A 138778-nucleotide genomic window follows, 5' to 3' on the forward strand; every position below is an offset into this window, starting at 1 on the left:
AGCCCCAGAGATTGGATTTATAGGCCTCGCTCGCACAGCAAGTGTGGGGCTCTGCAGACGCCCATACAAGAGGCCTGCAAACAGGTCCTCACTTCCCGAGCCAGGAAAGGCCTACTTTCGCGAGCTCTCTCCTGCTGAGCAAACGAGACGGAATGGCTGTGTGGAGGGAGCCTTGAAGTTCCCGGGCAGTGTGGGAGGCTTAGCTGTAAACGTGCAGCCAGCGGCACTGGCCCCTGAAAACTGACTTCGCAAGTAGCACTTCCCAACCAAAGGTGACTGTCAGCTGGAAGGCGGCCAAGCAGGCGGTCTTCCTTGGACGGAGAAAAGGCAGCCTCAGAGATTGGGTTTTTAGGCCTCCCTCCCACAGCAAGTGTGGGGCTCTGCGGACGCCAGTTCAAGAGGCCTGCAAACAGGTCCTCACTTCCCGAGACAGGAAAGGCCTAGTCTCGCGAGCTCTCTCTTGCAGAGCAAAAGTGACAGAAGAGGTGTGTGGAGGGAGCCTTGATGTTCCCAGGCAGTGTGGGAGCACTAGGCATACACGTGCACCCTGCGGCCATTGCCCCTGAAAACAGTCTTCCCAAATAGCACTTCCAAGCCCGATGTGACTTTCAGCCAGAAGGCAGCCGGGTATGCTCTCTTCCTTGGAGGGAGGAAAGGCAGCCCCAGAGAGAGCGTTTTCATGCCTCCCAAGCGCAGGCAACGTGGGGCTCTTGAGAGGCCCCACCCATAGTGCTGCGAGCAGGTCCTTGCTTCCCGAGTCAAGAAAGGCCTAGTCTCGCGAGCTCTCTATTGCAGAGCAAACGTGACGGAAGAGCTGTGTGGAGGGAGCCTTGATGTTCCCTGGCAGTGTGGCAGGCCTAGCTGTAAACGTGCAGCCAGCGGCCATAGCCCCTGAAAACTGACTTCCCAGGTAGCACTTCCCAGCACAATGTGACTGTCAGCTTGAAGGCGGCCGAGCAGGCTGTCTTCCTTGGAGGGAGGAAAGGCAGCCCTAGAGACTGTGTTTTTATGCCTCCCTCGCACAGCAAGCGTGGGGCTCTGCAGACGCCAGTACAAGTGGCCTGCAAACAGGTCCTCACTTCCCGAGCCTGGAAAGGCCTAGTCTCGCGAGCTCTCTCCTGCAGAGCTAACGTGACGGAAGAGCTGTGTGGAGGGAGCCTTGATGTTCCTGGGCAGTGTGGGAAGCCTAGGTGTAAACGTGCAGCCAGCGGCACTGGCCCCTGAAAACTGACTTCCCAGGTAGCACTTCCCAGCACAATGTGACTGTCAGCTTGAAGGCGGCCGAGCAGGCTGTCTTCCTTGGAGGGAGGAAAGGCACCCCCAAAGACTGGGTTTTTAGGCCTCTCTCGCACAGCAAGTGTGGGGCTCTGCAGACGCCAGTACAAGAGTCCTGCAAACAGGTCCTCACTTCCCGAGCCAGGAAAGGCCTAGTCTTGCGAGCTCTCTCCTGCAGAGCTAACGTGACGGAAGAGCTGTGTGCAGGGAGCCTTGATATTTCCGGGTAGTGTTGGAAGCCTAGCTGTAAACGTGCACCCTGCGGCCATCGCCCCTGCAAACTGACTTCCCAGGTAGCACTTCCCAGCACAATGTGACTGTCAGCTTGAAGGCGGCCGAGCAGGCGGTCTTCCTTGGATGGAGAAAAGGCAGCTCCAGAGATTGGGTTTTTAGGCCTCCCTCGCACAGCAAGTGTGCGGCTCTGCAGACTCCAGTTCAAGAGGCCTGCAAACAGGTCCTCACTTCCCGAGCCAGGAAAGGCCTAGTCTCGCGAGCTTTCTCCTGCAGAGCTAACCTGACGGAAGAGCAGAGTGGAGGGAACCTTGATGTTCTCGGCAGTGTGGGAGCACTAGGCATGCACGTGCACCCAGCGGCCATTGCCCCTGAAAACAGTCTTCCCAAATAGCACTTCCAAGCCTGATGTGACTTTTAGCCAGAAGGCGGCCGGGTAGGCTCTCTTCCTTGGAGGGAGGAAAGGCAGCCCCAGAGAGAGCGTTTTCATGCCTCCCGCACGAAGGAAACGAGGGGCTCTTGAGAGGCCCGACCCATAGTGCTGCGAGCAGGTCCTCGCTTCCCGAGTCAAGAAAGGCGTAGTCTCGCGAGCTCTCTCCTGCAAGGCTAACGTGATGGAAGAGCTGTGTGGAGGGAACCTTGATGTTCTGGGCAGTGTGGGAGCCCTAGGCATACACGTGCACCCAGCGTTCATCGCCCCTGCAAACTGACTTCCCTGGTAGCACTTCCCAGCACAACGTGACTTTCAGCTTGAAGGCGGTAAAGCTGGCGGTTTTCCTTGGAGGGAGGAAAGGCAGACCCACAGACGGCGTTTTTATGCCTCCCTCGCACAGCAAGTGTTGGGCTCTGCAGATGCCAGTACAAGAGGACGGCCAACAGGTCCTCACTTTCCGAGCCAAGAAAGGCCTAGTTTCGTGAGTTCTTTACTGCAGAGCTAACGTGAGGGAAGAGCTGTGTGGAGCGAACCTTGATGTTCTGGGTAGTGTGGCAGCCCTAGGCATACACGTGCATCCAGCGGCCATGGCCCCTGAAAACTGACTTCCCAGGTAGCACTTCCCAGCACAATGTGACTGTCAGCTGGAAGGCGGCCGAGCAGGCTGTCTTCTTTGGAGGAAGGTAAGGCAGCCCCAGAGACTGTGTTTTTATGCATCCCTCGCTCAGCAAGTGTGGGGCTCTGTAGACGCCAGTAGAAGAGGCCCGCAAACAGGTCCTCATTTCCTGAGCCAGGAAAGGCCTAGTCTCGCGAGCTCTCTCCTGCAGAGCTAACGTGAGGGAAGAGCTGTGTGGAGGGAACCTTGATGTTCTGGGCAGTGTGGGATCCCTAGGCATACACGTGCACCCAGCGGCCATTGCCCCTGACAACAGTCTTCCCAAATAGCACTTCCAAGCCCGATGTGACATTCAGCCAGAAGGTGGCCGGGTAGGCTCTCTTCCTTGGAGGGAGGAAAAGCAGCCCCAGAGAGAGCATTTTCCTGCCTCCCGCGCGCAGGCAACGTGGGGCTCTTGAGACGCCTGACCCATAGTGCTGCAAGCAGCTCCTCGCTTCCCGAGACAAGAAAGGCCTAGTCTCGCGATCTCTCCCTTGCAGAGCAAACGTGACGGAAGAGCTGTGTGGAGGGAGCCTTGATGTTCCCAGGCAGTGTGGGAGGCCTAGCTGTAAACGTAGAGCCAGCGGCCATGGCCCCTGAAAACTGACTTCGCAACTAGCACTTCCCAGCCCAAGGTGACTGTCAGCTTGAAGGCGGCCAATCAGGCGGTCTTCCTTGGAGGGAGGAAAGGCAGCCCCAGAGATTGGATTTATAGGCCTCGCTCGCACAGCAAGTGTGGGGCTCTGCAGACGCCCATACAAGAGGCCTGCAAACAGGTCCTCACTTCCCGAGCCAGGAAAGGCCTACTTTCGCGAGCTCTCTCCTGCTGAGCAAACGAGACGGAATGGCTGTGTGGAGGGAGCCTTGAAGTTCCCGGGCAGTGTGGGAGGCTTAGCTGTAAACGTGCAGCCAGCGGCACTGGCCCCTGAAAACTGACTTCGCAACTAGCACTTCCCAACCCAAGGTGACTGTCAGCTGGAAGGCGGCCAAGCAGGCGGTCTTCCTTGGACGGAGAAAAGGCAGCCTCAGAGATTGGGTTTTTAGGCCTCCCTCCCACAGCAAGTGTGGGGCTCTGCGGACGCCAGTTCAAGAGGCCTGCAAACAGGTCCTAATTTCCCGAGGCAAGAAAAGCCTAGTTTCACGATCTCTCCCCTGCAAGGCTAACGTGACGGCAGAGCTGTGTGGAGGGAACCTTGATGTTCTGGGCAGTGTGGGAGCCCTAGGCATACACGTGCACCCAGAGGTCATCGCCCCTGCAAACTGACTTCCCAGGTAGCACTTCCCAGCACAATGTGACTGTCAGCTTGAAGGCGGTAAAGCATGTGGTTTTCCTTGGAGGGAGGAAAGGCAGACCCACAGACAGTGTTTTTAGGCCTCCCTCGCACAGCAAGTGTTGGGCTCTGCAGATGCCAGTACAAGAGGACTGCCAACAGGTCCTCACTTCCCGAGCCAAGAAAGGCCTAGTTTCGTGAGTTCTTTCCTGCAGAGTTAACGTGAGGGAAGAGCTGTGTGGAGAGAACCTTGATGTTCCTGGGCAGTGTGGGAAGCCTAGGTGTAAACGTGCAGCCAGCGGCACTGGCCCCTGAAAACTGACTTCCCAGGTAGCACTTCCCAGCACAATGTGACTGTCAGCTTGAAGGCGGCCGAGCAGGCTGTCTTCCTTGGAGGGAGGAAAGGCACCCCCAAAGACTGGGTTTTTAGGCCTCTCTCACACAGCATGTGTGGGGCTCTGCAGACGCCACTTCAAGAGGCCTGCAAACAGGTTCTCACTTCCCGAGCCAAGAAAGGCCTAGTTTCGCGATCTCTCTCCTGCAAGGCTAACTTGACGGAAGAGCTGTGTGGAGGGAACCTTGATGTTCTGGGCAGTGTGGGAGCCCTAGGCATACACGTACACCCAGCGGCCATTGGCCCTGAAAACTGACTTCCCAGGTAGCACTTCCCAGCACTATGTGACTGTCAGCTGGAAGGCGGCCGAGCAGGCTGTCTTCCTTGGAGGGAGGAAAGGCAGCCCCAAAGACTGGGTTTTTAGGCCTCTCACGCACAGCAAGTGTGGGGCTCTGCAGACGCCCTTACCAGAGGCCTGCAAACAGGTCCTCACTTCCCGAGCCAGGAAAGGCCTACTTTCGCGAGCTCTCTCCTGCTGAGCAAACGTCCCGGAAGGGCTGTGTGGTGGGAGCCTTGAAGTTCCCGGGCAATGTGGGAGGCCTAGCTGTAAACGTGCAGCCAGCGGCACTGGCCCCTGAAAACTGACTTCCCAGGTAGCACGTCCCAGCACAATGTGACTTTCAGCTGGAAGGCGGCCGAGCAGGCGGTCTTCCTTGGAAGGAGAAAAGGCAGCCCCAGAGATTGGGTTTTTAGGCCTCCCTCGCAAAGAAAGTGTGGGTCTCTGCAGACGCCAGTTCAAGAGGCCTGCAAACAGGTCCTCACTTCCCGAGACAGGAAAGGCCTAGTCTCGCGAGCTCTCTCTTGCAGAGCAAAAGTGACAGAGGAGGTGTGTGGAGGGAGCCTTGATGTTCCCAGGCAGTGTGGGAGCACTAGGCATACACGTGCACCCTGCGGCCAATGCCCCTGAAAACAGTCTTCCCAAATAGCACTTCCAAGCCCGATGTGACTTTCAGCCAGAAGGCGGCCGGGTATGCTCTCTTCCTTGGAGGGAGGAAAGGCAGCCCCAGAGAGAGCGTTTTCATGCCTCCCAAGCGCAGGCAACGTGGGGCTCTTGAGAGGCCCCACCCATAGTGCTGCGAGCAGGTCCTTGCTTCCCGAGTCAAGAAAGGCCTAGTCTCGCGAGCTCTCTATTGCAGAGCAAACGTGACGGAAGAGCTGTGTGGAGGGAGCCTTGATGTTCCCTGGCAGTGTGGCAGGCCTAGCTGTAAACGTGCAGCCAGCGGCCATAGCCCCTGAAAACTGACTTCCCAGGTAGCACTTCCCAGCACAATGTGACTGTCGGCTTGAAGGCGGCCGAGCAGGCTGTCTTCCTTGGAGGGAGGAAAGGCAGCCCTAGAGACTGTGTTTTTATGCCTCCCTCGCACAGCAAGCGTGGGGCTCTGCAGACGCCAGTACAAGTGGCCTGCAAACAGGTCCTCACTTCCCGAGCCTGGAAAGGCCTAGTCTCGCGAGCTCTCTCCTGCAGAGCTAACGTGCTGGAAGAGCTGTGTGGAGGGAGCCTTGATGTTCCTGGGCAGTGTGGGAAGCCTAGGTGAAAACGTGCAGCCAGCGTCACTGGCCCCTGAAAACTGACTTCCCAGGTAGCACTTCCCAGCACAATGTGACTGTCAGCTTGAAGGCGGCCGAGCAGGCTGTCTTCCTTGGAGGGAGGAAAGGCACCCCCAAAGACTGGGTTTTTAGGCCTCTCTCGCACAGCAAGTGTGGGGCTCTGCAGACGCCAGTACAAGAGGCCTGCAAACAGGTCCTCACTTCCCGAGCCAGGAAAGGCCTCGTCTCGTGAGCTCTCTCCTGCAGAGCTAACCTGACGGAAGAGCTGTGTGCAGGGAGCCTTGATGTTTCCGGGCAGTGTGGGAAGCCTAGCTGTAAACGTGCAGCCAGCGGCAATGGCCCCTGCAAACTGACTTCCCAGGTAGCACTTCCCAGCACAATGTTACTTTCATCTTCAAGGGGGCAAAGCAGGCGGTCTTCCTTGGACGGAGAAAAGGCAGCCCCAGAGTATGGGTTTTTAGGGCTCGCTCGCACAGCAAGGGTGGGGCTCTGCAGACGCCACTTCAAGAGGCCTGCAAACAGGTCCTCACTTCCCGAGCCAAGAAAGGCCTAGTTTCGCGATCTCTCTCCTGCAAGGCTAACTTGACGGAAGAGCTGTGTGGAGGGAACCTTGATGTTCTGGGCAGTGTGGGAGCCCTAGGCATACACGTACACCCAGCGGCCATCGGCCCTGAAAACTGACTTCCCAGGTAGCACTTCCCAGCACTATGTGACTGTCAGCTGGAAGGCGGCCGAGCAGGCTGTCTTCCTTGGAGGGAGGAAAGGCAGCCCCAAAGACTGGGTTTTTAGGCCTCTCTCGCACAGCAAGTGTGGGGCTCTGCAGACGCCCTTACAAGAGGCCTGCAAACAGGTCCTCACTTCCCGAGCCAGGAAAGGCCTACTTTCGCGAGCTCTCTCCTGCTGAGCAAACGTCCCGGAAGGGCTGTGTGGAGGGAGCCTTGAAGTTCCCGGGCAGTGTGGGAGGCCTAGCTGTAAACGTGCAGCCAGCGGCACTGGCCCCTGAAAACTGACTTCGCAACTAGCACTTCCCAGCCCAAGGTGACTGTCAGCTTGAAGGCGGCCAAGCAGGAGGTCTTCCTTGGAGGGAGGAAAGGCAGACCCAGAGACTTTGTTTTTAGCCCTCCCTCGCACAGCCATTGTTGGGCTCTGCAGACGCCAGTACAAGAGGCCTGCAAACAGGTCCTCACTTCCCGAGCCTGGAAAGGCCTAGTCTCGCGAGCTCTCTCCTGCAGAGCTAACGTGACGGAAGAGCTGTGTGCAGGGAGCCTTGTTGTTTCCGGGCAGTGATGGAAGCCTAGCTGTAAACGTGCAGCCAGCGGCAATGGCCCCTGCAAACTGACTTCCCAGGTAGCACTTCCCAGCACAATGTGACTTTCAGCTTGAAGGGGGCCGAGCAGGCTGTCTTCCTTGGAGGGAGGAAAGGCAGCCCCAGAGACTGTGTTTTTAGGCCTCCCTCGCACAGCAAGTGTGGCGCTCTGCAGACGCCAGTTCAAGAGGCCTGCAAACAGGTCCTCACTTCCCGAGCCAGGAAAGGCCTAGTTTCGTGAGTTCTTTCCTGCACAGCTAATGTGAGAGAAGAGCTGTGTGGAGGGAACCTTGATGTTCTGGGCAGTGTGGGATCCCTAGGCATACACGTGCACTCAGCGGCCATGGCCCCTGAAAACTGACTTCCCAGGTAGCACTTCCCAGCACAATGTGACTGTCGGCTTGAAGGCGGCCGAGCAGGCTGTCTTCCTTGGAGGGAGGAAAGGCAGCCCCAGAGACTGTGTTTTTATGCATCCCTCGCTCAGCAAGTGTGGGGCTCTGCAGACGCCAGTACAAGAGGCCTGCAAACAGGTCCTCACTTCCCGAGCCAGGAAAGGCCTAGTCTCGTGAGCTCTCTCCTGCAGAGCTAACCTGACGGAAGAGCTGTGTGCAGGGAGCCTTGATGTTTCCGGGCAGTGTGGGAAGCCTAGCTGTAAACGTGCAGCCAGCGGCAATGGCCCCTGCAAACTGACTTCCCAGGTAGCACTTCCCAGCACAATGTTACTTTCATCTTCAAGGGGGCAAAGCAGGCGGTCTTCCTTGGACGGAGAAAAGGCAGCCCCAGAGTATGGGTTTTTAGGGCTCGCTCGCACAGCAAGGGTGGGGCTCTGCAGACGCCACTTCAAGAGGCCTGCAAACAGGTCCTCACTTCCCGAGCCAAGAAAGGCCTAGTTTCGCCATCTCTCTCCTGCAAGGCTAACTTGACGGAAGAGCTGTGTGGAGGGAACCTTGATGTTTCCGGGCAGTGTGGGAAGCCTAGCTGTAAACGTGCAGCCAGCAGCAATGGCCCCTGCAAACTGACTTCCCAGGTAGCACTTCCCAGCACAACGTGACTTTCAGCTTGAAGGCGGTAAAGCAGGCGGTTTTCCTTGGAGGGAGGAAAGGCAGACCCACAGACGGTGTTTTTATGCCTCCCTCGCCCAGCAAGTGTTGGGCTCTGCAGATGCCAGTACAAGAGGCCTGCAAACAGGTCCTCGCTTCCCGAGCCAGGAAAGGCCTAGTTTCGTGAGTTCTTTCCTGCACAGCTAACGTGAGAGAAGAGCTGTGTGGAGGGAACCTTGATGTTCTGGGCAGTGTGGGATCCCTAGGCACACAGGTGCACCCAGCGGCCATCGCCCCTGCAAACTGACTTCCCAGGTAGCACTTCCCAGCACAATGTGACTTTCAGCTGGAAGGCGGCCGAACAGGCGGTCTTCCTTGGACGGAGAAAAGGCAGCCCCAGATATTGGGTTTTTAGGCCTCTCTCGCACAGAAAGTGTGGGTCTCTGCAGACGCCAGTTCAAGAGGCCTGCAAACAGGTCCTCACTTCCCGAGACAGGAAAGGCCTAGACTCGCGAGCTCTCTCTTGCAGAGCAAAAGTGACAGAAGAGGTGTGTGGAGGGAGCCTTGATGTTCCCAGGCAGTGTGGGAGCACTAGGCATACACGTGCACCCTGCGGCCATTGCCCCTGAAAACAGTCTTCCCAAATAGCACTTCCAAGCCCGATGTGACTTTCAGCCAGAAGGCGGCCGGGTATGCTCTCTTCCTTGGAGGGAGGAAAGGCAGCCCCAGAGAGAGGGTTTTCATGCCTCCCAAGCGCAGGCAACGTGGGGCTCTTGAGAGGCCCCACCCATAGTGCTGCGAGCAGGTCCTTGCTTCCCGAGTCAAGAAAGGCCTAGTCTCGCGAGCTCTCTATTGCAGAGCAAACGTGACGGAAGAGCTGTGTGGAGGGAGCCTTGATGTTCCCTGGCAGTGTGGCAGGCCTAGATGTAAACGTGCAGCCAGCGGCCATAGCCCCTGAAAACTGACTTCCCAGGTAGCACTTCCCAGCACAATGTGACTGTCAGCTTGAAGGCGGCCGAGCAGGCTGTCTTCCTTGGAGGGAGGAAAGGCAGCCCTAGAGACTGTGTTTTTATGCCTCCCTCCCACAGCAAGCGTGGGGCTCTGCAGACGCCAGTACAAGTGCCTGCAAACAGGTCCTCACTTCCTGAGCCTGGAAAGGCCTAGTCTCGCGGGCTCTCTCCTGCAGAGCTAACGTGACGGAAGAGCTGTGTGGAGGGAGCCTTGATGTTCCTGGGCAGTGTGGGAAGCCTAGGTGTAAACGTGCAGCCAGCGGCACTGGCCCCTGAAAACTGACTTCCCAGGTAGCACTTCCCAGCACAATGTGACTGTCAGCTTGAAGGCGGCCGAGCAGGCTGTCTTCCTTGGAGGGAGGAAAGGCACCCCCAAAGACTGGGTTTTTAGGCCTCTCTCGCACAGCAAGTGTGGGGCTCTGCAGACGTCAGTACAAGAGGCCTGCAAACAGGTCCTCACTTCCCGAGCCAGGAAAGGCCTAGTTTCGTGAGTTCTTTCCTGCACAGCTAACGTGAGAGGAGAGCTGTGTGGAGGGAACCTTGATGTTCTGGGCAGTGTGGGATCCCTAGGCATACACGTGCACTCAGCGCCCATGGCCCCTGAAAACTGACTTCCCAGGTAGCACTTCCCAGCACAATGTGACTGTCGGCTTGAAGGCGGCCGAGCAGGCTGTCTTCCTTGGAGGGAGGAAAGGCAGCCCCAGAGACTGTGTTTTTATGCATCCCTCGCTCAGCAAGTGTGGGGCTCTGCAGACGCCAGTACAAGAGGCCTGCAAACAGGTCCTCACTTCCCTAGCCAGGAAAGGCCTAGTCTCGTGAGCTCTCTCCTGCAGAGCTAACCTGACGGAAGAGCTGTGTGCAGGGAGCCTTGATGTTTCCGGGCAGTGTGGGAAGCCTAGCTGTAAACGTGCAGCCAGCGGCAATGGCCCCTGCAAACTGACTTCCCAGGTAGCACTTCCCAGCACAATGTTACTTTCATCTTCAAGGGGGCAAAGCAGGCGGTCTTCCTTGGACGGAGAAAAGGCAGCCCCAGAGTATGGGTTTTTAGGGCTCGCTCGCACAGCAAGGGTGGGGCTCTGCAGACGCCACTTCAAGAGGCCTGCAAACAGGTCCTCACTTCCCGAGCCAAGAAAGGCCTAGTTGCGCGATCTCTCTCCTGCAAGGCTAACTTGACGGAAGAGCTGTGTGGAGGGAACCTTGATGTTCTGGGCCGTGTGGGAGCCCTAGGCGTACACGTACACCCAGCGGCCATTGGCCCTGAAAACTGACTTCCCAGGTAGCACTTCCCAGCACTATGTGACTGTCAGCTGGAAGGCGGCCGAGCAGGCTGTCTTCCTTGGAGGGAGGAAAGGCAGCCCCAAAAACTGGGTTTTTAGGCCTCTCTCGCACAGCAAGTGTGGGGCTCTGCAGACGCCCTTACAAGAGGCCTGCAAACAGGTCCTCACTTCCCGAGCCAGGAAAGGCCTACTTTCGCGAGCTCTCTCCTGCTGAGCAAACGTCCCGGAAGGGCTGTGTGGAGGGAGCCTTGAAGTTCCCGGGCAGTGTGGGAGGACTAGCTGTAAACGTGCAGCCAGCGGCACTGGCCCCTGAAAACTGACTTCGCAACTAGCACTTCCCAGCCCAAGGTGACTGTCAGCTTGAAGGCGGCCAAGCAGGAGGTCTTCCTTGGAGGGAGGAAAGGCAGACCCAGAGACTTTGTTTTTAGCCCTCCCTCGCAAAGCCATTGTTGGGCTCTGCAGACGCCAGTACAAGAGGCCTGCAAACAGGTCCTCACTTCCCGAGCCTGGAACGGCCTAGTCTCGCGAGCTCTCTCCTGCAGAGCTAACCTGATGGAAGAGCTGTGTGGAGGGAGCCTTGATGTTCCTGGGCAGTGTGGGAAGCCTAGGTGTAAACGTGCAGCCAGCGGCACTGGCCCCTGAAAACTGACTTCCCAGGTAGCACTTCCCAGCACAATGTGACTGTCAGCTTGAAGGCGGCCGAGCAGGCTGTCTTCCTTGGAGGGAGGAAAGGCACCCCCAAAGACTGGGTTTTTAGGCCTCTCTCGCACAGCAAGTGTGGGGCTCTGCAGACGCCAGTACAAGAGGCCTGCAAACAGGTCCTCACTTCCCGAGCCAGGAAAGGCCTAGTTTCGTGAGTTCTTTCCTGCACAGCTAACGTGAGAGGAGAGCTGTGTGGAGGGAACCTTGATGTTCTGGGCAGTGTGGGATCCCTAGGCATACACGTACACTCAGCGGCCATGGCCCCTGAAAACTGACTTCCCAGGTAGCACTTCCCAGCACAATGTGACTGTCAGCTTGAAGGCGGCCGAGCAGGCTGTCTTCCTTGGAGGGAGGAAAGGCACCCCCAAAGACTGGGTTTTTAGGCCTCTCTCGCACAGCAAGTGTGGGGCTCTGCAGACGCCAGTACAAGAGGCCTGCAAACAGGTCCTCACTTCCCGAGCCAGGAAAGGCCTAGTTTCGTGAGTTCTTTCCTGCACAGCTAACGTGAGAGGAGAGCTGTGTGGAGGGAACCTTGATGTTCTGGGCAGTGTGGGATCCCTAGGCATACACGTGCACTCAGCGCCCATGGCCCCTGAAAACTGACTTCCCAGGTAGCACTTCCCAGCACAATGTGACTGTCGGCTTGAAGGCGGCCGAGCAGGCTGTCTTCCTTGGAGGGAGGAAAGGCAGCCCCAGAGACTGTGTTTTTATGCATCCCTCGCTCAGCAAGTGTGGGGCTCTGCAGACGCCAGTACAAGAGGCCTGCAAACAGGTCCTCACTTCCCGAGCCAGGAAAGGCCTAGTCTCGTGAGCTCTCTCCTGCAGAGCTAACCTGACGGAAGAGCTGTGTGCAGGGAGCCTTGATGTTTCCGGGCAGTGTGGGAAGCCTAGCTGTAAACGTGCAGCCAGCGGCAATGGCCCCTGCAAACTGACTTCCCAGGTAGCACTTCCCAGCACAATGTTACTTTCATCTTCAAGGGGGCAAAGCAGGCGGTCTTCCTTGGACGGAGAAAAGGCAGCCCCAGAGTATGGGTTTTTAGGGCTCGCTCGCACAGCAAGGGTGGGGCTCTGCAGACGCCACTTCAAGAGGCCTGCAAACAGGTCCTCACTTCCCGAGGCAAGAAAGGCCTAGTTGCGCGATCTCTCTCCTGCAAGGCTAACTTGACGGAAGAGCTGTGTGGAGGGAACCTTGATGTTCTGGGCAGTGTGGGAGCCCTAGGCGTACACGTACACCCAGCGGCCATTGGCCCTGAAAACTGACTTCCCAGGTAGCACTTCCCAGCACTATGTGACTGTCAGCTGGAAGGCGGCCGAGCAGGCTGTCTTCCTTGGAGGGAGGAAAGGCAGCCCCAAAGACTGGGTTTTTAGGCCTCTCTCGCACAGCAAGTGTGGGGCTCTGCAGACGCCCTTACAAGAGGCCTGCAAACAGGTCCTCACTTCCCGAGCCAGGAAAGGCCTACTTTCGCGAGCTCTCTCCTGCTGAGCAAACGTCCCGGAAGGGCTGTGTGGAGGGAGCCTTGAAGTTCCCGGGCAGTGTGGGAGGCCTAGCTGTAAACGTGCAGCCAGCGGCACTGGCCCCTGAAAACTGACTTCGCAACTAGCACTTCCCAGCCCAAGGTGACTGTCAGCTTGAAGGCGGCCAAGCAGGAGGTCTTCCTTGGAGGGAGGAAAGGCAGACCCAGAGACTTTGTTTTTAGCCCTCCCTCGCACAGCCATTGTTGGGCTCTGCAGACGCCAGTACAAGAGGCCTGCAAACAGGTCCTCACTTCCCGAGCCTGGAAAGGCCTAGTCTCGCGAGCTCTCTCCTGCAGAGCTAACGTGACGGAAGAGCTGTGTGCAGGGAGCCTTGTTGTTTCCGGGCAGTGTTGGAAGCCTAGCTGTAAACGTGCAGCCAGCGGCAATGGCCCCTGCAAACTGACTTCCCAGGTAGCACTTCCCAGCACAATGTGACTTTCAGCGTGAAGGGGGCCGAGCAGGCTGTCTTCCTTGGAGGGAGGAAAGGCAGCCCCAGAGACTGTGTTTTTAGGCCTCCCTCGCACAGCAAGTGTGGCGCTCTGCAGACGCCAGTTCAAGAGGCCTGCAAACAGGTCCTCACTTCCCGAGCCAGGAAAGGCCTAGTTTCGTGAGTTCTTTCCTGCACAGCTAACGTGAGAGAAGAGCTGTGTGGAGGGAACCTTGATGTTCTGGGCAGTGTGGGAGCCCTAGGCATACACGTGCACCCAGCGTTCATCGCCCCTGCAAACTGACTTCCCAGGTAGCACTTCCCAGCACAACGTGACTTTCAGCTTGAAGGCGGTAAAGCAGGCGGTTTTCCTTGGAGGGAGGAAAGGCAGACCCACAGACGGTGTTTTTATGCCTCCCTCGCCCAGCAAGTGTTGGGCTCTGCAGATGCCAGTACAAGAGGCCTGCAAACAGGTCCTCACTTCCCGAGCCAAGAAAGGCCTAGTTTCGTGAGTTCTTTCCTGCACAGCTAACGTGAGAGAAGAGCTGTGTGGAGGGAACCTTGATGTTCTGGGCAGTGTGGGAGCCCTAGGCACACAGGTGCACCCAGCGGCCATCGCCCCTGCAAACTGACTTCCCAGGTAGCACTTCCCAGCACAATGTGACTTTCAGCTGGAAGGCGGCCGAGCAGGCGGTCTTCCTTGGACGGAGAAAAGGCAGCCCCAGAGATTGGGTTTTTAGGCCTCCCTCGCACAGAAAGTGTGGGTCTCTGCAGACGCCAGTTCAAGAGGCCTGCAAACAGGTCCTCACTTCCCGAGACAGGAAAGGCCTAGTCTCGCGAGCTCTCTCTTGCAGAGCAAAAGTGACAGAAGAGGTGTGTGGAGGGAGCCTTGATGTTCCCAGGCAGTGTGGGAGCACTAGGCATACACGTGCACCCTGCGGCCATTGCCCCTGAAAACAGTCTTCCCAAATAGCACTTCCAAGCCCGATGTGACTTTCAGCCAGAAGGCGGCCGGGTATGCTCTCTTCCTTGGAGGGAGGAAAGGCAGCCCCAGAGAGAGGGTTTTCATGCCTCCCAAGCGCAGGCAACGTGGGGCTCTTGAGAGGCCCCACCCATAGTGCTGCGAGCAGGTCCTTGCTTCCCGAGTCAAGAAAGGCCTAGTCTCGCGAGCTCTCTATTGCAGAGCAAACGTGACGGAAGAGCTGTGTGGAGGGAGCCTTGATGTTCCCTGGCAGTGTGGCAGGCCTAGCTGTAAACGTGCAGCCAGCGGCCATAGCCCCTGAAAACTGACTTCCCAGGTAGCACTTCCCAGCACAATGTGACTGTCAGCTTGAAGGCGGCCGAGCAGGCTGTCTTCCTTGGAGGGAGGAAAGGCAGCCCTAGAGACTGTGTTTTTATGCCTCCCTCGCACAGCAAGCGTGGGGCTCTGCAGACGCCAGTACAAGTGGCCTGCAAACAGGTCCTCACTTCCCGAGCCTGGAAAGGCCTAGTCTCGCGAGCTCTCTCCTGCAGAGCTAACGTGACGGAAGAGCTGTGTGGAGGGAGCCTTGATGTTCCTGGGCAGTGTGGGAAGCCTAGGTGTAAACGTGCAGCCAGCGGCACTGGCCCCTGAAAACTGACTTCCCAGGTAGCACTTCCCAGCACAATGTGACTGTCAGCTTGAAGGCGGCCGAGCAGGCTGTCTTCCTTGGAGGGAGGAAAGGCACCCCCAAAGACTGGGTTTTTAGGCCTCTCTCGCACAGCAAGTGTGGGGCTCTGCAGACGCCAGTACAAGAGGCCTGCAAACAGGTCCTCACTTCCCGAGCCAGGAAAGGCCTAGTCTTGCGAGCTCTCTCCTGCAGAGCTAACGTGACGGAAGAGCTGTGTGCAGGGAGTCTTGATATTTCCGGGCAGTGTTGGAAGCCTAGCTATAAACGTGCACCCTGCGGCCATCGCCCCTGCAAACTGACTTCCCAGGTAGCACTTCCCAGCACAATGTGACTGTCAGCTTGAAGGCGGCCGAGCAGGCGGTCTTCCTTGGACGGAGAAAAGGCAGCTCCAGAGATTGGGTTTTTAGGCCTCCCTCGCACAGCAAGTGTGCGGCTCTGCAGACTCCAGTTCAAGAGGCCTGCAAACAGGTCCTCACTTCCCGAGCCAGGAAAGGACTAGTCTCGCGAGCTTTCTCCTGCAGAGCTAACCTGACGGAAGAGCAGAGTGGAGGGAACCTTGATGTTCTCGGCAGTGTGGGAGCACTAGGCATACACGTGCACCCAGCGGCCATTGCCCCTGAAAACAGTCTTCCCAAATAGCACTTCCAAGCCTGATGTGACTTTTAGCCAGAAGGCGGCCGGGTAGGCTCTCTTCCTTGGAGGGAGGAAAGGCAGCCCCAGAGAGAGCGTTTTCATGCCTCCCGCACGAAGGAAACGAGGGGCTCTTGAGAGGCCCGACCCATAGTGCTGAGAGCAGGTCCTCGCTTCCCGAGTCAAGAAAGGCGTAGTCTCGCGAGCTCTCTCCTGCAAGGCTAACGTGATGGAAGAGCTGTGTGGAGGGAACCTTGATGTTCTGGGCAGTGTGGGAGCCCTAGGCATACACGTGCACCCAGCGTTCATCGCCCCTGCAAACTGACTTCCCTGGTAGCACTTCCCAGCACAACGTGACTTTCAGCTTGAAGGCGGTAAAGCTGGCGGTTTTCCTTGGAGGGAGGAAAGGCAGACCCACAGACGGTGTTTTTATGCCTCCCTCGCACAGCAAGTGTTGGGCTCTGCAGATGCCAGTACAAGAGGACTGCCAACAGGTCCTCACTTTCCGAGCCAAGAAAGGCCTAGTTTCGTGAGTTCTTTACTGCAGAGCTAACGTGAGGGAAGAGCTGTGTGGAGGGAACCTTGATGTTCTGGGTAGTGTGGCAGCCCTAGGCATACACGTGCATCCAGCGGCCATGGCCCCTGAAAACTGACTTCCCAGGTAGCACTTCCCAGCACAATGTGACTGTCAGCTTGAAGGCGGCCGAGCAGGCTGTCTTCTTTGGAGGAAGGTAAGGCAGCCCCAGAGACTGTGTTTTTATGCACCCCTCGCTCAGCAAGTGTGGGGCTCTGCAGACGCCAGTAGAAGAGGCCCGCAAACAGGTCCTCACTTCCTGAGCCAGGAAAGGCCTAGTCTCGCGAGCTCTCTCCTGCAGAGCTAACGTGAGGGAAGAGCTGTGTGGAGGGAACCTTGATGTTCTGGGCAGTGTGGGATCCCTAGGCATACACGTGCACCCAGCGGCCATTGCCCCTGACAACAGTCTTCCCAAATAGTACTTCCAAGCCCGATGTGACTTTCAGCCAGAAGGTGGCCGGGTAGGCTCTCTTCCTTGGAGGGAGGAAAAGCAGCCCCAGAGAGAGCATTTTCCTGCCTCCCGCGCGCAGGCAACGTGGGGCTCTTGAGAGGCCTGACCCATAGTGCTGCGAGCAGCTCCTCGCTTCCCGAGACAAGAAAGGCCTAGTCTCGCGAGCTCTCTCTTGCAGAGCAAACGTGACGGAGGAGCTGTGTGGAGGGAGCCTTGATGTTCCCAGGCAGTGTGGGAGGCCTAGCTGTAAACGTAGAGCCAGCGGCCATGGTCCCTGAAAACTGACTTCGCAACTAGCACTTCCCAGCCCAAGGTGACTGTCAGCTTGAAGGCGGCCAAGCAGGCGGTCTTCCTTGGAGGGAGGAAAGGCAGCCCCAGAGATTGGATTTATAGGCCTCGCTCGCACAGCAAGTGTGGGGCTCTGCAGACGCCCATACAAGAGGCCTGCAAACAGGTCCTCACTTCCCGAGCCAGGAAAGGCCTACTTTCGCGAGCTCTCTCCTGCTGAGCAAACGAGACGGAATGGCTGTGTGGAGGGAGCCTTGAAGTTCCCGGGCAGTGTGGGAGGCCTAGCTGTAAACGTGCAGCCAGCGGCACTGGCCCCTGAAAACTGACTTCGCAACTAGCACTTCCCAACCCAAGGTGACTGTCAGCTGGAAGGCGGCCAAGCAGGCGGTCTTCCTTGGACGGAGAAAAGGCAGCCTCAGAGATTGGGTTTTTAGGCCTCCCTCCCACAGCAAGTGTGGGACTCTGCGGACGCCAGTTAAAGAGGCCTGCAAACAGGTCCTAATTTCCCGAGGCAAGAAAAGCCTAGTTTCGCGATCTCTCTCCTGCAAGGCTAACGTGACGGCAGAGCTGTGTGGAGGGAACCTTGATGTTCTGGGCAGTGTGGGAGCCCTAGGCATACACGTGCACCCAGAGGTCATCGCCCCTGCAAACTGACTTCCCAGGTAGCACTTCCCAGCACAATGTGACTGTCAGCTTGAAGGCGGTAAAGCATGTGGTTTTCCTTGGAGGGAGGAAAGGCAGACCCACAGACAGTGTTTTTAGGCCTCCCTCGCACAGCAAGTGTTGGGCTCTGCAGATGCCAGTACAAGAGGACTGCCAACAGGTCCTCACTTCCCGAGCCAAGAAAGGCCTAGTTTCGTGAGTTCTTTCCTGCAGAGCTAACGTGAGGGAAGAGCTGTGTGGAGAGAACCTTGATGTTCCTGGGCAGTGTGGGAAGCCTAGGTGTAAACGTGCAGCCAGCGGCACTGGCCCCTGAAAACTGACTTCCCAGGTAGCACTTCCCAGCACAATGTGACTGTCAGCTTGAAGGCGGCCGAGCAGGCTGTCTTCCTTGGAGGGAGGAAAGGCACCCCCAAAGACTGGGTTTTTAGGCCTCTCTCACACAGCATGTGTGGGGCTCTGCAGACGCCAGTACAAGAGGCCTGCAAACAGGTCCTCACTTCCCGAGACAAGAAAGGCCTAGTTTCGTGAGTTCTTTCCTGCACAGCTAACATGAGAGAAGAGATGTGTGGAGGGAACCTTGATGTTCTGGGCAGTGTGGGAGCCCTAGGCATACACGTGCACCCTGCGGCCATCGCCCCTGCAAACTGACTTCCCAGGTAGCACTTCCCAGCACAATGTGACTTTCAGCTTGAAGGGGGCCGAGCAGGCTGTCTTCCTTGGAGGGAGGAAAGGCAGCCCCAGAGACTGTGTTTTTAGGCCTCCCTCGCACAGCAAGTGTTGCGCTCTGCAGACGCCAGTTCAAGAGGCCTGCAAACAGGTCCTCACTTCCCGAGCCAGGAAAGGCCTAGTTTCGTGAGTTCTTTCCTGCACAGCTAACATGAGAGAAGAGATGTGTGGAGGGAACCTTGATGTTCTGGGCAGTGTGGGAGCCCTAGGCATACACGTGCACCCTGCGGCCATCGCCCCTGCAAACTGACTTCCCAGGTAGCACTTCCCAGCACAATGTGACTGTCAGCTTGAAGGCGGCCGAGCAGGCGGTCTTCCTTGGACGGAGAAAAGGCAGCTCCAGAGATTGGGTTTTTAGGCCTCCCTCGCACAGCAAGTGTGCGGCTCTGCAGACTCCAGTTCAAGAGGCCTGCAAACAGGTCCTCACTTCCCGAGCCAGGAAAGGCCTAGTCTCGCGAGCTTTCTCCTGCAGAGCTAAGCTGACGGAAGAGCAGAGTGGAGGGAACCTTGATGTTCTCGGCAGTGTGGGAGCACTAGGCATACACGTGCACCCAGCGGCCATTGCCCCTGAAAACAGTCTTCCCAAATAGCACTTCCAAGCCTGATGTGACTTTTAGCCAGAAGGCGGCCGGGTAGGCTCTCTTCCTTGGAGGGAGGAAAGGCAGCCCCAGAGAGAGCGTTTTCATGCCTCCCGCGCGAAGGAAACGAGGGGCTCTTGAGAGGCCCGACCCATAGTGCTGCGAGCAGGTCCTCGCTTCCCGAGTCAAGAAAGGCGTAGTCTCGCGAGCTCTCTCCTGCAAGGCTAACGTGATGGAAGAGCTGTGTGGAGGGAACCTTGATGTTCTGGGCAGTGTGGGAGCCCTAGGCATACACGTGCACCCAGCGTTCATCGCCCCTGCAAACTGACTTCCCAGGTAGCACTTCCCAGCACAACGTGACTTTCAGCTTGAAGGCGGTAAAGCTGGCGGTTTTCCTTGGAGGGAGGAAAGGCAGACCCACAGACGGTGTTTTTATGCCTCCCTCGCACAGGAAGTGTTGGGCTCTGCAGATGCCAGTACAAGAGGACGGCCAACAGGTCCTCACTTTCCGAGCCAAGAAAGGCCTAGTTTCGTGAGTTCTTTACTGCAGAGCTAACGTGAGGGAAGAGCTGTGTGGAGGGAACCTTGATGTTCTGGGTAGTGTGGCAGCCCTAGGCATACACGTGCATCCAGCGGCCATGGCCCCTGAAAACTGACTTCCCAGGTAGCACTTCCCAGCACAATGTGACTGTCAGCTTGAAGGCGGCCGAGCAGGCTGTCTTCCTTGGAGGGAGGAAAGGCAGCCCCAAAGACTGGGTTTTTAGGCCTCTCTCGCACAGCAAGTGTGGGGCTCTGCAGACGCCCTTACAAGAGGCCTGCAAACAGGTCCTCACTTCCCGAGCCAGGAAAGGCCTACTTTCGCAAGCTCTCTCCTGCTGAGCAAACGTCCCGGAAGGGCTGTGTGGAGGGAGCCTTGAAGTTCCCGGGCAGTGTGGGAGGCCTAGCTGTAAACGTGCAGCCAGCGGCACTGGCCCCTGAAAACTGACTTCGCAACTAGCACTTCCCAGCCCAAGGTGACTGTCAGCTTGAAGGCGGCCAAGCAGGAGGTCTTCCTTGGAGGGAGGAAAGGCAGACCCAGAGACTTTGTTTTTAGCCCTCCCTCGCACAGCCATTGTTGGGCTAAGCAGACGCCAGTACAAGAGGCCTGCAAACAGGTCCTCACTTCCCGAGCCTGGAAAGGCCTAGTCTCGCGAGCTCTCTCCTGCAGAGCTAACGTGACGGAAGAGCTGTGTGCAGGGAGCCTTGTTGTTTCCGGGCAGTGTTGGAAGCCTAGCTGTAAACGTGCAGCCAGCGGCAATGGCCCCTGCAAACTGACTTCCCAGGTAGCACTTCCCAGCACAATGTGACTTTCAGCTTGAAGGGGGCCGAGCAGGCTGTCTTCCTTGGAGGGAGGAAAGGCAGCCCCAGAGACTGTGTTTTTAGGCCTCCCTCGCACAGCAAGTGTGGCGCTCTGCAGACGCCAGTTCAAGAGGCCTGCAAACAGGTCCTCACTTCCCGAGCAAGGAAAGGCCTAGTTTCGTGAGTTCTTTCCTGCACAGCTAACGTGAGAGAAGAGCTGTGTGGAGGGAACCTTGATGTTCTGGGCAGTGTGGGAGCCCTAGGCATACACGTGCACCCAGCGTTCATCGCCCCTGCAAACTGACTTCCCAGGTAGCACATCCCAGCACAACGTGACTTTCAGCTTGAAGGCGGTAAAGCAGGCGGTTTTCCTTGGAGGGAGGAAAGGCAGACCCACAGACGGTGTTTTTATGCCTCCCTCGCCCAGCAAGTGTTGGGCTCTGCAGATGCCAGTACAAGAGGCCTGCAAACAGGTCCTCACTTCCCGAGCCAGGAAAGGCCTAGTTTCGTGAGTTCTTTCCTGCACAGCTAACGTGAGAGAAGAGCTGTGCGGAGGGAACCTTGATGTTCTGGGCAGTGTGGGAGCCCTAGGCACACAGGTGCACCCAGCGGCCATCGCCCCTGCAAACTGACTTCCCAGGTAGCACTTCCCAGCACAATGTGACTTTCAGCTGGAAGGCGGCCGAGCAGGCGGTCTTCCTTGGACGGAGAAAAGGCAGCCCCAGAGATTGGGTTTTTAGGCCTCCCTCGCACAGAAAGTGTGGGTCTCTGCAGACGCCAGTTCAAGAGGCCTGCAAACAGGTCCTCACTTCCCGAGACAGGAAAGGCCTAGTCTCGCGAGCTCTCTCTTGCAGAGCAAAAGTGACAGAAGAGGTGTGTGGAGGGAGCCTTGATGTTCCCAGGCAGTGTGGGAGCACTAGGCATACACGTGCACCCTGCGGCCATTGCCCCTGAAAACAGTCTTCCCAAATAGCACTTCCAAGCCCGATGTGACTTTCAGCCAGAAGGCGGCTGGGTATGCTCTCTTCCTTGGAGGGAGGAAAGGCAGCCCCAGAGAGAGGGTTTTCATGCCTCCCAAGCGCAGGCAACGTGGGTCTCTTGAGAGGCCCCACCCATAGTGCTGCGAGCAGGTCCTTGCTTCCCGAGTCAAGAAAGGCCTAGTCTCGCGAGCTCTCTATTGCAGAGCAAACGTGACGGAAGAGCTGTGTGGAGGGAGCCTTGATGTTCCCTGGCAGTGTGGCAGGCCTAGCTGTAAACGTGCAGCCAGCGGCCATAGCTCCTGAAAACTGACTTCCCAGGTAGCACTTCCCAGCACAATGTGACTGTCAGCTTGAAGGCGGCCGAGCAGGCTGTCTTCCTTGGAGGGAGGAAAGGCAGCCCTAGAGACTGTGTTTTTATGCCTCCCTCGCACAGCAAGCGTGGGGCACTGCAGACGCCAGTACAAGTGGCCTGCAAACAGGTCCTCACTTCCCGAGCCTGGAAAGGCCTAGTCTCGCGAGCTCTCTCCTGCAGAGCTAACGGGACGGAAGAGCTGTGTGGAGGGAGCCTTGATGTTCCTGGGCAGTGTGGGAAGCCTAGGTGTAAACGTGCAGCCAGCGGCACTGGCCCCTGAAAACTGACTTCCCAGGTAGCACTTCCCAGCACAATGTGACTGTCAGCTTGAAGGCGGCCGAGCAGGCTGTCTTCCTTGCAGGGAGGAAAGGCACCCCCAAAGACTGGGTTTTTAGGCCTCTCTCGCACAGCAAGTGTGGGGCTCTGCAGACGCCAGTACAAGAGGCCTGCAAACAGGTCCTCACTTCCCGAGCCAGGAAAGGCCTAGTTTCGTGAGTTCTTTCCTGCACAGCTAACGTGAGAGAAGAGCTGTGTGGAGGGAACCTTGATGTTCTGGGCAGTGTGGGATCCCTAGGCATACACGTACACTCAGCGGCCATGGCCCCTGAAAACTGACTTCCCAGGTAGCACTTCCCAGCACAATGTGACTGTCAGCATGAAGGCGGCCGAGCAGGCTGTCTTCCTTGGAGAGAGGAAAGGCACCCCCAAAGACTGGGTTTTTAGGCCTCTCTCGCACAGCAAGTGTGGGCCTCTGCAGACGCCAGTACAAGAGGCCTGCAAACAGGTCCTCACTTCCCGAGCCAGGAAAGGCCTAGTTTCGTGAGTTCTTTCCTGCACAGCTAACGTGAGAGGAGAGCTGTGTGGAGGGAACCTTGATGTTCTGGGCAGTGTGGGATCCCTAGGCATACACGTGCACTCAGCGCCCATGGCCCCTGAAAACTGACTTCCCAGGTAGCACTTCCCAGCACAATGTGACTGTCGGCTTGAAGGCGGCCGAGCAGGCTGTCTTCCTTGGAGGGAGGAAAGGCAGCCCCAGAGACTGTGTTTTTATGCATCCCTCGCTCAGCAAGTGTGGGGCTCTGCAGACGCCAGTACAAGAGGCCTGCAAACAGGTCCTCACTTCCCGAGCCAGGAAAGGCCTAGTCTCGTGAGCTCTCTCCTGCAGAGCTAACCTGACGGAAGAGCTGTGTGCAGGGAGCCTTGATGTTTCCGGGCAGTGTGGGAAGCCTAGCTGTAAACGTGCAGCCAGCGGCAATGGCCCCTGCAAACTGACTTCCCAGGTAGCACTTCCCAGCACAATGTTACTTTCATCTTCAAGGGGGCAAAGCAGGCGGTCTTCCTTGGACGGAGAAAAGGCAGCCCCAGAGTATGGGTTTTTAGGGCTCGCTCGCACAGCAAGGGTGGGGCTCTGCAGACGCCACTTCAAGAGGCCTGCAAACAGGTCCTCACTTCCCGAGCCAAGAAAGGCCTAGTTTCGCGATCTCTCTCCTGCAAGGCTAACTTGACGGAAGAGCTGTGTGGAGGGAACCTTGATGTTCTGGGCAGTGTGGGAGCCCTAGGCATACACGTACACCCAGCGGCCATTGGCCCTGAAAACTGACTTCCCAGGTAGCACTTCCCAGCACTATGTGACTGTCAGCTGGAAGGCGGCCGAGCAGGCGGTCTTCCTTGGACGGAGAAAAGGCAGCTCCAGAGATTGGGTTTTTAGGCCTCCCTCGCACAGCAAGTGTGCGGCTCTGCAGACTCCAGTTCAAGAGGCCTGCAAACAGGTCCTCACTTCCCGAGCCAGGAAAGGCCTAGTCTCGCGAGCTTTCTCCTGCAGAGCTAACCTGACGGAAGAGCAGAGTGGAGGGAACCTTGATGTTCTCGGCAGTGTGGGAGCACTAGGCATACACGTGCACCCAGCGGCCATTGCCCCTGAAAACAGTCTTCCCAAATAGCACTTCCAAGCCTGATGTGACTTTTAGCCAGAAGGCGGCCGGGTAGGCTCTCTTACTTGGAGGGAGGAAAGGCAGCCCCAGAGAGAGCGTTTTCATGCCTCCCGCACGAAGGAAACGAGGGGCTCTTGAGAGGCCCGACCCATAGTGCTGAGAGCAGGTCCTCGCTTCCCGAGTCAAGAAAGGCGTAGTCTCGCGAGCTCTCTCCTGCAAGGCTAACGTGATGGAAGAGCTGTGTGGAGGGAACCTTGATGTTCTGGGCAGTGTGGGAGCCCTAGGCATACACGTGCACCCAGCGTTCATCGCCCCTGCAAACTGACTTCCCAGGTAGCACTTCCCAGCACAATGTGACTGTCAGCTTGAAGGCGGCCGAGCAGGCTGTCTTCTTTGGAGGAAGGAAAGGCAGCCCCAGAGACTGAGTTTTTATGCATCCCTCGCTCAGCAAGTGTGGGGCTCTGCAGACGCCAGTAGAAGAGGCCCTCAAACAGGTCCTCACTCCCTGAGCCAGGAAAGGCCTAGTCTCGCGAGCTCTCTCCTGCAGAGCTAACGTGAGGGAAGAGCTGTGTGGAGGGAACCTTGATGTTCTGGGCAGTGTGGGATCCCTAGGCATACACGTGCATCCAGCGGCCATTGCCCCTGACAACAGTCTTCCCAAATAGTACTTCCAAGCCCGATGTGACTTTCAGCCAGAAGGTGGCCGGGTAGGCTCTCTTCCTTGGAGGGAGGAAAAGCAGCCCCAGAGAGAGCATTTTCCTGCCTCCCGCGCGCAGGCAACGTGGGGCTCTTGAGAGGCCTGACCCATAGTGCTGCGAGCAGCTCCTCGCTTCCCGAGACAAGAAAGGCCGAGTCTCGCGAGCGCTCGCTTGCAGAGCAAACGTGACGGAGGAGCTGTGTGGAGGGAGCCTTGATGTTCCCAGGCAGTGTGGGAGGCCTAGCTGTAAACGTAGAGCCAGCGGCCATGGCCCCTGAAAACTGACTTCGCAACTAGCACTTCCCAGCCCAAGGTGACTGTCAGCTTGAAGGCGGCCAAGCAGGCGGTCTTCCTTGGAGGGAGGAAAGGCAGCCCCAGAGATTGGATTTATAGGCCTCGCTCGCACAGCAAGTGTGGGGCTCTGCAGACGCCCATACAAGAGGCCTGCAAACAGGTCCTCACTTCCCGAGCCAGGAAAGGCCTAGTCTCGTGAGCTCTCTCCTGCAGAGCTAACCTGACGGAAGAGCTGTGTGCAGGGAGCCTTGATGTTTCCGGGCAGTGTGGGAAGCCTAGCTGTAAACGTGCAGCCAGCGGCAATGGCCCCTGCAAACTGACTTCCCAGGTAGCACTTCCCAGCACAATGTTACTTTCATCTTCAAGGGGGCAAAGCAGGCGGTCTTCCTTGGACGGAGAAAAGGCAGCCCCAGAGTATGGGTTTTTAGGGCTCGCTCGCACAGCAAGGGTGGGGCTCTGCAGACGCCACTTCAAGAGGCCTGCAAACAGGTCCTCACTTCCCGAGCCAAGAAAGGCCTAGTTGCGCGATCTCTCTCCTGCAAGGCTAACTTGACGGAAGAGCTGTGTGGAGGGAACCTTGATGTTCTGGGCAGTGTGGGAGCCCTAGGCATACACGTACACCCAGCGGCCATTGGCCCTGAAAACTGACTTCCCAGGTAGCACTTCCCAGCACTATGTGACTGTCAGCTGGAAGGGGGAAGAGCAGGCTGTCTTCCTTGGAGGGAGGAAAGGCAGCCCCAAAGACTGGGTTTTTAGGCCTCTCTCGCACAGCAAGTGTGGGGCTCTGCAGACGCCCTTACAAGAGGCCTGCAAACAGGTCCTCACTTCCCGAGCCAGGAAAGGCCTAGTCTCGTGAGCTCTCTCCTGCAGAGCTAACCTGACGGAAGAGCTGTGTGCAGGGAGCCTTGATGTTTCCGGGCAGTGTGGGAAGCCTAGCTGTAAACGTGCAGCCAGCGGCAATGGCCCCTGCAAACTGACTTCCCAGGTAGCACTTCCCAGCACAATGTTACTTTCATCTTCAAGGGGGCAAAGCAGGCGGTCTTCCTTGGACGGAGAAAAGGCAGCCCCAGAGTATGGGTTTTTAGGGCTCGCTCGCACAGCAAGGGTGGGGCTCTGCAGACGCCACTTCAAGAGGCCTGCAAACAGGTCCTCACTTCCCGAGCCAAGAAAGGCCTAGTTGCGCGATCTCTCTCCTGCAAGGCTAACTTGACAGAAGAGCTGTGTGGAGGGAACCTTGATGTTCTGGGCAGTGTGGGAGCCCTAGGCATACACGTACACCCAGCGGCCATTGGCCCTGAAAACTGACTTCCCAGGTAGCACTTCCCAGCACTATGTGACTGTCAGCTGGAAGGCGGCCGAGCAGGCTGTCTTCCTTGGAGGGAGGAAAGGCAGCCCCAAAGACTGGGTTTTTAGGCCTCTCTCGCACAGCAAGTGTGGGGCTCTGCAGACGCCCTTACAAGAGGCCTGCAAACAGGTCCTCACTTCCCGAGCCAGGAAAGGCCTACTTTCGCGAGCTCTCTCCTGCTGAGCAAACGTCCCGGAAGGGCTGTGTGGAGGGAGCCTTGAAGTTCCCGGGCAGTGTGGGAGGCCTAGCTGTAAACGTGCAGCCAGCGGCACTGGCCCCTGAAAACTGACTTCGCAACTAGCACTTCCCAGCCCAAGGTGACTGTCAGCTTGAAGGCGGCCAAGCAGGAGGTCTTCCTTGGAGGGAGGAAAGGCAGACCCAGAGACTTTGTTTTTAGCCCTCCCTCGCACAGCCATTGTTGGGGTCTGCAGACGCCAGTACAAGAGGCCTGCAAACAGGTCCTCACTTCCCGAATCTGGAAAGGCCTAGTCTCGCGAGCTCTCTCCTGCAGAGCTAACGTGACGGAAGAGCTGTGTGCAGGGAGCCTTGTTGTTTCCGGGCAGTGTTGGAAGCCTAGCTGTAAACGTGCAGCCAGCGGCAATGGCCCCTGCAAACTGACTTCCCAGGTAGCACTTCCCAGCACTATGTGACTGTCAGCTGGAAGGCGGCCGAGCAGGCTGTCTTCCTTGGAGGGAGGAAAGGCAGCCCCAGAGACTGTGTTTTTATGCATCCCTCGCTCAGCAAGTGTGGGGCTCTGCAGACGCCAGTACAAGAGGCCTGCAAACAGGTCCTCACTTCCCGAGCCAGGAAAGGCCTAGTCTCGTGAGCTCTCTCCTGCAGAGCTAACCTGACGGAAGAGCTGTGTGCAGGGAGCCTTGATGTTTCCGGGCAGTGTGGGAAGCCTAGCTGTAAACGTGCAGCCAGCGGCAATGGCCCCTGCAAACTGACTTCCCAGGTAGCACTTCCCAGCAAAATGTTACTTTCATCTTCAAGGGGGCAAAGCAGGCGGTCTTCCTTGGACGGAGAAAAGGCAGCCCCAGAGTATGGGTTTTTAGGGCTCGCTCGCACAGCAAGGGTGGGGCTCTGCAGACGCCACTTCAAGAGGCCTGCAAACAGGTCCTCACTTCCCGAGCCAAGAAAGGCCTAGTTTCGCGATCTCTCTCCTGCAAGGCTAACTTGACGGAAGAGCTGTGTGGAGGGAACCTTGATGTTCTGGGCAGTGTGGGAGCCCTAGGCATACACGTACACCCAGCGGCCATTGGCCCTGAAAACTGACTTCCCAGGTAGCACTTCCCAGCACTATGTGACTGTCAGCTGGAAGGCGGCCGAGCAGGCGGTCTTCCTTGGACGGAGAAAAGGCAGCTCCAGAGATTGGGTTTTTAGGCCTCCCTCGCACAGCAAGTGTGCGGCTCTGCAGACTCCAGTTCAAGAGGCCTGCAAACAGGTCCTCACTTCCCGAGCCAGGAAAGGCCTAGTCTCGCGAGCTTTCTCCTGCAGAGCTAACCTGACGGAAGAGCAGAGTGGAGGGAACCTTGATGTTCTCGGCAGTGTGGGAGCACTAGGCATACACGTGCACCCAGCGGCCATTGCCCCTGAAAACAGTCTTCCCAAATAGCACTTCCAAGCCTGATGTGACTTTTAGCCAGAAGGCGGCCGGGTAGGCTCTCTTACTTGGAGGGAGGAAAGGCAGCCCCAGAGAGAGCGTTTTCATGCCTCCCGCACGAAGGAAACGAGGGGCTCTTGAGAGGCCCGACCCATAGTGCTGAGAGCAGGTCCTCGCTTCCCGAGTCAAGAAAGGCATAGTCTCGCGAGCTCTCTCCTGCAAGGCTAACGTGATGGAAGAGCTGTGTGGAGGGAACCTTGATGTTCTGGGCAGTGTGGGAGCCCTAGGCATACACGTGCACCCAGCGTTCATCGCCCCTGCAAACTGACTTCCCTGGTAGCACTTCCCAGCACAACGTGACTTTCAGCTTGAAGGCGGTAAAGCTGGCGGTTTTCCTTGGAGGGAGGAAAGGCAGACCCACAGACGGTGTTTTTATGCCTCCCTCGCACAGCAAGTGTTGGGCTCTGCAGATGCCAGTACAAGAGGACGGCCAACAGGTCCTCACTTTCCGAGCCAAGAAAGGCCTAGTTTCGTGAGTTCTTTACTGCAGAGCTAACGTGAGGGAAGAGCTGTGTGGAGGGAACCTTGATGTTCTGGGTAGTGTGGCAGCCCTAGGCATACACGTGCATCCAGCGGCCATGGCCCCTGAAAACTGACTTCCCAGGTAGCACTTCCCAGCACAATGTGACTGTCAGCTTGAAGGCGGCCGAGCAGGCTGTCTTCTTTGGAGGAAGGTAAGGCAGCCCCAGAGACTGTGTTTTTATGCACCCCTCGCTCAGCAAGTGTGGGGCTCTGCAGACGCCAGTAGAAGAGGCCCGCAAACAGGTCCTCACTTCCTGAGCCAGGAAAGGCCTAGTCTCGCGAGCTCTCTCCTGCAGAGCTAACGTGAGGGAAGAGCTGTGTGGAGGGAACCTTGATGTTCTGGGCAGTGTGGGATCCCTAGGCATACACGTGCACCCAGCGGCCATTGCCCCTGACAACAGTCTTCCCAAATAGTACTTCCAAGCCCGATGTGACTTTCAGCCAGAAGGTGGCCGGGTAGGCTCTCTTCCTTGGAGGGAGGAAAAGCAGCCCCAGAGAGAGCATTTTCCTGCCTCCCGCGCGCAGGCAACGTGGGGCTCTTGAGAGGCCTGACCCATAGTGCTGCGAGCAGCTCCTCGCTTCCCGAGACAAGAAAGGCCTAGTCTCGCGAGCTCTCTCTTGCAGAGCAAACGTGACGGAGGAGCTGTGTGGAGGGAGCCTTGATGTTCCCAGGCAGTGTGGGAGGCCTAGCTGTAAACGTAGAGCCAGCGGCCATGGTCCCTGAAAACTGAGTTCGCAACTAGCACTTCCCAGCCCAAGGTCACTGTCAGCTTGAAGGCGGCCAAGCAGGCGGTCTTCCTTGGAGGGAGGAAAGGCAGCCCCAGAGATTGGATTTATAGGCCTCGCTCTCACAGCAAGTGTGGGGCTCTGCAGACGCCCATACAAGAGGCCTGCAAACAGGTCCTCACTTCCCGAGCCAGGAAAGGCCTACTTTCGCGAGCTCTCTCCTGCTGAGCAAACGAGACGGAATGGCTGTGTGGAGGGAGCCTTGAAGTTCCCGGGCAGTGTGGGAGGCCTAGCTGTAAACGTGCAGCCAGCGGCACTGGCCCCTGAAAACTGACTTCGCAACTAGCACTTCCCAACCCAAGGTGACTGTCAGCTGGAAGGCGGCCAAGCAGGCGGTCTTCCTTGGACGGAGAAAAGGCAGCCTCAGAGATTGGGTTTTTAGGCCTCCCTCCCACAGCAAGTGTGGGGCTCTGCGGACGCCAGTTCAAGAGGCCTGCAAACAGGTCCTAATTTCCCGAGGCAAGAAAAGCCTAGTTTCGCGATCTCTCTCCTGCAAGGCTAACGTGACGGCAGAGCTGTGTGGAGGGAACCTTGATGTTCTGGGCAGTGTGGGAGCCCTAGGCATACACGTGCACCCAGAGGTCATCGCCCCTGCAAACTGACTTCCCAGGTAGCACTTCCCAGCACAATGTGACTGTCAGCTTGAAGGCGGTAAAGCATGTGGTTTTCCTTGGAGGGAGGAAAGGCAGACCCACAGACAGTGTTTTTAGGCCTCCCTCGCACAGCAAGTGTTGGGCTCTGCAGATGCCAGTACAAGAGGACTGCCAACAGGTCCTCACTTCCCGAGCCAAGAAAGGCCTAGTTTCGTGAGTTCTTTCCTGCAGAGCTAACGTGAGGGAAGAGCTGTGTGGAGAGAACCTTGATGTTCCTGGGCAGTGTGGGAAGCCTAGGTGTAAACGTGCAGCCAGCGGCACTGGCCCCTGAAAACTGACTTCCCAGGTAGCACTTCCCAGCACAATGTGACTGTCAGCTTGAAGGCGGCCGAGCAGGCTGTCTTCCTTGGAGGGAGGAAAGGCACCCCCAAAGACTGGGTTTTTAGGCCTCTCTCACACAGCATGTGTGGGGCTCTGCAGACGCCAGTACAAGAGGCCTGCAAACAGGTCCTCACTTCCCGAGACAAGAAAGGCCTAGTTTCGTGAGTTCTTTCCTGCACAGCTAACATGAGAGAAGAGATGTGTGGAGGGAACCTTGATGTTCTGGGCAGTGTGGGAGCCCTAGGCATACACGTGCACCCTGCGGCCATCGCCCCTGCAAACTGACTTCCCAGGTAGCACTTCCCAGCACAATGTGACTTTCAGCTTGAAGGGGGCCGAGCAGGCTGTCTTCCTTGGAGGGAGGAAAGGCAGCCCCAGAGACTGTGTTTTTAGGCCTCCCTCGCACAGCAAGTGTTGTGCTCTGCAGACGCCAGTTCAAGAGGCCTGCAAACAGGTCCTCACTTCCCGAGCCAGGAAAGGCCTAGTTTCGTGAGTTCTTTCCTGCACAGCTAACATGAGAGAAGAGATGTGTGGAGGGAACCTTGATGTTCTGGGCAGTGTGGGAGCCCTAGGCATACACGTGCACCCTGCGGCCATCGCCCCTGCAAACTGACTTCCCAGGTAGCACTTCCCAGCACAATGTGACTGTCAGCTTGAAGGCGGCCGAGCAGGCGGTCTTCCTTGGACGGAGAAAAGGCAGCTCCAGAGATTGGGTTTTTAGGCCTCCCTCGCACAGCAAGTGTGCGGCTCTGCAGACTCCAGTTCAAGAGGCCTGCAAACAGGTCCTCACTTCCCGAGCCAGGAAAGGCCTAGTCTCGCGATCTTTCTCCTGCAGAGCTAAGCTGACGGAAGAGCAGAGTGGAGGGAACCTTGATGTTCTCGGCAGTGTGGGAGCACTAGGCATACACGTGCACCCAGCGGCCATTGCCCCTGAAAACAGTCTTCCCAAATAGCACTTCCAAGCCTGATGTGACTTTTAGCCAGAAGGCGGCCGGGTAGGCTCTCTTCCTTGGAGGGAGGAAAGGCAGCCCCAGAGAGAGCGTTTTCATGCCTCCCGCGCGAAGGAAACGAGGGGCTCTTGAGAGGCCCGACCCATAGTGCTGCGAGCAGGTCCTCGCTTCCCGAGTCAAGAAAGGCGTAGTCTCGCGAGCTCTCTCCTGCAAGGCTAACGTGATGGAAGAGCTGTGTGGAGGGAACCTTGATGTTCTGGGCAGTGTGGGAGCCCTAGGCATACACGTGCACCCAGCGTTCATCGCCCCTGCAAACTGACTTCCCAGGTAGCACTTCCCAGCACAACGTGACTTTCAGCTTGAAGGCGGTAAAGCTGGCGGTTTTCCTTGGAGGGAGGAAAGGCAGACCCACAGACGGTGTTTTTATGCCTCCCTCGCACAGCAAGTGTTGGGCTCTGCAGATGCCAGTACAAGAGGACGGCCAACAGGTCCTCACTTTCCGAGCCAAGAAAGGCCTAGTTTCGTGAGTTCTTTACTGCAGAGCTAACGTGAGGGAAGAGCTGTGTGGAGGGAACCTTGATGTTCTGGGTAGTGTGGCAGCCCTAGGCATACACGTGCATCCAGCGGCCATGGCCCCTGAAAACTGACTTCCCAGGTAGCACTTCCCAGCACAATGTGACTGTCAGCTTGAAGGCGGCCGAGCAGGCTGTCTTCTTTGGAGGAAGGAAAGGCAGCCCCAGAGACTGAGTTTTTATGCATCCCTCGCTCAGCAAGTGTGGGGCTCTGCAGACGCCAGTAGAAGAGGCCCGCAAACAGGTCCTCACTCCCTGAGCCAGGAAAGGCCTAGTCTCGCGAGCTCTCTCCTGCAGAGCTAACGTGAGGGAAGAGCTGTGTGGAGGGAACCTTGATGTTCTGGGCAGTGTGGGATCCCTAGGCATACACGTGCACCCAGCGGCCATTGCCCCTGACAACAGTCTTCCCAAATAGTACTTCCAAGCCCGATGTGACTTTCAGCCAGAAGGTGGCCGGGTAGGCTCTCTTCCTTGGAGGGAGGAAAAGCAGCCCCAGAGAGAGCATTTTCCTGCCTCCCGCGCGCAGGCAACGTGGGGCTCTTGAGAGGCCTGACCCATAGTGCTGCGAGCAGCTCCTCGCTTCCCGAGACAAGAAAGGCCGAGTCTCGCGAGCGCTCGCTTGCAGAGCAAACGTGACGGAGGAGCTGTGTGGAGGGAGCCTTGATGTTCCCAGGCAGTGTGGGAGGCCTAGCTGTAAACGTAGAGCCAGCGGCCATGGCCCCTGAAAACTGACTTCGCAACTAGCACTTCCCAGCCCAAGGTGACTGTCAGCTTGAAGGCGGCCAAGCAGGCGGTCTTCCTTGGAGGGAGGAAAGGCAGCCCCAGAGATTGGATTTATAGGCCTCGCTCGCACAGCAAGTGTGGGGCTCTGCAGACGCCCATACAAGAGGCCTGCAAACAGGTCCTCACTTCCCGAGCCAGGAAAGGCCTAGTCTCGTGAGCTCTCTCCTGCAGAGCTAACCTGACGGAAGAGCTGTGTGCAGGGAGCCTTGATGTTTCCGGGCAGTGTGGGAAGCCTAGCTGTAAACGTGCAGCCAGCGGCAATGGCCCCTGCAAACTGACTTCCCAGGTAGCACTTCCCAGCACAATGTTACTTTCATCTTCAAGGGGGCAAAGCAGGCGGTCTTCCTTGGACGGAGAAAAGGCAGCCCCAGAGTATGGGTTTTTAGGGCTCGCTCGCACAGCAAGGGTGGGGCTCTGCAGACGCCACTTCAAGAGGCCTGCAAACAGGTCCTCACTTCCCGAGCCAAGAAAGGCCTAGTTGCGCGATCTCTCTCCTGCAAGGCTAACTTGACGGAAGAGCTGTGTGGAGGGAACCTTGATGTTCTGGGCAGTGTGGGAGCCCTAGGCATACACGTACACCCAGCGGCCATTGGCCCTGAAAACTGACTTCCCAGGTAGCACTTCCCAGCACTATGTGACTGTCAGCTGGAAGGGGGAAGAGCAGGCTGTCTTCCTTGGAGGGAGGAAAGGCAGCCCCAAAGACTGGGTTTTTAGGCCTCTCTCGCACAGCAAGTGTGGGGCTCTGCAGACGCCCTTACAAGAGGCCTGCAAACAGGTCCTCACTTCCCGAGCCAGGAAAGGCCTACTTTCGCGAGCTCTCTCCTGCTGAGCAAACGTCCCGGAAGGGCTGTGTGGAGGGAGCCTTGAAGTTCCCGGGCAGTGTGGGAGGCCTAGCTGTAAACGTGCAGCCAGCGGCACTGGCCCCTGAAAACTGACTTCGCAACTAGCACTTCCCAGCCCAAGGTGACTGTCAGCTTGAAGGCGGCCAAGCAGGAGGTCTTCCTTGGAGGGAGGAAAGGCAGACCCAGAGACTTTGTTTTTAGCCCTCCCTCGCACAGCCATTGTTGGGGTCTGCAGACGCCAGTACAAGAGGCCTGCAAACAGGTCCTCACTTCCCGAGTCTGGAAAGGCCTAGTCTCGCGAGCTCTCTCCTGCAGAGCTAACGTGACGGAAGAGCTGTGTGCAGGGAGCCTTGTTGTTTCCGGGCAGTGTTGGAAGCCTAGCTGTAAACGTGCAGCCAGCGGCAATGGCCCCTGCAAACTGACTTCCCAGGTAGCACTTCCCAGCACTATGTGACTGTCAGCTGGAAGGCGGCCGAGCAGGCTGTCTTCCTTGGAGGGAGGAAAGGCAGCCCCAGAGACTGTGTTTTTATGCATCCCTCGCTCAGCAAGTGTGGGGCTCTGCAGACGCCAGTACAAGAGGCCTGCAAACAGGTCCTCACTTCCCGAGCCAGGAAAGGCCTAGTCTCGTGAGCTCTCTCCTGCAGAGCTAACCTGACGGAAGAGCTGTGTGCAGGGAGCCTTGATGTTTCCGGGCAGTGTGGGAAGCCTAGCTGTAAACGTGCAGCCAGCGGCAATGGCCCCTGCAAACTGACTTCCCAGGTAGCACTTCCCAGCACAATGTTACTTTCATCTTCAAGGGGGCAAAGCAGGCGGTCTTCCTTGGACGGAGAAAAGGCAGCCCCAGAGTATGGGTTTTTAGGGCTCGCTCGCACAGCAAGGGTGGGGCTCTGCAGACGCCACTTCAAGAGGCCTGCAAACAGGTCCTCACTTCCCGAGCCAAGAAAGGCCTAGTTTCGCGATCTCTCTCCTGCAAGGCTAACTTGACAGAAGAGCTGTGTGGAGGGAACCTTGATGTTCTGGGCAGTGTGGGAGCCCTAGGCATACACGTACACCCAGCGGCCATTGGCCCTGAAAACTGACTTCCCAGGTAGCACTTCCCAGCACTATGTGACTGTCAGCTGGAAGGCGGCCGAGCAGGCTGTCTTCCTTGGAGGGAGGAAAGGCAGCCCCAAAGACTGGGTTTTTAGGCCTCTCTCGCACAGCAAGTGTGGGGCTCTGCAGACGCCCTTACAAGAGGCCTGCAAACAGGTCCTCACTTCCCGAGCCAGGAAAGGCCTACTTTCGCGAGCTCTCTCCTGCTGAGCAAACGTCCCGGAAGGGCTGTGTGGAGGGAGCCTTGAAGTTCCCGGGCAGTGTGGGAGGCCTAGCTGTAAACGTGCAGCCAGCGGCACTGGCCCCTGAAAACTGACTTCGCAACTAGCACTTCCCAGCCCAAGGTGACTGTCAGCTTGAAGGCGGCCAAGCAGGAGGTCTTCCTTGGAGGGAGGAAAGGCAGACCCAGAGACTTTGTTTTTAGCCCTCCCTCGCACAGCCATTGTTGGGGTCTGCAGACGCCAGTACAAGAGGCCTGCAAACAGGTCCTCACTTCCCGAGTCTGGAAAGGCCTAGTCTCGCGAGCTCTCTCCTGCAGAGCTAACGTGACGGAAGAGCTGTGTGCAGGGAGCCTTGTTGTTTCCGGGCAGTGTTGGAAGCCTAGCTGTAAACGTGCAGCCAGCGGCAATGGCCCCTGCAAACTGACTTCCCAGGTAGCACTTCCCAGCACTATGTGACTGTCAGCTGGAAGGCGGCCGAGCAGGCTGTCTTCCTTGGAGGGAGGAAAGGCAGCCCCAGAGACTGTGTTTTTATGCATCCCTCGCTCAGCAAGTGTGGGGCTCTGCAGACGCCAGTACAAGAGGCCTGCAAACAGGTCCTCACTTCCCGAGCCAGGAAAGGCCTAGTCTCGTGAGCTCTCTCCTGCAGAGCTAACCTGACGGAAGAGCTGTGTGCAGGGAGCCTTGATGTTTCCGGGCAGTGTGGGAAGCCTAGCTGTAAACGTGCAGCCAGCGGCAATGGCCCCTGCAAACTGACTTCCCAGGTAGCACTTCCCAGCACAACGTGACTTTCAGCTTGAAGGGGGCCGAGCAGGCTGTCTTCCTTGGAGGGAGGAAAGGCAGCCCCAGAGACTGTGTTTTTAGGCCTCCCTCGCACAGCAAGTGTGGCGCTCTGCAGACGCCAGTTCAAGAGGCCTGCAAACAGGTCCTCACTTCCCGAGCCAGGAAAGGCCTAGTTTCGTGAGTTCTTTCCTGCACAGCTAACGTGAGAGAAGAGCTGTGTGGAGGGAACCTTGATGTTCTGGGCAGTGTGGGAGCCCTAGGCATACACGTGCACCCAGCGTTCATCGCCCCTGCAAACTGACTTCCCAGGTAGCACTTCCCAGCACAATGTGACTGTCAGCTTGAAGGCGGTAAAGCATGTGGTTTTCCTTGGAGGGAGGAAAGGCAGACCCACAGACAGTGTTTTTAGGCCTCCCTCGCACAGCAAGTGTTGGGATCTGCAGATGCCAGTACAAGAGGACTGCCAACAGGTCCTCACTTCCCGAGCCAAGAAAGGCCTAGTTTCGTGAGTTCTTTCCTGCAGAGCTGACGTGAGGGAAGAGCTGTGTGGAGAGAACCTTGATGTTCCTGGGCAGTGTGGGAAGCCTAGGTGTAAACGTGCAGCCAGCGGCACTGGCCCCTGAAAACTGACTTCGCAACTAGCACTTCCCAGCCCAAGGTGACTGTCAGCTTGAAGGCGGCCAAGCAGGAGGTCTTCCTTGGAGGGAGGAAAGGCAGACCCAGAGACTTTGTTTTTAGCCCTCCCTCGCACAGCCATTGTTGGGCTCTGCAGACGCCAGTACAAGAGGCCTGCAAACAGGTCCTCACTTCCCGAGCCTGGAAAGGCCTAGTCTCGCGAGCTCTCTCCTGCAGAGCTAACGTGACGGAAGAGCTGTGTGGAGGGAGCCTTGATGTTCCTGGGCAGTGTGGGAAGCCTAGGTGTAAACGTGCAGCCAGCGGCACTGGCCCCTGAAAACTGACTTCCCAGGTAGCACTTCCCAGCCCAATGTGACTGTCAGCTTGAAGGCGGCCGAGCAGGCTGTCTTCCTTGGAGGGAGGAAAGGCACCCCCAAAGACTGGGTTTTTAGGCCTCTCTCGCACAGCAAGTGTGGGGCTCTGCAGACGCCAGTACAAGAGGCCTGCAAACAAGTCCTCACTTCCCGAGCCAGGAAAGGCCTAGTTTCGTGAGTTCTTTCCTGCACAGCTAACGTGAGAGAAGAGCTGTGTGGAGGGAACCTTGATGTTCTGGGCAGTGTGGGATCCCTAGGCATACACGTGCACTCAGCGGCCATGGCCCCTAAAAACTGACTTCCTAGGTAGCACTTCCCAGCACAATGTGACTGTCGGCTTGAAGGCGGCCGAGCAGGCTGTCTTCCTTGGAGGGAGGAAAGGCAGCCCCAGAGACTGTGTTTTTATGCATCCCTCGCTCAGCAAGTGTGGGGCTCTGCAGACGCCAGTACAAGAGGCCTGCAAACAGGTCCTCACTTCCCGAGCCAGGAAAGGCCTAGTCTCGTGAGCTCTCTCCTGCAGAGCTAACCTGACGGAAGAGCTGTGTGCAGGGAGCCTTGATGTTTCCGGGCAGTGTGGGAAGCCTAGCTGTAAACGTGCAGCCAGCGGCAATGGCCCCTGCAAACTGACTTCCCAGGTAGCACTTCCCAGCACAATGTTACTTTCATCTTCAAGGGGGCAAAGCAGGCGGTCTTCCTTGGACGGAGAAAAGGCAGCCCCAGAGTATGGGTTTTTAGGGCTCGCTCGCACAGCAAGGGTGGGGCTCTGCAGACGCCACTTCAAGAGGCCTGCAAACAGGTCCTCACTTCCCGAGCCAAGAAAGGCCTAGTTTCGCGATCTCTCTCCTGCAAGGCTAACTTGACGGAAGAGCTGTGTGGAGGGAACCTTGATGTTCTGGGCAGTGTGGGAGCCGTAGGCATACACGTACACCCAGCGGCCATTGGCCCTGAAAACTGACTTCCCAGGTAGCACTTCCCAGCACTATGTGACTGTCAGCTGGAAGGCGGCCGAGCAGGCTGTCTTCCTTGGAGGGAGGAAAGGCAGCCCCAAAGACTGGGTTTTTAGGCCTCTCTCGCACAGCAAGTGTGGGGCTCTGCAGACGCCCTTACAAGAGGCCTGCAAACAGGTCCTCACTTCCCGAGCCAGGAAAGGCCTACTTTCGCGAGCTCTCTCCTGCTGAGCAAACGTCCCGGAAGGGCTGTGTGGAGGGAGCCTTGAAGTTCCCGGGCAGTGTGGGAGGCCTAGCTGTAAACGTGCAGCCAGCGGCACTGGCCCCTGAAAACTGACTTCGCAACTAGCACTTCCCAGCCCAAGGTGACTGTCAGCTTGAAGGCGGCCAAGCAGGAGGTCTTCCTTGGAGGGAGGAAAGGCAGACCCAGAGACTTTGTTTTTAGCCCTCCCTCGCACAGCCATTGTTGGGCTCTGCAGACGCCAGTACAAGAGGCCTGCAAACAGGTCCTCACTTCCCGAGCCTGGAAAGGCCTAGTCTCGCGAGCTCTCTCCTGCAGAGCTAACGTGACGGAAGAGCTGTGTGCAGGGAGCCTTGTTGTTTCCGGGCAGTGTTGGAAGCCTAGCTGTAAACGTGCAGCCAGCGGCAATGGCCCCTGCAAACTGACTTCCCAGGTAGCACTTCCCAGCACAATGTGACTTTCAGCTTGAAGGGGGCCGAGCAGGCTGTCTTCCTTGGAGGGAGGAAAGGCAGCCCCAGAGGCTGTGTTTTTAGGCCTCCCTCGCACAGCAAGTGTGGCGCTCTGCAGACGCCAGTTCAAGAGGCCTGCAAACAGGTCCTCACTTCCCGAGCCAGGAAAGGCCTAGTTTCGTGAGTTCTTTCCTGCACAGCTAACGTGAGAGAAGAGCTGTGTGGAGGGAACCTTGATGTTCTGGGCAGTGTGGGAGCCCTAGGCATACACGTGCACCCAGCGTTCATCGCCCCTGCAAACTGACTTCCCAGGTAGCACCTCCCAGCACAACGTGACTTTCAGCTTGAAGGCGGTAAAGCAGGCGGTTTTCCTTGGAGGGAGGAAAGGCAGACCCACAGACGGTGTTTTTATGCCTCCCTCGCCCAGCAAGTGTTGGGCTCTGCAGATGCCAGTACAAGAGGCCTGCAAACAGGTCCTCACTTCCCGAGCCAGGAAAGGCCTAGTTTCGTGAGTTCTTTCCTGCTCAGCTAACGTGAGAGAAGAGCTGTGTGGAGGGAACCTTGATGTTCCGGGCAGTGTGGGAGCCCTAGGCACACAGGTGCACCCAGCGGCCATCGCCCCTGCAAACTGACTTCCCAGGTAGCACTTCCCAGCACAATGTGACTTTCAGCTGGAAGGCGGCCGAGCAGGCGGTCTTCCTTGGACGGAGAAAAGGCAGCCCCAGAGATTGGGTTTTTAGGCCTCCCTCGCACGAAAGTGTGGGTCTCTGCAGACGCCAGTTCAAGAGGCCTGCAAACAGGTCCTCACTTCCCGAGACAGGAAAGGCCTAGTCTCGCGAGCTCTCTCTTGCAGAGCAAAAGTGACAGAAGAGGTGTGTGGAGGGAGCCTTGATGTTCCCAGGCAGTGTGGGAGCACTAGGCATACACGTGCACCCTGCGGCCATTGCCCCTGAAAACAGTCTTCCCAAATAGCACTTCCAAGCCCGATGTGACTTTCAGCCAGAAGGCGGCCGGGTATGCTCTCTTCCTTGGAGGGAGGAAAGGCAGCCCCAGAGAGAGGGTTTTCATGCCTCCCAAGCGCAGGCAACGTGGGGCTCTTGAGAGGCCCCACCCATAGTGCTGCGAGCAGGTCCTTGCTTCCCGAGTCAAGAAAGGCCTAGTCTCGCGAGCTCTCTATTGCAGAGCAAACGTGACGGAAGAGCTGTGTGGAGGGAGCCTTGATGTTCCCTGGCAGTGTGGCAGGCCTAGCTGTAAACGTGCAGCCAGCGGCCATAGCCCCTGAAAACTGACTTCCCAGGTAGCACTTCCCAGCACAATGTGACTGTCAGCTTGAAGGCGGCCGAGCAGGCTGTCTTCCTTGGAGGGAGGAAAGGCACCCCCAAAGACTGGGTTTTTAGGCCTCTCTCGCACAGCAAGTGTGGGGCTCTGCAGACGCCAGTACAAGAGGCCTGCAAACAGGTCCTCACTTCCCGAGCCAGGAAAGGCCTAGTCTTGCGAGCTCTCTCCTGCAGAGCTAACGTGACGGAAGAGCTGTGTGCAGGGAGCCTTGATATTTCCGGGCAGTGTTGGAAGCCTAGCTGTAAACGTGCACCCTGCGGCCATCGCCCCTGCAAACTGACTTCCCAGGTAGCACTTCCCAGCACAATGTGACTGTCAGCTTGAAGGCGGCCGAGCAGGCGGTCTTCCTTGGACGGAGAAAAGGCAGCTCCAGAGATTGGGTTTTTAGGCCTCCCTCGCACAGCAAGTGTGCGGCTCTGCAGACTCCAGTTCAAGAGGCCTGCAAACAGGTCCTCACTTCCCGAGCCAGGAAAGGCCTAGTCTCGCGAGCTTTCTCCTGCAGAGCTAACCTGACGGAAGAGCAGAGTGGAGGGAACCTTGATGTTCTCGGCAGTGTGGGAGCACTAGGCATACACGTGCACCCAGCGGCCATTGCCCCTGAAAACAGTCTTCCCAAATAGCACTTCCAAGCCTGATGTGACTTTTAGCCAGAAGGCGGCCGGGTAGGCTCTCTTCCTTGGAGGGAGGAAAGGCAGCCCCAGAGAGAGCGTTTTCATGCCTCCCGCACGAAGGAAACGAGGGGCTCTTGAGAGGCCCGACCCATAGTGCTGCGAGCAGGTCCTCGCTTCCCGAGTCAAGAAAGGCGTAGTCTCGCGAGCTCTCTCCTGCAAGGCTAACGTGATGGAAGAGCTGTGTGGAGGGAACCTTGATGTTCTGGGCAGTGTGGGAGCCCTAGGCATACACGTGCACCCAGCGTTCATCGCCCCTGCAAACTGACTTCCCTGGTAGCACTTCCCAGCACAACGTGACTTTCAGCTTGAAGGCGGTAAAGCTGGCGGTTTTCCTTGGAGGGAGGAAAGGCAGACCCACAGACGGTGTTTTTATGCCTCCCTCGCACAGCAAGTGTTGGGCTCTGCAGATGCCAGTACAAGAGGACGGCCAACAGGTCCTCACTTTCCGAGCCAAGAAAGGCCTAGTTTCGTGAGTTCTTTACTGCAGAGCTAACGTGAGGGAAGAGCTGTGTGGAGGGAACCTTGATGTTCTGGGTAGTGTGGCAGCCCTAGGCATACACGTGCATCCAGCGGCCATGGCCCCTGAAAACTGACTTCCCAGGTAGCACTTCCCAGCACAATGTGACTGTCAGCTTGAAGGCGGCCGAGCAGGCTGTCTTCTTTGGAGGAAGGTAAGGCAGCCCCAGAGACTGTGTTTTTATGCACCCCTCGCTCAGCAAGTGTGGGGCTCTGCAGACGCCAGTAGAAGAGGCCCGCAAACAGGTCCTCACTTCCTGAGCCAGGAAAGGCCTAGTCTCGCGAGCTCTCTCCTGCAGAGCTAACGTGAGGGAAGAGCTGTGTGGAGGGAACCTTGATGTTCTGGGCAGTGTGGGATCCCTAGGCATACACGTGCACCCAGCGGCCATTGCCCCTGACAACAGTCTTCCCAAATAGTACTTCCAAGCCCGATGTGACTTTCAGCCAGAAGGTGGCCGGGTAGGCTCTCTTCCTTGGAGGGAGGAAAAGCAGCCCCAGAGAGAGCATTTTCCTGCCTCCCGCGCGCAGGCAACGTGGGGCTCTTGAGAGGCCTGACCCATAGTGCTGCGAGCAGCTCCTCGCTTCCCGAGACAAGAAAGGCCTAGTCTCGCGAGCTCTCCCTTGCAGAGCAAACGTGACGGAAGAGCTGTGTGGAGGGAGCCTTGATGTTCCCAGGCAGTGTGGGAGGCCTAGCTGTAAACGTAGAGCCAGCGGCCATGGCCCCTGAAAACTGACTTCGCAACTAGCACTTCCCAGCCCAAGGTGACTGTCAGCTTGAAGGCGGCCAATCAGGCGGTCTTCCTTGGAGGGAGGAAAGGCAGCCCCAGAGATTGGATTTATAGGCCTCGCTCGCACAGCAAGTGTGGGGCTCTGCAGACGCCCATACAAGAGGCCTGCAAACAGGTCCTCACTTCCCGAGCCAGGAAAGGCCTACTTTCGCGAGCTCTCTCCTGCTGAGCAAACGAGACGGAATGGCTGTGTGGAGGGAGCCTTGAAGTTCCCGGGCAGTGTGGGAGGCTTAGCTGTAAACGTGCAGCCAGCGGCACTGGCCCCTGAAAACTGACTTCGCAACTAGCACTTCCCAACCCAAGGTGACTGTCAGCTGGAAGGCGGCCAAGCAGGCGGTCTTCCTTGGACGGAGAAAAGGCAGCCTCAGAGATTGGGTTTTTAGGCCTCCCTCCCACAGCAAGTGTGGGGCTCTGCGGACGCCAGTTCAAGAGGCCTGCAAACAGGTCCTAATTTCCCGAGGCAAGAAAAGCCTAGTTTCGCGATCTCTCTCCTGCAAGGCTAACGTGACGGCAGAGCTGTGTGGAGGGAACCTTGATGTTCTGGGCAGTGTGGGAGCCCTAGGCATACACGTGCACCCAGAGGTCATCGCCCCTGCAAACTGACTTCCCAGGTAGCACTTCCCAGCACAATGTGACTGTCAGCTTGAAGGCGGTAAAGCATGTGGTTTTCCTTGGAGGGAGGAAAGGCAGACCCACAGACAGTGTTTTTAGGCCTCCCTCGCACAGCAAGTGTTGGGCTCTGCAGATGCCAGTACAAGAGGACTGCCAACAGGTCCTCACTTCCCGAGCCAAGAAAGGCCTAGTTTCGTGAGTTCTTTCCTGCAGAGCTAACGTGAGGGAAGAGCTGTGTGGAGAGAACCTTGATGTTCCTGGGCAGTGTGGGAAGCCTAGGTGTAAACGTGCAGCCAGCGGCACTGGCCCCTGAAAACTGACTTCCCAGGTAGCACTTCCCAGCACAATGTGACTGTCAGCTTGAAGGCAGCCGAGCAGGCTGTCTTCCTTGGAGGGAGGAAAGGCACCCCAAAAGACTGGGTTTTTAGGCCTCTCTCACACAGCATGTGTGGGGCTCTGCAGACGCCACTTCAAGAGGCCTGCAAACAGGTCCTCACTTCCCGAGCCAAGAAAGGCCTAGTTTCGCGATCTCTCTCCTGCAAGGCTAACTTGACGGAAGAGCTGTGTGGAGGGAACCTTGATGTTCTGGGCAGTGTGGGAGCCCTAGGCATACACGTACACCCAGCGGCCATTGGCCCTGAAAACTGACTTCCCAGGTAGCACTTCCCAGCACTATGTGACTGTCAGCTAGAAGGCGGCCGAGCAGGCTGTCTTCCTTGGAGGGAGGAAAGGCAGCCCCAAAGACTGGGTTTTTAGGCCTCTCTCGCACAGCAAGTGTGGGGCTCTGCAGACGCCCTTACAAGAGGCCTGCAAACAGGTCCTCACTTCCCGAGCCAGGAAAGGCCTACTTTCGCGAGCTCTCTCCTGCTGAGCAAACGTCCCGGAAGGGCTGTGTGGAGGGAGCCTTGAAGTTCCCGGGCAGTGTGGGAGGCCTAGCTGTAAAGGTGCAGCCAGCGGCACTGGCCCCTGAAAACTGACTTCGCAACTAGCACTTCCCAGCCCAAGGTGACTGTCAGCTTGAAGGCGGCCAAGCAGGAGGTCTTCCTTGGAGGGAGGAAAGGCAGACCCAGAGACTTTGTTTTTAGCCCTCCCTCGCACAGCCATTGTTGGGCTCTGCAGACGCCAGTACAAGAGGCCTGCAAACAGGTCCTCACTTCCCGAGCCTGGAAAGGCCTAGTCTCGCGAGCTCTCTCCTGCAGAGCTAACGTGACGGAAGAGCTGTGTGCAGGGAGCCTTGTTGTTTCCGGGCAGTGTTGGAAGCCTAGCTGTAAACGTGCAGCCAGCGGCAATGGCCCCTGCAAACTGACTTCCCAGGTAGCACTTCCCAGCACAATGTGACTTTCAGCTTGAAGGGGGCCGAGCAGGCTGTCTTCCTTGGAGGGAGGAAAGGCAGCCCCAGAGACTGGGTTTTTAGGCCTCCCTCGCACAGCAAGTGTGGCGCTCTGCAGACGCCAGTTCAAGAGGCTTGCAAACAGGTCCTCACTTCCCGAGCCAGGAAAGGCCTAGTTTCGTGAGTTCTTTCCTGCACAGCTAACGTGAGAGAAGAGCTGTGTGGAGGGAACCTTGATGTTCTGGGCAGTGTGGGAGCCCTAGGCATACACGTGCACCCAGCGTTCATCGCCCCTACAAACTGACTTCCCAGGTAGCACTTCCCAGCACAACGTGACTTTCAGCTTGAAGGCGGTAAAGCAGGCGGTTTTCCTTGGAGGGAGGAAAGGCAGACCCACAGACGGTGTTTTTATGCCTCCCTCGCCCAGCAAGTGTTGGGCTCTGCAGATGCCAGTACAAGAGGCCTGCAAACAGGTCCTCACTTCCCGAGCCAGGAAAGGCCTAGTTTCGTGAGTTCTTTCCTGCACAGCTAACGTGAGAGAAGAGCTGTGTGGAGGGAACCTTGATGTTCTGGGCAGTGTGGGAGCCCTAGGCACACAGGTGCACCCAGCGGCCATCGCCCCTGCAAACTGACTTCCCAGGTAGCACTTCCCAGCACAATGTGACTTTCAGCTGGAAGGCGGCCGAGCAGGCGGTCTTCCTTGGACGGAGAAAAGGCAGCCCCAGAGATTGGGTTTTTAGGCCTCCCTCGCACAGAAAGTGTGGGTCTCTGCAGACGCCAGTTCAAGAGGCCTGCAAACAGGTCCTCACTTCCCGAGACAGGAAAGTCCTAGTCTCGCGAGCTCTCTCTTGCAGAGCAAAAGTGACAGAAGAGGTGTGTGGAGGGAGCCTTGATGTTCCCAGGCAGTGTGGGAGCACTGGGCATACACGTGCACCCTGCGGCCATTGCCCCTGAAAACAGTCTTCCCAAATAGCACTTCCAAGCCCGATGTGACTTTCAGCCAGAAGGCGGCCGGGTATGCTCTCTTCCTTGGAGGGAGGAAAGGCAGCCCCAGAGAGAGGGTTTTCATGCCTCCCAAGCGCAGGCAACGTGGGGCTCTTGAGAGGCCCCACCCATAGTGCTGCGAGCAGGTCCTTGCTTCCCGAGTCAAGAAAGGCCTAGTCTCGCGAGCTCTCTATTGCAGAGCAAACGTGACGGAAGAGCTGTGTGGAGGGAGCCTTGATGTTCCCTGGCAGTGTGGCAGGCCTAGCTGTAAACGTGCAGCCAGCGGCCATAGCCCCTGAAAACTGACTTCCCAGGTAGCACTTCCCAGCACAATGTGACTGTCAGCTTGAAGGCGGCCGAGCAGGCTGTCTTCCTTGGAGGGAGGAAAGGCAGCCCTAGAGACTGTGTTTTTATGCCTCCCTCGCACAGCAAGCGTGGGGCTCTGCAGACGCCAGTACAAGTGGCCTGCAAACAGGTCCTCACTTCCCGAGCCTGGAAAGGCCTAGTCTCGCGGGCTCTCTCCTGCAGAGCTAACGTGACGGAAGAGCTGTGTGGAGGGAGCCTTGATGTTCCTGGGCAGTGTGGGAAGCCTAGGTGTAAACGTGCAGCCAGCGGCACTGGCCCCTGAAAACTGACTTCCCAGGTAGCACTTCCCAGCACAATGTGACTGTCAGCTTGAAGGCGGCCGAGCAGGCTGTCTTCCTTGGAGGGAGGAAAGGCACCCCCAAAGACTGGGTTTTTAGGCCTCTCTCGCACAGCAAGTGTGGGGCTCTGCAGACGCCAGTACAAGAGGCCTGCAAACAGGTCCTCACTTCCCGAGCCAGGAAAGGCCTAGTCTTGCGAGCTCTCTCCTGCAGAGCTAACGTGACGGAAGAGCTGTGTGCAGGGAGCCTTGATATTTCCGGGCAGTGTTGGAAGCCTAGCTGTAAACGTGCACCCTGCGGCCATCGCCCCTGCAAACTGACTTCCCAGGTAGCACTTCCCAGCACAATGTGACTGTCAGCTTGAAGGCGGCCGAGCAGGCGGTCTTCCTTGGACGGAGAAAAGGCAGCTCCAGAGATTGGGTTTTTAGGCCTCCCTCGCACAGCAAGTGTGCGGCTCTGCAGACTCCAGTTCAAGAGGCCTGCAAACAGGTCCTCACTTCCCGAGCCAGGAAAGGCCTAGTCTCGCGAGCTTTCTCCTGCAGAGCTAACCTGACGGAAGAGCAGAGTGGAGGGAACCTTGATGTTCTCGGCAGTGTGGGAGCACTAGGCATACACGTGCACCCAGCGGCCATTGCCCCTGAAAACAGTCTTCCCAAATAGCACTTCCAAGCCTGATGTGACTTTTAGCCAGAAGGCGGCCGGGTAGGCTCTCTTCCTTGGAGGGAGGAAAGGCAGCCCCAGAGAGAGCGTTTTCATGCCTCCCGCACGAAGGAAACGAGGGGCTCTTGAGAGGCCCGACCCATAGTGCTGCGAGCAGGTCCTCGCTTCCCGAGTCAAGAAAGGCGTAGTCTCGCGAGCTCTCTCCTGCAAGGCTAACGTGATGGAAGAGCTGTGTGGAGGGAACCTTGATGTTCTGGGCAGTGTGGGAGCCCTAGGCATACACGTGCACCCAGCGTTCATCGCCCCTGCAAACTGACTTCCCAGGTAGCACTTCCCAGCACAACGTGACTTTCAGCTTGAAGGCGGTAAAGCTGGCGGTTTTCCTTGGAGGGAGGAAAGGCAGACCCACAGACGGTGTTTTTATGCCTCCCTCGCACAGCAAGTGTTGGGCTCTGCAGATGCCAGTACAAGAGGACGGCCAACAGGTCCTCACTTTCCGAGCCAAGAAAGGCCTAGTTTCGTGAGTTCTTTACTGCAGAGCTAACGTGAGGGAAGAGCTGTGTGGAGGGAACCTTGATGTTCTGGGTAGTGTGGCAGCCCTAGGCATACACGTGCATCCAGCGGCCATGGCCCCTGAAAACTGACTTCCCAGGTAGCACTTCCCAGCACAATGTGACTGTCAGCTTGAAGGCGGCCGAGCAGGCTGTCTTCTTTGGAGGAAGGAAAGGCAGCCCCAGAGACTGAGTTTTTATGCATCCCTCGCTCAGCAAGTGTGGGGCTCTGCAGACGCCAGTAGAAGAGGCCCGCAAACAGGTCCTCACTCCCTGAGCCAGGAAAGGCCTAGTCTCGCGAGCTCTCTCCTGCAGAGCTAACGTGAGGGAAGAGCTGTGTGGAGGGAACCTTGATGTTCTGGGCAGTGTGGGATCCCTAGGCATACACGTGCACCCAGCGGCCATTGCCCCTGACAACAGTCTTCCCAAATAGTACTTCCAAGCCCGATGTGACTTTCAGCCAGAAGGTGGCCGGGTAGGCTCTCTTACTTGGAGGGAGGAAAAGCAGCCCCAGAGAGAGCATTTTCCTGCCTCCCGCGCGCAGGCAACGTGGGGCTCTTGAGAGGCCTGACCCATAGTGCTGCGAGCAGCTCCTCGCTTCCCGAGACAAGAAAGGCCGAGTCTCGCGAGCTCTCGCTTGCAGAGCAAACGTGACGGAGGAGCTGTGTGGAGGGAGCCTTGATGTTCCCAGGCAGTGTGGGAGGCCTAGCTGTAAACGTAGAGCCAGCGGCCATGGCCCCTGAAAACTGACTTCGCAACTAGCACTTCCCAGCCCAAGGTGACTGTCAGCTTGAAGGCGGCCAAGCAGGCGGTCTTCCTTGGAGGGAGGAAAGGCAGCCCCAGAGACTGTGTTTTTATGCATCCCTCGCTCAGCAAGTGTGGGGCTCTGCAGACGCCAGTACAAGAGGCCTGCAAACAGGTCCTCACTTCCCGAGCCAGGAAAGGCCTAGTCTCGTGAGCTCTCTCCTGCAGAGCTAACCTGACGGAAGAGCTGTGTGCAGGGAGCCTTGATATTTCCGGGCAGTGTGGGAAGCCTAGCTGTAAACGTGCAGCCAGCGGCAATGGCCCCTGCAAACTGACTTCCCAGGTAGCACTTCCCAGCACAATGTTACTTTCATCTTCAAGGGGGCAAAGCAGGCGGTCTTCCTTGGACGGAGAAAAGGCAGCCCCAGAGTATGGGTTTTTAGGGCTCGCTCGCACAGCAAGGGTGGGGCTCTGCAGACGCCACTTCAAGAGGCCTGCAAACAGGTCCTCACTTCCCGAGCCAAGAAAGGCCTAGTTGCGCGATCTCTCTCCTGCAAGGCTAACTTGACGGAAGAGCTGTGTGGAGGGAACCTTGATGTTCTGGGCAGAGTGGGAGCCCTAGGCATACACGTACACCCAGCGGCCATTGGCCCTGAAAACTGACTTCCCAGGTAGCACTTCCCAGCACTATGTGACTGTCAGCTGGAAGGGGGAAGAGCAGGCTGTCTTCCTTGGAGGGAGGAAAGGCAGCCCCAAAGACTGGGTTTTTAGGCCTCTCTCGCACAGCAAGTGTGGGGCTCTGCAGACGCCCTTACAAGAGGCCTGCAAACAGGTCCTCACTTCCCGAGCCAGGAAAGGCCTACTTTCGCGAGCTCTCTCCTGCTGAGCAAACGTCCCGGAAGGGCTGTGTGGAGGGAGCCTTGAAGTTCCCGGGCAGTGTGGGAGGCCTAGCTGTAAACGTGCAGCCAGCGGCACTGGCCCCTGAAAACTGACTTCGCAACTAGCACTTCCCAGCCCAAGGTGACTGTCAGCTTGAAGGCGGCCAAGCAGGAGGTCTTCCTTGGAGGGAGGAAAGGCAGACCCAGAGACTTTGTTTTTAGCCCTCCCTCGCACAGCCATTGTTGGGGTCTGCAGACGCCAGTACAAGAGGCCTGCAAACAGGTCCTCACTTCCCGAGTCTGGAAAGGCCTAGTCTCGCGAGCTCTCTCCTGCAGAGCTAACGTGACGGAAGAGCTGTGTGCAGGGAGCCTTGTTGTTTCCGGGCAGTGTTGGAAGCCTAGCTGTAAACGTGCAGCCAGCGGCAATGGCCCCTGCAAACTGACTTCCCAGGTAGCACTTCCCAGCACTATGTGACTGTCAGCTGGAAGGCGGCCGAGCAGGCTGTCTTCCTTGGAGGGAGGAAAGGCAGCCCCAGAGACTGTGTTTTTATGCATCCCTCGCTCAGCAAGTGTGGGGCTCTGCAGACGCCAGTACAAGAGGCCTGCAAACAGGTCCTCACTTCCCGAGCCAGGAAAGGCCTAGTCTCGTGAGCTCTCTCCTGCAGAGCTAACCTGACGGAAGAGCTGTGTGCAGGGAGCCTTGATGTTTCCGGGCAGTGTGGGAAGCCTAGCTGTAAACGTGCAGCCAGCGGCAATGGCCCCTGCAAACTGACTTCCCAGGTAGCACTTCCCAGCACAATGTTACTTTCATCTTCAAGGGGGCAAAGCAGGCGGTCTTCCTTGGACGGAGAAAAGGCAGCCCCAGAGTATGGGTTTTTAGGGCTCGCTCGCACAGCAAGGGTGGGGCTCTGCAGACGCCACTTCAAGAGGCCTGCAAACAGGTCCTCACTTCCCGAGCCAAGAAAGGCCTAGTTTCGCGATCTCTCTCCTGCAAGGCTAACTTGACGGAAGAGCTGTGTGGAGGGAACCTTGATGTTCTGGGCAGTGTGGGAGCCCTAGGCATACACGTACACCCAGCGGCCATTGGCCCTGAAAACTGACTTCCCAGGTAGCACTTCCCAGCACTATGTGACTGTCAGCTGGAAGGCGGCCGAGCAGGCTGTCTTCCTTGGAGGGAGGAAAGGCAGCCCCAAAGACTGGGTTTTTAGGCCTCTCTCGCACAGCAAGTGTGGGGCTCTGCAGACGCCCTTACAAGAGGCCTGCAAACAGGTCCTCACTTCCCGAGCCAGGAAAGGCCTACTTTCGCGAGCTCTCTCCTGCTGAGCAAACGTCCCGGAAGGGCTGTGTGGAGGGAGCCTTGAAGTTCCCGGGCAGTGTGGGAGGCCTAGCTGTAAACGTGCAGCCAGCGGCACTGGCCCCTGAAAACTGACTTCGCAACTAGCACTTCCCAGCCCAAGGTGACTGTCAGCTTGAAGGCGGCCAAGCAGGAGGTCTTCCTTGGAGGGAGGAAAGGCAGACCCAGAGACTTTGTTTTTAGCCCTCCCTCGCACAGCCATTGTTGGGCTAAGCAGACGCCAGTACAAGAGGCCTGCAAACAGGTCCTCACTTCCCGAGCCAGGAAAGGCCTAGTTTCGTGAGTTCTTTCCTGCACAGCTAACGTGAGAGAAGAGCTGTGTGGAGGGAACCTTGATGTTCTGGGCAGTGTGGGAGCCCTAGGCATACACGTGCACCCAGCGTTCATCGCCCCTGCAAACTGACTTCCCAGGTAGCACTTCCCAGCACAACGTGACTTTCAGCTTGAAGGCGGTAAAGCAGGCGGTTTTCCTTGGAGGGAGGAAAGGCAGACCCACAGACGGTGTTTTTATGCCTCCCTCGCCCAGCAAGTGTTGGGCTCTGCAGATGCCAGTACAAGAGGCCTGCAAACAGGTCCTCACTTCCCGAGCCAGGAAAGGCCTAGTTTCGTGAGTTCTTTCCTGCACAGCTAACGTGAGAGAAGAGCTGTGCGGAGGGAACCTTGATGTTCTGGGCAGTGTGGGAGCCCTAGGCACACAGGTGCACCCAGCGGCCATCGCCCCTGCAAACTGACTTCCCAGGTAGCACTTCCCAGCACAATGTGACTTTCAGCTGGAAGGCGGCCGAGCAGGCGGTCTTCCTTGGACGGAGAAAAGGCAGCCCCAGAGATTGGGTTTTTAGGCCTCCCTCGCACAGAAAGTGTGGGTCTCTGCAGACGCCAGTTCAAGAGGCCTGCAAACAGGTCCTCACTTCCCGAGACAGGAAAGGCCTAGTCTCGCGAGCTCTCTCTTGCAGAGCAAAAGTGACAGAAGAGGTGTGTGGAGGGAGCCTTGATGTTCCCAGGCAGTGTGGGAGCACTAGGCATACACGTGCACCCTGCGGCCATTGCCCCTGAAAACAGTCTTCCCAAATAGCACTTCCAAGCCCGATGTGACTTTCAGCCAGAAGGCGGCTGGGTATGCTCTCTTCCTTGGAGGGAGGAAAGGCAGCCCCAGAGAGAGGGTTTTCATGCCTCCCAAGCGCAGGCAACGTGGGTCTCTTGAGAGGCCCCACCCATAGTGCTGCGAGCAGGTCCTTGCTTCCCGAGTCAAGAAAGGCCTAGTCTCGCGAGCTCTCTATTGCAGAGCAAACGTGACGGAAGAGCTGTGTGGAGGGAGCCTTGATGTTCCCTGGCAGTGTGGCAGGCCTAGCTGTAAACGTGCAGCCAGCGGCCATAGCTCCTGAAAACTGACTTCCCAGGTAGCACTTCCCAGCACAATGTGACTGTCAGCTTGAAGGCGGCCGAGCAGGCTGTCTTCCTTGGAGGGAGGAAAGGCAGCCCTAGAGACTGTGTTTTTATGCCTCCCTCGCACAGCAAGCGTGGGGCTCTGCAGACGCCAGTACAAGTGGCCTGCAAACAGGTCCTCACTTCCCGAGCCTGGAAAGGCCTAGTCTCGCGAGCTCTCTCCTGCAGAGCTAACGTGACGGAAGAGCTGTGTGGAGGGAGCCTTGATGTTCCTGGGCAGTGTGGGAAGCCTAGGTGTAAACGTGCAGCCAGCGGCACTGGCCCCTGAAAACTGACTTCCCAGGTAGCACTTCCCAGCACAATGTGACTGTCAGCTTGAAGGCGGCCGAGCAGGCTGTCTTCCTTGCAGGGAGGAAAGGCACCCCCAAAGACTGGGTTTTTAGGCCTCTCTCGCACAGCAAGTGTGGGGCTCTGCAGACGCCAGTACAAGAGGCCTGCAAACAGGTCCTCACTTCCCGAGCCAGGAAAGGCCTAGTTTCGTGAGTTCTTTCCTGCACAGCTAACGTGAGAGAAGAGCTGTGTGGAGGGAACCTTGATGTTCTGGGCAGTGTGGGATCCCTAGGCATACACGTACACTCAGCGGCCATGGCCCCTGAAAACTGACTTCCCAGGTAGCACTTCCCAGCACAATGTGACTGTCAGCATGAAGGCGGCCGAGCAGGCTGTCTTCCTTGGAGAGAGGAAAGGCACCCCCAAAGACTGGGTTTTTAGGCCTCTCTCGCACAGCAAGTGTGGGGCTCTGCAGACGCCAGTACAAGAGGCCTGCAAACAGGTCCTCACTTCCCGAGCCAGGAAAGGCCTAGTTTCGTGAGTTCTTTCCTGCACAGCTAACGTGAGAGGAGAGCTGTGTGGAGGGAACCTTGATGTTCTGGGCAGTGTGGGATCCCTAGGCATACACGTGCACTCAGCGCCCATGGCCCCTGAAAACTGACTTCCCAGGTAGCACTTCCCAGCACAATGTGACTGTCGGCTTGAAGGCGGCCGAGCAGGCTGTCTTCCTTGGAGGGAGGAAAGGCAGCCCCAGAGACTGTGTTTTTATGCATCCCTCGCTCAGCAAGTGTGGGGCTCTGCAGACGCCAGTACAAGAGGCCTGCAAACAGGTCCTCACTTCCCGAGCCAGGAAAGGCCTAGTCTCGTGAGCTCTCTCCTGCAGAGCTAACCTGACGGAAGAGCTGTGTGCAGGGAGCCTTGATGTTTCCGGGCAGTGTGGGAAGCCTAGCTGTAAACGTGCAGCCAGCGGCAATGGCCCCTGCAAACTGACTTCCCAGGTAGCACTTCCCAGCACAATGTTACTTTCATCTTCAAGGGGGCAAAGCAGGCGGTCTTCCTTGGACGGAGAAAAGGCAGCCCCAGAGTATGGGTTTTTAGGGCTCGCTCGCACAGCAAGGGTGGGGCTCTGCAGACGCCACTTCAAGAGGCCTGCAAACAGGTCCTCACTTCCCGAGCCAAGAAAGGCCTAGTTTCGCGATCTCTCTCCTGCAAGGCTAACTTGACGGAAGAGCTGTGTGGAGGGAACCTTGATGTTCTGGGCAGTGTGGGAGCCCTAGGCATACACGTACACCCAGCGGCCATTGGCCCTGAAAACTGACTTCCCAGGTAGCACTTCCCAGCACTATGTGACTGTCAGCTGGAAGGCGGCCGAGCAGGCGGTCTTCTTTGGACGGAGAAAAGGCAGCTCCAGAGATTGGGTTTTTAGGCCTCCCTCGCACAGCAAGTGTGCGGCTCTGCAGACTCCAGTTCAAGAGGCCTGCAAACAGGTCCTCACTTCCCGAGCCAGGAAAGGCCTAGTCTCGCGAGCTTTCTCCTGCAGAGCTAACCTGACGGAAGAGCAGAGTGGAGGGAACCTTGATGTTCTCGGCAGTGTGGGAGCACTAGGCATACACGTGCACCCAGCGGCCATTGCCCCTGAAAACAGTCTTCCCAAATAGCACTTCCAAGCCTGATGTGACTTTTAGCCAGAAGGCGGCCGGGTAGGCTCTCTTACTTGGAGGGAGGAAAGGCAGCCCCAGAGAGAGCGTTTTCATGCCTCCCGCACGAAGGAAACGAGGGGCTCTTGAGAGGCCCGACCCATAGTGCTGAGAGCAGGTCCTCGCTTCCCGAGTCAAGAAAGGCGTAGTCTCGCGAGCTCTCTCCTGCAAGGCTAACGTGATGGAAGAGCTGTGTGGAGGGAACCTTGATGTTCTGGGCAGTGTGGGAGCCCTAGGCATACACGTGCACCCAGCGTTCATCGCCCCTGCAAACTGACTTCCCTGGTAGCACTTCCCAGCACAACGTGACTTTCAGCTTGAAGGCGGTAAAGCTGGCGGTTTTCCTTGGAGGGAGGAAAGGCAGACCCACAGACGGTGTTTTTATGCCTCCCTAGCACAGCAAGTGTTGGGCTCTGCAGATGCCAGTACAAGAGGACGGCCAACAGGTCCTCACTTTCCGAGCCAAGAAAGGCCTAGTTTCGTGAGTTCTTTACTGCAGAGCTAACGTGAGGGAAGAGCTGTGTGGAGGGAACCTTGATGTTCTGGGTAGTGTGGCAGCCCTAGGCATACACGTGCATCCAGCGGCCATGGCCCCTGAAAACTGACTTCCCAGGTAGCACTTCCCAGCACAATGTGACTGTCAGCTTGAAGGCGGCCGAGCAGGCTGTCTTCTTTGGAGGAAGGTAAGGCAGCCCCAGAGACTGTGTTTTTATGCACCCCTCGCTCAGCAAGTGTGGGGCTCTGCAGACGCCAGTAGAAGAGGCCCGCAAACAGGTCCTCACTTCCTGAGCCAGGAAAGGCCTAGTCTCGCGAGCTCTCTCCTGCAGAGCTAACGTGAGGGAAGAGCTGTGTGGAGGGAACCTTGATGTTCTGGGCAGTGTGGGATCCCTAGGCATACACGTGCACCCAGCGGCCATTGCCCCTGACAACAGTCTTCCCAAATAGTACTTCCAAGCCCGATGTGACTTTCAGCCAGAAGGTGGCCGGGTAGGCTCTCTTCCTTGGAGGGAGGAAAAGCAGCCCCAGAGAGAGCATTTTCCTGCCTCCCGCGCGCAGGCAACGTGGGGCTCTGGAGAGGCCTGACCCATAGTGCTGCGAGCAGCTCCTCGCTTCCCGAGACAAGAAAGGCCTAGTCTCGCGAGCTCTCTCTTGCAGAGCAAACGTGACGGAGGAGCTGTGTGGAGGGAGCCTTGATGTTCCCAGGCAGTGTGGGAGGCCTAGCTGTAAACGTAGAGCCAGCGGCCATGGTCCCTGAAAACTGAGTTCGCAACTAGCACTTCCCAGCCCAAGGTGACTGTCAGCTTGAAGGCGGCCAAGCAGGCGGTCTTCCTTGGAGGGAGGAAAGGCAGCCCCAGAGATTGGATTTATAGGCCTCGCTCGCACAGCAAGTGTGGGGCTCTGCAGACGCCCATACAAGAGGCCTGCAAACAGGTCCTCACTTCCCGAGCCAGGAAAGGCCTACTTTCGCGAGCTCTCTCCTGCTGAGCAAACGAGACGGAAGGGCTGTGTGGAGGGAGCCTTGAAGTTCCCGGGCAGTGTGGGAGGCCTAGCTGTAAACGTGCAGCCAGCGGCACTGGCCCCTGAAAACTGACTTCGCAACTAGCACTTCCCAACCCAAGGTGACTGTCAGCTGGAAGGCGGCCAAGCAGGCGGTCTTCCTTGGACGGAGAAAAGGCAGCCCCAGAGTATGGGTTTTTAGGGCTCGCTCGCACAGCAAGGGTGGGGCTCTGCAGACGCCACTTCAAGAGGCCTGCAAACAGGTCCTCACTTCCCGAGCCAAGAAAGGCCTAGTTTCGCGATCTCTCTCCTGCAAGGCTAACTTGACGGAAGAGCTGTGTGGAGGGAACCTTGATGTTCTGGGCAGTGTGGGAGCCGTAGGCATACACGTACACCCAGCGGCCATTGGCCCTGAAAACTGACTTCCCAGGTAGCACTTCCCAGCACTATGTGACTGTCAGCTGGAAGGCGGCCGAGCAGGCTGTCTTCCTTGGAGGGAGGAAAGGCAGCCCCAAAGACTGGGTTTTTAGGCCTCTCTCGCACAGCAAGTGTGGGGCTCTGCAGACGCCCTTACAAGAGGCCTGCAAACAGGTCCTCACTTCCCGAGCCAGGAAAGGCCTACTTTCGCGAGCTCTCTCCTGCTGAGCAAACGTCCCGGAAGGGCTGTGTGGAGGGAGCCTTGAAGTTCCCGGGCAGTGTGGGAGGCCTAGCTGTAAACGTGCAGCCAGCGGCACTGGCCCCTGAAAACTGACTTCGCAACTAGCACTTCCCAGCCCAAGGTGACTGTCAGCTTGAAGGCGGCCAAGCAGGAGGTCTTCCTTGGAGGGAGGAAAGGCAGACCCAGAGACTTTGTTTTTAGCCCTCCCTCGCACAGCCATTGTTGGGCTCTGCAGACGCCAGTACAAGAGGCCTGCAAACAGGTCCTCACTTCCCGAGCCTGGAAAGGCCTAGTCTCGCGAGCTCTCTCCTGCAGAGCTAACGTGACGGAAGAGCTGTGTGCAGGGAGCCTTGTTGTTTCCGGGCAGTGTTGGAAGCCTAGCTGTAAACGTGCAGCCAGCGGCAATGGCCCCTGCAAACTGACTTCCCAGGTAGCACTTCCCAGCACAATGTGACTTTCAGCTTGAAGGGGGCCGAGCAGGCTGTCTTCCTTGGAGGGAGGAAAGGCAGCCCCAGAGGCTGTGTTTTTAGGCCTCCCTCGCACAGCAAGTGTGGCGCTCTGCAGACGCCAGTTCAAGAGGCCTGCAAACAGGTCCTCACTTCCCGAGCCAGGAAAGGCCTAGTTTCGTGAGTTCTTTCCTGCACAGCTAACGTGAGAGAAGAGCTGTGTGGAGGGAACCTTGATGTTCTGGGCAGTGTGGGAGCCCTAGGCATACACGTGCACCCAGCGTTCATCGCCCCTGCAAACTGACTTCCCAGGTAGCACCTCCCAGCACAACGTGACTTTCAGCTTGAAGGCGGTAAAGCAGGCGGTTTTCCTTGGAGGGAGGAAAGGCAGACCCACAGACGGTGTTTTTATGCCTCCCTCGCCCAGCAAGTGTTGGGCTCTGCAGATGCCAGTACAAGAGGCCTGCAAACAGGTCCTCACTTCCCGAGCCAGGAAAGGCCTAGTTTCGTGAGTTCTTTCCTGCTCAGCTAACGTGAGAGAAGAGCTGTGTGGAGGGAACCTTGATGTTCCGGGCAGTGTGGGAGCCCTAGGCACACAGGTGCACCCAGCGGCCATCGCCCCTGCAAACTGACTTCCCAGGTAGCACTTCCCAGCACAATGTGACTTTCAGCTGGAAGGCGGCCGAGCAGGCGGTCTTCCTTGGACGGAGAAAAGGCAGCCCCAGAGATTGGGTTTTTAGGCCTCCCTCGCACGAAAGTGTGGGTCTCTGCAGACGCCAGTTCAAGAGGCCTGCAAACAGGTCCTCACTTCCCGAGACAGGAAAGGCCTAGTCTCGCGAGCTCTCTCTTGCAGAGCAAAAGTGACAGAAGAGGTGTGTGGAGGGAGCCTTGATGTTCCCAGGCAGTGTGGGAGCACTAGGCATACACGTGCACCCTGCGGCCATTGCCCCTGAAAACAGTCTTCCCAAATAGCACTTCCAAGCCCGATGTGACTTTCAGCCAGAAGGCGGCCGGGTATGCTCTCTTCCTTGGAGGGAGGAAAGGCAGCCCCAGAGAGAGGGTTTTCATGCCTCCCAAGCGCAGGCAACGTGGGGCTCTTGAGAGGCCCCACCCATAGTGCTGCGAGCAGGTCCTTGCTTCCCGAGTCAAGAAAGGCCTAGTCTCGCGAGCTCTCTATTGCAGAGCAAACGTGACGGAAGAGCTGTGTGGAGGGAGCCTTGATGTTCCCTGGCAGTGTGGCAGGCCTAGCTGTAAACGTGCAGCCAGCGGCCATAGCCCCTGAAAACTGACTTCCCAGGTAGCACTTCCCAGCACAATGTGACTGTCAGCTTGAAGGCGGCCGAGCAGGCTGTCTTCCTTGGAGGGAGGAAAGGCACCCCCAAAGACTGGGTTTTTAGGCCTCTCTCGCACAGCAAGTGTGGGGCTCTGCAGACGCCAGTACAAGAGGCCTGCAAACAGGTCCTCACTTCCCGAGCCAGGAAAGGCCTAGTCTTGCGAGCTCTCTCCTGCAGAGCTAACGTGACGGAAGAGCTGTGTGCAGGGAGCCTTGATATTTCCGGGCAGTGTTGGAAGCCTAGCTGTAAACGTGCACCCTGCGGCCATCGCCCCTGCAAACTGACTTCCCAGGTAGCACTTCCCAGCACAATGTGACTGTCAGCTTGAAGGCGGCCGAGCAGGCGGTCTTCCTTGGACGGAGAAAAGGCAGCTCCAGAGATTGGGTTTTTAGGCCTCCCTCGCACAGCAAGTGTGCGGCTCTGCAGACTCCAGTTCAAGAGGCCTGCAAACAGGTCCTCACTTCCCGAGCCAGGAAAGGCCTAGTCTCGCGAGCTTTCTCCTGCAGAGCTAACCTGACGGAAGAGCAGAGTGGAGGGAACCTTGATGTTCTCGGCAGTGTGGGAGCACTAGGCATACACGTGCACCCAGCGGCCATTGCCCCTGAAAACAGTCTTCCCAAATAGCACTTCCAAGCCTGATGTGACTTTTAGCCAGAAGGCGGCCGGGTAGGCTCTCTTCCTTGGAGGGAGGAAAGGCAGCCCCAGAGAGAGCGTTTTCATGCCTCCCGCACGAAGGAAACGAGGGGCTCTTGAGAGGCCCGACCCATAGTGCTGCGAGCAGGTCCTCGCTTCCCGAGTCAAGAAAGGCGTAGTCTCGCGAGCTCTCTCCTGCAAGGCTAACGTGATGGAAGAGCTGTGTGGAGGGAACCTTGATGTTCTGGGCAGTGTGGGAGCCCTAGGCATACACGTGCACCCAGCGTTCATCGCCCCTGCAAACTGACTTCCCTGGTAGCACTTCCCAGCACAACGTGACTTTCAGCTTGAAGGCGGTAAAGCTGGCGGTTTTCCTTGGAGGGAGGAAAGGCAGACCCACAGACGGTGTTTTTATGCCTCCCTCGCACAGCAAGTGTTGGGCTCTGCAGATGCCAGTACAAGAGGACGGCCAACAGGTCCTCACTTTCCGAGCCAAGAAAGGCCTAGTTTCGTGAGTTCTTTACTGCAGAGCTAACGTGAGGGAAGAGCTGTGTGGAGGGAACCTTGATGTTCTGGGTAGTGTGGCAGCCCTAGGCATACACGTGCATCCAGCGGCCATGGCCCCTGAAAACTGACTTCCCAGGTAGCACTTCCCAGCACAATGTGACTGTCAGCTTGAAGGCGGCCGAGCAGGCTGTCTTCTTTGGAGGAAGGTAAGGCAGCCCCAGAGACTGTGTTTTTATGCACCCCTCGCTCAGCAAGTGTGGGGCTCTGCAGACGCCAGTAGAAGAGGCCCGCAAACAGGTCCTCACTTCCTGAGCCAGGAAAGGCCTAGTCTCGCGAGCTCTCTCCTGCAGAGCTAACGTGAGGGAAGAGCTGTGTGGAGGGAACCTTGATGTTCTGGGCAGTGTGGGATCCCTAGGCATACACGTGCACCCAGCGGCCATTGCCCCTGACAACAGTCTTCCCAAATAGTACTTCCAAGCCCGATGTGACTTTCAGCCAGAAGGTGGCCGGGTAGGCTCTCTTCCTTGGAGGGAGGAAAAGCAGCCCCAGAGAGAGCATTTTCCTGCCTCCCGCGCGCAGGCAACGTGGGGCTCTTGAGAGGCCTGACCCATAGTGCTGCGAGCAGCTCCTCGCTTCCCGAGACAAGAAAGGCCTAGTCTCGCGAGCTCTCCCTTGCAGAGCAAACGTGACGGAAGAGCTGTGTGGAGGGAGCCTTGATGTTCCCAGGCAGTGTGGGAGGCCTAGCTGTAAACGTAGAGCCAGCGGCCATGGCCCCTGAAAACTGACTTCGCAACTAGCACTTCCCAGCCCAAGGTGACTGTCAGCTTGAAGGCGGCCAATCAGGCGGTCTTCCTTGGAGGGAGGAAAGGCAGCCCCAGAGATTGGATTTATAGGCCTCGCTCGCACAGCAAGTGTGGGGCTCTGCAGACGCCCATACAAGAGGCCTGCAAACAGGTCCTCACTTCCCGAGCCAGGAAAGGCCTACTTTCGCGAGCTCTCTCCTGCTGAGCAAACGAGACGGAATGGCTGTGTGGAGGGAGCCTTGAAGTTCCCGGGCAGTGTGGGAGGCTTAGCTGTAAACGTGCAGCCAGCGGCACTGGCCCCTGAAAACTGACTTCGCAACTAGCACTTCCCAACCCAAGGTGACTGTCAGCTGGAAGGCGGCCAAGCAGGCGGTCTTCCTTGGACGGAGAAAAGGCAGCCTCAGAGATTGGGTTTTTAGGCCTCCCTCCCACAGCAAGTGTGGGGCTCTGCGGACGCCAGTTCAAGAGGCCTGCAAACAGGTCCTAATTTCCCGAGGCAAGAAAAGCCTAGTTTCGCGATCTCTCTCCTGCAAGGCTAACGTGACGGCAGAGCTGTGTGGAGGGAACCTTGATGTTCTGGGCAGTGTGGGAGCCCTAGGCATACACGTGCACCCAGAGGTCATCGCCCCTGCAAACTGACTTCCCAGGTAGCACTTCCCAGCACAATGTGACTGTCAGCTTGAAGGCGGTAAAGCATGTGGTTTTCCTTGGAGGGAGGAAAGGCAGACCCACAGACAGTGTTTTTAGGCCTCCCTCGCACAGCAAGTGTTGGGCTCTGCAGATGCCAGTACAAGAGGACTGCCAACAGGTCCTCACTTCCCGAGCCAAGAAAGGCCTAGTTTCGTGAGTTCTTTCCTGCAGAGCTAACGTGAGGGAAGAGCTGTGTGGAGAGAACCTTGATGTTCCTGGGCAGTGTGGGAAGCCTAGGTGTAAACGTGCAGCCAGCGGCACTGGCCCCTGAAAACTGACTTCCCAGGTAGCACTTCCCAGCACAATGTGACTGTCAGCTTGAAGGCAGCCGAGCAGGCTGTCTTCCTTGGAGGGAGGAAAGGCACCCCAAAAGACTGGGTTTTTAGGCCTCTCTCACACAGCATGTGTGGGGCTCTGCAGACGCCACTTCAAGAGGCCTGCAAACAGGTCCTCACTTCCCGAGCCAAGAAAGGCCTAGTTTCGCGATCTCTCTCCTGCAAGGCTAACTTGACGGAAGAGCTGTGTGGAGGGAACCTTGATGTTCTGGGCAGTGTGGGAGCCCTAGGCATACACGTACACCCAGCGGCCATTGGCCCTGAAAACTGACTTCCCAGGTAGCACTTCCCAGCACTATGTGACTGTCAGCTAGAAGGCGGCCGAGCAGGCTGTCTTCCTTGGAGGGAGGAAAGGCAGCCCCAAAGACTGGGTTTTTAGGCCTCTCTCGCACAGCAAGTGTGGGGCTCTGCAGACGCCCTTACAAGAGGCCTGCAAACAGGTCCTCACTTCCCGAGCCAGGAAAGGCCTACTTTCGCGAGCTCTCTCCTGCTGAGCAAACGTCCCGGAAGGGCTGTGTGGAGGGAGCCTTGAAGTTCCCGGGCAGTGTGGGAGGCCTAGCTGTAAAGGTGCAGCCAGCGGCACTGGCCCCTGAAAACTGACTTCGCAACTAGCACTTCCCAGCCCAAGGTGACTGTCAGCTTGAAGGCGGCCAAGCAGGAGGTCTTCCTTGGAGGGAGGAAAGGCAGACCCAGAGACTTTGTTTTTAGCCCTCCCTCGCACAGCCATTGTTGGGCTCTGCAGACGCCAGTACAAGAGGCCTGCAAACAGGTCCTCACTTCCCGAGCCTGGAAAGGCCTAGTCTCGCGAGCTCTCTCCTGCAGAGCTAACGTGACGGAAGAGCTGTGTGCAGGGAGCCTTGTTGTTTCCGGGCAGTGTTGGAAGCCTAGCTGTAAACGTGCAGCCAGCGGCAATGGCCCCTGCAAACTGACTTCCCAGGTAGCACTTCCCAGCACAATGTGACTTTCAGCTTGAAGGGGGCCGAGCAGGCTGTCTTCCTTGGAGGGAGGAAAGGCAGCCCCAGAGACTGGGTTTTTAGGCCTCCCTCGCACAGCAAGTGTGGCGCTCTGCAGACGCCAGTTCAAGAGGCTTGCAAACAGGTCCTCACTTCCCGAGCCAGGAAAGGCCTAGTTTCGTGAGTTCTTTCCTGCACAGCTAACGTGAGAGAAGAGCTGTGTGGAGGGAACCTTGATGTTCTGGGCAGTGTGGGAGCCCTAGGCATACACGTGCACCCAGCGTTCATCGCCCCTACAAACTGACTTCCCAGGTAGCACTTCCCAGCACAACGTGACTTTCAGCTTGAAGGCGGTAAAGCAGGCGGTTTTCCTTGGAGGGAGGAAAGGCAGACCCACAGACGGTGTTTTTATGCCTCCCTCGCCCAGCAAGTGTTGGGCTCTGCAGATGCCAGTACAAGAGGCCTGCAAACAGGTCCTCACTTCCCGAGCCAGGAAAGGCCTAGTTTCGTGAGTTCTTTCCTGCACAGCTAACGTGAGAGAAGAGCTGTGTGGAGGGAACCTTGATGTTCTGGGCAGTGTGGGAGCCCTAGGCACACAGGTGCACCCAGCGGCCATCGCCCCTGCAAACTGACTTCCCAGGTAGCACTTCCCAGCACAATGTGACTTTCAGCTGGAAGGCGGCCGAGCAGGCGGTCTTCCTTGGACGGAGAAAAGGCAGCCCCAGAGATTGGGTTTTTAGGCCTCCCTCGCACAGAAAGTGTGGGTCTCTGCAGACGCCAGTTCAAGAGGCCTGCAAACAGGTCCTCACTTCCCGAGACAGGAAAGTCCTAGTCTCGCGAGCTCTCTCTTGCAGAGCAAAAGTGACAGAAGAGGTGTGTGGAGGGAGCCTTGATGTTCCCAGGCAGTGTGGGAGCACTGGGCATACACGTGCACCCTGCGGCCATTGCCCCTGAAAACAGTCTTCCCAAATAGCACTTCCAAGCCCGATGTGACTTTCAGCCAGAAGGCGGCCGGGTATGCTCTCTTCCTTGGAGGGAGGAAAGGCAGCCCCAGAGAGAGGGTTTTCATGCCTCCCAAGCGCAGGCAACGTGGGGCTCTTGAGAGGCCCCACCCATAGTGCTGCGAGCAGGTCCTTGCTTCCCGAGTCAAGAAAGGCCTAGTCTCGCGAGCTCTCTATTGCAGAGCAAACGTGACGGAAGAGCTGTGTGGAGGGAGCCTTGATGTTCCCTGGCAGTGTGGCAGGCCTAGCTGTAAACGTGCAGCCAGCGGCCATAGCCCCTGAAAACTGACTTCCCAGGTAGCACTTCCCAGCACAATGTGACTGTCAGCTTGAAGGCGGCCGAGCAGGCTGTCTTCCTTGGAGGGAGGAAAGGCAGCCCTAGAGACTGTGTTTTTATGCCTCCCTCGCACAGCAAGCGTGGGGCTCTGCAGACGCCAGTACAAGTGGCCTGCAAACAGGTCCTCACTTCCCGAGCCTGGAAAGGCCTAGTCTCGCGGGCTCTCTCCTGCAGAGCTAACGTGACGGAAGAGCTGTGTGGAGGGAGCCTTGATGTTCCTGGGCAGTGTGGGAAGCCTAGGTGTAAACGTGCAGCCAGCGGCACTGGCCCCTGAAAACTGACTTCCCAGGTAGCACTTCCCAGCACAATGTGACTGTCAGCTTGAAGGCGGCCGAGCAGGCTGTCTTCCTTGGAGGGAGGAAAGGCACCCCCAAAGACTGGGTTTTTAGGCCTCTCTCGCACAGCAAGTGTGGGGCTCTGCAGACGCCAGTACAAGAGGCCTGCAAACAGGTCCTCACTTCCCGAGCCAGGAAAGGCCTAGTCTTGCGAGCTCTCTCCTGCAGAGCTAACGTGACGGAAGAGCTGTGTGCAGGGAGCCTTGATATTTCCGGGCAGTGTTGGAAGCCTAGCTGTAAACGTGCACCCTGCGGCCATCGCCCCTGCAAACTGACTTCCCAGGTAGCACTTCCCAGCACAATGTGACTGTCAGCTTGAAGGCGGCCGAGCAGGCGGTCTTCCTTGGACGGAGAAAAGGCAGCTCCAGAGATTGGGTTTTTAGGCCTCCCTCGCACAGCAAGTGTGCGGCTCTGCAGACTCCAGTTCAAGAGGCCTGCAAACAGGTCCTCACTTCCCGAGCCAGGAAAGGCCTAGTCTCGCGAGCTTTCTCCTGCAGAGCTAACCTGACGGAAGAGCAGAGTGGAGGGAACCTTGATGTTCTCGGCAGTGTGGGAGCACTAGGCATACACGTGCACCCAGCGGCCATTGCCCCTGAAAACAGTCTTCCCAAATAGCACTTCCAAGCCTGATGTGACTTTTAGCCAGAAGGCGGCCGGGTAGGCTCTCTTCCTTGGAGGGAGGAAAGGCAGCCCCAGAGAGAGCGTTTTCATGCCTCCCGCACGAAGGAAACGAGGGGCTCTTGAGAGGCCCGACCCATAGTGCTGCGAGCAGGTCCTCGCTTCCCGAGTCAAGAAAGGCGTAGTCTCGCGAGCTCTCTCCTGCAAGGCTAACGTGATGGAAGAGCTGTGTGGAGGGAACCTTGATGTTCTGGGCAGTGTGGGAGCCCTAGGCATACACGTGCACCCAGCGTTCATCGCCCCTGCAAACTGACTTCCCAGGTAGCACTTCCCAGCACAACGTGACTTTCAGCTTGAAGGCGGTAAAGCTGGCGGTTTTCCTTGGAGGGAGGAAAGGCAGACCCACAGACGGTGTTTTTATGCCTCCCTCGCACAGCAAGTGTTGGGCTCTGCAGATGCCAGTACAAGAGGACGGCCAACAGGTCCTCACTTTCCGAGCCAAGAAAGGCCTAGTTTCGTGAGTTCTTTACTGCAGAGCTAACGTGAGGGAAGAGCTGTGTGGAGGGAACCTTGATGTTCTGGGTAGTGTGGCAGCCCTAGGCATACACGTGCATCCAGCGGCCATGGCCCCTGAAAACTGACTTCCCAGGTAGCACTTCCCAGCACAATGTGACTGTCAGCTTGAAGGCGGCCGAGCAGGCTGTCTTCTTTGGAGGAAGGAAAGGCAGCCCCAGAGACTGAGTTTTTATGCATCCCTCGCTCAGCAAGTGTGGGGCTCTGCAGACGCCAGTAGAAGAGGCCCGCAAACAGGTCCTCACTCCCTGAGCCAGGAAAGGCCTAGTCTCGCGAGCTCTCTCCTGCAGAGCTAACGTGAGGGAAGAGCTGTGTGGAGGGAACCTTGATGTTCTGGGCAGTGTGGGATCCCTAGGCATACACGTGCACCCAGCGGCCATTGCCCCTGACAACAGTCTTCCCAAATAGTACTTCCAAGCCCGATGTGACTTTCAGCCAGAAGGTGGCCGGGTAGGCTCTCTTACTTGGAGGGAGGAAAAGCAGCCCCAGAGAGAGCATTTTCCTGCCTCCCGCGCGCAGGCAACGTGGGGCTCTTGAGAGGCCTGACCCATAGTGCTGCGAGCAGCTCCTCGCTTCCCGAGACAAGAAAGGCCGAGTCTCGCGAGCTCTCGCTTGCAGAGCAAACGTGACGGAGGAGCTGTGTGGAGGGAGCCTTGATGTTCCCAGGCAGTGTGGGAGGCCTAGCTGTAAACGTAGAGCCAGCGGCCATGGCCCCTGAAAACTGACTTCGCAACTAGCACTTCCCAGCCCAAGGTGACTGTCAGCTTGAAGGCGGCCAAGCAGGCGGTCTTCCTTGGAGGGAGGAAAGGCAGCCCCAGAGACTGTGTTTTTATGCATCCCTCGCTCAGCAAGTGTGGGGCTCTGCAGACGCCAGTACAAGAGGCCTGCAAACAGGTCCTCACTTCCCGAGCCAGGAAAGGCCTAGTCTCGTGAGCTCTCTCCTGCAGAGCTAACCTGACGGAAGAGCTGTGTGCAGGGAGCCTTGATATTTCCGGGCAGTGTGGGAAGCCTAGCTGTAAACGTGCAGCCAGCGGCAATGGCCCCTGCAAACTGACTTCCCAGGTAGCACTTCCCAGCACAATGTTACTTTCATCTTCAAGGGGGCAAAGCAGGCGGTCTTCCTTGGACGGAGAAAAGGCAGCCCCAGAGTATGGGTTTTTAGGGCTCGCTCGCACAGCAAGGGTGGGGCTCTGCAGACGCCACTTCAAGAGGCCTGCAAACAGGTCCTCACTTCCCGAGCCAAGAAAGGCCTAGTTGCGCGATCTCTCTCCTGCAAGGCTAACTTGACGGAAGAGCTGTGTGGAGGGAACCTTGATGTTCTGGGCAGAGTGGGAGCCCTAGGCATACACGTACACCCAGCGGCCATTGGCCCTGAAAACTGACTTCCCAGGTAGCACTTCCCAGCACTATGTGACTGTCAGCTGGAAGGGGGAAGAGCAGGCTGTCTTCCTTGGAGGGAGGAAAGGCAGCCCCAAAGACTGGGTTTTTAGGCCTCTCTCGCACAGCAAGTGTGGGGCTCTGCAGACGCCCTTACAAGAGGCCTGCAAACAGGTCCTCACTTCCCGAGCCAGGAAAGGCCTACTTTCGCGAGCTCTCTCCTGCTGAGCAAACGTCCCGGAAGGGCTGTGTGGAGGGAGCCTTGAAGTTCCCGGGCAGTGTGGGAGGCCTAGCTGTAAACGTGCAGCCAGCGGCACTGGCCCCTGAAAACTGACTTCGCAACTAGCACTTCCCAGCCCAAGGTGACTGTCAGCTTGAAGGCGGCCAAGCAGGAGGTCTTCCTTGGAGGGAGGAAAGGCAGACCCAGAGACTTTGTTTTTAGCCCTCCCTCGCACAGCCATTGTTGGGGTCTGCAGACGCCAGTACAAGAGGCCTGCAAACAGGTCCTCACTTCCCGAGTCTGGAAAGGCCTAGTCTCGCGAGCTCTCTCCTGCAGAGCTAACGTGACGGAAGAGCTGTGTGCAGGGAGCCTTGTTGTTTCCGGGCAGTGTTGGAAGCCTAGCTGTAAACGTGCAGCCAGCGGCAATGGCCCCTGCAAACTGACTTCCCAGGTAGCACTTCCCAGCACTATGTGACTGTCAGCTGGAAGGCGGCCGAGCAGGCTGTCTTCCTTGGAGGGAGGAAAGGCAGCCCCAGAGACTGTGTTTTTATGCATCCCTCGCTCAGCAAGTGTGGGGCTCTGCAGACGCCAGTACAAGAGGCCTGCAAACAGGTCCTCACTTCCCGAGCCAGGAAAGGCCTAGTCTCGTGAGCTCTCTCCTGCAGAGCTAACCTGACGGAAGAGCTGTGTGCAGGGAGCCTTGATGTTTCCGGGCAGTGTGGGAAGCCTAGCTGTAAACGTGCAGCCAGCGGCAATGGCCCCTGCAAACTGACTTCCCAGGTAGCACTTCCCAGCACAATGTTACTTTCATCTTCAAGGGGGCAAAGCAGGCGGTCTTCCTTGGACGGAGAAAAGGCAGCCCCAGAGTATGGGTTTTTAGGGCTCGCTCGCACAGCAAGGGTGGGGCTCTGCAGACGCCACTTCAAGAGGCCTGCAAACAGGTCCTCACTTCCCGAGCCAAGAAAGGCCTAGTTTCGCGATCTCTCTCCTGCAAGGCTAACTTGACGGAAGAGCTGTGTGGAGGGAACCTTGATGTTCTGGGCAGTGTGGGAGCCCTAGGCATACACGTACACCCAGCGGCCATTGGCCCTGAAAACTGACTTCCCAGGTAGCACTTCCCAGCACTATGTGACTGTCAGCTGGAAGGCGGCCGAGCAGGCTGTCTTCCTTGGAGGGAGGAAAGGCAGCCCCAAAGACTGGGTTTTTAGGCCTCTCTCGCACAGCAAGTGTGGGGCTCTGCAGACGCCCTTACAAGAGGCCTGCAAACAGGTCCTCACTTCCCGAGCCAGGAAAGGCCTACTTTCGCGAGCTCTCTCCTGCTGAGCAAACGTCCCGGAAGGGCTGTGTGGAGGGAGCCTTGAAGTTCCCGGGCAGTGTGGGAGGCCTAGCTGTAAACGTGCAGCCAGCGGCACTGGCCCCTGAAAACTGACTTCGCAACTAGCACTTCCCAGCCCAAGGTGACTGTCAGCTTGAAGGCGGCCAAGCAGGAGGTCTTCCTTGGAGGGAGGAAAGGCAGACCCAGAGACTTTGTTTTTAGCCCTCCCTCGCACAGCCATTGTTGGGCTAAGCAGACGCCAGTACAAGAGGCCTGCAAACAGGTCCTCACTTCCCGAGCCAGGAAAGGCCTAGTTTCGTGAGTTCTTTCCTGCACAGCTAACGTGAGAGAAGAGCTGTGTGGAGGGAACCTTGATGTTCTGGGCAGTGTGGGAGCCCTAGGCATACACGTGCACCCAGCGTTCATCGCCCCTGCAAACTGACTTCCCAGGTAGCACTTCCCAGCACAACGTGACTTTCAGCTTGAAGGCGGTAAAGCAGGCGGTTTTCCTTGGAGGGAGGAAAGGCAGACCCACAGACGGTGTTTTTATGCCTCCCTCGCCCAGCAAGTGTTGGGCTCTGCAGATGCCAGTACAAGAGGCCTGCAAACAGGTCCTCACTTCCCGAGCCAGGAAAGGCCTAGTTTCGTGAGTTCTTTCCTGCACAGCTAACGTGAGAGAAGAGCTGTGCGGAGGGAACCTTGATGTTCTGGGCAGTGTGGGAGCCCTAGGCACACAGGTGCACCCAGCGGCCATCGCCCCTGCAAACTGACTTCCCAGGTAGCACTTCCCAGCACAATGTGACTTTCAGCTGGAAGGCGGCCGAGCAGGCGGTCTTCCTTGGACGGAGAAAAGGCAGCCCCAGAGATTGGGTTTTTAGGCCTCCCTCGCACAGAAAGTGTGGGTCTCTGCAGACGCCAGTTCAAGAGGCCTGCAAACAGGTCCTCACTTCCCGAGACAGGAAAGGCCTAGTCTCGCGAGCTCTCTCTTGCAGAGCAAAAGTGACAGAAGAGGTGTGTGGAGGGAGCCTTGATGTTCCCAGGCAGTGTGGGAGCACTAGGCATACACGTGCACCCTGCGGCCATTGCCCCTGAAAACAGTCTTCCCAAATAGCACTTCCAAGCCCGATGTGACTTTCAGCCAGAAGGCGGCTGGGTATGCTCTCTTCCTTGGAGGGAGGAAAGGCAGCCCCAGAGAGAGGGTTTTCATGCCTCCCAAGCGCAGGCAACGTGGGTCTCTTGAGAGGCCCCACCCATAGTGCTGCGAGCAGGTCCTTGCTTCCCGAGTCAAGAAAGGCCTAGTCTCGCGAGCTCTCTATTGCAGAGCAAACGTGACGGAAGAGCTGTGTGGAGGGAGCCTTGATGTTCCCTGGCAGTGTGGCAGGCCTAGCTGTAAACGTGCAGCCAGCGGCCATAGCTCCTGAAAACTGACTTCCCAGGTAGCACTTCCCAGCACAATGTGACTGTCAGCTTGAAGGCGGCCGAGCAGGCTGTCTTCCTTGGAGGGAGGAAAGGCAGCCCTAGAGACTGTGTTTTTATGCCTCCCTCGCACAGCAAGCGTGGGGCTCTGCAGACGCCAGTACAAGTGGCCTGCAAACAGGTCCTCACTTCCCGAGCCTGGAAAGGCCTAGTCTCGCGAGCTCTCTCCTGCAGAGCTAACGTGACGGAAGAGCTGTGTGGAGGGAGCCTTGATGTTCCTGGGCAGTGTGGGAAGCCTAGGTGTAAACGTGCAGCCAGCGGCACTGGCCCCTGAAAACTGACTTCCCAGGTAGCACTTCCCAGCACAATGTGACTGTCAGCTTGAAGGCGGCCGAGCAGGCTGTCTTCCTTGCAGGGAGGAAAGGCACCCCCAAAGACTGGGTTTTTAGGCCTCTCTCGCACAGCAAGTGTGGGGCTCTGCAGACGCCAGTACAAGAGGCCTGCAAACAGGTCCTCACTTCCCGAGCCAGGAAAGGCCTAGTTTCGTGAGTTCTTTCCTGCACAGCTAACGTGAGAGAAGAGCTGTGTGGAGGGAACCTTGATGTTCTGGGCAGTGTGGGATCCCTAGGCATACACGTACACTCAGCGGCCATGGCCCCTGAAAACTGACTTCCCAGGTAGCACTTCCCAGCACAATGTGACTGTCAGCATGAAGGCGGCCGAGCAGGCTGTCTTCCTTGGAGAGAGGAAAGGCACCCCCAAAGACTGGGTTTTTAGGCCTCTCTCGCACAGCAAGTGTGGGGCTCTGCAGACGCCAGTACAAGAGGCCTGCAAACAGGTCCTCACTTCCCGAGCCAGGAAAGGCCTAGTTTCGTGAGTTCTTTCCTGCACAGCTAACGTGAGAGGAGAGCTGTGTGGAGGGAACCTTGATGTTCTGGGCAGTGTGGGATCCCTAGGCATACACGTGCACTCAGCGCCCATGGCCCCTGAAAACTGACTTCCCAGGTAGCACTTCCCAGCACAATGTGACTGTCGGCTTGAAGGCGGCCGAGCAGGCTGTCTTCCTTGGAGGGAGGAAAGGCAGCCCCAGAGACTGTGTTTTTATGCATCCCTCGCTCAGCAAGTGTGGGGCTCTGCAGACGCCAGTACAAGAGGCCTGCAAACAGGTCCTCACTTCCCGAGCCAGGAAAGGCCTAGTCTCGTGAGCTCTCTCCTGCAGAGCTAACCTGACGGAAGAGCTGTGTGCAGGGAGCCTTGATGTTTCCGGGCAGTGTGGGAAGCCTAGCTGTAAACGTGCAGCCAGCGGCAATGGCCCCTGCAAACTGACTTCCCAGGTAGCACTTCCCAGCACAATGTTACTTTCATCTTCAAGGGGGCAAAGCAGGCGGTCTTCCTTGGACGGAGAAAAGGCAGCCCCAGAGTATGGGTTTTTAGGGCTCGCTCGCACAGCAAGGGTGGGGCTCTGCAGACGCCACTTCAAGAGGCCTGCAAACAGGTCCTCACTTCCCGAGCCAAGAAAGGCCTAGTTTCGCGATCTCTCTCCTGCAAGGCTAACTTGACGGAAGAGCTGTGTGGAGGGAACCTTGATGTTCTGGGCAGTGTGGGAGCCCTAGGCATACACGTACACCCAGCGGCCATTGGCCCTGAAAACTGACTTCCCAGGTAGCACTTCCCAGCACTATGTGACTGTCAGCTGGAAGGCGGCCGAGCAGGCGGTCTTCTTTGGACGGAGAAAAGGCAGCTCCAGAGATTGGGTTTTTAGGCCTCCCTCGCACAGCAAGTGTGCGGCTCTGCAGACTCCAGTTCAAGAGGCCTGCAAACAGGTCCTCACTTCCCGAGCCAGGAAAGGCCTAGTCTCGCGAGCTTTCTCCTGCAGAGCTAACCTGACGGAAGAGCAGAGTGGAGGGAACCTTGATGTTCTCGGCAGTGTGGGAGCACTAGGCATACACGTGCACCCAGCGGCCATTGCCCCTGAAAACAGTCTTCCCAAATAGCACTTCCAAGCCTGATGTGACTTTTAGCCAGAAGGCGGCCGGGTAGGCTCTCTTACTTGGAGGGAGGAAAGGCAGCCCCAGAGAGAGCGTTTTCATGCCTCCCGCACGAAGGAAACGAGGGGCTCTTGAGAGGCCCGACCCATAGTGCTGAGAGCAGGTCCTCGCTTCCCGAGTCAAGAAAGGCGTAGTCTCGCGAGCTCTCTCCTGCAAGGCTAACGTGATGGAAGAGCTGTGTGGAGGGAACCTTGATGTTCTGGGCAGTGTGGGAGCCCTAGGCATACACGTGCACCCAGCGTTCATCGCCCCTGCAAACTGACTTCCCTGGTAGCACTTCCCAGCACAACGTGACTTTCAGCTTGAAGGCGGTAAAGCTGGCGGTTTTCCTTGGAGGGAGGAAAGGCAGACCCACAGACGGTGTTTTTATGCCTCCCTAGCACAGCAAGTGTTGGGCTCTGCAGATGCCAGTACAAGAGGACGGCCAACAGGTCCTCACTTTCCGAGCCAAGAAAGGCCTAGTTTCGTGAGTTCTTTACTGCAGAGCTAACGTGAGGGAAGAGCTGTGTGGAGGGAACCTTGATGTTCTGGGTAGTGTGGCAGCCCTAGGCATACACGTGCATCCAGCGGCCATGGCCCCTGAAAACTGACTTCCCAGGTAGCACTTCCCAGCACAATGTGACTGTCAGCTTGAAGGCGGCCGAGCAGGCTGTCTTCTTTGGAGGAAGGTAAGGCAGCCCCAGAGACTGTGTTTTTATGCACCCCTCGCTCAGCAAGTGTGGGGCTCTGCAGACGCCAGTAGAAGAGGCCCGCAAACAGGTCCTCACTTCCTGAGCCAGGAAAGGCCTAGTCTCGCGAGCTCTCTCCTGCAGAGCTAACGTGAGGGAAGAGCTGTGTGGAGGGAACCTTGATGTTCTGGGCAGTGTGGGATCCCTAGGCATACACGTGCACCCAGCGGCCATTGCCCCTGACAACAGTCTTCCCAAATAGTACTTCCAAGCCCGATGTGACTTTCAGCCAGAAGGTGGCCGGGTAGGCTCTCTTCCTTGGAGGGAGGAAAAGCAGCCCCAGAGAGAGCATTTTCCTGCCTCCCGCGCGCAGGCAACGTGGGGCTCTGGAGAGGCCTGACCCATAGTGCTGCGAGCAGCTCCTCGCTTCCCGAGACAAGAAAGGCCTAGTCTCGCGAGCTCTCTCTTGCAGAGCAAACGTGACGGAGGAGCTGTGTGGAGGGAGCCTTGATGTTCCCAGGCAGTGTGGGAGGCCTAGCTGTAAACGTAGAGCCAGCGGCCATGGTCCCTGAAAACTGAGTTCGCAACTAGCACTTCCCAGCCCAAGGTGACTGTCAGCTTGAAGGCGGCCAAGCAGGCGGTCTTCCTTGGAGGGAGGAAAGGCAGCCCCAGAGATTGGATTTATAGGCCTCGCTCGCACAGCAAGTGTGGGGCTCTGCAGACGCCCATACAAGAGGCCTGCAAACAGGTCCTCACTTCCCGAGCCAGGAAAGGCCTACTTTCGCGAGCTCTCTCCTGCTGAGCAAACGAGACGGAAGGGCTGTGTGGAGGGAGCCTTGAAGTTCCCGGGCAGTGTGGGAGGCCTAGCTGTAAACGTGCAGCCAGCGGCACTGGCCCCTGAAAACTGACTTCGCAACTAGCACTTCCCAACCCAAGGTGACTGTCAGCTGGAAGGCGGCCAAGCAGGCGGTCTTCCTTGGACGGAGAAAAGGCAGCCTCAGAGATTGGGTTTTTAGGCCTCCCTCCCACAGCAAGTGTGGGGCTCTGCGGACGCCAGTTCAAGAGGCCTGCAAACAGGTCCTAATTTCCCGAGGCAAGAAAAGCCTAGTTTCGCGATCTCTCTCCTGCAAGGCTAACGTGACGGCAGAGCTGTGTGGAGGGAACCTTGATGTTCTGGGCAGTGTGGGAGCCCTAGGCATACACGTGCACCCAGAGGTCATCGCCCCTGCAAACTGACTTCCCAGGTAGCACTTCCCAGCACAATGTGACTGTCAGCTTGAAGGCGGTAAAGCATGTGGTTTTCCTTGGAGGGAGGAAAGGCAGACCCACAGACAGTGTTTTTAGGCCTCCCTCGCACAGCAAGTGTTGGGCTCTGCAGATGCCAGTACAAGAGGACTGCCAACAGGTCCTCACTTCCCGAGCCAAGAAAGGCCTAGTTTCGTGAGTTCTTTCCTGCAGAGCTAACGTGAGGGAAGAGCTGTGTGGAGAGAACCTTGATGTTCCTGGGCAGTGTGGGAAGCCTAGGTGTAAACGTGCAGCCAGCGGCACTGGCCCCTGAAAACTGACTTCCCAGGTAGCACTTCCCAGCACAATGTGACTGTCAGCTTGAAGGCGGCCGAGCAGGCTGTCTTCCTTGGAGGGAGGAAAGGCACCCCCAAAGACTGGGTTTTTAGGCCTCTCTCACACAGCATGTGTGGGGCTCTGCAGACGCCAGTACAAGAGGCCTGCAAACAGGTCCTCACTTCCCGAGACAAGAAAGGCCTAGTTTCGTGAGTTCTTTCCTGCACAGCTAACATGAGAGAAGAGATGTGTGGAGGGAACCTTGATGTTCTGGGCAGTGTGGGAGCCCTAGGCATACACGTGCACCCTGCGGCCATCGCCCCTGCAAACTGACTTCCCAGGTAGCACTTCCCAGCACAATGTGACTTTCAGCTTGAAGGGGGCCGAGCAGGCTGTCTTCCTTGGAGGGAGGAAAGGCAGCCCCAGAGACTGTGTTTTTAGGCCTCCCTCGCACAGCAAGTGTTGTGCTCTGCAGACGCCAGTTCAAGAGGCCTGCAAACAGGTCCTCACTTCCCGAGCCAGGAAAGGCCTAGTTTCGTGAGTTCTTTCCTGCACAGCTAACATGAGAGAAGAGATGTGTGGAGGGAACCTTGATGTTCTGGGCAGTGTGGGAGCCCTAGGCATACACGTGCACCCTGCGGCCATCGCCCCTGCAAACTGACTTCCCAGGTAGCACTTCCCAGCACAATGTGACTGTCAGCTTGAAGGCGGCCGAGCAGGCGGTCTTCCTTGGACGGAGAAAAGGCAGCTCCAGAGATTGGGTTTTTAGGCCTCCCTCGCACAGCAAGTGTGCGGCTCTGCAGACTCCAGTTCAAGAGGCCTGCAAACAGGTCCTCACTTCCCGAGCCAGGAAAGGCCTAGTCTCGCGATCTTTCTCCTGCAGAGCTAAGCTGACGGAAGAGCAGAGTGGAGGGAACCTTGATGTTCTCGGCAGTGTGGGAGCACTAGGCATACACGTGCACCCAGCGGCCATTGCCCCTGAAAACAGTCTTCCCAAATAGCACTTCCAAGCCTGATGTGACTTTTAGCCAGAAGGCGGCCGGGTAGGCTCTCTTCCTTGGAGGGAGGAAAGGCAGCCCCAGAGAGAGCGTTTTCATGCCTCCCGCGCGAAGGAAACGAGGGGCTCTTGAGAGGCCCGACCCATAGTGCTGCGAGCAGGTCCTCGCTTCCCGAGTCAAGAAAGGCGTAGTCTCGCGAGCTCTCTCCTGCAAGGCTAACGTGATGGAAGAGCTGTGTGGAGGGAACCTTGATGTTCTGGGCAGTGTGGGAGCCCTAGGCATACACGTGCACCCAGCGTTCATCGCCCCTGCAAACTGACTTCCCAGGTAGCACTTCCCAGCACAACGTGACTTTCAGCTTGAAGGCGGTAAAGCTGGCGGTTTTCCTTGGAGGGAGGAAAGGCAGACCCACAGACGGTGTTTTTATGCCTCCCTCGCACAGCAAGTGTTGGGCTCTGCAGATGCCAGTACAAGAGGACGGCCAACAGGTCCTCACTTTCCGAGCCAAGAAAGGCCTAGTTTCGTGAGTTCTTTACTGCAGAGCTAACGTGAGGGAAGAGCTGTGTGGAGGGAACCTTGATGTTCTGGGTAGTGTGGCAGCCCTAGGCATACACGTGCATCCAGCGGCCATGGCCCCTGAAAACTGACTTCCCAGGTAGCACTTCCCAGCACAATGTGACTGTCAGCTTGAAGGCGGCCGAGCAGGCTGTCTTCTTTGGAGGAAGGAAAGGCAGCCCCAGAGACTGAGTTTTTATGCATCCCTCGCTCAGCAAGTGTGGGGCTCTGCAGACGCCAGTAGAAGAGGCCCGCAAACAGGTCCTCACTCCCTGAGCCAGGAAAGGCCTAGTCTCGCGAGCTCTCTCCTGCAGAGCTAACGTGAGGGAAGAGCTGTGTGGAGGGAACCTTGATGTTCTGGGCAGTGTGGGAGCCCTAGGCATACACGTGCACCTAGCGTTCATCGCCCCTGCAAACTGACTTCCCAGGTAGCACTTCCCAGCACAACGTGACTTTCAGCTTGAAGGCGGTAAAGCAGGCGGTTTTCCTTGGAGGGAGGAAAGGCAGACCCACAGACGGTGTTTTTATGCCTCCCTCGCCCAGCAAGTGTTGGGCTCTGCAGATGCCAGTACAAGAGGCCTGCAAACAGGTCCTCACTTCCCGAGCCAAGAAAGGCCTAGTTTCGTGAGTTCTTTCCTGCACAGCTAACGTGAGAGAAGAGCTGTGTGGAGGGAACCTTGATGTTCTGGGCAGTGTGGGAGCCCTAGGCACACAGGTGCACCCAGCGGCCATCGCCCCTGCAAACTGACTTCCCAGGTAGCACTTCCCAGCACAATGTGACTTTCAGCTGGAAGGCGGCCGAGCAGGCGGTCTTCCTTGGACGGAGAAAAGGCAGCCCCAGAGATTGGGTTTTTAGGCCTCCCTCGCACAGAAAGTGTGGGTCTCTGCAGACGCCAGTTCAAGAGGCCTGCAAACAGGTCCTCACTTCCCGAGACAGGAAAGGCCTAGTCTCGCGAGCTCTCTCTTGCAGAGCAAAAGTGACAGAAGAGGTGTGTGGAGGGAGCCTAGATGTTCCCAGGCAGTGTGGGAGCACTAGGCATACACGTGCACCCTGCGGCCATTGCCCCTGAAAACAGTCTTCCCAAATAGCACTTCCAAGCCCGATGTGACTTTCAGCCAGAAGGCGGCTGGGTATGCTCTCTTCCTTGGAGGGAGGAAAGGCAGCCCCAGAGAGAGGGTTTTCATGCCTCCCAAGCGCAGGCAACGTGGGTCTCTTGAGAGGCCCCACCCATAGTGCTGCGAGCAGGTCCTTGCTTCCCGAGTCAAGAAAGGCCTAGTCTCGCGAGCTCTCTATTGCAGAGCAAACGTGACGGAAGAGCTGTGTGGAGGGAGCCTTGATGTTCCCTGGCAGTGTTGCAGGCCTAGCTGTAAACGTGCAGCCAGCGGCCATAGCTCCTGAAAACTGACTTCCCAGGTAGCACTTCCCAGCACAATGTGACTGTCAGCTTGAAGGCGGCCGAGCAGGCTGTCTTCCTTGGAGGGAGGAAAGGCAGCCCTAGAGACTGTGTTTTTATGCCTCCCTCGCACAGCAAGCGTGGGGCTCTGCAGACGCCAGTACAAGTGGCCTGCAAACAGGTCCTCACTTCCCGAGCCTGGAAAGGCCTAGTCTCGCGAGCTCTCTCCTGCAGAGCTAACGTGACGGAAGAGCTGTGTGGAGGGAGCCTTGATGTTCCTGGGCAGTGTGGGAAGCCTAGGTGTAAACGTGCAGCCAGCGGCACTGGCCCCTGAAAACTAACTTCCCAGGTAGCACTTCCCAGCACAATGTGACTGTCAGCTTGAAGGCGGCCGAGCAGGCTGTCTTCCTTGCAGGGAGGAAAGGCACCCCCAAAGACTGGGTTTTTAGGCCTCTCTCGCACAGCAAGTGTGGGGCTCTGCAGACGCCAGTACAAGAGGCCTGCAAACAGGTCCTCACTTCCCGAGCCAGGAAAGGCCTAGTTTCGTGAGTTCTTTCCTGCACAGCTAACGTGAGAGAAGAGCTGTGTGGAGGGAACCTTGATGTTCTGGGCAGTGTGGGATCCCTAGGCATACACGTACACTCAGCGGCCATGGCCCCTGAAAACTGACTTCCCAGGTAGCACTTCCCAGCACAATGTGACTGTCAGCATGAAGGCGGCCGAGCAGGCTGTCTTCCTTGGAGAGAGGAAAGGCACCCCCAAAGACTGGGTTTTTAGGCCTCTCTCGCACAGCAAGTGTGGGGCTCTGCAGACGCCAGTACAAGAGGCCTGCAAACAGGTCCTCACTTCCCGAGGCAGGAAAGGCCTAGTCTCGTGAGCTCTCTCCTGCAGAGCTAACCTGACGGAAGAGCTGTGTGGAGGGAACCTTGATGTTCTGGGCAGTGTGGGATCCCTAGGCATACACGTGCACTCAGCGCCCATGGCCCCTGAAAACTGACTTCCCAGGTAGCACTTCCCAGCACAATGTGACTGTCGGCTTGAAGGCGGCCGAGCAGGCTGTCTTCCTTGGAGGGAGGAAAGGCAGCCCCAGAGACTGTGTTTTTATGCATCCCTCGCTCAGCAAGTGTGGGGCTCTGCAGACGCCAGTACAAGAGGCCTGCAAACAGGTCCTCACTTCCCGAGCCAGGAAAGGCCTAGTCTCGTGAGCTCTCTCCTGCAGAGCTAACCTGACGGAAGAGCTGTGTGCAGGGAGCCTTGATGTTTCCGGGCAGTGTGGGAAGCCTAGCTGTAAACGTGCAGCCAGCGGCAATGGCCCCTGCAAACTGACTTCCCAGGTAGCACTTCCCAGCACAATGTTACTTTCATCTTCAAGGGGGCAAAGCAGGCGGTCTTCCTTGGACGGAGAAAAGGCAGCCCCAGAGTATGGGTTTTTAGGGCTCGCTCGCACAGCAAGGGTGGGGCTCTGCAGACGCCACTTCAAGAGGCCTGCAAACAGGTCCTCACTTCCCGAGCCAAGAAAGGCCTAGTTTCGCGATCTCTCTCCTGCAAGGCTAACTTGACGGAAGAGCTGTGTGGAGGGAACCTTGATGTTCTGGGCAGTGTGGGAGCCCTAGGCATACACGTACACCCAGCGGCCATTGGCCCTGAAAACTGACTTCCCAGGTAGCACTTCCCAGCACTATGTGACTGTCAGCTGGAAGGCGGCCGAGCAGGCGGTCTTCCTTGGACGGAGAAAAGGCAGCTCCAGAGATTGGGTTTTTAGGCCTCCCTCGCACAGCAAGTGTGCGGCTCTGCAGACTCCAGTTCAAGAGGCCTGCAAACAGGTCCTCACTTCCCGAGCCAGGAAAGGCCTAGTCTCGCGAGCTTTCTCCTGCAGAGCTAACCTGACGGAAGAGCAGAGTGGAGGGAACCTTGATGTTCTCGGCAGTGTGGGAGCACTAGGCATACACGTGCACCCAGCGGCCATTGCCCCTGAAAACAGTCTTCCCAAATAGCACTTCCAAGCCTGATGTGACTTTTAGCCAGAAGGCGGCCGGGTAGGCTCTCTTACTTGGAGGGAGGAAAGGCAGCCCCAGAGAGAGCGTTTTCATGCCTCCCGCACGAAGGAAACGAGGGGCTCTTGAGAGGCCCGACCCATAGTGCTGAGAGCAGGTCCTCGCTTCCCGAGTCAAGAAAGGCGTAGTCTCGCGAGCTCTCTCCTGCAAGGCTAACGTGATGGAAGAGCTGTGTGGAGGGAACCTTGATGTTCTGGGCAGTGTGGGAGCCCTAGGCATACACGTGCACCCAGCGTTCATCGCCCCTGCAAACTGACTTCCCTGGTAGCACTTCCCAGCACAACGTGACTTTCAGCTTGAAGGCGGTAAAGCTGGCGGTTTTCCTTGGAGGGAGGAAAGGCAGACCCACAGACGGTGTTTTTATGCCTCCCTCGCACAACAAGTGTTGGGCTCTGCAGATGCCAGTACAAGAGGACGGCCAACAGGTCCTCACTTTCCGAGCCAAGAAAGGCCTAGTTTCGTGAGTTCTTTACTGCAGAGCTAACGTGAGGGAAGAGCTGTGTGGAGGGAACCTTGATGTTCTGGGTAGTGTGGCAGCCCTAGGCATACACGTGCATCCAGCGGCCATGGCCCCTGAAAACTGACTTCCCAGGTAGCACTTCCCAGCACAATGTGACTGTCAGCTTGAAGGCGGCCGAGCAGGCTGTCTTCTTTGGAGGAAGGTAAGGCAGCCCCAGAGACTGTGTTTTTATGCACCCCTCGCTCAGCAAGTGTGGGGCTCTGCAGACGCCAGTAGAAGAGGCCCGCAAACAGGTCCTCACTTCCTGAGCCAGGAAAGGCCTAGTCTCGCGAGCTCTCTCCTGCAGAGCTAACGTGAGGGAAGAGCTGTGTGGAGGGAACCTTGATGTTCTGGGCAGTGTGGGATCCCTAGGCATACACGTGCACCCAGCGGCCATTGCCCCTGACAACAGTCTTCCCAAATAGTACTTCCAAGCCCGATGTGACTTTCAGCCAGAAGGTGGCCGGGTAGGCTCTCTTCCTTGGAGGGAGGAAAAGCAGCCCCAGAGAGAGCATTTTCCTGCCTCCCGCGCGCAGGCAACGTGGGGCTCTGGAGAGGCCTGACCCATAGTGCTGCGAGCAGCTGCTCGCTTCCCGAGACAAGAAAGGCCTAGTCTCGCGAGCTCTCTCTTGCAGAGCAAACGTGACGGAGGAGCTGTGTGGAGGGAGCCTTGATGTTCCCAGGCAGTGTGGGAGGCCTAGCTGTAAACGTAGAGCCAGCGGCCATGGTCCCTGAAAACTGAGTTCGCAACTAGCACTTCCCAGCCCAAGGTGACTGTCAGCTTGAAGGCGGCCAAGCAGGCGGTCTTCCTTGGAGGGAGGAAAGGCAGCCCCAGAGATTGGATTTATAGGCCTCGCTCGCACAGCAAGTGTGGGGCTCTGCAGACGCCCATACAAGAGGCCTGCAAACAGGTCCTCACTTCCCGAGCCAGGAAAGGCCTACTTTCGCGAGCTCTCTCCTGCTGAGCAAACGAGACGGAAGGGCTGTGTGGAGGGAGCCTTGAAGTTCCCGGGCAGTGTGGGAGGCCTAGCTGTAAACGTGCAGCCAGCGGCACTGGCCCCTGAAAACTGACTTCGCAACTAGCACTTCCCAACCCAAGGTGACTGTCAGCTGGAAGGCGGCCAAGCAGGCGGTCTTCCTTGGACGGAGAAAAGGCAGCCTCAGAGATTGGGTTTTTAGGCCTCCCTCCCACAGCAAGTGTGGGGCTCTGCGGACGCCAGTTCAAGAGGCCTGCAAACAGGTCCTAATTTCCCGAGGCAAGAAAAGCCTAGTTTCGCGATCTCTCTCCTGCAAGGCTAACGTGACGGCAGAGCTGTGTGGAGGGAACCTTGATGTTCTGGGCAGTGTGGGAGCCCTAGGCATACACGTGCACCCAGAGGTCATCGCCCCTGCAAACTGACTTCCCAGGTAGCACTTCCCAGCACAATGTGACTGTCAGCTTGAAGGCGGTAAAGCATGTGGTTTTCCTTGGAGGGAGGAAAGGCAGACCCACAGACAGTGTTTTTAGGCCTCCCTCGCACAGCAAGTGTTCGGCTCTGCAGATGCCAGTACAAGAGGACTGCCAACAGGTCCTCACTTCCCGAGCCAAGAAAGGCCTAGTTTCGTGAGTTCTTTCCTGCAGAGCTAACGTGAGGGAAGAGCTGTGTGGAGAGAACCTTGATGTTCCTGGGCAGTGTGGGAAGCCTAGGTGTAAACGTGCAGCCAGCGGCACTGGCCCCTGAAAACTGACTTCCCAGGTAGCACTTCCCAGCACAATGTGACTGTCAGCTTGAAGGCGGCCGAGCAGGCTGTCTTCCTTGGAGGGAGGAAAGGCACCCCCAAAGACTGGGTTTTTAGGCCTCTCTCACACAGCATGTGTGGGGCTCTGCAGACGCCAGTACAAGAGGCCTGCAAACAGGTCCTCACTTCCCGAGACAAGAAAGGCCTAGTTTCGTGAGTTCTTTCCTGCACAGCTAACATGAGAGAAGAGATGTGTGGAGGGAACCTTGATGTTCTGGGCAGTGTGGGAGCCCTAGGCATACACGTGCACCCTGCGGCCATCGCCCCTGCAAACTGACTTCCCAGGTAGCACTTCCCAGCACAATGTGACTTTCAGCTTGAAGGGGGCCGAGCAGGCTGTCTTCCTTGGAGGGAGGAAAGGCAGCCCCAGAGACTGTGTTTTTAGGCCTCCCTCGCACAGCAAGTGTTGTGCTCTGCAGACGCCAGTTCAAGAGGCCTGCAAACAGGTCCTCACTTCCCGAGCCAGGAAAGGCCTAGTTTCGTGAGTTCTTTCCTGCACAGCTAACATGAGAGAAGAGATGTGTGGAGGGAACCTTGATGTTCTGGGCAGTGTGGGAGCCCTAGGCATACACGTGCACCCTGCGGCCATCGCCCCTGCAAACTGACTTCCCAGGTAGCACTTCCCAGCACAATGTGACTGTCAGCTTGAAGGCGGCCGAGCAGGCGGTCTTCCTTGGACGGAGAAAAGGCAGCTCCAGAGATTGGGTTTTTAGGCCTCCCTCGCACAGCAAGTGTGCGGCTCTGCAGACTCCAGTTCAAGAGGCCTGCAAACAGGTCCTCACTTCCCGAGCCAGGAAAGGCCTAGTCTCGCGATCTTTCTCCTGCAGAGCTAAGCTGACGGAAGAGCAGAGTGGAGGGAACCTTGATGTTCTCGGCAGTGTGGGAGCACTAGGCATACACGTGCACCCAGCGGCCATTGCCCCTGAAAACAGTCTTCCCAAATAGCACTTCCAAGCCTGATGTGACTTTTAGCCAGAAGGCGGCCGGGTAGGCTCTCTTCCTTGGAGGGAGGAAAGGCAGCCCCAGAGAGAGCGTTTTCATGCCTCCCGCGCGAAGGAAACGAGGGGCTCTTGAGAGGCCCGACCCATAGTGCTGCGAGCAGGTCCTCGCTTCCCGAGTCAAGAAAGGCGTAGTCTCGCGAGCTCTCTCCTGCAAGGCTAACGTGATGGAAGAGCTGTGTGGAGGGAACCTTGATGTTCTGGGCAGTGTGGGAGCCCTAGGCATACACGTGCACCCAGCGTTCATCGCCCCTGCAAACTGACTTCCCAGGTAGCACTTCCCAGCACAACGTGACTTTCAGCTTGAAGGCGGTAAAGCTGGCGGTTTTCCTTGGAGGGAGGAAAGGCAGACCCACAGACGGTGTTTTTATGCCTCCCTCGCACAGCAAGTGTTGGGCTCTGCAGATGCCAGTACAAGAGGACGGCCAACAGGTCCTCACTTTCCGAGCCAAGAAAGGCCTAGTTTCGTGAGTTCTTTACTGCAGAGCTAACGTGAGGGAAGAGCTGTGTGGAGGGAACCTTGATGTTCTGGGTAGTGTGGCAGCCCTAGGCATACACGTGCATCCAGCGGCCATGGCCCCTGAAAACTGACTTCCCAGGTAGCACTTCCCAGCACAATGTGACTGTCAGCTTGAAGGCGGCCGAGCAGGCTGTCTTCTTTGGAGGAAGGAAAGGCAGCCCCAGAGACTGAGTTTTTATGCATCCCTCGCTCAGCAAGTGTGGGGCTCTGCAGACGCCAGTAGAAGAGGCCCGCAAACAGGTCCTCACTCCCTGAGCCAGGAAAGGCCTAGTCTCGCGAGCTCTCTCCTGCAGAGCTAACGTGAGGGAAGAGCTGTGTGGAGGGAACCTTGATGTTCTGGGCAGTGTGGGATCCCTAGGCATACACGTGCACCCAGCGGCCATTGCCCCTGACAACAGTCTTCCCAAATAGTACTTCCAAGCCCGATGTGACTTTCAGCCAGAAGGTGGCCGGGTAGGCTCTCTTCCTTGGAGGGAGGAAAAGCAGCCCCAGAGAGAGCATTTTCCTGCCTCCCGCGCGCAGGCAACGTGGGGCTCTTGAGAGGCCTGACCCATAGTGCTGCGAGCAGCTCCTCGCTTCCCGAGACAAGAAAGGCCGAGTCTCGCGAGCGCTCGCTTGCAGAGCAAACGTGACGGAGGAGCTGTGTGGAGGGAGCCTTGATGTTCCCAGGCAGTGTGGGAGGCCTAGCTGTAAACGTAGAGCCAGCGGCCATGGCCCCTGAAAACTGACTTCGCAACTAGCACTTCCCAGCCCAAGGTGACTGTCAGCTTGAAGGCGGCCAAGCAGGCGGTCTTCCTTGGAGGGAGGAAAGGCAGCCCCAGAGATTGGATTTATAGGCCTCGCTCGCACAGCAAGTGTGGGGCTCTGCAGACGCCCATACAAGAGGCCTGCAAACAGGTCCTCACTTCCCGAGCCAGGAAAGGCCTAGTCTCGTGAGCTCTCTCCTGCAGAGCTAACCTGACGGAAGAGCTGTGTGCAGGGAGCCTTGATGTTTCCGGGCAGTGTGGGAAGCCTAGCTGTAAACGTGCAGCCAGCGGCAATGGCCCCTGCAAACTGACTTCCCAGGTAGCACTTCCCAGCACAATGTTACTTTCATCTTCAAGGGGGCAAAGCAGGCGGTCTTCCTTGGACGGAGAAAAGGCAGCCCCAGAGTATGGGTTTTTAGGGCTCGCTCGCACAGCAAGGGTGGGGCTCTGCAGACGCCACTTCAAGAGGCCTGCAAACAGGTCCTCACTTCCCGAGCCAAGAAAGGCCTAGTTGCGCGATCTCTCTCCTGCAAGGCTAACTTGACGGAAGAGCTGTGTGGAGGGAACCTTGATGTTCTGGGCAGTGTGGGAGCCCTAGGCATACACGTACACCCAGCGGCCATTGGCCCTGAAAACTGACTTCCCAGGTAGCACTTCCCAGCACTATGTGACTGTCAGCTGGAAGGGGGAAGAGCAGGCTGTCTTCCTTGGAGGGAGGAAAGGCAGCCCCAAAGAATGGGTTTTTAGGCCTCTCTCGCACAGCAAGTGTGGGGCTCTGCAGACGCCCTTACAAGAGGCCTGCAAACAGGTCCTCACTTCCCGAGCCAGGAAAGGCCTACTTTCGCGAGCTCTCTCCTGCTGAGCAAACGTCCCGGAAGGGCTGTGTGGAGGGAGCCTTGAAGTTCCCGGGCAGTGTGGGAGGCCTAGCTGTAAACGTGCAGCCAGCGGCACTGGCCCCTGAAAACTGACTTCGCAACTAGCACTTCCCAGCCCAAGGTGACTGTCAGCTTGAAGGCGGCCAAGCAGGAGGTCTTCCTTGGAGGGAGGAAAGGCAGACCCAGAGACTTTGTTTTTAGCCCTCCCTCGCACAGCCATTGTTGGGGTCTGCAGACGCCAGTACAAGAGGCCTGCAAACAGGTCCTCACTTCCCGAGTCTGGAAAGGCCTAGTCTCGCGAGCTCTCTCCTGCAGAGCTAACGTGACGGAAGAGCTGTGTGGAGGGAACCTTGATGTTCTGGGCAGTGTGGGAGCCCTAGGCATACACGTGCACCCAGCGTTCATCGCCCCTGCAAACTGACTTCCCAGGTAGCACTTCCCAGCACAACGTGACTTTCAGCTTGAAGGCGGTAAAGCAGGCAGTTTTCCTTGGAGGGAGGAAAGGCAGACCCACAGACGGTGTTTTTATGCCTCCCTCGCCCAGCAAGTGTTGGGCTCTGCAGATGCCAGTACAAGAGGCCTGCAAACAGGTCCTCACTTCCCGAGCCAGGAAAGGCCTAGTTTCGTGAGTTCTTTCCTGCACAGCTAACGTGAGAGAAGAGCTGTGTGGAGGGAACCTTGATGTTCTGGGCAGTGTGGGAGCCCTAGGCACACAGGTGCACCCAGCGGCCATCGCCCCTGCACACTGACTTCCCAGGTAGCACTTCCCAGCACAATGTGACTTTCAGCTGGAAGGCGGCGGAGCAGGCGGTCTTCCTTGGACGGAGAAAAGGCAGCCCCAGAGATTGTGTTTTTAGGCCTCCCTGGCACAGAAAGTGTGGGTCTCTGCAGACGCCAGTTCAAGAGGCCTGCAAACAGGTCCTCACTTCCCGAGACAGGAAAGGCCTAGTCTCGCGAGCTCTCTCTTGCAGAGCAAAAGTGACAGAAGAGGTGTGTGGAGGGAGCCTTGATGTTCCCAGGCAGTGTGGGAGCACTAGGCATACACGTGCACCCTGCGGCCATTGCCCCTGAAAACAGTCTTCCCAAATAGCACTTCCAAGCCCGATGTGACTTTCAGCCAGAAGGCGGCCGGGTATGCTCTCTTCCTTGGAGGGAGGAAAGGCAGCCCCAGAGAGAGCGTTTTCATGCCTCCCAAGCGCAGGCAACGTGGGGCTCTTGAGAGGCCCCACCCATAGTGCTGCGAGCAGGTCCTTGCTTCCCGAGTCAAGAAAGGCCTAGTCTCGCGAGCTCTCTATTGCAGAGCAAACGTGACGGAAGAGCTGTGTGGAGGTAGCCTTGATGTTCCCTGGCAGTGTGGCAGGCCTAGCTGTAAACGTGCAGACAGCGGCCATAGCCCCTGAAAACTGACTTCCCAGGTAGCACTTCCCAGCACAATGTGACTGTCGGCTTGAAGGCGGCCGAGCAGGCTGTCTTCCTTGGAGGGAGGAAAGGCAGCCCTAGAGACTGTGTTTTTATGCCTCCCTCGCACAGCAAGCGTGGGGCTCTGCAGACGCCAGTACAAGTGGCCTGCAAACAGGTCCTCACTTCCCGAGCCAGGAAAGGCCTACTTTCGCGAGCTCTCTCCTGCTGAGCAAATGTCCCGGAAGGGCTGTGTGGAGGGAGCCTTGAAGTTCCCGGGCAGTGTGGGAGGCCTAGCTGTAAACGTGCAGCCAGAGGCACTGGCCCCTGAAAACTGACTTGGCAACTAGCACTTCCCAGCCCAAGGTGACTGTCAGCTTGAAGGCGGCCAAGCAGGAGGTCTTCCTTGGAGGGAGGAAAGGCAGACCCAGAGACTTTGTTTTTAGCCCTCCCTCGCACAGCCATTGTTGGGCTCTGCAGACGCCAGTACAAGAGGCCTGCAAACAGGTCCTCACTTCCCGAGCCAAGAAAGGCCTAGTTTCGTGAGCTCTTTTCTGCAGAGCTAACGTGAGGGAAGAGCTGTGTGGAGGGAACCTTGATGTTCTGGGCAGTGTGGGAGCCCTAGGCATACACGTGCACCCAGCGGCCATTGCCCCTGACAACAGTCTTCCCAAATAGCACTTCCAAGCCCGATGTGACTTTCAGCCAGAAGGCGGCCCGGTAGGCTCTCTTCCTTGGAGGGAGGAAAAGCAACCCCAGAGAGAGCGTTTTCCTGCCTCCCGCGCGCAGGCAACGTGGGGCTCTTGAGAGGCCCGACCCATACTGCTGCGAGCAGCTCCTCGCTTCCCGAGACAAGAAAGGCCTAGTCTCGCGAGCTCTCTCTTGCAGAGCAAACGTGACGGAAGAGCTGGGTGGAGGGAAGCTTGTCGTTCTGGGCAGTGTGGGATCCCTAGGCATACACGTGCACCCAGGGGCCATGGCCCCTGAAAACTGACTTCCCAGGTAGCACTTCCCAGCACAATGTGACTGTCGGCTTGAAGGCGGCCGAGCAGGCTGTCTTCCTTAGAGGGAGGAAAGGCAGCCCCAGAGACTGTGTTTTTATGCATCCCTCGCTCAGCAAGTGTGGGGCTCTGCAGACGCCAGTACAAGAGGCCTGCAAACAGGTCCTCACTTCCTGAGCCAGGAAAGGCCTAGTCTCGCGAGCTCTCTCCTGCAGAGCTAACATGACGGAAGAGCTGTGTGCAGGGAGCCTTGATGTTTCCGGGCAGTGTGGGAAGCCTAGCTGTAAACGTGCAGCCAGCGGCAATGGCCCCTGCAAACTGACTTCCCAGGTAGAACTTCCCAGCACAATGTGACTATCATCTTCAAGGGGGCAAAGCAGGCGGTCTTCCTTGGACGGAGAAAAGGCAGCCCCAGAGAATGGGTTTTTAGGGCTCGCTCGCACAGCAAGGGTGGGGCTCTGCAGAAGCCACTTCAAGAGGCCTGCAAACAGGTCCTCACTTCCCGAGCCAGGAAAGGCCTACTTTCGCAAGATCTCTCCTGCTGAGCAAACGTGACAGAAGGGCTGTGTGGAGGGAGCCTTGAAGTTCCCGGGCAGTGTGGCAAGCCTAGCTGTAAACGTGCAGCCAGCGGCCATAGCCCCTGAAAACTGACTTCCCAGGTAGCACTTCCCAGCACAATGTGACTGTCAGCTTGAAGACGGCCGAGCAGGCTGTCTTCCTTGGAGGGAGGAAAGGCAGCCCTAGAGACTGTGTTTTTCTGCCTCCCTCGCACAGCAAGCGTGGGGCTCTGCAGAAGCCAGTACAAGTGGCCTGCAAACAGGTCCTCACTTCCCGAGCCTGGAAAGGCCTAGTCTCGCGAGCTCTCTCCTGCAGAGCTAACGTGACGGAAGAGCTGTGTGGAGGGAGCCTTGATGTTCCTGGGCAGTGTGGGAAGCCTAGGTGGAAACGTGCAGCCAGCGGCACTGGCCCCTGAAAACTGACTTCGCAACTGGCACTGCCCAGCCCAAGGTGACTGTCAGCTTGAAGGCGGCCAAGCAGGCGGTCTTCCTTGGAGGGAGAAAAGGCAGACCCACAGACTCTGTTTTTAGCCCTCCCTCGCACAGCCATTGTTGGGCTCTGCAGATGCCTCTACAAGAGGCCTGCAAACAGGTCCTCACTTCCCGAGCCAGGAAAGGCCTAGTTTCGTGAGCTCTTTCCTGCAGAGCTAACGTGAGTGAAGAGCTGTGTGGAGGGAACCTTGATGTTCTGGGCAGTGTGGGAGCCCTAGGCATACATGTGCACCCAGCGTTCATCGACCCTGCAAACTGACTTCCCAGGTAGCACTTCCCAGCACAACGTGACTTTCAACTTGAAGGCGGTAAAGCAGGCGGTTTTCCTTGGAGGGAGGAAAGGCAGACCCACAGACGGTGTTTTTATGCCTCCCTCGCACAGCAAGTGTTGGGCTGTGCAGACGCCCTTACAAGAGGCCTGCAAACAGGTCCTCACTTCCCGAGCCAGGAAAGGCCTACTTTCGCGAGCTCTCTCCTGCTGAGCAAACGTCACGAAAGGGCTGTGTGGAGGGAGCCTTGATGTTCCCAGGCAGTGTGGGAGCCCTAGGCATACACGTGCACCCAGCGGCCATGGCCCCTGATAACTGACTTCCCAGGTAGCACTTCCCAGCACAATGTGACTGTCAGCTTGAAGGCGGCCGAGCAGGCGGTCTTCCTTGGACGGAGAAAAGGCAGCCTCAGAGATTGGGTTTTTAGGCCTCCCTCCCACAGCAAGTGTGGGGCTCTGCGGACGCCAGTTCAAGAGGCCTGCAAACAGGTCCTAATTTCCCGAGCCTGGAAAGGCCTAGTCTCGCGAGCTCTCTCCTGCAGAGCTAACGTGACGGAAGAGCTGTGTGCAGGGAGCCTTGATGTTTCCGGGCAGTGTTGGAAGCCTAGCTGTAAACGTGCAGCCAGCGGCCATGGCCCCTAAAAACTGACTTCGCAACTAGCAGTTCCCAGCCCAAGGTGACTGTCAGCTTGAAGGCGGCCAAGCAGGCGGTCTTCCTTGGAGGGAGGAATGGCAGCCCCAGAGATTGGATTTATAGGCCTCGCTCGCACAGCAAGTGTGGGGCTCTGCAGACGCCAGTACAAGAGGCCTGCAAACAGGTCCTCACTTCCCGAGCAAGGAAAGGCCTAGTCTCGCGAGCTCTCTCCTGCAGAGCTAACCTGACGGAAGAGCTGTGTGCAGGGAGCCTTGATGTTTCCGGGCAGTGTGGGAAGCCTAGTTGTAAACGTGCAGCCAGCGGCAATGGCCCCGGCAAACTGACTTCCCAGGTAGCAGTTCCCAGCACAATGTGACTTTCATCTTCAAGAGGGCCGAGCAGGCTGTCTTCCTTGGAGGGAGGAAAGGCAGCCCCAGAGACTGTGTTTTTAGGCCTCCCTCGCACAGCAAGGGTGGCGCTCTGCAGACGCCAGTTCAAGAGGCCTGCAAACAGGTCCTCACTTCCCGAGCCAGGAAAGGCCTAGTTTCGTGAGTTCTTTCCTGCACAGCTAACGTGAGAGAAGAGCTGTGTGGAGGGAACCTTGATGTTCTGGGCAGTGTGGGAGCCCTAGGCATACACGTGCACCCAGCGTTCACCGCCCCTGCAAACTGACTTCCCAGGTAGCACTTCCCAGCACAACGTGAGTTTCAGCTTGAAGGCGGTAAAGCAGGCGGTTTTCCTTGGAGGGAGGAAAGGCAGACCCACAGACGGTGTTTTTATGCCTCCCTCCACAGCAAGTGTTGGGCTCTGCAGATGCCAGTACAAGAGGCCTGCAAACAGGTCCTCACTTCCCGAGCTAGGAAAGGCCTAGTTTCGTGAGTTCATTCCTGCACAGCTAACGTGAGAGAAGAGCTGTGTGGAGGGAACCTTGATGTTCTGGGCAGTGTGGGAGCCCTAGGCACACAGGTGCACCCAGCGGCCATCGCCCCTGCAAACTGACTTCCCAGGTAGCACTTCCCAGCACAATGTGACTTTCAGCTGGAAGGCGGCCGAGCAGGCGGTCTTCCTTGGACGGAGAAAAGGCAGCCCCAGAGATTGGGTTTTTAGGCCTCCCTCGCACAGAAAGTGTGGGGCTCTGCAGACGCCAGTTCAAGAGGCCTGCAAACAGGTCCTCACTTCCCGAGACAGGAAAGGCCTAGTCTCGCGAGCTCTCTCTTGCAGAGCAAACGTGACAGAAGAGGTGTGTGGAGGGAGCCTTGATGTTCCCAGGCAGTGTGGGAGCACTAGGCATACACGTGCACCCTGCGGCCATTGCCCCTGAAAACAGTCTTCCCAAATAGCACTTCCAAGCCCGATGTGACTTTCAGCCAGAAGGAGGCCGGGTAGGCTCTCTTCCTTGGAGGGAGGAAAGGCAGCTCCAGAGAGAGCGTTTTCATGCCTCCCAAGCGCAGGCAACATGGGGCTCTTGAGAGGCCCCACCCATAGTGCTGCGAGCAGGTCCTTGCTTCCCGAGTCAAGAAAGGCCTAGTCTCGCGAGCTCTCTATTGCAGAGCAAACGTGACGGAAGAGGTGTGTGGAGGGAGCCTTGATGTTCCCTGGCAGTGTGGCAGGCCTAGCTGTAAACGTGCAGCCAGCGGCCATGGCCCCTGAAAACTGACTTCCCAGGTAGCACTTCCCAGCACAATGTGACTGTCAGCTTGAAGGCGGCCGAGCAGGCTGTCTTCCTTGGAGGGAGGAAAGGCAGCCCTAGAGACTGTGTTTTTATGCCTCCCTCGCACAGCAAGCGTGGGGCTCTGCAGACGCCAGTACAAGTGGCCTGCAAACAGGTCCTCACTTCCCGAGCCTGGAAAGGCCTAGTCTCGCGAGCTCTCTCCTGCAGAGCTAACGTGACGGAAGAGCTGTGTGGAGGGAGCCTTGATGTTCCTGGGCAGTGTGGGAAGCCTAGGTGTAAACGTGCAGCCAGCGGCACTGGCCCCTGCAAACTGACTTCCCAGGTAGCACTTCCCAGCACAATGTGACTTTCATCTTCAAGGGTGCAAAGCAGGCCTTCTTCCTTGGACGGAGAAAAGGCAGCCCCAGAGAATGGGTTTTTAGGGCTCGCTCGCACAGCAAGGGTGGGGCTCTGCAGACGCCAATTCAAGAGGCCTGCAAACAGGTCCTCACTTCCCGAGCCAAGAAAGGCCTAGTTTCGCGATCTCTCTCCTGCAAGGCTAACTTGACGGAAGAGCTGTGTGGAGGGAACCTTGATGTTCTGGGCAGTGTGGGAGCCCTAGGCATACACGTACACCCAGCGGCCATTGGCCCTGAAAACTGACTTCCCAGGTAGCACTTCCCAGCACTATGTGACTGTCAGCTGGAAGGCGGCCGAGCAGGCTGTCTTCCTTGGAGGGAGGAAAGGCAGCCCCAAAGACTGGGTTTTTAGGCCTCTCTCGCACAGCAAGTGTTGGGCTCTGCAGAAGCCCTTACAAGAGGCCTGCAAACAGGTCCTCACTTCCCGAGCCAGGAAATGCATACTTTCGCGAGCTCTCTCCTGCTGAGCAAACGTCAAAGAAGGGCTGTGTGGAGGGAGCCTTGAAGTTGCCGGGCAGTGTGGGAGGCCTAGCTGTAAACGTGCAGCCAGTGGCACTGGCCCCTGAAAACTGACTTCGCAACTAGCACTTCCCAGCCCAAGGTGACTGTCAGCTTGAAGGCGGCCAAGCAGGAGGTCTTCCTTGGAGGGAGGAAAGGCAGACCCAGAGACTTTGTTTTTAGCCCTCCCTTGCACAGCCATTGTTGGGCTCTGCAGATGCCACTACAAGAGGCCTGCAAACAGGTCCTCATTTCCCGAGCCAAGAAAGGCCTAGTTTCGCGATATCTCTCCTGCAAGGCTAACGTGACGGAAGAGCTGTGTGGAGGGAACCTTGATGTTCTGGGCAGTGTGGGAGCCCTAGGCATACACGTGCACCCAGAGGTCATCGCCCCTGCAAACTGACTTCCCAGGTAGCACTTCCCAGCATAATGTGACTGTCAGCTTGAAGGCGGCCAAGCATGTGGTTTTCCTTGGAGGGAGGAAAGGCACCCCCAAAGACTGAGTTTTTAGGCCTCTCTCGCACAGCAAGTGTGGGGCTCTGCAGACGCCAGTACAAGAGGCCTGCAAACAGGTCCTCACTTCCCGAGCCTGGAAAGGCCTAGTCTCGCGAGCTCTCTCCTGCAGAGCTAACATGACGGAAGAGCTGTGTGCAGGGAGCCTTGATGTTTCCGGGCAGTGTTGGAAGCCTAGCTGTAAACGTGCAGCCAGCGGTAATGTCCCCTGCAAACTGACTTCCCAGGTAGCACTTCCCAGCACAATGTGACTTTCAGCTTGAAGGGGGCCGAGCAGGCTGTCTTCCTTGGAGGGAGGAAAGGCAGCCCCAGAGACTGTGTTTTTAGGCCTCCCTCGCACAGCAAGTGTGGGGCTCTGCAGACGCCAGTACAAGAGGCCCGCAAACAGGTCCTCACTTCCCGAGCCAGGAAAGGCCTAGTCTCGCGAGCTCTCTCCTGCAGAGCTAACGTGAGGGAAGAGCTGTGTGGAGGGAACCTTGATGTTCTGGGCAGTGTGGGATCCCTAGGCATACACGTGCACCCAGCGGCCATTGCCCCTGAAAACTGTCTTCCCCAATAGCACTTCCATGCCTGATGTGACTTTCAGCCAGAAGGCGTCTTGGTAGACTCTCTTCCTTGGAGGGATGAAAAGCAACCCCAGAGAGAGCGTTTTCCTGCCTCCCGCGCGCAGGCAACGTGGAGTCTTGAGAGGCCCGACCCATGGTGCTGCGAGCAGCTCCTCGCTTCCCGAGACAAGAAAGGCCTAGTCTCGCGAGCTCTGTCTTGCAGAGCAAACGTGACGGAAGAGCTGGGTGGAGGGAAGCTTGACGTTCTGGGCAGTGTGGGATCCCTAGGCATACACGTGCACCCAGCGGCCATGGCCCCTGAAAACTGACTTCCCAGGTAGCACTTCCCAGCACAATGTGACTGTCGGCTTGAAGGCGGCCGAGCAGGCTGTCTTCCTTGGAGGGAGGAAAGGCAGCCCCAGACACTGTGTTTTTATGCATCCCTCGCTCAGCAAGTGTGGGGCTCTGCAGGCGCCAGTACAAGAGGCCTGCAAACAGGTCCTCACTTCCCGAGCCAGGAAAGGCCTAGTCTCGGGAGCTCTCTCCTGCAGAGCTAACCTGACAGAAGAGCTGTGTGCAGGGAGCCTTGATGTTTCCGGGCAGTGTGGGAAGCCTAGTTGTAAACGTGCAGACAGCGGCACTGGCCCCTGAAAACTGACTTCGCAACTAGCACTTCCCAGCCCGACGTGCCTTTCCTCTTGAAGGCGGCCAAGCAGGCGGTCTTCCTTGGAGGGAGGAAAGGCAGACCCACAGACTTTGCTTTTAGCCCTCCCTCGCACAGCCATTGTTCGGCTCTGCAGATGCCACTACAAGAGGCCTGCAAACAGGTCCTCACTTCCCGAGCAAAGAAAGGCCTAGTTTTGTGAGCTCTTTCCTGCAGAGCTAACGTGAGGGAAGAGCTGTGTGGAGGGAACCTTGATGTTCTGGGCAGTGTGGGAGCCCTAGGCATACACGTGCACCCAGCGGCCATGGCCCCTGAAAACTGACTTCCCAGGTAGCACTTCCCAGCACAATGTGACTGTGAGCTTGAAGGCGGCCGAGCAGGCTGTCTTCCTTGGAGGGAGGAAAGGCACCTCCACAGACTGGGTTTTTAGGCCTCTCTCGCACAGCAAGTGTCGGGCTCTGCATACGCCAGTACAAGAGGCCTGCAAACAGGTCCTCACTTCCCGAGCCAGGAAAGGCCTAGTTTCGTGAGTTCTTTCCTGCACAGCTAACGTGAGAGAAGAGCTGTGTGGAGGGAACCTTGATGTTCTGGGCAGTGTGGGAGCCGTAGGCATACACGTGCACCCAGCGGCCATCGCCCCTGCAAAATGACTTCTCAGGTAGCACTTCCCAGCACAATGTGACTTTTAGCTGGAAGGCGGCCTAGCAGGCGGTCTTCCTTGGACGGAGAAAAGGCAGCCCCAGAGATTGGGTTTTTAGGCCTCCCTCGCACAGCAAGTGTGGGGCTCTGCAGACGCCAGTTCAAGAGGCCTGCAAACAGGTGCTCACTTCCCGATCCAGGAAAGGCCTAGTCTCGCGAGCTCTCTCCTGCAGAGGTAACGTGATGGAATAGCAGTGTGGAGGGAACCTTGATGTTCTCGGCAGTGTGGGAGCACTAGGCATACACGTGCACCCAGCGTTCATCGCCCCTACAAACTGACTTCCCAGGTAGCACTTCCCAGCACAATGTGACTTTCAGCTCTAAGGCGGTAAAGCAGGCGGTTTTCCTTTGAGGGAGGAAAGGCAGACCCACAGACGGTGTTTTTAGGCCTGCCTCGTTCAGCAAGTGTTGGGCACTGCAGATGCCAGTACAATAGGACTGCCAACAGATCCTCACATCCCGAGCCACGAAAGGCCTAGTTTCGTGAGTTATTTACTGCAGAGCTAACGTGAGGAAAGAGCTGTGTGGAGGGAACCTTGATGTTCTGGGCAGTGTGGGAGCCCTAGTCATACACGTACACCCAGCGGCCATGGTCCCTGAAAAGTGACTTCCCAGGTAGCACTTCCAGCATAATGTGACTGTCAGATTGAAGGCAGCCGAGCAGGCTCTCTTACTTGGAGGGAGGAAAGGCAGCCCCAGAGACTGTGTTTTTATGCATCCCTAGCTCAGCAGGTGTAGGGCTCTGCAGACGCCAGTACAAGAGGCCTGCAAACAGGTCCTCACTTCCCGAGCCTGGAAAGGCCTAGTCTCGCGAGCTCTCTCCTGGAGAGCTAAAGTGAAGGAAGGGCTGTGTGGAGGGAGCCTTCAACTTCCCGGGCAGTGTGGGAGGCCTAGCTGTAAACGTGCAGCCAGCGGCACTGGCCCCTGAAAACTGACTTCGCAGCTAGCACTTCCCAGCCCGACGTGCTTTTCCTCTTGAAGGCGGCCAAGCAGGCGGTCTTCCTTGGAGGGAGGAAAGGCAGACCCACAGACGGTGTTTTTATGCCTCCCTCGCCCAGCAAGTGTTGGGCTCTGCAGATGCCAGTACAAGAGGCCTGCAAACAGGTCCTCACTTCCCGAGCCAGGAAAGGCCTAGTTTCGTGAGTTCTTTCCTGCACAGCTAACGTGAGAGAAGAGCTGTGTGGAGGGAACCTTGATGTTCTGGGCATTGTGGGAGCCCTAGGCACACAGGTGCACCCAGCGGCCATCGCCCCTGCAAACTGACTTCCCAGGTAGCACTTCCCAGCACAATGTGACTTTCAGCTGGAAGGCGGCCGAGCAGGCGGTCTTCCTTGGACGGAGAAAAGGCAGCCCCAGAGATTGGGTTTTTAGGCCTCCCTCGCACAGAAAGTGTGGGTCTCTGCAGACGCCAGTTCAAGAGGCCTGCAAACAGGTCCTCACTTCCCGAGACAGGAAAGGCCTAGTCTCGCGAGCTCTCTCTTGCAGAGCAAAAGTGACAGAAGAGGTGTGTGGAGGGAGCCTTGATGTTCCCAGGCAGTGTGGGAGCACTAGGCATACACGTGCACCCTGCGGCCATTGCCCCTGAAAACAGTCTTCCCAAATAGCACTTCCAAGCCCGATGTGACTTTCAGCCAGAAGGCGGCCGGGTATGCTCTCTTCCTTGGAGGGAGGAAAGGCAGCCCCAGAGAGAGCGTTTTCATGCCTCCCAAGCGCAGGCAACGTGGGGCTCTTGAGAGGCCCCACCCATAGTGCTGCGAGCAGGTCCTTGCTTCCCGAGTCAAGAAAGGCCTAGTCTCGCGAGCTCTCTATTGCAGAGCAAACGTGACGGAAGAGCTGTGTGGAGGTAGCCTTGATGTTCCCTGGCAGTGTGGCAGGCCTAGCTGTAAACGTGCAGCCAGCGGCCATAGCCCCTGAAAACTGACTTCCCAGGTAGCACTTGCCAGCACAATGTGACTGTCAGCTTGAAGGCGGCCGAGCAGGCTGTCTTCCTTGGAGGGAGGAAAGGCAGCCCTAGAGACTGTGTTTTTATGCCTCCCTCGCACAGCAAGCGTGGGGCTCTGCAGACGCCAGTACAAGTGGCCTGCAAACAGGTCCTCACTTCCCGAGCCTGGAAAGGCCTAGTCTCGCGAGCTCTCTCCTGAAGAGCTAGCGTGACGGAAGAGCTGTGTGGAGGGAGCCTTGATGTTCCTGGGCAGTGTGGGAAGCCTAGGTGTAAACGTGCAGCCAGCGGCACTGGCCCCTGAAAACTGACTTCCCAGGTAGCACTTCCCCGCACAATGTGACTGTCAGCTTGAAGGCGGCCGAGCAGGCTGTCTTCCTTGGAGGGAGGAAAGGCACCCCCAAAGACTGGGTTTTTAGGCCTCTCTCGCACAGCAAGTGTGGGGCTCTGCAGACGCCAGTACAAGAGGCCTGCAAACAGGTCCTCACTTCCCGAGCCAGGAAAGGCCTAGTTTCGTGAGTTCTTTCCTGCACAGCTAACGTGAGAGAAGAGCTGTGTGGAGGGAACCTTGATGTTCTGGGCAGTGTGGGATCCCTAGGCATACACGTGCACCCAGCGGCCATGGCCTCTGAAAACTGACTTCCCAGGTAGCACTTCCCAGCACAATGTGACTGTCGGCTTGAAGGCGGCCGAGCAGGCCGTCTTCCTTGGAGGGAGGAAAGGCAGCCCCAAAGACTGGGTTTTTAGGCCTCTCTCGCACAGCAAGTGTGGGGCTCTGCAGACGCCCTTACAAGAGGCCTGCAAACAGGTCCTCACTTCCCGAGCCAGGAAAGGCCTACTTTCGCGAGCTCTCTCCTGCTGAGCAAATGTCCCGGAAGGGCTGTGTGGAGGGAGCCTTGAAGTTCCCGGGCAGTGTGGGAGGCCTAGCTGTAAACGTGCAGCCAGCGGCACTGGCCCCTGAAAACTGACTTCGCAACTAGCACTTCCCAGCCCAAGGTGACTGTCAGCTTGAAGGCGGCCAAGCAGGAGGTCTTCCTTGGAGGGAGGAAAGGCAGACCCAGAGACTTTGTTTTTAGCCCTCCCTCGCACAGCCATTGTTGGGCTCTGCAGACGCCAGTACAAGAGGCCTGCAAACAGGTCCTCACTTGCCGAGCCTGGAAAGGCCTAGTCTCGCGAGCTCTCTCCTGCAGAGTTAACGTGACGGAAGAGCTGTGTGCAGGGAGCCTTGTTGTTTCCGGGCAGTGTTGGAAGCCTAGCTGTAAACGTGCAGCCAGCGGCAATGGCCCCTGCAAACTGACTTCCCAGGTAGCACTTCCCAGCACAATGTGACTTTCAGCTTGAAGGGGGCCGAGCAGGCTGTCTTCCTTGGAGGGAGGAAAGGCAGCCCCAGAGACTGTGTTTTTAGGCCTCCCTCGCACAGCAAGTGTGGCGCTCTGCAGACGCCAGTTCAAGAGGCCTGCAAACAGGTCCTGACTTCCCGAGCCAGGAAAGGCCTAGTTTCGTGAGTTCTTTCCTGCACAGCTAACGTGAGAGAAGAGCTGTGTGGAGGGAACCTTGATGTTCTGGGCAGTGTGGGAGCCCTAGGCATACACGTGCACCCAGCGTTCATCGCCCCTGCAAACTGACTTCCCAGGTAGCACTTCCCAGCACAACGTGACATTCAGCTTGAAGGCGGTAAAGCAGGCGGTTTTCCTTGGAGGGAGGAAAGGCAGACCCACAGACGGTGTTTTTATGCCTCCCTCGCCCAGCAAGTGTTGGGCTCTGCAGATGCCAGTACAAGAGGCCTGCAAACAGGTCCTCACTTCCCGAGCCAGGAAAGGCCTAGTTTCGTGAGTTCTTTCCTGCACAGCTAACGTGAGAGAAGAGCTGTGTGGAGGGAACCTTGATGTTCTGGGCAGTGTGGGAGCCCTAGGCACACAGGTGCCCCCAGCGGCCATCGCCCCTGCACACTGACTTCCCAGGTAGCACTTCCCAGCACAATGTGACTTTCAGCTGGAAGGCGGCCGAGCAGGCGGTCTTCCTTGGACGGAGAAAAGGCAGCCCCAGAGATTGGGTTTTTAGGCCTCCCTCGCACAGAAAGTGTGGGTCTCTGCAGACGCCAGTTCAAGAGGCCTGCAAACAGGTCCTCACTTCCCGAGACAGGAAAGGCCTAGTCTCGCGAGCTCTCTCTTGCAGAGCAAAAGTGACAGAAGAGGTGTGTGGAGGGAGCCTTGATGTTCCCAGGCAGTGTGGGAGCACTAGGCATACACGTGCACCCTGCGGCCATTGCCCCTGAAAACAGTCTTCCCAAATAGCACTTCCAAGCCCGATGTGACTTTCAGCCAGAAGGCGGCCGGGTATGCTCTCTTCCTTGGAGGGAGGAAAGGCAGCCCCAGAGAGAGCGTTTTCATGCCTCCCAAGCGCAGGCAACGTGGGGCTCTTGAGAGGCCCCACCCATAGTGCTGCGAGCAGGTCCTTGCTTCCCGAGTCAAGAAAGGCCTAGTCTCGCGAGCTCTCTATTGCAGAGCAAACGTGACGGAAGAGCTGTGTGGAGGTAGCCTTGATGTTCCCTGGCAGTGTGGCAGGCCTAGCTGTAAACGTGCAGCCAGCGGCCATAGCCCCTGAAAACTGACTTCCCAGGTAGCACTTCCCAGCACAATGTGACTGTCGGCTTGAAGGCGGCCGAGCAGGCTGTCTTCCTTGGAGGGAGGAAAGGCAGCCCTAGAGACTGTGTTTTTATGCCTCCCTCGCACAGCAAGCGTGGGGCTCTGCAGACGCCAGTACAAGTGGCCTGCAAACAGGTCCTCACTTCCCGAGCCTGGAAAGGCCTAGTCTCGCGAGCTCTCTCCTGCAGAGCTAACGTGACGGAAGAGCTGTGTGGAGGGAGCCTTGATGTTACTGGGCAGTGTGGGAAGCCTAGGTGTAAACGTGCAGCCAGCGGCACTGGCCCCTGAAAACTGACTTCCCAGGTAGCACTTCCCAGCACAATGTGACTGTCAGCTTGAAGGCGGCCGAGCAGGCTGTCTTCCTTGGAGGGAGGAAAGGCACCCCCAAAGACTGGGTTTTTAGGCCTCTCTCGCACAGCAAGTGTGGGGCTCTGCAGACGCCAGTACAAGAGGCCTGCAAACAGGTCCTCACTTCCCGAGCCAGGAAAGGCCTAGTTTCGTGAGTTCTTTCCTGCACAGCTAACGTGAGAGAAGAGCTGTGTGGAGGGAACCTTGATGTTCTGGGCAGTGTGGGATCCCTAGGCATACACGTGCACCCAGCGGCCATGGCCCCTGAAAACTGACTTCCCAGGTAGCACTTCCCAGCACAATGTGACTGTCGGCTTGAAGGCGGCCGAGCAGGCCGTCTTCCTTGGAGGGAGGAAAGGCAGCCCCAGAGACTGTGTTTTTATGCATCCCTCGCTCAGCAAGTGTGGGGCTCTGCAGACGCCAGTACAAGAGGCCTGCAAACAGGTCCTCACTTCCCGAGCCAGGAAAGGCCTAGTCTCGTGAGCTCTCTCCTGCAGAGCTAACCTGACGGAAGAGCTGTGTGCAGGGAGCCTTGATGTTTCCGGGCAGTGTGGGAAGCCTAGCTGTAAACGTGCAGCCAGCGGCAATGGCCCCTGCAAACTGACTTCCCAGGTAGCACTTCCCAGCACAATGTTACTTTCATCTTCAAGGGGGCAAAGCAGGCGGTCTTCCTTGGACGGAGAAAAGGCAGCCCCAGAGTATGGGTTTTTAGGGCTCGCTCGCACAGCAAGGGTGGGGCTCTGCAGACGCCACTTCAAGAGGCCTGCAAACAGGTCCTCACTTCCCGAGCCAAGAAAGGCCTAGTTTCGCGATCTCTCTCCTGCAAGGCTAACTTGACGGAAGAGCTGTGTGGAGGGAACCTTGATGTTCTGGGCAGTGTGGGAGCCCTAGGCATACACGTACACCCAGCGGCCATTGGCCCTGCAAACTGACTTCCCAGGTAGCACTTCCCAGCACTATGTGACTGTCAGCTGGAAGGCGGCCGAGCAGGCTGTCTTCCTTGGAGGGAGGAAAGGCACCCCCAAAGACTGGGTTTTTAGGCCTCTCTCGCACAGCAAGTGTGGGGCTCTGCAGACGCCAGTACAAGAGGCCTGCAAACAGGTCCTCACTTCCCGAGCCAGGAAAGGCCTAGTTTCGTGAGTTCTTTCCTGCACAGCTAACGTGAGAGAAGAGCTGTGTGGAGGGAACCTTGATGTTCTGGGCAGTGTGGGATCCCTAGGCATACACGTGCACCCAGTGGCCATGGCCCCTGAAAACTGACTTCCCAGGTAGCACTTCCCAGCACAATGTGGCTGTCGGCTTGAAGGCGGCCGAGCAGGCCGTCTTCCTTGGAGGGAGGAAAGGCAGCCCCAAAGACTGGGTTTTTAGGCCTCTCTCGCACAGCAAGTGTGGGGCTCTGCAGACGCCCTTACAAGAGGCCTGCAAACAGGTCCTCACTTCCCGAGCCAGGAAAGGCCTACTTTCGCGAGCTCTCTCCTGCTGAGCAAACGTCCCGGAAGGGCTGTGTGGAGGGAGCCTTGAAGTTCCCGGGCAGTGTGGGAGGCCTAGCTGTAAACGTGCAGCCAGCGGCACTGGCCCCTGAAAACTGACTTCGCAACTAGCACTTCCCAGCCCAAGGTGACTGTCAGCTTGAAGGCGGCCAAGCAGGAGGTCTTCCTTGGAGGGAGGAAAGGCAGACCCAGAGACTTTGTTTTTAGCCCTCCCTCGCACAGCCATTGTTGGGCTCTGCAGACGCCAGTACAAGAGGCCTGCAAACAGGTCCTCACTTGCCGAGCCTGGAAAGGCCTAGTCTCGCGAGCTCTCTCCTGCAGAGTTAACGTGACGGAAGAGCTGTGTGCAGGGAGCCTTGTTGTTTCCGGGCAGTGTTGGAAGCCTAGCTGTAAACGTGCAGCCAGCGGCAATGGCCCCTGCAAACTGACTTCCCAGGTAGCACTTCCCAGCACAATGTGACTTTCAGCTTGAAGGGGGCCGAGCAGGCTGTCTTCCTTGGAGGGAGGAAAGGCAGCCCCAGAGACTGTGTTTTTAGGCCTCCCTCGCACAGCAAGTGTGGCGCTCTGCAGACGCCAGTTCAAGAGGCCTGCAAACAGGTCCTGACTTCCCGAGCCAGGAAAGGCCTAGTTTCGTGAGTTCTTTCCTGCACAGCTAACGTGAGAGAAGAGCTGTGTGGAGGGAACCTTGATGTTCTGGGCAGTGTGGGAGCCCTAGGCATACACGTGCACCCAGCGTTCATCGCCCCTGCAAACTGACTTCCCAGGTAGCACTTCCCAGCACAACGTGACTTTCAGCTTGAAGGCGGTAAAGCAGGCGGTTTTCCTTGGAGGGAGGAAAGGCAGACCCACAGACGGTGTTTTTATGCCTCCCTCGCCCAGCAAGTGTTGGGCTCTGCAGATGCCAGTACAAGAGGCCTGCAAACAGGTCCTCACTTCCCGAGCCAGGAAAGGCCTAGTTTCGTGAGTTCTTTCCTGCACAGCTAACGTGAGAGAAGAGCTGTGTGGAGGGAACCTTGATGTTCTGGGCAGTGTGGGAGCCCTAGGCACACAGGTGCACCCAGCGGCCATCGCCCCTGCACACTGACTTCCCAGGTAGCACTTCCCAGCACAATGTGACTTTCAGCTGGAAGGCGGCCGAGCAGGCGGTCTTCCTTGGACGGAGAAAAGGCAGCCCCAGAGATTGGGTTTTTAGGCCTCCCTGGCACAGAAAGTGTGGGTCTCTGCAGACGCCAGTTCAAGAGGCCTGCAAACAGGTCCTCACTTCCCGAGACAGGAAAGGCCTAGTCTCGCGAGCTCTCTCTTGCAGAGCAAAAGTGACAGAAGAGGTGTGTGGAGGGAGCCTTGATTTTCCCAGGCAGTGTGGGAGCACTAGGCATACACGTGCACCCTGCGGCCATTGCCCCTGAAAACAGTCTTCCCAAATAGCACTTCCAAGCCCGATGTGACTTTCAGCCAGAAGGCGGCCGGGTATGCTCTCTTCCTTGGAGGGAGGAAAGGCAGCCCCAGAGAGAGCGTTTTCATGCCTCCCAAGCGCAGGCAACGTGGGGCTCTTGAGAGGCCCCACCCATAGTGCTGCGAGCAGGTCCTTGCTTCCCGAGTCAAGAAAGGCCTAGTCTCGCGAGCTCTCTATTGCAGAGCAAACGTGACGGAAGAGCTGTGTGGAGGTAGCCTTGATGTTCCCTGGCAGTGTGGCAGGCCTAGCTGTAAACGTGCAGCCAGCGGCCATAGCCCCTGAAAACTGACTTCCCAGGTAGCACTTCCCAGCACAATGTGACTGTCGGCTTGAAGGCGGCCGAGCAGGCTGTCTTCCTTGGAGGGAGGAAAGGCAGCCCTAGAGACTGTGTTTTTATGCCTCCCTCGCACAGCAAGCGTGGGGCTCTGCAGACGCCAGTACAAGTGGCCTGCAAACAGGTCCTCACTTCCCGAGCCTGGAAAGGCCTAGTCTCGCGAGCTCTCTCCTGCAGAGCTAACGTGACGGAAGAGCTGTGTGGAGGGAGCCTTGATGTTCCTGGGCAGTGTGGGAAGCCTAGGTGTAAACGTGCAGCCAGCGGCACTGGCCCCTGAAAACTGACTTCCCAGGTAGCACTTCCCAGCACAATGTGACTGTCAGCTTGAAGGCGGCCGAGCAGGCTGTCTTCCTTGGAGGGAGGAAAGGCACCCCCAAAGACTGGGTTTTTAGGCCTCTCTCGCACAGCAAGTGTGGGGCTCTGCAGACGCCAGTACAAGAGGCCTGCAAACAGGTCCTCACTTCCCGAGCCAGGAAAGGCCTAGTTTCGTGAGTTCTTTCCTGCACAGCTAACGTGAGAGAAGAGCTGTGTGGAGGGAACCTTGATGTTCTGGGCAGTGTGGGATCCCTAGGCATACACGTGCACCCAGCGGCCATGGCCCCTGAAAACTGATTTCCCAGGTAGCACTTCCCAGCACAATGTGACTGTCGGCTTGAAGGCGGCCGAGCAGGCTGTCTTCCTTGGAGGGAGGAAAGGCAGCCCCAGAGACTGTGTTTTTATGCATCCCTCGCTCAGCAAGTGTGGGGCTCTGCAGACGCCAGTAGAAGAGGCCTGCAAACAGGTCCTCACTTCCCGAGCCAGGAAAGGCCTAGTCTCGTGAGCTCTCTCCTGCAGAGCTAACCTGACGGAAGAGCTGTGTGCAGGGAGACTTGATGTTTCCGGGCAGTGTGGGAAGCCTAGCTGTAAACGTGCAGCCAGCGGCAATGGCCCCTGCAAACTGACTTCCCAGGTAGCACTTCCCAGCACAATGTTACTTTCATCTTCAAGGGGGCAAAGCAGGCGGTCTTCCTTGGACGGAGAAAAGGCAGCCCCAGAGTATGGGTTTTTAGGGCTCGCTCGCACAGCAAGGGTGGGGCTCTGCAGACGCCACTTCAAGAGGCCTGCAAACAGGTCCTCACTTCCCGAGCCAAGAAAGGCCTAGTTTCGCGATCTCTCTCCTGCAAGGCTAACTTGACGGAAGAGCTGTGTGGAGGGAACCTTGATGTTCTGGGCAGTGTGGGAGCCCTAGGCATACACGTACACCCAGCGGCCATCGGCCCTGAAAACTGACTTCCCAGGTAGCACTTCCCAGCACTATGTGACTGTCAGCTGGAAGGCGGCCGAGCAGGCTGTCTTCCTTGGAGGGAGGAAAGGCAGCCCCAAAGACTGGGTTTTTAGGCCTCTCTCGCACAGCAAGTGTGGGGCTCTGCAGACGCCCTTACAAGAGGCCTGCAAACAGGTCCTCACTTCCCGAGCCAGGAAAGGCCTACTTTCGCGAGCTCTCTCCTGCTGAGCAAATGTCCTGGAAGGGCTGTGTGGAGGGAGCCTTGAAGTTCCCGGGCAGTGTGGGAGGCCTAGCTGTAAACGTGCAGCCAGCGGCACTGGCCCCTGAAAACTGACTTCGCAACTAGCACTTCCCAGCCCAAGGTGACTGTCAGCTTGAAGGCGGCCAAGCAGGAGGTCTTCCTTGGAGGGAGGAAAGGCAGACCCAGAGACTTTGTTTTTAGCCCTCCCTCGCACAGCCATTGTTGGGCTCTGCAGACCCCAGTACAAGAGGCCTGCAAACAGGTCCTCACTTCACTAGCCTGGAAAGCCCTAGTCTCGCGAGCTCTCTCCTGCAGAGCTAACGTGACGGAAGAGCTGTGTGCAGGGAGCCTTTTTGTTTCCGGGCAGTGTTGGAAGCCTAGCTGTAAACGTGCAGCCAGCGGCAATGGCCCCTGCAAACTGACTTCCCAGGTAGCACTTCCCAGCACAATGTGACTTTCAGCTTGAAGGGGGCCGAGCAGGCTGTCTTCCTTGGAGGGAGGAAAGGCAGCCCCAGAGACTGTGTTTTTAGGCCTCCCTCGCACAGCAAGTGTGGCGCTCTGCAGACGCCAGTTCAAGAGGCCTGCAAACAGGTCCTCACTTCCCGAGCCAGGAAAGGCCTAGTTTCGTGAGTTCTTTCCTGCACAGCTAACGTGAGAGAAGAGCTGTGTGGAGGGAACCTTGATGTTCTGGGCAGTGTGGGAGCCCTAGGCATACACGTGCACCCAGCGTTCTACGCCCCTGCAAACTGACTTCCCAGGTAGCACTTCCCAGCACAACGTGACTTTCAGCTTGAAGGCGGTAAAGCAGGCAGTTTTCCTTGGAGGGAGGAAAGGCAGACCCACAGACGGTGTTTTTATGCCTCCCTCGCCCAGCAAGTGTTGGGCTCTGCAGATGCCAGTACAAGAGGCCTGCAAACAGGTCCTCACTTCCCGAGCCAGGAAAGGCCTAGTTTCGTGAGTTCTTTCCTGCACAGCTAACGTGAGAGAAGAGCTGTGTGGAGGGAACCTTGATGTTCTGGGCAGTGTGGGAGCCCTAGGCACACAGGTGCACCCAGCGGCCATCGCCCCTGCACACTGACTTCCCAGGTAGCACTTCCCAGCACAATGTGACTTTCAGCTGGAAGGCGGCGGAGCAGGCGGTCTTCCTTGGACGGAGAAAAGGCAGCCCCAGAGATTGTGTTTTTAGGCCTCCCTGGCACAGAAAGTGTGGGTCTCTGCAGACGCCAGTTCAAGAGGCCTGCAAACAGGTCCTCACTTCCCGAGACAGGAAAGGCCTAGTCTCGCGAGCTCTCTCTTGCAGAGCAAAAGTGACAGAAGAGGTGTGTGGAGGGAGCCTTGATGTTCCCAGGCAGTGTGGGAGCACTAGGCATACACGTGCACCCTGCGGCCATTGCCCCTGAAAACAGTCTTCCCAAATAGCACTTCCAAGCCCGATGTGACTTTCAGCCAGAAGGCGGCCGGGTATGCTCTCTTCCTTGGAGGGAGGAAAGGCAGCCCCAGAGAGAGCGTTTTCATGCCTCCCAAGCGCAGGCAACGTGGGGCTCTTGAGAGGCCCCACCCATAGTGCTGCGAGCAGGTCCTTGCTTCCCGAGTCAAGAAAGGCCTAGTCTCGCGAGCTCTCTATTGCAGAGCAAACGTGACGGAAGAGCTGTGTGGAGGTAGCCTTGATGTTCCCTGGCAGTGTGGCAGGCCTAGCTGTAAACGTGCAGCCAGCGGCCATAGCCCCTGAAAACTGACTTCCCAGGTAGCACTTCCCAGCACAATGTGACTGTCAGCTTGAAGGCGGCCAAGCAGGCTGTCTTCCTTGGAGGGAGGAAAGGCAGCCCTAGAGACTGTGTTTTTATGCCTCCCTCGCACAGCAAGCGTGGGGCTCTGCAGACGCCAGTACAAGTGGCCTGCAAACAGGTCCTCACTTCCCGAGCCAGGAAAGGCCTACTTTCGCGAGCTCTCTCCTGCTGAGCAAACGTCCTGGAAGGGCTGTGTGGAGGGAGCCTTGAAGTTCCCGGGCAGTGTGGGAGGCCTAGCTGTAAACGTGCAGCCAGAGGCACTGGCCCCTGAAAACTGACTTGGCAACTAGCACTTCCCAGCCCAAGGTGACTGTCAGCTTGAAGGCGGCCAAGCAGGAGGTCTTCCTTGGAGGGAGGAAAGGCAGACCCAGAGACTTTGTTTTTAGCCCTCCCTCGCACAGCCATTGTTGGGCTCTGCAGACGCCAGTACAAGAGGCCTGCAAACAGGTCCTCACTTCCCGAGCCAAGAAAGGCCTAGTTTCGTGAGCTCTTTTCTGCAGAGCTAACGTGAGGGAAGAGCTGTGTGGAGGGAACCTTGATGTTCTGGGCAGTGTGGGAGCCCTAGGCATACACGTGCACCCAGCGGCCATTGCCCCTGACAACAGTCTTCCCAAATAGCACTTCCAAGCCCGATGTGACTTTCAGCCAGAAGGCGGCCCGGTAGGCTCTCTTCCTTGGAGGGAGGAAAAGCAACCCCAGAGAGAGCGTTTTCCTGCCTCCCGCGCGCAGGCAACGTGGGGCTCTTGAGAGGCCCGACCCATACTGCTGCGAGCAGCTCCTCGCTTCCCGAGACAAGAAAGGCCTAGTCTCGCGAGCTCTCTCTTGCAGAGCAAACGTGACGGAAGAGCTGGGTGGAGGGAAGCTTGTCGTTCTGGGCAGTGTGGGATCCCTAGGCATACACGTGCACCCAGGGGCCATGGCCCCTGAAAACTGACTTCCCAGGTAGCACTTCCCAGCACAATGTGACTGTCGGCTTGAAGGCGGCCGAGCAGGCTGTCTTCCTTAGAGGGAGGAAAGGCAGCCCCAGAGACTGTGTTTTTATGCATCCCTCGCTCAGCAAGTGTGGGGCTCTGCAGACGCCAGTACAAGAGGCCTGCAAACAGGTCCTCACTTCCTGAGCCAGGAAAGGCCTAGTCTCGCGAGCTCTCTCCTGCAGAGCTAACATGACGGAAGAGCTGTGTGCAGGGAGCCTTGATGTTTCCGGGCAGTGTGGGAAGCCTAGCTGTAAACGTGCAGCCAGCGGCAATGGCCCCTGCAAACTGACTTCCCAGGTAGAACTTCCCAGCACAATGTGACTATCATCTTCAAGGGGGCAAAGCAGGCGGTCTTCCTTGGACGGAGAAAAGGCAGCCCCAGAGAATGGGTTTTTAGGGCTCGCTCGCACAGCAAGGGTGGGGCTCTGCAGAAGCCACTTCAAGAGGCCTGCAAACAGGTCCTCACTTCCCGAGCCAGGAAAGGCCTACTTTCGCAAGATCTCTCCTGCTGAGCAAACGTGACGAAAGGGCTGTGTGGAGGGAGCCTTGAAGTTCCCGGGCAGTGTGGCAAGCCTAGCTGTAAACGTGCAGCCAGCGGCCATAGACCCTGAAAACTGACTTCCCAGGTAGCACTTCCCAGCACAATGTGACTGTCAGCTTGAAGGCGGCCGAGCAGGCTGTCTTCCTTGGAGGGAGGAAAGGCAGCCCTAGAGACTGTGTTTTTCTGCCTCCCTCGCACAGCAAGCGTGGGGCTCTGCAGAAGCCAGTACAAGTGGCCTGCAAACAGGTCCTCACTTCCCGAGCCTGGAAAGGCCTAGTCTCGCGAGCTCTCTCCTGCAGAGCTAACGTGACGGAAGAGCTGTGTGGAGGGAGCCTTGATGTTCCTGGGCAGTGTGGGAAGCCTAGGTGGAAACGTGCAGCCAGCGGCACTGGCCCCTGAAAACTGACTTCGCAACTGGCACTGCCCAGCCCAAGGTGACTGTCAGCTTGAAGGCGGCCAAGCAGGCGGTCTTCCTTGGAGGGAGAAAAGGCAGACCCACAGACTCTGTTTTTAGCCCTCCCTCGCACAGCCATTGTTGGGCTCTGCAGATGCCTCTACAAGAGGCCTGCAAACAGGTCCTCACTTCCCGAGCCAGGAAAGGCCTAGTTTCGTGAGCTCTTTCCTGCAGAGCTAACGTGAGTGAAGAGCTGTGTGGAGGGAACCTTGATGTTCTGGACAGTGTGGGAGCCCTAGGCATACATGTGCACCCAGCGTTCATCGACCCTGCAAACTGACTTCCCAGGTAGCACTTCCCAGCACAACGTGACTTTCAGCTTGAAGGCGGTAAAGCAGGCGGTTTTCCTTGGAGGGAGGAAAGGCAGACCCACAGACGGTGTTTTTATGCCTCCCTCGCACAGCAAGTGTTGGGCTGTGCAGACGCCCTTACAAGAGGCCTGCAAACAGGTCCTCACTTCCCGAGCCAGGAAAGGCCTACTTTCGCGAGCTCTCTCCTGCTGAGCAAACGTCACGAAAGGGCTGTGTGGAGGGAGCCTTGATGTTCCCAGGCAGTGTGGGAGCCCTAGGCATACACGTGCACCCAGCGGCCATGGCCCCTGATAACTGACTTCCCAGGTAGCACTTCCCAGCACAATGTGACTGTCAGCTTGAAGGCGGCCGAGCAGGCGGTCTTCCTTGGACGGAGAAAAGGCAGCCTCAGAGATTGGGTTTTTAGGCCTCCCTCCCACAGCAAGTGTGGGGCTCTGCGGACGCCAGTTCAAGAGGCCTGCAAACAGGTCCTAATTTCCCGAGCCTGGAAAGGCCTAGTCTCGCGAGCTCTCTCCTGCAGAGCTAACGTGACGGAAGAGCTGTGTGCAGGGAGCCTTGATGTTTCCGGGCAGTGTTGGAAGCCTAGCTGTAAACGTGCAGCCAGCGGCCATGGCCCCTAAAAACTGACTTCGCAACTAGCAGTTCCCAGCCCAAGGTGACTGTCAGCTTGAAGGCGGCCAAGCAGGCGGTCTTCCTTGGAGGGAGGAATGGCAGCCCCAGAGATTGGATTTATAGGCCTCGCTCGCACAGCAAGTGTGGGGCTCTGCAGACGCCAGTACAGGAGGCCTGCAAACAGGTCCTCACTTCCCGAGCAAGGAAAGGCCTAGTCTCGCGAGCTCTCTCCTGCAGAGCTAACCTGACGGAAGAGCTGTGTGCAGGGAGCCTTGATGTTTCCGGGCAGTGTGGGAAGCCTAGTTGTAAACGTGCAGCCAGCGGCAATGGCCCCGGCAAACTGACTTCCCAGGTAGCAGTTCCCAGCACAATGTGACTTTCATCTTCAAGAGGGCCGAGCAGGCTGTCTTCCTTGGAGGGAGGAAAGGCAGCCCCAGAGACTGTGTTTTTAGGCCTCCCTCGCACAGCAAGGGTGGCGCTCTGCAGACGCCAGTTCAAGAGGCCTGCAAACAGGTCCTCACTTCCCGAGCCAGGAAAGGCCTAGTTTCGTGAGTTCTTTCCTGCACAGCTAACGTGAGAGAAGAGCTGTGTGGAGGGAACCTTGATGTTCTGGGCAGTGTGGGAGCCCTAGGCATACACGTGCACCCAGCGTTCACCGCCCCTGCAAACTGACTTCCCAGGTAGCACTTCCCAGCACAACGTGAGTTTCAGCTTGAAGGCGGTAAAGCAGGCGGTTTTCCTTGGAGGGAGGAAAGGCAGACCCACAGACGGTGTTTTTATGCCTCCCTCCACAGCAAGTGTTGGGCTCTGCAGATGCCAGTACAAGAGGCCTGCAAACAGGTCCTCACTTCCCGAGCTAGGAAAGGCCTAGTTTCGTGAGTTCATTCCTGCACAGCTAACGTGAGAGAAGAGCTGTGTGGAGGGAACCTTGATGTTCTGGGCAGTGTGGGAGCCCTAGGCACACAGGTGCACCCAGCGGCCATCGCCCCTGCAAACTGACTTCCCAGGTAGCACTTCCCAGCACAATGTGACTTTCAGCTGGAAGGCGGCCGAGCAGGCGGTCTTCCTTGGACGGAGAAAAGGCAGCCCCAGAGATTGGGTTTTTAGGCCTCCCTCGCACAGAAAGTGTGGGGCTCTGCAGACGCCAGTTCAAGAGGCCTGCAAACAGGTCCTCACTTCCCGAGACAGGAGAGGCCTAGTCTCGCGAGCTCTCTCTTGCAGAGCAAACGTGACAGAAGAGGTGTGTGGAGGGAGCCTTGATGTTCCCAGGCAGTGTGGGAGCACTAGGCATACACGTGCACCCTGCGGCCATTGCCCCTGAAAACAGTCTTCCCAAATAGCACTTCCAAGCCCGATGTGACTTTCAGCCAGAAGGAGGCCGGGTAGGCTCTCTTCCTTGGAGGGAGGAAAGGCAGCTCCAGAGAGAGCGTTTTCATGCCTCCCAAGCGCAGGCAACATGGGGCTCTTGAGAGGCCCCACCCATAGTGCTGCGAGCAGGTCCTTGCTTCCCGAGTCAAGAAAGGCCTAGTCTCGCGAGCTCTCTATTGCAGAGCAAACGTGACGGAAGAGGTGTGTGGAGGGAGCCTTGATGTTCCCTGGCAGTGTGGCAGGCCTAGCTGTAAACGTGCAGCCAGCGGCCATGGCCCCTGAAAACTGACTTCCCAGGTAGCACTTCCCAGCACAATGTGACTGTCAGCTTGAAGGCGGCCGAGCAGGCTGTCTTCCTTGGAGGGAGGAAAGGCAGCCCTAGAGACTGTGTTTTTATGCCTCCCTCGCACAGCAAGCGTGGGGCTCTGCAGACGCCAGTACAAGTGGCCTGCAAACAGGTCCTCACTTCCTGAGCCTGGAAAGGCCTAGTCTCGCGAGCTCTCTCCTGCAGAGCTAACGTGACGGAAGAGCTGTGTGGAGGGAGCCTTGATGTTCCTGGGCAGTGTGGGAAGCCTAGGTGTAAACGTGCAGCCAGCGGCACTGGCCCCTGCAAACTGACTTCCCAGGTAGCACTTCCCAGCACAATGTGACTTTCATCTTCAAGGGGGCAAAGCAGGCCGTCTTCCTTGGACGGAGAAAAGGCAGCCCCAGAGAATGGGTTTTTAGGGCTCGCTCGCACAGCAAGGGTGGGGCTCTGCAGACGCCAATTCAAGAGGCCTGCAAACAGGTCCTCACTTCCCAAGCCAAGAAAGGCCTAGTTTCGCGATCTCTCTCCTGCAAGGCTAACTTGACGGAAGAGCTGTGTGGAGGGAACCTTGATGTTCTGGGCAGTGTGGGAGCCCTAGGCATACACGTACACCCAGCGGCCATTGGCCCTGAAAACTGACTTCCCAGGTAGCACTTCCCAGCACTATGTGACTGTCAGCTGGAAGGCGGCCGAGCAGGCTGTCTTCCTTGGAGGGAGGAAAGGCAGCCCCAAAGACTGGGTTTTTAGGCCTCTCTCGCACAGCAAGTGTTGGGCTCTGCAGACGCCCTTACAAGAGGCCTGCAAACAGGTCCTCACTTCCCAAGCCAGGAAATGCATACTTTCGCGAGCTCTCTCCTGCTGAGCAAACGTCAAAGAAGGGCTGTGTGGAGGGAGCCTTGAAGTTCCCGGGCAGTGTGGGAGGCCTAGCTGTAAACGTGCAGCCAGCGGCACTGGCCCCTGAAAACTGACTTCGCAACTAGCACTTCCCAGCCCAAGGTGACTGTCAGCTTGAAGGCGGCCAAGCAGGAGGTCTTCCTTGGAGGGAGGAAAGGCAGACCCAGAGACTTTGTTTTTAGCCCTCCCTTGCACAGCCATTGTTGGGCTCTGCAGATGCCACTACAAGAGGCCTGCAAACAGGTCCTCATTTCCCGAGCCAAGAAAGGCCTAGTTTCGCGATATCTCTCCTGCAAGGCTAACGTGACGGAAGAGCTGTGTGGAGGGAACCTTGATGTTCTGGGCAGTGTGGGAGCCCTAGGCATACACGTGCACCCAGAGGTCATCGCCCCTGCAAACTGACTTCCCAGGTAGCACTTCCCAGCATAATGTGACTGTCAGCTTGAAGGCGGCCAAGCATGTGGTTTTCCTTGGAGGGAGGAAAGGCACCCCCAAAGACTGAGTTTTTAGGCCTCTCTCGCACAGCAAGTGTGGGGCTCTGCAGACGCCAGTACAAGAGGCCTGCAAACAGGTCCTCACTTCCCGAGCCTGGAAAGGCCTAGTCTCGCGAGCTCTCTCCTGCAGAGCTAACATGACGGAAGAGCTGTGTGCAGGGAGCCTTGATGTTTCCGGGCAGTGTTGGAAGCCTAGCTGTAAACGTGCAGCCAGCGGTAATGTCCCCTGCAAACTGACTTCCCAGGTAGCACTTCCCAGCACAATGTGACTTTCAGCTTGAAGGGGGCCGAGCAGGCTGTCTTCCTTGGAGGGAGGAAAGGCAGCCCCAGAGACTGTGTTTTTAGGCCTCCCTCGCACAGCAAGTGTGGGGCTCTGCAGACGCCAGTACAAGAGGCCCGCAAACAGGTCCTCACTTCCCGAGCCAGGAAAGGCCTAGTCTCGCGAGCTCTCTCCTGCAGAGCTAACGTGAGGGAAGAGCTGTGTGGAGGGAACCTTGATGTTCTGGGCAGTGTGGGATCCCTAGGCATACACGTGCACCCAGCGGCCATTGCCCCTGAAAACTGTCTTCCCCAATAGCACTTCCATGCCTGATGTGACTTTCAGCCAGAAGGCGTCTTGGTAGACTCTCTTCCTTGGAGGGATGAAAAGCAACCCCAGAGAGAGCGTTTTCCTGCCTCCCGCGCGCAGGCAACGTGGAGTCTTGAGAGGCCCGACCCATGGTGCTGCGAGCAGCTCCTCGCTTCCCGAGACAAGAAAGGCCTAGTCTCGCGAGCTCTGTCTTGCAGAGCAAACGTGACGGAAGAGCTGGGTGGAGGGAAGCTTGACGTTCTGGGCAGTGTGGGATCCCTAGGCATACACGTGCACCCAGCGGCCATGGCCCCTGAAAACTGACTTCCCAGGTAGCACTTCCCAGCACAATGTGACTGTCGGCTTGAAGGCGGCCGAGCAGGCTGTCTTCCTTGGAGGGAGGAAAGGCAGCCCCAGACACTGTGTTTTTATGCATCCCTCGCTCAGCAAGTGTGGGGCTCTGCAGGCGCCAGTACAAGAGGCCTGCAAACAGGTCCTCACTTCCCGAGCCAGGAAAGGCCTAGTCTCGGGAGCTCTCTCCTGCAGAGCTAACCTGACAGAAGAGCTGTGTGCAGGGAGCCTTGATGTTTCCGGGCAGTGTGGGAAGCCTAGTTGTAAACGTGCAGACAGCGGCACTGGCCCCTGAAAACTGACTTCGCAACTAGCACTTCCCATCCCGACGTGCCTTTCCTCTTGAAGGCGGCCAAGCAGGCGGTCTTCCTTGGAGGGAGGAAAGGCAGACCCACAGACTTTGCTTTTAGCCCTCCCTCGCACAGCCATTGTTCGGCTCTGCAGATGCCACTACAAGAGGCCTGCAAACAGGTCCTCACTTCCCGAGCAAAGAAAGGCCTAGTTTTGTGAGCTCTTTCCTGCAGAGCTAACGTGAGGGAAGAGCTGTGTGGAGGGAACCTTGATGTTCTGGGCAGTGTGGGAGCCCTAGGCATACACGTGCACCCAGCGGCCATGGCCCCTGAAAACTGACTTCCCAGGTAGCACTTCCCAGCACAATGTGACTGTGAGCTTGAAGGCGGCCGAGCAGGCTGTCTTCCTTGGAGGGAGGAAAGGCACCTCCACAGACTGGGTTTTTAGGCCTCTCTCGCACAGCAAGTGTCGGGCTCTGCATACGCCAGTACAAGAGGCCTGCAAACAGGTCCTCACTTCCCGAGCCAGGAAAGGCCTAGTTTCGTGAGTTCTTTCCTGCACAGCTAACGTGAGAGAAGAGCTGTGTGGAGGGAACCTTGATGTTCTGGGCAGTGTGGGAGCCGTAGGCATACACGTGCACCCAGCGGCCATCGCCCCTGCAAAATGACTTCTCAGGTAGCACTTCCCAGCACAATGTGACTTTTAGCTGGAAGGCGGCCTAGCAGGCGGTCTTCCTTGGACGGAGAAAAGGCAGCCCCAGAGATTGGGTTTTTAGGCCTCCCTCGCACAGCAAGTGTGGGGCTCTGCAGACGCCAGTTCAAGAGGCCTGCAAACAGGTGCTCACTTCCCGATCCAGGAAAGGCCTAGTCTCGCGAGCTCTCTCCTGCAGAGGTAACGTGATGGAATAGCAGTGTGGAGGGAACCTTGATGTTCTCGGCAGTGTGGGAGCACTAGGCATACACGTGCACCCAGCGTTCATCGCCCCTGCAAACTGACTTCCCAGGTAGCACTTCCCAGCACAATGTGACTTTCAGCTCTAAGGCGGTAAAGCAGGCGGTTTTCCTTTGAGGGAGGAAAGGCAGACCCACAGACGGTGTTTTTAGGCCTGCCTCGTTCAGCAAGTGTTGGGCACTGCAGATGCCAGTACAATAGGACTGCCAACAGATCCTCACATCCCGAGCCAAGAAAGGCCTAGTTTCGTGAGTTATTTACTGCAGAGCTAACGTGAGGAAAGAGCTGTGTGGAGGGAACCTTGATGTTCTGGGCAGTGTGGGAGCCCTAGTCATACACGTACACCCAGCGGCCATGGTCCCTGAAAAGTGACTTCCCAGGTAGCACTTCCAGCATAATGTGACTGTCAGATTGAAGGCAGCCGAGCAGGCTCTCTTACTTGGAGGGAGGAAAGGAAGCCCCAGAGACTGTGTTTTTATGCATCCCTAGCTCAGCAGGTGTAGGGCTCTGCAGACGCCAGTACAAGAGGCCTGCAAACAGGTCCTCACTTCCCGAGCCTGGAAAGGCCTAGTCTCGCGAGCTCTCTCCTGGAGAGCTAAAGTGAAGGAAGGGCTGTGTGGAGGGAGCCTTCAACTTCCCGGGCAGTGTGGGAGGCCTAGCTGTAAACGTGCAGCCAGCGGCACTGGCCCCTGAAAACTGACTTCGCAACTAGCACTTCCCAGCCCGACGTGCTTTTCCTCTTGAAGGCGGCCAAGCAGGCGGTCTTCCTTGGAGGGAGGAAAGGCAGACCCACAGACTTTGCTTTTAGCCCTCCCTCGCACAGCCATTGTTGGGCTCTGCAGATGCCACTACAAGAGGCCTGCAAACAGGTCCTCACTTCCCGAGCCAAGAAAGGCCTAGTTTTGTGAGCTCTTTCCTGCAGAGCTAACGTGAGGGAAGAGCTGTGTGGAGGGAACCTTGATGTTCTGGGCAGTGTGGGAGCCCTAGGCATACACGTGCACCCAGCGGCCATGGCCCCTGAAAACTGACTTCCCAGGTAGCACTTCCCGGCACAATGTGACTGTCAGCTTGAAGGCGGCCGAGCAGGCTGTCTTCTTGGAGGGAGGAAAGGCAGCCCCAGAGACTGTATGTTTATGCATCCCTCGCTCAGCAAGTGTGGGGCTCTGCAGATGCCAGTACAAGAGGCCTGCAAACAGGTCCTCACTTCCCGATCCAGGAAAGGCCTAGTCTCGCGAGCTCTCTCCTGCAGAGCTAACGTGACGGAAGAGCAGTGTGGAGGGAACCTTGATGTTCTCGGCAGTGTGGGAGCACTAGGCATACACGTGCACCCAGCGGCCATTGCCCCTGAAAACAGTCTTCCCAAAAAGTACTTCCAAGCCTGATGTGACTTTCAGCAAGAAGGCGGCCGGGTAGGCTCTCTTCCTTGGAGGGAGGAAAGGCAGCCCCAGAGAGAGCGTTTTCATGCCTCCCGCCCGCAGGAAACGTGGGGCTCTTGAGTGGCCCGACACATAGTGCTGCGAGCAGCTCCTCGCTTCCCGAGTCAAGAAAGGCCTAGTCTCGCGAGCTCTCTCTTGCAGACCAAACGTGACGGAAGAGCTGTGTGGAGGGAGCCTTGATGTTCCCAGGCAGTGTGGGAGGCCTAGCTGTAAACGTGCAGCCAGCGGCCATGGCCCCTGAAAACTGACTTCGCAACTAGCACCTCCCAGCACAATGTGACTGTCAGCTTGAAGGCGGCCGAGCAGGCTGTCTTCCTTGAAGGGAGGAAAGGCAGCCCCAGAGACTGTGTTTTTATGCATCCCTCGCTCAGCAAGTGTGGGGCTCTGCATACGCCAGTACAACAGTCCTGCAAACCGGTCCTCACTTCCCGAGCCAGGAAACGCCTAGTCTCGCGAGCTCTCTCCTGCAGAGCTAACGTGATGGAAGAGCTGTTTGGAGGGAACCTTGATGTTCTGGGCAGTGTGGGATCCCTAGGCATACACGTGCACCCAGCGGCCATTGCCCCTGACAACAGTCTTCCCAAATAGCACTTCCAAGCCCTATGTGACTTTCTGGCAGAAGGCGGCCAAGCAGGCGGTCTTCCTTGGAGGGAGGAAAGGCAGCCCCAGAGATTGGATTTTTAGGCCTCGCTCGCACAGCAAGTGTGGGGCTCTGCAGACGCCCGTACAAGAGGCCTGCAAACACGTCCTCACTTCCCGAGCCAGGAAAGGCCTACTTTAGCGAGCTATCTCCTGCTGAGCAAACGTTACGGAAGGGCTGTGTGGAGGGAGCCTTGAAGTTCCCTGGCAGTGTGGGAGGCCTAGCTGTAAACGTGCAGCCAGCGGCACTGGCCCCTGAAAACTGACTTCGCAACTAGCACTTCCCAGCCCGACGTGCCTTTCCTCCTGAAGGCGGCCAAGCAGGCGGTCTTCCTTGGAGGGAGGAAAGGCAGACCCACAGACTTTGCTTTTAGCCCTCCCTCGCATAGCCATGGTTGGGCTCTGCAGATGCCACTACAAGAGGCCTGCAAACAGGTCCTCACTTACCGAGCGAAGAAAGTCCTAGTTTTGTGAGCTCTTTCCTGCAGTGCTAACGTGAATGAAGAGCTGTGTGGAGGGAACCTTGATGTTCTGGGCAGTGTGGGAGCCATAGGCATACACGTGCACCCAGCGGCCATGGCCCCTGAAAACTGACTTCCCAGGTAGCACTTCCCAGCACAATGTGACTGTCAGCTTGAAGGCGGCCGAGCAGGCTGTCTTCCTTGAAGGGAGGAAAGACACCCCCAAAGACTGGGTTTTTAGGCCTCTCTCGCACAGCAAGTGTGGGGCTCTGCAGACGCCAGTACAAGAGGCCTGCAAACAGGTCCTCACTTCCCGAGCCAGGAAAGGCCTAGTTTCGTGAGTTCTTTCCTGCACAGCTAACGTGAGAGAAGAGCTGTGTGGAGGGAACCTTGATGTTCTGGGCAGTGTGGGAGCCCTAGGCATACACGTGCACCCAGCGGCCATCGCCCCTGCAAACTGACTTCCCAGGTAGCACTTCCCAGCACAATGTGACATTCAGCTGGAAGGCGGCCGAGCAGGCGGTCTTCCTTGGACGGAGAAAAGGCAGCCCCAGAGATTGGGTTTTTAGGCCTCCCTCGCACAGCAAGTGTGGGGCTCTGCAGACGCCAGTTCAAGAGGCCTGCAAACAGGTCCTCACTTCCGGAGCCAGGAAAGGCCTAGTCTCGCGAGCTCTCTCCTGCAGAGCTAACGTGATGGAAGAGCAGTGTGGAGGGAACCTTGATGTTCTCGGCAGTGTGGCAGCCCTAGGCATACACGTGCACCCAGCGGCCATTGCCCCTGAAAACAGTCTTCCCAAATTGTACTTCCAAGCCTGATGTTACTTTCAGCCAGAAGGCGGCCGGGTACGCTGTCTTCCTTGGAGGGAGGAAAGGCAGCCCCAGAGAGAGCGTTTTCATGCCTCCCGCGCGCAGGAAACGTGGGGCTCTTGAGAGGCCCGACCCATAGTGCTGCGAGCAGGTCCTCGCTTCCCGAGTCAAGAAAGGCCTAGTCTCGCGAGCTCTCTCTTGCAGAGCAAACGTGACGGAAGAGCTGTGTGGAGGGAGCCTTGATGTTCCCAGGCAGTGTGGGAAGCCTAGCTGTAAACGTGCAGCCAGCGGCACTGGCCCCTGAAAACTGACTTCCCAGGTAGCACTTCCCAGCACAATGTGACTTTCAGCTTGAAGGGGGCCGAGCAGGCTGTCTTCCTTGGAGGGAGGAAAGGCAGCCCCAGACACTGTGTTTTTAGGCCTCCCTCGCACAGCAAGTGTGGCGCTCTTCAGACGCCAGTTCAAGAGGCCTGCAAACATCTCCTCACTTCCCCAGCCAGGAAAGGCCTAGTCTCGCGAGCTCTCTCCTGCTGAGCAAACGTGACGGAAGGGCTGTGTGGAGGGAGACTTGAAGTTCCCGGGCAGTGTGGGAGGCCTAGCTGTAAACATGCAGCCAGCGGCACTGGCCCCTGAAAACTGACTTCCCAGGTAGCACTTCCCAGCCCGACATGCCTTTCCTCTTGAAGGCGGCCAGGCAGGCGGTCTTCCTTGGAGGGAGGAAAGGCAGACCCACAGACTTTGTTTTTAGCCCTCCCTCGCACAGCCATTGTTGGGCTCTGCAGATGCCACTACAAGAGGCCTGCAAACAGGTCCTCACTTCCCGAGCCAGGAAAGGCCTAGTCTTGCGAGCTCTCTCCTGCAGAGCTAACGTGACGGAAGAGCAGTGTGGATGGAACCTTGATGTTCTCGGCAGTGTGGGAGCACTAGGGATACACGTGCACCCAGCGGCCATTGCCCCTGAAAACAGTCTTCCCAAAAAGTACTTCCAAGCCTGATGTGACTTTCAGCCAGAAGGCGGCCGGGTAGGCTCTCTTCCTTGGAGGGAGGAAAGGCAGCCCCAGAGAGAGCGTTTTCATGCCTCCCGCGCGCAGGAAACGTGGGGCTCTTGAGAGGCCCGACCCATAGTGCTGCGAGCAGGTCCTCGCTTCCCGAGTCAAGAAAGGCCTAGTCTCGCGAGCTCTCTCTTGCAGAGCAAACGTGACGGAAGTGCTGTGTGGAGGGAGCCTTGATGTTCCCAGACAGTGTGGGAGGCCTAGCTGTAAACGTGCAGCCAGCGGCCATGGCCCCTGAAAACTGACTTCGCAACTAGCACCTCCCAGCACAATGTGACTGTCAGCTTGAAGGCGGCCGAGCAGGCTGTCTTCCTTGGAGGGAGGAAAGGCAGCCCCAGAGACTGTGTTTTTATGCATCCCTCGCTCAGCAAGTGTGGGGCTCTGCAGACGCCAGTACAAGAGGCCTGCAAACAGGTCCTCACTTCCCGAGCCAGGAAAGGCCTAGTTTCGTGAGTTCTTTCCTGCACAGCTAACGTGAGAGCAGAGCTGTGTGGAGGGAACCTTGATGTTCTGGGCAGTGTAGGAGCCCTAGGTATACACTTGCACCCAGCGGCCATCGCCCCTGCACACTGACTTCCCAGGTTGAACTTGCCAGCACTATGTGACTTTCAGCTGGAAGGCGGCCGAGCAGGCGGTCTTCCTTGGACGGAGAAAAGGCAGCCCCAGAGATTGGGTTTTTAGGCCTCCCTCGCACAGCAAGTGTGGGGCTCTGCAGACGCCAGTTCAAGAGGCCTGCAAACAAGTCCTCACTTCCCGAGCAAGGAAAGGCCTAGTCTCGCGAGCTCTCTCCTGCAGAGCTAACGTGACGGAAGAGCTGTGTGGAGGGAACCTTGATGTTCTGGGCAGTGTGGGATCCCTAGGCATACACGTGCACCCAGCGGCCATTGCCACTGAAAACAGTCTTCCCAAATAGCACTTCCAAGCCCGATGTGACTTTCAGCCAGAAGGCGGCCGGGTAGGCTCTCTTCCTTGGAGGGAGGAAAAGCAGCCCCAGAGAGAGCGTTTTCCTGCCTCCCGCGCGCAGGCAACGTGGGGCTCTTGAGAGGCCCGACCCATAGGGCTGCGAGCAGCTCCTCGCTTCCCGAGTCAAGAAAGGCCTAGTCTCGCGAGCTCTCTCTTGCAGAGCAAATGTGACGGAAGAGCTGTGTGGAGGGAGCCTTGATGTTCCCGGGCAGTGTGGGAGGCCTAGCTGTAAACGTGCAGCCAGCGACCATGGCCCCTGAAAACTGACTTCGCAACTAGCACTTCACAGCCCAAGGTGATTGTCAGCTTGAAGGCGGCCAAGCAGGCGGTCTTCCTTGGAGGGAGGAAAGGCAGCCCCAGAGATTGGATTTTTATGCCTCGCTCGCACAGCAAGTTTGGGGCTCTGCAGACGCCCGTACAAGAGGCCTGCAAACCGGTCCTCACTTCCCGAGCCAGGAAAGGCCTACGTTCGCGAGCTATCTCCTGGTGAGCAAACGTGACGGAAGGGCTGTGTGGAGGGAGCCTTGAAGTTCCCGGGCAGTGTGGGAGGCTTAGCTGTAAACGTGCAGCCAGCGACACTGGCCCCTGAAAACTGACTTCCCAGGAAGCACTTCCCAGCCCGACGTGCCTTTCCTCTTGAAGGCGGCCAAGCAGGCGGTCTTCCTTGGAGGGAGGAAAGGCAGCCCCAGGGACTGTGTTTTTATGCCTCCCTCGCACAACAAGCGTGGGGCTCTGCAGACGCCAGTACAAGAGGCCTGCAAACAGATCCTCACTTCCCGAGCCAGGAAAGGCCTAGTTTCGTGAGTTCTTTCGTGCACAGCTAACGTGAGAGAAGAGCTGTGTGGAGGGAACCTTGATGTTCTGGGCAGTGTGGGAGCCCTAGGCATACACGTGCACCCAGCGGCCATCGCCCCTGCAAACTGACTTCCCAGGTAGCACTTCCCAGCACAATGTCACTTTCAGCTTCAAGGCGGCCGAGCAGGCGGTCTTCCTTGGACGGAGAAAAGGCAGCCCCAGAGATTGGGTTTTTAGGCCTCACTCGCACTGCAAGTGTGCGGCTCTGCACACGCCAGTTCAAGAGGCCTGCAAACAGGTCCTCACTTCCCGAGCCAGGAAAGGCCTAGTCTCGCAGGCTCTCTCCTACAAGGCTAACGTGACGGAAGAGCTGTGTGGAGGGAACCTTGATGTTCTGGGCAGTGTGGGAGCCCTAGGCATACACGTGCACCCAGCGGTCATCGCCCCTGCAAACTGACTTCCCAGGTAGCACTTCCCAGCACAATGTGACTTTCAGCTTGAAGGCGGTAAAGCAGGCGGTTTTCCTTGGAGGGAGGAAAGGCAGACCCACAGACGGTGATTTTAGGACTCCCTCGCACAGCAAGTGTAGGGCTCTGGAGATGCCAGTACAAGAGGACCGCCAACAGGTCCTCACTTCCCGAGCCAAGAAAGGCCTAGTTTCGTGAGTTCTTTCCTGCAGAGCTAACGTGAGGGAAGAGCTGTGTGGAGGGAACCTTGATGTTCTGGGCAGTGTGGGAGCCGTAGGCATACACGTGCACCCAGCGGCCATCGCCCCTGCAAACTGACTTCCCAGGTAGCACTTCCCAGCCCGATGTGACTTTCAGCCAGACAGAGGCCGGGCATGCTGTGTTTCTTGGAGGGAGGAATGGCAGCCCCAGAGAGAGCGTTTTCCTGCCTCCCGCGCGCAGGCAACGTGGGGCTCTTGAGAGGCCCGACCCATACTGCTGCGAGCTGCTCCTCCCTTCCCGAGACAAGAAAGGCCTAATCTCCCGAGCTCTCTCTTGCAGAGCAAACGTGACGGAAGAGCTGTGTGGAGGGAGCCTTGATGTTTCCGGGCAGTGTGGGAGGCCTAGCTGTAAACGTGCAGCCAGCGGCCATGGCCCCTGAAAACTGACTTCGCAACTAGCACTTCCCAGCCCAAGGTGACTGTCAGCTTGAAGGCGGCCAAGCAGGCGGTCTTCCTTGGAGGGAGGAAAGGCAGCCCGAGAGATTGGATTTTTAGACCTCGCTCGCACAGCAAGTGTGGGGCTCTGCAGACGCCCGTACAAGAGGCCTGCAAACAGGTCATCACTTCCCGAGCCAGGAAAGGCCTACTTTCGCGAGCTCTCTCCTGCTGAGCAAATGAGACGGAAGGGCTGTGTGGAGGGAGACTTGAAGTTCCCGGGCAGTGTGGGAGGCCTAGCTGTAAACGTGCAGCCAGCGGCACTGGCCCCTGAAAACTGACTTCGCAACTAGCACATCCCACCCAGATGTGCCTTTCATCTTGAAGGCTGCCGAGCAGGCGGTCTTCCTTGGAGGGAGGAAAGGCAGACTCACGGACGTTGTTCTTAGTCCTCCCTCGCACAGCCATTGTTTGGCTCTACAGAAGCCACTACAAGAGGCCTGCAAACAGGTCCTCACTTCCCGAGCCAAGAAAGGCCTAGTTTCCTGAGCTCTTTCCTGCAGAGCTAACGTGAGGGAAGAGCTCTGTGGAGGGAACCTTGATGTTCTGGGCAGTGTGGGAGCCCTAGGCACACACGTGCACCCAGCGGCCATTGCCCCTGAAAACTGACTTCCCAACTATCAGTTCAGAACCCGATGTGACTTTCAGCCAGAAAGCTGCCGGGCAGGTTCTCTTCCTTGGAGGGAGGAAAGGCAACCCCAGAGACTGGGTTTTCAGGCCTCCCGCGCGCAGGCAACGTGGTGCTCTTGAGACGCCCGACCCATAGGGCTCAGAGCAGGGCCTCACTTCCCGAGTCAACAAAGCCCTAGTCTCGTGAGCTCTCTCCTGCAGAGCAAACGTGACGGAAGAGCTGTGAGGAGGGAGCCTTGATGTTCCCGGGCAGTGTGGTAAGCCTTGCTGTAAACGAGCAACCAGCGGCCATGGCCCCTGAAAACTGACTTCCCAGGTAGCACTTCCCAGCACAATGTGACTTGCAGCCCGAAGGCGGCCAGGCAGGCCATCTTCCTTGTAGGGAGGAAAGGCAGCCCCAGAGATTGGGTTTTTAGGCCTCCCTTGCACAGCAAGTGTGAGGCTCTGCAGACGCCAGTACAAGAGGCCTGCAAACAGGTCCTCACTTCCGGAGTCAAGAAAGGCCTAATCTCCCGAGCACTTTCCCACAGAGCTATCGTGAAGGAAGAGCTGTTTTGAGGGAGCCTTGGTGTTCCCGGGCAGTGAGGGAGGCCCAGCCGTAAACGTGCATCCATCGTCCATGGCCCCTGGAAACTGACTTCCCAGCTAGCACTTCCCAGCCCAATGTGACTTTGAGCCAGAGGGCGGCCAGGCAGGCTCTATTCCTTGGAGGGAAGAAAGGCAGCCCCAGAGAGTGGGTTTTCATGCCTCCCGCGCGATGGCAACGTGGGGCTCTTGAGATGCCCGTACCATAGGGGTGAGAGCATATCTTCACTTCCCGAGTCAAGAAAGGCCTAGTCTCGCGAGCTCTCTCCTGCAGAGCAATCGTGACTGAAGAGCTTTGTCAAGGGAGCCTTGATGTTCCCCGGCAGTGTGGGTGGCCTAGCTGTAAATGTGCAGCCAGCGGCCATGGCCCCTGAAAACTGACTTCCCAGCTAGCTCTTCCCAGCCAAATGTGACTTTCAGCCCGAAGGTGGCCAGGCAGGCTGTCTTCCTTGGAGGGAGGAAAGGCAGCCCCAGAGAGTGTGTTTTCATGCCTCCCTCACACAGCAAGTGTGAGGCTATGCCAACGCCAGTACAACACGGCTGCAAGCAGGGCCTCACTTCCTGAGTCAAGAAAGGCCTAGTCAGGTGAACTCTCTCCTGACAATAAACATGATGAGACAACTTTGTGTTCGGTGCCTTGAAGTTCCTCGGCAATGTGGGAGCCCTACCCAGACGCCTGGGCCCTGCGGCCATGGCTCCAAAAACTGACTTGCCAGCTAGCACTTCCCAGCCCGATGTGACTTTCAGCCCGAAGGCGGCCGGACAGGCTCTCTTAATTGAAGGGAGGAAAGGCAGTCCCAGAGAGTAGGTTTTCAGGTCTCCCTCGCACAGCAAGTGTGGCGCTCTGCAGACGCCAAAACAAGAGGTCTGCAAGGAGGGCCTCACTTGCCGAGTCAAGAAAGGCCTAGTCTTGCGAGCTGTCTCCTGCAGAGCAAACGTGACGGAACATCTGTGGGGAGGGTGCTTTGATGTTTCTCGGCAGTGTGGGAGCCCTAGCCGCACGCCTGCGCCCATCGGCCGTGGCCCCTAGAAACTGACTTCCAGCTAGCACTTCCCATCTCCATGTGATTTTCTGCCCGTAGGCGGCATGGCAGGCTCTCTTCCTTGGAGCTAGCAAATTCAGCCCCAGAGAGTGTTTATTCAATCCTCCCTCACGCAGCAAGTGTGGGGCTGTTTAGAAGCCAGAACAGTGGTGCTGCTCCCAGGGCCTCAGTTCCCTAGTAAGGCGAGGCCTAATCTCGCCAGTTCTTTGCTACAGAGCAAACTTGTGAAAACAGCGGTGTGGAGGGTGCCTTGACATTCCCGGCAATGTTGGAGCCCTACTCGGGCCCTGAGCCCTATTCGCTATGGACCCTAAAAACTGACTTCTCAGCTAGCACTTCCCTACCCCATGTGACTTTGAGCCCAAAGGCAGCCTGGCAGACTCTCTTCCGTGGAGGGAGGAGAGGCAGCCCCAGAGAGTTGGATTTCAGTCCTCCTTCGCGAATCAAGCATGGGACTGTTAAAACGCCAGAACAATGCCGCTGCTCCCAGGACCTCAGTTCCCTAGTCAGGCCAGGCCTAGTCTCGCGAGCTCTCTGCTACAGAGCAAACTTGTGGAAACAGCGGTATGGAGGGTGCCTTGACGTTCCCGGGCCCTGTGGGAGCCCTACCCGGGCCCTCGTGCCTATTCGCTATGGCCCCTAAAAACTGACTTCCCAGCTAGCACTTCCCAGCTCCATGTGATTTTCAGCTTGTAGGTGGCATGGCTGGCTCTCTTCGTTGGAGGTAGCAAAGGCCACCACAGAATGTGGTTATTCAATCCTCCCTCTTGCAGCAAGTGTAGGGCTGTTCAGAAGGCACAACAATGGGGCTGTTTCCAGGGCCTGAGTTTCCTAGTCAGGCCAGGCCGAATCTGGAGAGCTCTCTGCTACACAGCAAACATGTCGAAACAGTTGTGTGGAGGGTGTCTTAACATTCCTGTGCCCTGTGGGACCCTACCCACGCCCTGGGGCCTATTCGCTATGGCCCCTAAAAATTGAATTCCCAGCTAGCACTTCCCAGCTCCATGTGATTTTCAGCCCGTAGGTGGCATGGCAGGCTCTCTTCATTGAAGGGAGCAACTGCATCCCCAGAGAGTGGTTATTCACTCCTCCCTCCCGCAGCAAGTGTGGGGCTGTCCAGAAGCCAGAACAAAGTGGCTGCTCCTAGTGCGTCTGTTCCCTTGTCAGGCCAGGCCTAGTCTCGCGAGGTCTCTGCTATAGAGCAAACATTTCGAAACTGTGGTGTGGAGGGTGACTTTACATTCCTGGGCACTGTGGGAGCCCTACCCGGGCACTCTGGCCTATCCGCTATGGCCCCTAAAAACTGACTTCCCAGCTAACACTTCCCAGCCCAATGTGATTTTCAGCCTGAAGGCGACCTGGCCGGCTCTTTTCCTTGGAGGGAGCAGAGGCAACACCAGAGAGTGGTTATTGAATCCTCCCTCGCACAGCAAATGTGGGGCTGTTCAGAAGCCACAACAATGGGTCTGCTCCCAGGGCCTCAGTTTCCTAGTCATTCCAGTCCTAGTCTCACGAGCTCACTGCTACAGAGCAAACATGTGGAAACAGCGTTGTGGAGGGTGCCTTGGTATTCCCAGGCAGTGTGGGAGCCCTAACCGGACCCTGGGGCCTATTTGCTATGGCCCCTGAAAACTGACTTCCAGCTAGCACTTCCCAGCCCCATGTGAATTTCAGCCCGAAAGCAGTTTGGCAGGCTCTCTTCCGTGGAGGGAGGAAAGGCAGCCCCAGAGAGTGGGTTTTCAGTCCTCCCTCTTGCAGCAAGTGTGGGGCAGTTTAGATGCAAGAACAATGGGGCTGCACCCAGGGCCTCAATTCCCGAGTCAGGCCAGGCCTAGTCTTGTGAGCTCTATCCTGCAGAGCAAACCTGATGGAACAGCCGTGTGGAGGTTGCCTTGATGTTCCCGGGCACTGTGGAAGCCCTACCCGGGCCCTGGGGCCTATTCGCTGTGGCCCCTAAAAAATGACTTCCCAGCCAGCACCTCCCAGCCCCATGTGATTTTCAGCCCGAAGGCGGCCTGGCAGGCTCTCTTCCTTGGAGGGAGCAAAGGCAGCTCAAGAGAGTGGTTATTGAAAACTACCTGGCGCAGCAAGTGTGGGGCTGTTCAGAAGCCAGAACAATGGGGCTACTCCCAGGGCCTCAGTTTCCTAGTCAGACCAGGCCTAGTCTCGCGAGCTCTCTGCTACAGAGCAAACATGTGGAAACAGCGGTGTGGAGGGTGCCTTGAAGTTCCTGGGCACTGTGGGTGCCCTACCCGGGCCCTGTGGTATATTCACTATGGCCGCTAAAAACTGACTTCTCAGCTAGTACTTCCCAGCCGCATGTGCTCAGTAAAGGCTTTCACAAGAGTGGATGTTTCAGACAGACAAAACCACAATCACAGAAAACTAACCAATCTAATCTAACTAAAACTAACAAAAGCTAACCTAACAAAAATCTAACCAAAACTAATCCGCTGGATCACTAAAAAAGCAGAGAGTTCCAGAAAAACATCTATTTCTGCTTTATTGACTATACCAAAGCCTCTGACTGTGTGGATCAGAACAAACTGTGGAAAATTCTGAAAGAGATGGGAATACCAGACCACCTGACCTGCCTCTTGAGAAGTCTGTATGCAGGTCAGGAAGCAACAGTTAGAACTGGACATGGAAAAAAAATACTGGTTCCAAATGGGGAAAGGAGTAAGTCAAGGCTGTATACTGTCACCCTGCTTATTTAACTTGCATACGGAGTACATCATCAGAAATGCTGGGCTAGATGAAGCGCAAGCTGGAATCAAGATTGCTGGGAGAAATATCAATCACCTCAGATACGCAGATGACACCACTCTTATGGCAGAAGGTGAAGAACTAAAGAGCCTCTTGATGAAAGCGAAAGAGGAGAGTGAAAAAGTTGGCTTAAAGCTCAACTTTCAGAAAACTGTGATCATGGCATCTGGTCCCATCACTTCATGGCAAATAGATGGGGAAACAGTGGAAACAGTGACAGACTTTATTTTGGGGGGAGTCCAAAATCATTGCAGATGGTGACTGCAGCCATGAAATTAAAAGACACTCCTTGGAAGAAAAGTTATGGTCAACCTAGACTGCATATTAAAAAGCAGAGACATTACTTTGTCAACAAAGGTCCATCTAGTCAAGGCTATGACTTTTCCAGGAGGCATGTATGGATGTGAGAATTGGACCATAAAGAAGGTTGAGCACCAAAGAATTGATGCTTTTGAACTGTGGTGTTGGAGAAGACTCTTGAGAGTCCCTGGGATTGCAAGGAGATTCAACCAGTCCATCCTAATGGAAATCAGTCCTGAATATTCATTGGAAGAACTGATGTTGAAGCTGAAACTCCAATACTTTGGCCACCTGAGTGAAGAACTGACTCACTGGAAAAGCCCCTGATGCTGGGAAAGATTGAAGGTGGGAGGAGAAGGGGGCAAGAGAGGATGAGATGGTTGGATGGCCCCACTGACTCAATGGACATGAGTTTGAGTAAACTCTGGGAGTTGGCGATGGACAGGGAGGCCTGGCGTGCTGCAGTCCATGGGATTGTAAAGAATCGGACACGACTGAGGGACTGAACTGAGCTGAACTGAAAGGCTTTCAAATATCAAGTGATTCTTCTTGTTGATTTTCCTCCAGTCAGAGATTCTAGGACCCTGCAACCTTTAATTTGTGGGGTTTCCATCACCAACATATGATTTCAAATACAGGTATGTTCCTTGGGCTTATTTCACTCATTGTAAAGAGGAAATGTATGGTACATCATGGGGCATGTTTTCATAGCCTGAGTGTGTACATGACTGAGCGACTGAACCAAACTGAACTGATACACGGCAAATATCCCTTCCACATTCCATTTATTTGCTGGGAACCACTTCCATGTGAATTATCTTTGTCCTCATGGCTCTAGAAAATGTGGGCCTTTTAGAGCCTGCAGGTGGGGTATCAGAAAGCACTCACCTTCTGAGCAGAGCCCTTGGTCCAGTGTCGATGACTGTGCAGGGAGGTGAGGCACAGGTGCATTCACTGTCCCCAGTCCCGTTCATGCCCTCTGGCTTGTGCTGGGACAGGACAGGTGTCCTGGCCACTCCTGCTGTACTCTCACCTGCCTCTGCCCATGTCAGGAACACAGGCCTCCTCGGTCCACTCATGCCAACAACCCATCTATTGTTGCTGGAGTCAGAGAACACGTTTGCCTGTGCATGCGCTTATGCAGCTTTTTATCCAAGCCCTCTTGATATAATTTGAAAACTAAAGCCCAGAAAGAGGCAGACTTTCCTAGAACACAGTATGTGAGCAGAGGCCAGTAGAAAAGTGAGGACTCCAGTTCCCTACGCCAGTTTGCAGTCCTATCCATCATGCTTGGTTTGGAAATGAGAAACCCTAAGTTCCTGGTGAACTCTACCAACCTGGCCCCATTTGGGTCATTATTCTCTGAGCATTTCCATGCTCACACAAGCAGGCACAGAAGTAGAGTTCCGGGGTGGGGTGGGGGGCGATGTGAGGTGGTAAAGGAAGAGAACACCCAGTGTAAGCGCTGGGGAGAGCAGGAAGGGCTGGAGACAGCTCTGCCATGGGTCAGGAGCATCCATACCCCCCTCCCGGCAATGGGCAATGTGTTCAGAAGTCCAAAGCATGAGGGGGATTCTCCACATTCCCTTAGTCCTGCCTGGGTGTGGCCCCTCTCCATAGTGTTCTCCAGTGAACACGGTCTCAGTGCTACAATCCACCTTTCTGGGCTTTTAAAACCACACTGAGCACACACCCCATTCCCCAGTATAGACAGTGCTACAGGAGAGAAGGACTTGCTTTCCTTTCCTACACATTGTGTGCTTGCTATTGGACTCCCCAGGGGTTCAGTCAGTGTGCTTGGGAAGTCTGTTGACCTTGGTTCTCCACCATTGACCACTGTGTTCTGAGAGCTTGGAAAAATGCTTTCCACTCACAGAGGCCCCTCAGAGGAGAGAGGAATTGAAGGAACGAGGGCTTGTGGTGAGCAGGAGAGGGCACAGTTGTGGACCCAGAGTCAGGGTTCCAGAAAGAAGACCAGTCCTAACTGGGTTCTATAGGTTCTAATTTGGAAGTAGGAGGAAATTATTGCCCTATCTGAGCTGAGGATGCAATATGAATGAACTAAACACCAAAGAGAGAAGAGGAAATGAAAACTCAGAAGGAGATTCCTGGGTCTTTTCCACATCCCTGGGAGCCTGCCTGAAGTACACTTTTGCCTCTGGTACTCTGGACCCTCCACCTTGAAGACGTGAATGAAGGTTGGGGTTAGTCCTGCAATGCTAGCGCGGGCCGCCAGGAGGCAGTGGCGTCCTGGGTCAGGGGTGTGGGCTCAGCTTTGCTGGAGCAACTGGAGCAAGAAAAAGAATGGCGGAGGTCATTCTGGCCATGCCCCCGCCTCAGAAACAGCATGATCTTCCTAGTAAGAGCGATCAGCTCAAAAGACTGACCGGGACAGAAGAGGAAGGGGAGCCCCAGGATCTTCCCGTTTACTTACTCAGCACCCATGCTTTGAGCGCTCACTGTGTGCCAGATGACTCAGTGGTCCCGAGAGCAGTGCTGGAAATGACCAGTGCCCCTGCCTTCCAAGGAGCTCTCGGCCTGGAGCGAGGAAAGAGAAAAATATGGAAGCGAGACATGTAAAGGAAAAAGAAAACAAGTGCTATACTGAAAATAAAGAAGAGCATTGTGAGGGAGGGCTTGGAGTCACTGGTCAGGAGGGTCTGAGAGCCCTTGCTGCAGTGACCAGAATGAAAATAAGGAGCCAGGCCTGCACAGCTTTAGGATAAGCACTTCTGAGAGAAGGTAGCCCTCACACAGAAGCTTGAAGGCAGAAGTGAGCTACCCAGGTGAGGCTAGGAAGGTGAGCGTTGTGTCTGGAGGGAGGCTGGAAGGAGATGGTGGTGAGTGGTGGGGTCAGTTCCTGATTCCTGGTAGACTGTGCTTTCTGCTCCTCTCTGACAGCATTACTCCAAGACTACACTTATAAACCTTGTCGATTAAACTCCTCACAGTCTGTGGGCCAGAAATGGCTTATCTGTATGCTTCTGCCTCAGTCTCTTTGCTGTTGTGGCTGAGAACTCAGCTTATATTATTTTGGGGCTTCAAAATCACTGCAGATGGTGACTGTAGCCATGAAATTAAAAGACGATTGCTCCATGGAAAAAAAGATATGACGAACCAAGACAGCATATAAAAAAGCAGAGACGTTACTTGGCTGACAAAGGTACATTTAGTTGAGGTTATGGTTTGCCCAATAGGAATGTAGGAATGAGAGAAATGAACTATAAAGAAAGTTGAGCTCCAAAGAACGGATACTTTTGAACTGTGGTGTTGGAGAAGATTCTTGAGAGTACCTTGGACTACAAAGAGATATAACCAGTCAATCTTAAAGGAAGTTAGTTCTGAATATACATTGGAAGGACAGATGCTGAAGCTGAAACTCCAATAATTTGGACACCTGATGCAAAGAACTGATGTATTTGACAAGACCCTGATGTTGGGAAAGATTGAAGGCAGGAAGAGAAGGAGACAACACAGGATGAGATGGCTGGATGGCACCACCAACACAATGGATATTAGATACAGTAAATTCTGGGACTAGTCGATGGATGTGGAAGCCTGCCGAGCTGCAGTCCATGAGGTCTCAAAGGGATGGATATTAGCTAGCTACTGAACTGAACTGAAATGAATGAAGATTTCAATCCTAGAAGAGGATGACTACTGGTATCCTTCTTAGTGTGTGACATTTCTGTTTGCTTTCTCTCCCATCCTTCACATTACGCTTGCCTTCCAGGACTATGGGGGTTCCACAATCAAAGGGTTTACCATAGCTGAAGTGCTGATTACCTTCATCCTTACTAGGAAAGAACTGTCCTGACCTTGAGGACATGCTGACTCCCACTCCCGACATCCAACCACTGACACTTTTCTCGGGGAATTCCCCTTGATGAAGACCCACATGCACTTCTGATCTGGCCCTGGACCAAAGGGCTCTGGATGCAAATGATTTGGGGGCATTTGGCCTTCCAGCCTTGCTCACTAGAGATTCACTGCAGGGCTTCCAAGTTCAGCACACAAATGCGGGTAGGGAGGAATTCCATGGGCTCACCACTCAGATCCTAACACACTTGTGGAAACATACGTCTGCCCACCTACCCTCTCACTTTAACAGGTCTCCCCACCCCAGACCCCTGCCTGAGGACAACCCCTCCCCAGACAAAAATAAACCCTTGCCTCAACTTTGCTCTCAAGTGAGGTCCACTCCAATTTCTATAGTTTCTCACTAGCCACTCTTCTAGCGTTCAGGGTCCTAGCACCAAAAGATGCTGAGAGTGTGGCACATATGCTTTTCTCCCTTCAGGGCCATTGGTCATAGCCCAAAGCGAGCTCATTTAGAAAGGCATAGGCTTGCTGCAGCTTTGGATTCATTTCATCAGCTCATTTTCTCTCTCTGTTGCCTGTTTTTTTTTTTTTTTTACCTTTTCCTTCTTCCATTTTTTTTTTTTTTTTGGTTTTTCGCTCTTTTTTTTTTCGAGTTTGTGTTCATTTTATTATTTTTTGTTGTTTTTATTCTCTTTTTCTATTTTAAATACACTAATTGACTTATAGAGTCGTCTTTCCACTTCAGGGGCTCAAAATACACTATAACTCAAGGTAAAAACAGATTTCCCTCCTGGACGAGGACGACTGTTGGTTTCCTTCTTGGTGTGTAACATGTGTGTTTGTTTTCCTCCCATCCTTTACATTACGCTTGCCTTCCAAGACTATGGGGGTTCCACAGTTCAGGGGTTTACCATAGCTTAAGTGTTGATTCTGTTGATCCTCACTAGGAGATAACAGCCCTGACACCGCTTTCTTCCTTAGCCTATTGCACCCCTCCCACCTCCCGCTCCCCCATCCCATCCCAGGACCCTACCACTTTGTGCTTTATGATCCAAGTGCTCACAACCTTGCTGTCCTTTTTCCTCTTTCTCATGGCACAAAGAAATGAAGTCAGCCAGTATTTTTCTCTCTTTTGCACGGATTTCCCCCAGCATAAGGAGATCTTCCCATTCCCTCTGCCATGCCGCTCCAATCACCATTTTTCTCCTTCTTCTTCTTCTTCAGAGCGTGTGAATGAGTCAAGCAGTAAGTCTGTTGGAGGCAATGGGGCAGAGGAAATTGGGTGATGATGATGAGCTCTGGGTTGTTTTCTAAACATTTTATCCGGCCCACAAGTGGGAGGTAGTTTCAAGAATTTCCTCTCCTAATGAGGGGAACCCACGTGTAGGGAGAGGAGGGGTGGGGTGTGGAGACAGGGCCCAGTGCACGGGTTCAGGGTAAGTCTCTGGAAGACTCGGTGGAGGGAGGCTGCATAGTAAAGCCCAGGGTCACAGCCCTGTCCAGGAGCTGCTGTTAGTTCAGGTCCTGCTCTGAGGGGCTCAGGTTCAGACCTGACCAACAGGTGGACCAGGGGTGCTCTGCAACGAGGGCTCTGTATTCGGTTCCTGGGCGCTGAGCTCTGCGGGTACCTGACAAGGTGAGCCCATTACCCTTGAAGGAGCCTGCCCACCAGAATCCTGTGCTCCCGGGAGGCGAGTGTGAATGGGCACCCTCTCTGTGCAGCTGGCACAGAGTAGCTTAGCGACTCCACCGTGAGCAGCACCAGGATGAGATGAGAACCAGGACACGTAGTGGGGCCCCTGAACCCACCCTCGGCCCATCCAGAGAGAAAAGGTCGATAGGTGGGTGCTGGCCACTGTGCTGTGTGTGGGAGGCTCCACAGGAAGCTATTGCTTCTTGCACCTGACACCACAGAGGCCTCCCCAGGACAGAGAAGACAGACTGCCCTGGGTGGTGGGAGCTCCTGGAGACCCTGAAGGGGCTGTTAGATGGAAGGGTCAGGCCCGAGGAGAGTGAGCACCCAGACAGAGCCAGCGGGCTCAGGGCCTGAGGGGGCCTTTGTGGTCTGAGCTGGGAGTGGACAGGCAGGTGGTGACTGTGACCCAGGAAAGCAGCCCTGGAGACGTGAGACTGAATCCGCCTCAAGGGAAAAGCCTTCCGGATGATCCCAGAGACAGGATGTGAGACAGGAGCCCCGGTAAAAGACAGTGAGTGAGTCCCCCTAAGAGGAGGCTCTGTGAGCTGCACCTGTAGGGGTTGAAGGGGCAGACGTGAACCTGCTGTGAGTGGGCCATCATACTGGGCGGGGGGCACACACCTCGCTCCATGGCCGCATGTCTGTTCTTCCAGGTGGGTCACTTCGCTGCTCAGAGCCTCAGCCTCTCAGCCTGCTTGTGGGCTGACGGTAGCATGGACTGACCAGTCATTTGCTCAGAACAGGGCAAAGAGGGGTCTCATGGAAATTCCACAGAACACCATCAGAATGGGACTCACGGCCCCTGTTCCCTGCAGGTCTGTCTGCAGGACCCAGAGAGCAGACTTGTAGCAGAGCCTGGACGGGCTTGCTTTGGTGGTTGGTGGAGTGACCGCTCCCATCCCCAGGCCCTGCCAGCATTGGCCCTTCAGGCTCCGGTTCGGGGAGCTGTGGGGTGTGGGTCCAGCTGTGCCCACCAGGGAGGCCTGGAGGACTTGGCCACTACTGTGGCCGTCAACTGTGCAGAAGCTTCCGAGCCAGGATCCAGAGGGAGCTCTTGCCCTGCACGTGAGTTTCAAGTCCACAGCACACATGAGCTTTCTAGCGGCTCAGTTTGTTTTCTGCATGCAAAGTCCTAGCACCCAGTACACCCACTGCCCGTGAAAAGGCACAACTGATCTGGCTCCAGTTGCTGCTTCTGGGCCCCTCCTGACTGCACACCCAGCAGCCTGTGTCACCGAGTCAGACCATCAGGTGGTGTTGGGGTGTGGGGACGAGAGCAGAGTCCAGGCCCAGGGGGGCCATGCCATCCACGGCCAGTGCTGCGGCTATAGGTGCACCCTCCACCCACCCCCAGGCAGAGACCACCGTCCCCTTACACACTGTTACTAGTTTAGTCCTATGGACCCTGCTCAGGCCCTGGCCTGGCCGGGGCTCTCTGCCTCAACAAGGAATGTTTACTTCTTCCATTTGTGTTCAAGTAGGTGATTATGAAACCAAAGCTGAGACCAACACAGCACAGGCTTTGTTCAGAGGCCAAAGAATGGAGAGATGGGAACAGAGCTCACAGCTCAACATCGTACCCTCCTGGAGAGAGTGGTTTGTTTTTAAAAGTAAAGAAAAAGGGAGGTGAAGTGAAGCCACTCCTGGGGAGGCAGGTCCGTTTAGGAGAAGGGCAGGGCTTTCCGAGTTAGTGGGGTGCCACTTCCTTTTTACCTTATTTTGGTTCTTCATGTTCTGTCATGGCCAATGATTGGTGTATCACTTAATATAATGATCAAGTTAGCAGCGAGCAGTGACCTGAGATCTTAATTCCCTGCCCAGGAATTGAGCCTGGGAAGCCTGGATGCGAACCAGGAATCCTAACCACCAGACCAGCAGGGGCTAAAGGCTAGAAGCTATTTTTCCCCAGATCTTTGCCCCCAGTGAAAAATGTTTTTACCATGGAGGCAGAAACTGTAAATGTAGATGTAAAATTTATTATTAGGGACATAGCATAACAACAAGTGGGAGAGCACATAGAGAAATGGTTTGTTAAGATAGAAGCAAGGCAGAGAAAGGGTGTGGTGTCCCTTCCAGTGAGGGGAGCACAGCAGAGGTGGTCAAGTCACTTATACACGGCAGTTCTTCCAGGTCTTTGTTTTCCTTCAGGCCAATTACCTGGTTTCTTTTCCCACACCTGACCGACCCTGGGACCCTCCCCTGGGTGCACACTCACCTCGCAGGCAGGATGGATCTTGAAGTGAAGGCTTCTGGGAGGAGCAAGACTCATTAGGGCCTGGCATTCTCTCTTGAGTTCTGACCCAAGAAGCCTTTCTGTGCATGTGTAGTGTCTCCCTTGTACCAAAAGTCTGGTGGTGGGGGGCAGAGATCCCTTAATCTTTTACTCATACAGGCTTTTGCCCTCTCTTCATCCTTGCCGTGACTATTACCATAAGGTGTTTACAAGAGACAAACACTGGCTATTTACTCTCTGTTGTGACTTCCATTTCAGAGGGCAAACAGGAGGCTGACTGTAAATACCTAGACTGAAGCCCACCTCTCTCTTCTCTCAGAAATATTAACAGTTGTAAGTATCCAGCCTGAAGCTCACTTCTTCATGTCCCATAAAATGCAAACAAGAGGCCAGTTATAAAGGTCTAATCTGGGCCCCATCTATCCCCTACATCAATAATACACTAAAATCAACACACAATGAGACTCAGGGTCTGTTGGAAGTCAGATTCGTTGTCATTGTGGTCCCAGCTGGGTCCATCTGGTTTTGTTTGTAGCTTCCTCTCTTCTCTCTAGACCTTTTACCTTAAAGACTTTTGTTACATCCTGCTAAAGGTGTGAACAATGTTAAAGGGTTGAGAACAAGGACCCCCCTATTAAAGGAGGTTTCAGATGCTGCTACAGTACCCCCCGATCCTTTCCTGAGAATACTGCCGATGGGGGGTGGGGGTGGGGGTGCATTCAAGCTGCAGGGCAGACAGCTTTCTCTGGGTGCTCGTGTGGGGAAAGGGGGCACAGCAACAGGGGCTCCGCCTGCAAACCCCAGAACCACTCACAGATTAGCTCCAGAACTGCTCCAGGAGTGACAAGAAGGGGTGTCTCACCTACTAGACCTGGAGGGAGGGGCAGGATCTGCAGGGCTCCTGGAGTGACAAGGAGAAGGGGTGTCCCCCTACTAGACTTGGAGGAAGGGGTGGGGTCTGCAGGGCTCCTGGAGTGACAGGGAAAAGGGGTGTCCCCCTACCAGACCTGGAGGAAGGGGCATGTCTGCAGGCTCCTGTGGTGACAGGAGAAGGGGTGTCCCACCTTCTAGACCTGGAGGAAGGGGTGGGGTCTGCAGGGCTCCTGGAGTGACAGGGAAAAGGGATGTCCCCCTACCAGACCTGGAGGAAGGGGCGGGTCTGCAGGGCTCTTGGAGTGACAAGGAGAAGGGGTGTCCCCCTACTAGACCTGGAGGAAAGGGCGGCATCTTCAGAGCTCCTGGAGAAACAAGGAGAAGGGGTATCCCACCTACTAGTTGTGGAGGAAGAGGTGGGGACTGCAGGGCTCCTGGAGTGACAAGGAGAAGGGATGTCCACCTACTAGACACGGAGGCAGGGGTGGGGTGTGCAGGGCCGCCTCACCTCGGACCTGCTGGGAGGCTCCAGGCTCAGCACAGGTGGGATGCTCACTGCAGAGATGCACCTCAGGGCGCAGTGCGGCTGCCCGGGTGGGCGGGGACCAGAGCCGGTCACTCACCACCTTCCTGCGCCTCCTCCCTCGAGGGTGTCTGGGGTGTCTCTTCCCCCAGTGATGAAGGGTGGAACCCTGACAGTCACCCCCCACCCCATCCCCTCAGGGAAGCTCACTAGAGACTTGGCACCAGGCTGGAGGCTGGTCACATGGTGGTGTCTGCCCTCACCCTCCAAAATGCCAGTGTCAAGAAGGGGAGCCAGGGCTCACCATGAACCTCACAGTTGGTGCAGACAGCATAGGTGCAGGGGGCTGCCCCTAATGGGAGGGAGGCTTAAGATCAGGGCAAGGCCTACATGAGCTTCCTGGGGTGGCCGTGACAAATGACCACACACGGAGGCTCTGAACAACAGAAGCCTGCCCTCTCTCAGTCCTAGAGACCAGATGTCTCAGGTCAGGTGTCCCAGCACTGCACTCTCGCCAGACGCTCCAAGCCCAGAGTCCTTCCCACCTCTTCCAGTTTTTTGGGGTCCAGGCATCCCCAGAGCCCACACTGTTTCAATGTGTCCAAAGTGGTTTGTGACGTTTTATGCTGGAGATTTCTCGCTGGACAATGCTCCACATTCGGGTAGACCTGTTGAAGTTGACAGTGATCAAATAGAGACATTAACTGAGAGCAATCAACATTATGCCACACAGACGATAGATGACATACTCGAAATACCAAACTCAAGTGCTGAAAATCATTGCATTAACTTGGTTAATCACTTTGATGTTTGGGCCTGCAGCCCTCCTCCCTCAGGCCTCAGCTTCCAGAGTGTACCTTTCACAGGAGAGATTGATTTCCTGCTTCCAAGGAGACAGACAGGAGATGGAACCCTTAACCTTACCCTTGAATTGTGCCCTTTAACATGATACTGGGGATGGGAGAAGGACTGGCCAATCTCCAGGACCTGCAATTTTTTTTTTTTTTATACTTTTCACTAGCTTTGCTTGTTTGCTAGGATGTGGGTTGAAGTTGTTCTTTGTGTGCTCACAATTTACTCACTTCAGAAGCCACATGGAGCCATCAGAGAAACTGTGAATTTCAGAGGATAGAGCTAATCAGAAACCCAAAGTTCATTATTCAGAATTGTTTAGGTTTTTCCTGGAGTAAATTGTTACTAGAACCACAAAGTAAATTATAAAAGTTAATACCTCTACAATATAACATTTAACATGGATTCATCTGAGCTTTATTTATTTACACACCAAGGTGAGCATCTGAACTCCCCCTTGGTCTGGGCAGCAAAACCTTTCAGTGAGCTCCCCCAGGTTGGGTAAGAAATAGGAGCATTTTTTTGTGCATTTATCACACACTAGGCTGGGTATTAGGAATTCACAGATATTGTGACTTTTAATTATCTGAGTTATACGTGTTACCGAACCGGGTTTGTGTTTCCCATAGTACACGTGTACTCTGGCATGTTCAACTCTGTGTGATGCCATGGACTGTAGTCCAACAGGCTACTCTGTCAGTGGGGTTTTCCAGGCAAGAATACTGGGGTGGGTTGCCATTTCTTTCTCTAGGGTAACTTCCTGACCCAGGGAAGAGGAGTTAGGACATGTCCTGTGGATCAAGGGTAAGGGGGAACACCAAACCTTTGGGTGTTTGGTGTTTATCCTGGCCCAGTTCACTTCAGTTCAGTTGCTGTCGTGTCTGACTGTTTGTGACCCTATGGACTGCAGCAAGCCAGGCCTCCCTGTCTATCACCGACTCCGGGAGTTTATTAAAACTCATGTCCATCGAGTCAGTGATGCCATTCAACCATCTCATCCTCTGTCTTCCCCTTATCCTTGTGCCTTCAATATTTCCCAGCATCAGGCTCTTTTCCAAAAAGTCAGTTCTTCGCATCAGGTGGCCAAAGTATTTCACTTAATTGACAATCCACACACAGGATTTTCCATGAGGCTCTGCTTGTCCAAGGAACCAGATTTGAGCATGAAGTACTGCTGCCACCTTGTGGCTATATCCAGTCAGTTCAGTCGCTCAGTCGTGTCCGACACTTTGCGACCCCATGAATTGCAGCACGCCAGGTCTCCCTGTCCATCACCAGCTCCCGGAGTTTACCCAAACCCATGTCCATCGAGTCAGTGATGCCGTCCAACCATCTCATCCTCTGTCGTTCCCTTCTCCTCCTGCCCCCATCCTTCCCAGCATTAGGCCTTTTCCAATGAGTCAACTCTTCGCATGTGTTTGCCAACGTCTTGGAGTTTCAGCTTCAACATCAATCCTTCCAATGAACACCAAGGACTGATCTCCTTTAGCATGGATTGATTGGATCTCTTTGCAGTCCAAGGGACTGTCAAGAGTCTTCTCCAACACCACAGTATAAAAGCATCAATTCTGCGGTGCTCAGCTTTCTTCACCGTCCAACTCTCACATCCATACATGACCACTGGAAAAACCATAGCCTTGACTAGATGGACCTTTGTTGGCAAAGTAATGTCTCTGCTTTTAAATATGCTATCTAGGTTGGCCATAACCTTCCTTCTAAGGAGTAAGCGTCTTTTAATTTCAGGGCTGCAATCACCATCAGCACTGATTTTGGAGCCCAGAAAAATAAAGTCTGACACTGTTTCCACTGTTTCCCCATCTATTTCCCATGAAGTGATGGGACCGGATGCCATGATCTTAGTTTTCTGAACGTTGAGCTTTAAGCCTACTTTTTCACTCTCCTCTTTCACTTTCATCAAGAGGCTCTTTAGTTCTTCTTCACTTTCTGTCATAAGGGTGGTGTCATCTGCATATCTGAGGTTATTGATATTTCTCCCAGCAATCTTGATTCTAGCTTGTGTTTCTTCCAGCCCAGCATTTCTCATGATGTACTCTGCATATAAGTTAAATAAGCAGGGTGACAATATACAGCCTTGATGGACCCCTTTTCCTATTTGGAACCAGTCTGTTGTTTCATGTCCAGTTCTAACTATTGCTTCCTGACCCGCATACAGGTTTCTCAAGAGACAGGTCAGATGGTCTGGTATTCCCATCTCTTTCAGAATTTTCCACAGTTTATTGTGATCCACACAGTCAAAGGCTTTGGCATAGTCAATAAAGCAGAAATAGATGTTTTTCTGGAACTCTCCTGCTTTTTCGATGATCCAGCGGACATTGGCAATTTGATCTCTGGTTCCTCTGCCTTTTCTAAAACCAGCTTGAACATCTGGAAATTCACGGTTCATGTACTGCTGAAGCCTGACTTGGAGAATTTTGAGCATTACTTTACTAGCATGTGAGATGAGTGCAATTGTGCGGTAGTTTGAGCATTCTTTGGCATTGCCTTTCTTTGGGATTGGGATGAAAACTGACCTTTTCCAGTCCTGTGGCCACTGCTGAGTTTTTCAAATTTGCTGGCATATCGAGTGCAGAACTTTCACAGCATCATCTTTTACGATTTGAAATAGCTCAACTGGAATTCCATCACCTCCACTAGCTTTGTTCGTAGTGATGCCCCCTAAGGCCCACTTGACTTCACATTCCAAGATGTCTGGCTCTAGGTGAGTGATCACACTATCGTGATTATCTGGGTTGTGAAGATCTTTTTTGTACAGTTCTTCTGTGTATTCTTGCCACCTCTTCTTAATATCTTCTGCTTCTGTTAGGTCCATACCATTTCTGTCCTTTATCAAGCCCATCTTTGCACGAAATGTTCCCTTGGTATCTCTAATTTTCTTGAAAAGATCTCTAGCCTTTCCCAATCTGTTGTTTTCCTCTATTTCTTTGCATTGATCGCTGAGGAAGGCTTTCTTACCTCTCCTTGCTATTCTTTGGAACTCTGCATTCAGATGGGAATATCTTTCCCTTTCTCTTTTGCTTTTCGCTTCTCTTCTCTTCCCAGCTATCTGTAAGCCCTCCTCAGACAGCCATTTTGTTTTTTGCATTTCTTTTCCATGGAGATGGTCTTGATCCCTGTCTCCTGTACAATATCACGAACCTCTGTCCATAGTTCATCAGGTACTCTATCTATCAGGTCTAGTCCCTTAAATCTATTTGTCACTTCCACTGTGTAATCATAATGGATTTGATTTAGGTCATACCTGAATGGTCTAGTGGTTTTCCCTACTTTCTTCAATTTAAGTTTGAATTTGGCAATAAGGAGTTCATGATCAGAGCCACAGTCTGCTCCCGGTCTTGTTTTTGCTGACTGTATAGAGCTTCTCCATCTTTGGCTGCAAAGAATATAATCAATCTGTTTTCAATGTTGACCATCCGGTGATGTCCATGTGTAGAGCCTTCTCTTGTGTTGTTGGAAGAGGGTGTTTGCTATGACCAGTTCCTTGTCTTGGCAAAAATCTATTAGCCTTTGCCCTGCTTCATTCTGTACTCCAAGGCCAAATTTGCCTGTTATGCCAGGTGTTTCCTGACTTCCTACTTTTGCATTCCAGTCCCCTATAATGAAAAGGACATCTCTTTTGGGTGTTAGTTCTAAATGGTCTTGTAGGTCTTCATAGAACTGTTCAAGTTCAGCTTCTTCAGCGTTACTGGTCCGGGCATAGATTTGGATTACTGTGATATTGAATGGTTTGCCTTGGAAACGAACAGAGATCATTCTGTCGTTTTTGAGATTGCATCCAAGTACTGCATTTTGGACTCTTTTGTTGATCATGATGGTTACTCCATTTCTTCTAAGGGATTCCTGCCCACAGTAGTAGATATAATGGTCATCTGAGTTAAATTCACCCATTCCAATCCATCTTAGTTCGCTGATTCCTAGAATGTTGACGTTCACTCTTGTCATCTCCTGTTTGACCACTTCCAATTTGCCTTGATTCATGGACCTAACATTCCAGGTTCCTATGCAATATTGCTTTTAACAGCATCGGACTTTGCTTCTATCACCAGTCACATCCACAGCTGGGTATAGTTTTTGCTTTGGCTCCATCACATCATTCTTTCAGGAGTTATTTCTCCACTGATCTCCAGTAGCATATTGGGCACCTTCCTACCTGGGGAGTTCATCATTCAGTGTCCTGTATTTTTGCCTTTTCATACTGTTCATGGGGTTCTCAAGGCAAGAATACTGAAGTGGTTTGCCATGCCCTTCTCCAGTGGTCTGTCAGACCTCTCCACCATGACCCATCTGTCTTGGGTGGTCCCACACGGCATGGCTTAGTTTCATTGAGATAGACAAGGCTGTGGTCCGTGTGATCAGATTAGCTAGTGTTCTGTAGTTATAGTTTCAGTGTGCCTGCCCTCTGATGCCCTCTCACAACACCTACCATTTTACTTGGGTTTCTCTTACCTTGGACGTGGGGTATCTATTCACGGCTTCTCCAGCAAAGTGCAGCCCGTTCCTCCTTACCTTGGACAAGGGGTATCTACTCACGATGGCCCCTCTTGACCTTGGATGTGGAGTAAATCCTCTCGGCCCTCCTGTTCCCACGCAGCCACTGCTCCTTGGACCTGGGTAACTGCTCATGGCTGCCGGCCCTAGCCTCGAGCGTGGGACAGCTCCTGTCGGCCGTCGGCCCGGGCCTATGGCCCCAACAACAACCCCAACTCTAACCATAACTCTATAGCTAACTCAGCACTAAACCCAACACTAACCCTAAACTTAACCATAGCCCTAACTCTAACTCAACCCCAACCCTAATCCTAAACCCAGCCTCAAAACTAACCCTAACCCTAACCTTAAAACAAATGCTAACCCTAACGCCAATGCTAACCCCAACCCCAACCCTAACCCTAACTCAACCCTAACCCGAACTCCAACACTAACCCTAACCCTACCCTAACCCGAACCCTATCTCAACCCTAACACCAACCCTAACCCTAACCCAGACCACAACCCCTTCCCTAGACCTAACACTAACCCTGACCCTAACTCAACTCAAATCTCAAACCCAAACCCAACCCTGAACCTAATCCTAACCCTAACTCAAATGTAATCCTAAAGGTAACCCTAACCCTAACCCTAAAACTAACCCTAAATTTATTTATTTATTTATTTATTTTTAATAAATTTATTTATTTTAGTTGGGGGCTAATTACTTTACAATATTGTATTAGTTTTTGCCATACATTGACATGAATCAGCCATGGGTTTACATGTGTTCCCCTTCCTGGACCCCCCACCCACCTCCCTCCCCATCCCATCCTTCTGGATCATCCCATTGCCCCGGCCCTGAGCCCTTGTCACATGCATTGAACATGGAATGGTGTTCTGTTTCACATATGATAATATACATGTTTCAATGCTATTCTCCCAGAACGTCCCACCCTCACCTTCTCCCTCAGAGTCCATAAAATTGTTCCATGCATCTGTGTCTCTTATTCTGTCTCGCATATAGGGTTATCGTTACCATCTTTCAAATTCCATATATATGCATTAGTATACTGTATTGTTGTT

Source organism: Giraffa tippelskirchi, chromosome 8 (genome assembly GCF_054371585.1).
Source record: "Giraffa tippelskirchi isolate mGirTip1 chromosome 8, T2T-mGirTip1v1.2.pri, whole genome shotgun sequence".
NCBI lineage: Eukaryota > Metazoa > Chordata > Mammalia > Artiodactyla > Giraffidae > Giraffa > Giraffa tippelskirchi.